Here is a 117,820-nt window from a genome sequence, read left to right as displayed (position 1 = left end):
CAGTTTGAACCATCTGGCCATTCTCTATTGACCACTCTGGAAGGTAAATAAACAATGTCCATATTTTACTCTCCGTGACAATGAGTTTATAGCTAACTAGCTAACCACGTGCTTTTATTGCTTGTCAGCTGTGTGGAAGCTAATGTGTAAATATGTATTCATCAAACTGTATTGTTCAGGACAGAATTTGCATCATGTAATATTAAAAGTCTGGTTTTTCACCGGAATACAGCATAACGCCGCTGTTAATGGAGATCATGCACAAATCAACAGAGTCCAAAGGCTCGAAGGGGGGGCCCTGCTAGAGACTATAGTTAACTGTAGCTGGCCGAGGTGGGTTTAATCGTTTTGCTCCTTTAAGGAACTTTATGATTAAATCATGCTTGCCTATACAGGCGCTGGTTTCATTTGTGTGATACGCAGATATACAGTCAGGTCCATAAATATAAGGACATCGACACAATTCTAATCTTTTTGGCTCTATACACCACCACAATGGATTTGAAATGAAACGAACAAGATGTGCTTTAACTGCAGACTTTCAGCTTTAATTTGAGGGTATTTACATCCAAATCAGGTGAACGGTGTAGGAATTACAACAGTTTGTATATGTGCCCAGTGTTGCCAACTATTTTCAATGGAAAGTAGCTAAAGCCTGCTCGAAAAGTAGCTAAATGTCGCCAGATGACGTCATGCGTCATTAGCATATTAATGACGTCATCGCGTCGTATTTGCATTCTGCCTAATTTGTCGGTACTGTAGCCTACTTCAGTTTATAATAACGGTTGTCTCCCCTAAACCGTGCTCATACTGTTTTTATATAAGTATATAGCCGAATGTCCAGTAAAACGGTTCTCAATTACATATTTTCTGTTAGACAACGGAACGGAACTTAGCTAACTTTACATGTTTATGAGTTTGAAGAAGGTTTATTGTTGTGTTTGGATAAGTAAAATGTATAGAGTCTGTAAATATACGATCTGAAGTCGGAGAGTTCAGAAACCGAACCGGAATGAACTAAAACTCTGATTAGTAGTGAATATAAGCGCATGCCAAGAAAAAACGGTCAAATTAAATGTTTTGAATTAAAACAAAGGAGAAGGCAGCTGCTATGTGATCACTGATTGGTTCCTGCTAACACAGCGTGCACATGCGCAGCTCATTCATGTCTATGTCCGCTGGCATGCAGTCAACGGAATGTGCTGCTCCTCTCAGCCGCTCACTGAACAGAGCAGACGCAGCGGGGAAGTAAGACCTCACGCTTGCAGTACTGGCGATATTTGGAATTTGGAAAATTGCTAATGTTTGTCCAAAAAGTCGCTAGATTTGTCGCTAGTCGCTTTTTTGAAAAAATGTCGCTAAAGGGGTCTGAAAAGTTGCTAAAAATAGCGACAAAGTCGCTAAGTTGGCAACAATGTATGTGCCTCCCACTTTTTAAGGGACCAAAATAAAAGTAATGGGACAGATTAACAATCATAAATCAAACTTTCACTTTTTAATACTTGGTTGCAAATCCTTTGCAGTCAATTACAGCCTGAAGTCTGGAACGCATAGACATCACCAGATGCTGGTTTCATCCCTGGTGATGCTCTGCCAGGCCTCTACTGCAACTGTCTTCAATTCCTGCTTGTTCTTGGGGCATTTTCCCTTCAGTTTTGTCTTCAGCAAGTGAAATGCATGCTCAATCGGATTCAGGTCAGGTGATTGACTTGGCCATTGCATAACATTCCACTTCTTTCCCTTAAAAAACTCTTTGGTTGCTTTCGCAATATGCTTTGGGTCATTGTCCATCTGTACTGTGAAGCGCCGTCCAATGAGTTCTGAAGCATTTGGCTGAATATGAGCAGATAATATTGCCCGAAACACTTCAGAATTCATCCTGCTGCTTTTGACAGCAGTCACATCATCAATAAATACAAGAGAACCAGTTCCATTGGCAGCCATACATGCCCACGCCATGACACTACCACCACCATGCTTCACTGATGAGGTGGTATGCTTTGGATCATGAGCAGTTCCTTTCCTTCTCCATACTCTTCTCTTCCCATCACTCTGGTACAAGTTGATCTTTGTCTCATCTGTCCATAGGATGTTGTTCCAGAACTGTGAAGGCTTTTTTAGATGTTGTTTGGCAAACTCTAATCTGGCCTTCCTGTTTTTGAGGCTCACCAATGGTTTACATCTTGTGGTGAACCCTCTGTATTCACTCTGGTGAAGTCTTCTCTTGATTGTTGACTTTGACACACATACACCTACCTCCTGGAGAGTGTTCTTGATCTGGCCAACTGTTGTGAAGGGTGTTTTCTTCACCAGGGAAAGAATTCTTTGGTCATCCACCACAGTTGTTTTCCGTGGTCTTCCGGGTCTTTTGGTGTTGCTGAGCTCACCGGCGCATTCTTTCTTTTTAAGAATGTTCCAAACAGTTGATTTGGCCACACCTAATGTTTTTTCTATCTCTCTGATGGGTTTGTTTTGATTTTTCATCCCAGTGATGGCTTGCTTCACTGATAGTGACAGCTCTTTGGATCTCATATTGAGAGTTGACAGCAGCAGATTCCAAATGCAAATAGCACACTTGAAATGAACTCTGGACCTTTTATCTGCTCCTTGTAAATGGGATAATGAGGGAATAACACACACCTGGCCATGGAACAGCTGAGCAGCCAATTGTCCCATTACTTTTGGTCCCTTAAAAAGTGGGAGGCACATATACAAACTGTTGTAATTCCTACACCGTTCACCTGATTTGGATGTAAATACCCTCAAATTAAAGCTGAAAGTCTGCAGTTAAAGCACATCTTGTTCGTTTCATTTCAAATCCATTGTGGTGGTGAATAGAGCCAAAAAGATTCGAATTGTGTCGATGTCCCAATATTTATGGACCTGACTGTAGTTGCCACATACACTTTGAGCGTTGATGGGGTGAGTCCTGTGTCTAATCACTCTTGAAGAAATATTCAAATTTCATGTACGGGGCAGTTTACTGGGTCCTTGCTGTGTGAGAGAGACCAATTAGCGAACACCTTCCATTTTAGTGCGTAGAGGCATCTTGTGAGCGGTGCTCTGGCTTGTAAAATGATGTTCATGACTGAATGCTTCATTTCTGGTGCATGTAGTTCAGGGGCCACGCATGCTGTTCCACAGCTGGGATTGGGGATGCCAAATTGTGCCTTGCGCCTGTGAGAGGAGATCCCTCCTCAGTGGTATTTCCCATGGTGAGCTGTACAGCATCTCCATCATTTCCGGAAACCATGGCTGGTTGGCCATTTTGGTGTAACTAATAGAACCGTTTCCTTGTCCTCTCAGACTTTGCATATGACAGAGTGGATCAGGCATACCGGAGGAAACGCATATATGTGTTTCGCCAGCCATTTGTGTGCCATTGCGTCCCTTCCCAGTGGGGCTTGGGACTTCGAATTACAGAGGGGACAGTGGGCATTATCCACTGAGGCAAATAGATTTATTTCTGCTTTGCCGAATATTTCCCAGATCCTCAGTATATTTTGAGGATGAAATCTCCATTTGCCCGGTATCACCCCTTAGTGTGACAGTAGGCCCGCGCTGTAATTCAGGCGACCTGGGACATATGTCAAGCTCAGGGAGAGATGATGCTCACTCCATAGGAGGAGGTGACACGTCATTCTCAACAGTGGTGGTGAATGAATTCCGCCTTGGCTGTTTATATATGCTACAACTGTCATGTTGACTGAGCAAACCAGGACATGACAGCTCGCTATTTCTGACTAAAAGCCTTTAAGGCTAGAATTACAGCCGATAGCTCTAGGCGGTTGATATGCCACACCCTCATCGCACCTGTCCAGGTGCCAAAAGTTGGGCTTCCATCACATACTGCCCCAACCTGTGTTGGAAGCATCCGTGGTCACCACTTCCTGCCTGACAACTTGGTACTTTGAGTACCAGACGGGAGAGTGGGTATTCTCCACCGAGGCAAATAGATTGATTACTGCTTTGCCAGATATTTCCCAAATTTGAGGGTGAAGTCTCCTGAATTCCACCGTGGCGGTTCATATATGCCACAACTGTCATGTTGTCTGAGCGAACCAGGACATGACAGTTTGATATTTCTGACCGAAAAGCCTTTAAGCCTGCGTGACACTTGCCCCAGCGCGACATCTTGCTGATAAAGAGTAGGAGCTGTCCGTGGTGCTAAGGAGCTATACAGCGGCGGGATATATTGATGCGCATGCGCCGCCACAAATCCCAATGCTTTCTGAAACAAGTTTCAATGGAAATGTTCTCCCTAGTTTGAACTGAGACGGACACTGTAAAATGGCTGAAGCAGTAAGTCTGTGCTGGCATAACAAAGCCTCTGATTATGGCAGTAACAGCCAATTGTCGAGGTAGTTCAAGATGCGCATTCCGCACAGAACCGCATCAATGCACTTTGTGAATGTGCGAGGAGCCAAAGACAGTCCCAAGGGCAGGACTTGGAACTGATACGTTGTTCCCTCGAATGCGAATCTCAAAAACATCCTGTGATGTCGTACAATTTGGATATGAAAGTACGCATCCTTCAGATCTATCAACGCAAACCAATTGTTTGGGTGTACGTGCGATAAGCTCAGATTCTGATTAATCATTTTGAATATGCGCTTTATAAGTGCGCAATTTAAATGTTTTAGATCCAGGATTAGCCGAAGCCCGCCGTCTTTCTTTGGAACAAGAAAATAATGATTATTAAACCATTTTTGTGCTTGACAATTTGGCACAATCTTTATCGCGTTTTTCACGATGAGACTACGTGTCATCGGACGAAACCGTAGAAGACAGAACGCCGTTGAAACGGGGTGGCCGGTGTGCAAAATTGGATCGTATAACCATGTTCGGTCATTTTTGCACCCATTCTGAAATACCCTTTAGGGCTCGCCACGCATCCGCTAAATGGGACAGAGGGCAATTTGGAGGATGGCGTCACTGCGCGAGCACGCTGTATAAGGTTGACCTCCAGGACTTGAATATTTCATTATGAACTTCGGGGAAGAATAGTGCTGGATTCTGTCGTTGGACGGCATCCAGACTGCTGGAACCATTCATCAAGCTGAGACTGTTCAGGTTCCTCTGAGAGAGACCATTTAGGGTGAAGCCCTGAGCGACTGCCCTTGTAAGGACGTGGAGCATCCCCCTGTCAGTTGCACGTGCACGTTCCTCTCGCTGGGGGAGGGGTGGCAGCATCATCCCCTGACCATTTGCCTGCTGCGGCGAGAGACATGACATTGTCATCATCCCCAGCGTCAGATCCGCCAAACTCAGAGTTCTCGCCTGAGAACTTGAGACTCATGTTCTCACAGTGAGGACAGTCTGTCTCCATGAGAGCTGACTCTGTGTGGGTGCAGCTCAGACAGAAAACGCAGCTCTCATGTTTGTCTGTTGGCGGGATGTGTTTCTTGCACAAGGAACACTTACTGAACGACATCTTGAAGACGCAAACACGTAAGTGACTCTTAGATATTATATATATATATATATATATATATATATATATATATATAAAATGTATATTTATATCACACAAATACAACTCTACACCTGCCGACATGCTGCATATCAGGATGCTCAGGTCCGTTCACCAGCGAAGCGTCATGTTGGAGAGATATTCATCGGAGCACTGCAGGGTAGCGGAGCGTCTTCTTGCTGCCATGAAGATTCTGTCCGCTCGTGTGTATCAATGGCGAAGGGTAGAGGGCTTCGAGACAAGAGATGATCGCTGTCTTGAAGGAAGAAATTTGGAGGAAATGGTGTCTGTGCACCTGTTTTTATAGCGGTCAGTTTCGCGCCAAAACAGGCAGGGCTCAAACACCATAGCAATATTAGAATATTGGCATTATTATAGAGAGGATTCAAATAGGTAGTGTATGAAGGCACTCCCCATATGCGTTACTACGCAATGTCAAGTGGACTGAGTCGTAAGGGAACCATGAGTTATTGTTGTTTGTGACTTTTTTTGTTATACAGTAACAGCAAAATATTGCTGATGATGTTTTGATAAGCAAGAAAACTGTATTTCCCTTAGGACTCAGTCCACTTGACATTGAGTAGTAACGCATATGGGGAGTGCCTTCATACACAACCTATTTGAAACCTCTCTATAATAACGTCAATATTCTAATATTGACTATGGTGGCGAAACCTAAAGTTTATTTCAGAATGGGTGCAAAAACGAACGAACATGGTTATATGATCCAATTTTGCACACCGGCCACCCCGTTTCAATGGCGTTGAACCCGTTCGGCCAATCCTGGATCTGAGACATTTAAATCACGCACTTATAAAGTGCCTTGTAAGATTATATATCTTACAAGGATTACATATATCTGGATCTAGGAAAAACCCAGCCTTTCATTTAAGTCGTAAATCACAAGAACCCTCAGCCAGTTACACCAGGCTGTTCTGTGTAAGGTTACAAGGACATTCAGATTTGCACAACTCTAAGACATTTCATCTTAATCTAGCATTGCTAGATAATGCTGAAAATCACTTTGAACTGTGGTAACTTTTGTACTTGACAAATTAATGATTATAGACTGATGGAACTCTTTAAAATGTGTGTAGCGATGTGCAATCACCTATAATTAATAAATATAATCTTTAATTTTGTATGATTCATCTCATTCTACTAAGAATGGTAACTATAAGGCTTAACTTGATAAAATGCAATGATGTGTAAAACCAATATGATTTTGTAATCAGGAACTTTCATGTTTTGTTACCTACACTTATAACAGCCATGAAAAAAGTTATGTTTAGTGTGTAATCGTTTGCTGGTGTATGCAGAGAAAGCTGATGAAAATGAATATCATGTCTTTTACCATTCTCAAGATACTCATAATTAAATATGCACTATATTTGAGTGGTAAATTTTTACGATTCTGGAACAAAGGACCATAACGGAAAAGACAGCCCTGTTGACCATGTGACTCTGAAAAATCACTTCTGGTACAGGACACCTTTGGGGGATGCGGCCAATTTCGGTTCAGATAGTTCCAAACAGGAAGAACATGCTCTCTTGCTCTTCCTTCTCTGCTCTGGCTCCACGCCATGTGAGGTCCAAGGGAGCTCGGAACTCGACGTCCCAAGAAAGCTCATTACTCTCTACGGTTTACAAACCCATGAGAAGGCCTAATTCATACAGACAATAAACTTGATCAGACAGAGATCAAAACATCGACGGAAAGAACTTTCGACCAAGAACCAAGCCACACAAAGGACGCAAGGAAACACCACAAAGACAAGCAAGTACATCTCCAATACTGTGCCCAAAGTGCTGGTGTATTAATCAAAAAATGTGGGTAATCCGATAGCAAATCGATGTAGACTCAAAGAAGGATAAATGGTTCTTAAGGTATTGTCAACAGACTTCATTTTCACTGTACTGATCAGTTATTTAACATTCTGTCACTTTTCACCAACCTGTCTTATGTAAATATGTGTTAGATTAGATTTATGTTTAAAATAGTAATAAAGTTTGTCTGTGTTCAAAGATGACTTGAGTGTGGTATATTTTGATAAATAATCTCATCCCTGTTTCTACAAGATTTAGCTTCAAAGTTGTACCTAAATACATGTGATATTATTTTCAATAAGCCATGAGAATAATATCAATCCAATAAGTGAATTAATCATAATTCACTTATTAAAGCTAATTCCTTACAGTAGAAATTGTGAGCTGATACAACTAGACGTTGTATTACGATTTCAATGGTGGAGAATCTATTAAGACAAATAATGTATTATTTATCTAATTTATAATGGTTGTAGAACGCGACTAATTCCGTTACACATTTCATTACCTAATAAGGACAGTTTAATTTAGTTCATAGCTCACATATTTCAAGACCCTAAATTCCCTCCTAAATTTAACATGCATTCAAATTACCCTACATATAATAGTGATAAAATGCATGTAAAATACCCATTTTAACTGACCCCGTCCACATATCAAAATTATATAGGTAATACCCTACAGCCTATTCAAAATGATAACTCAGAAATGGATCTTATCGCACGTACGCCCACATAATTGGTTTGCGTTGATAGATCTGAAGAATGTGTACATTCCTATCCAAATTGAATGACATCACAGGATGTTTTTGAGATTCACGTTCGATAGAACAGCGTATCAGTTCAAAGTCCTGCCCTTTGGACTGTGTTTGGCAACTCGCCCCTCTGAGACTGAGCGGCATGCGCATCTTGAACTACCCCGAGAATTGGCTGTTATTGTCATTTTACAGTGTCCACCTCAGTTCAAACTGGGGAGAACATTTCCACTGAAACATGTTTCAGAAAGCATTGGGATTTGTGGTGGCGGCATACGTTATCCTAATGGTCATTCCATTAGGTCTGTTACACATGAGACCTCTTCAGTGCTGGCTGAAGCGCCATGTGCCACGACGTGTTTAACGCCAAGGATGCATGCGCATCACTCTGACCCACCGCTGTATAACTTCTTTATCACCATGGAGATGCTTCCAACATAGGTTGGGGGGGTGGTGTGCGATGGACGCCCAACTTTTGGCACCTGGACAGGTGAAAGGAGGGCGTGGCACATCAACCGCCTAGAGCTATCGGCTGTAATTCTAGCTTTAAAGGCTTTCAGTCAGAAATAGTGAGCTGTCATGTCCTGGTTTGCTCAGTCAACATGACAGTTGTGGCATATATAAACAGCCAAGGTGGAATTAATTCACCGCCACTGTCGAGAATGATGTGTCACCTCCTCCTATGGAGTGAGCATAATCTCTCCCTGAGAGTGACATATGTCCCAGGCCGCCTGAATTATGGCACGGGCCTACTGCCACACTAAGGGGTGAATACCAGGTGAATGGAGACTTCATCCTCAAACTATACTGAGGATTTGTGAAATATTCGGCAAAGCAGAAATCAATCTATTTGCCTGAGTAGAGAATGCCCACTGTCCCCTCTGTTATTTGAAGTCCCAAGCCCCACTGGGAAGTGACCCACTGGAACACAAATGGCCGGCGAAACACAAATATGTGTTTCCTCCGGTATGCCTGATCCACTCTGTCATATGCAAAGTCAGACAGGACAAGGAAACGGTTCTATTAGTAGAACCAAGGCACAAGGCACAATCTGGCATCCCCAGCCCCAGCTGTGGAACCCGCATGTGTGGCCCCTGAACAGAGTGCACTACATGCACCAGAAATTACGTGTTCAGTCATGAACATCATTTTACAAGCCAGAGCACGGTCCACAAGATGCCTCTACGCACTAAAATGGAAGGTGTTCGCTGATTGGTGTCTCTCACACAGCAAGGAACCAGTAAACTGCCCCAAATTCTAATTTCTTCAAGAGCGATTAGACGCAGGACTCACCCCATCAACACTCAAAGTGTATGTGGCAAATATATCTGCGTAGCACGCACATGAAACCGGCACCTCTATAGGCAAGCATGATTTTAAGTTCCTTAAAGAAGCAAGACGATTAAACCCACCTCGGCCGGCTACTGTCCCGACTTGGGACTTAACTATAGCCCTAAAATCTCTCGCAGGGCCCCCCCCTTCGAACCTTTGGACTATTATGATTTGCGCATGCTCTACATTATGGCCGCACTACTGCTGGCTCTGGCCTCAGAAAAACAGGTAGGTGACATGCATGCATTATCAGTCGATAATTCATGTCGAGTTTGGCCCCGGTCTTTCAAGAGCCACTGTCAAACCCAGGAAAGGCTATGTACCCAAGGTCCTGACCACACCATTCAAAGCGCAGGTGGTTCACCTCCTGACCTTCTTCCCTCCTCCATTTAATTCAGATTAGGAAAAATCATTGCATTAGATATGCCTTGTGTGGGCGCTACACCCATACGATGAGCGCACCCGCCAGTTCAGACTGTCTGATCAGCTCTATATATGCTACGGAGGACACACAAACGAATGTCTCCAAGCAAAGACTTGTCGATGAAATTACCCTGGCTTATGAGTCGCAGGGTCAGACTTGCCCAATTGGTGTTAAAGTACACTCAACTAGAGGCATGGCCTCCTCATGGGAATGGATGAATTGTGTGTCCTTACAAGACATATGTTTTGCAGCAAGATGGTCCTCTCAAAACACATTCGCATGGTTTTACAACCTAGACGTAACATCTTTTTCTTCACAAGTCCTCTCTGTTTAGAGCACTTGCTATTCATTGGCCACATAAATATATACTTATGCCCTTCCCTTAAAGTACCGCCTGCATTCAGGCCGTTATAAGTACCATAAAGTCACAAGCACTTTCATTATAAATAAACTCCCTTCCCGACTGCGTTCATAAGGAGTTAATTATACTATATGACTATAGTTCATGTATTCGTTTTGAGCGCTCTCCTCCTGGCCATTAACGAGGATCACTCACTGTGGCAGGCTCATGTCGGTCGTCGTCCCATAAGACTGCGCCACCATATTTCCACAGGGGAAGTTATGTTGTGTAGTGTGGTGTGATGGGATTCTGTTCCCCATATGCGTTACTACGCAATGTCAAGTGGACTGAGTCGTAAGGGAACATCTCAGTTATGTACGTAAAATTTGTTCCCTGAGATGAAGGGAACAAGACATTGCGAACACTAGTCGCACTACAAGACTCAGAGAACTTGAGGCATGAGTGATGCGCTCCTTTTCTCAGTCAGAAATTCTGAGGAAATGTGTCTGTGCATCTGTTTTTATAGCGGTCAGCTTCGCGCCAAAACAGGCGGGGCTCAAACACCATAGCCAATATTTTAATATTGGCTTTATTATAGAGAGGTTTCAAATAGGTAGTGTATGAAGGCACTCCACATATGTGTTACTATGCAATGTCTCCTTCCCTTCGTTTCAGGGAACCGAGGTTACGTACGTAACCGAGACGATATCTCAGTATCTCTAAAGGCACTTTTCCACTGCACGTTATGGTTCAACTCACCTCAACTCTACTCGCTTTACTTTTCTGAGCTTGGATTTCCACTGCAGTTTAGTGCCCCTAAATGTGGGTGGGATTATAGGATGATCGTCATAGTTGCGCCACCTCTACTGCCATGACATCATCTTAAACATGACACAAACTGACCAAAACAATAACACAACCGCTAGCTATTAGCTACTAGCTCATTGTGCTGCATAAAGCAGTTGTTGCATGGTGATTTTACACAAGTGTAACAGTTAAATTGCCTTGGTTGTTTTAGAAGCAAGCTTCCAGTAGCTGGTCAACTAAATAAAGTGAAGCTTTCAAGCAGAGTATAGAGTTAACATAACATAATGTACCATCCTTCATCGTGGCTGAGTCCAGGGCACTCTCCCTCCCATTGCTTGCCGGTTCAGATAGCGTCCATTTGGTCGAACCACTTCCACTTTTCCTTGATGGTTCTGTAGTCACTTTTAAGGTTTTTTGTTAACTTTTACCCACACTGTTGGTAGGTCCGGTGGTAGCCGTGTGCGGCCACTTCCTGAGAGACTTTTTTGTTTCACTCATCGCTAACGAGTGGATCATCTGCACCTCGTTTATTGACCATGGCAGGGTTGTGCGCACAGCCATTTCTTTTTTCACAATTCGAAAGTTGCGTGAACAAATGATACTGCTATCACTGTTGCAAACTTTAAAACTAGCAGGTTTACTAGTCTCGTGTTGGAAATCCAGTGACGCTGGTAGTGACGATTCTCTCTGACCAATCGGTGATCTGCAGGATTTTGACGTCACATTTAGTATCGGCTCGGCTCGCTTGGTACCTCGACCAAGGAGGTACTAAAAAGTATCAGGTATCCACAGTGGAAAACCCCCAAAAAGCGTGCAGAGTTGAGTCGAGTTGTACCGTGCAGTGGAAAAGCCCTATAACTGGCTGCTTGTATTATCACTGTTTAGAGCTGAATTGGAGACTGAAAGATATCAGAAATATATATCCTTTCTTGTTAGTGATTCAGACTCATTAATTCTATATGTATGTCCAAATTTTTTAAAGTACTGAAAGCCCACTTGGAAATGTATTCTCATAATCCTGCTTTGAATTTACTTTACATTGACTTCAGTTAATTGTCCTCTGCCTTCCGTTTTTCCTCGATGCATATTTTTCAGAAGGTAGGCTATGCCCACAGCCCAGTGTAAATGGATTTCTAAAAATATAAAAACGAAATCGAACATTTTAGGTTCTCGACGAAATCCAGAATATCTTATTGTAATGTCGACACTATTTCGAGAATTCCCCTTTGGTATCGAGACGGGTGCTCTTTTGATAGTTTGTTTAGCGCAGTGTTTCCCAAACTTTTTTAGCCACAGCACACTTTTTACAACTAAAAAAATTATACGGCACAGCACTATCCCATATAGGCTAACCATCATAAATATGTTTCCTTTTTTCAAGAACTTGTCCATGTTTGCTGTCTGTCTTAGTAGCGTGTTTAATTGTAATTTTTGAAATTCAGCAATGCAAAATTAAAAATCACATAGGTAGACTACGCTGTGTGAGGTCACAGGTGGCAAGAGCACTAAATGGGTAGCCTAATGAAAAAACAACAAATTTGCTTCTTTTCTAATTTGTAGATTCGTTCTTGCAATGCCACAACAAATATTCCCATGTGTTCGCGTGTGTGCCTGCGCGCACGCGTTTGTGTGTGTGTGTATGTGTGTGTGTGTGTGTGTATGCTGCTCTCTTTCACTTTCGCTCTCTCCCCCCAACAACCAACCCCCAACTCTTCAACCCTTTTTCCTATGTCCCTGAATAGTCAACATGGGTAAAGGCTTATTTGTCATTCATCTGAACATTAGGAGCTTGCCACACAAAATTGATCTCTTAAGGGCCTGGTTGGTCTATAATAAACCAAGTGTTATAACACTGTCTGAGACCTGGTTGAATAATAACACATCAGATGAGGAAATTAAACTGGATGGTTATGTCTTGTATAGAGCTGATAGGGCTACTCGTGGAGGAGGGGTAGCCACTTATGTCTCCTCAAATTTATTATCTGAGTTTATAGCCCCTAAGGAAAACCCTGTATACTTTGAATGTCTTTTTGTTAAAATTAGTTTTCACGTAAATAAACAGCTGATTATAAGGAACATCTACAGACCTCCAAACACTCCTACAGAGTCAATACACTGCATCGGCACTACTATAAAATCTGTGGGTAGCTCAAACGAGATTACATTAATTGGTTAGATCGTTCATCTCTAAATGATAGAAATTATTTTGAAAGCTTAAATCTGACTCAACTAATTAGTGAACCTACTCGGGTTGACCACAGATCCAAATCTTTGTTGGACTGGATTTTGGTCACCCACTCTAACAGAATAATTGAATCTGGTGTTTTACCCGATTGCTTTAGTGATCATTCCATTGTTTTCTGTGTATGGAAAATTAGATTACCTCGCCTACCACCCAAGGTGATTAGGGTAAGGCAGAGTAAATATTTTAACACTGAGCTTTTTATCCAAGATCTATTAGATATAAATTGGAACCGGTTTAACCTTATTCCTTTTGTTGAAGATGCTTGGAATTTTTTCTATACTGAAGTGCTTAAAGTAATTGATAAACATGCCCCTTGGATATCAGTCAAGGTTAAGGGTCGACATTTACCATGGATTGATGCTGATTTAATTCATCTTTTTAAACAAAGAGATAAGGCATGGGAAAAGTACCGCCTGTCAAAGGACCCATCAAACGGGGCTGTATATAAACAATTAAGAAATAAGTGTACGACTAAAACAAGAAATGCTAAATCGAATTATTATACAAACTTTCTGTCTAATAATTTCAATAATCCTAAGAAGTTTTGGAAAAGTCTTAATTCTTTGTTTAAAAATTTCTAATAAAAGCATTGCTACCAAAATCAAAGTCAATAATGATGTTATCAGTGATCCTTCTGCGGTTGCCAATGCTTTCAACCAACACTTTTCCTCCATTTGTAGTTCACAATTTTCTAATTTCTCCTACTCTAGTCCAGCAGATGAGCTTAACAGTTCCTTTTCATTTGCTACAATAAATCCTACTGAAGTTCAGCAAGCAATCTCCGAACTAAAGTCAGGTAACGGTACTGATCCCGATGGCCTGGAGATTAAGTTTATTAAGTTTGCATCTCATGTACTGGCATTTCCTTTATCAGATTTATTTAATTTATCATTATCCACCTGTGTGGTTCCATTAATGTGGAAGTCTGCCAGAGTTACACCAATACATAAGGGTGGCGATGCACTTCATCTTAACAAATATAGACCTATCTCTATCATCAGTAATATAGCAAAAGTGTTTGAAAAAATAATATTTAAACAATTATTCAAATATATTAATGATTTCTCTATTCTGTCTCCAAATCAATCTGGTTTCAGACAAAACTTTTCTACAACTACTGCTCTTCTAAAATTTACCAATGATGTTTCATCTTCCTTAGACAATAACAAGTCAACTGGTGCAATATTTATAGATCTCACTAAGGCCTTTGATATGGTCGATCACTATTTGCTTCTCGACAAATTATATGCGATAGGCCTTACTAAAGATTCTCTTCTCTGGTTTAATTCTTACCTTCACTGTAGACATCAGCGTGTCTCTTTTCATGGTTGTGTATCACAGTCCTTAATAATGGACAAAGGTGTCCCTCAAGGCTCTTCTTTAGGGCCTCTTCTATTTTCTTTATTTATCAATGATCTTCCTTTAATTTGCTCAGACTGTTGTATCCATCTATATGCAGATGACACAGTGATCTACACATCTAATATGTCTGTCTCTAAGATTCAATCCTTATTGCAATCTAATTTTAATGCCATTCAACTTTGGTTCCAATCCAACCATCTTCTATTGAATAAGAAAATGTCATATAGCATATTGTTTCCCACCAGATCAGCTTCAATGAATCAAGATAACAATCTTTCACTCAAATTCCTAGACGATACTCAACTTGTACAAGTTGATGAACTTAAATATCTGGGCCTTTGGCTTGACTCATAACTTTTTTTTTTATTTGTCATATCAATTCTGTTGTTAAAAAGATTAATTGTAATTTACGAATATTGTATCGCTCTATTAACTGTTTCACTCAAATGATTAGACTAAGAACTGTGTCACAGTTATTATTTCCCATATTAGACTATGCGGACGTTGTCTATCAAAACACATCAGAATCAAACTTGAAGGCATTGAATGTTGCTTTCGATAATATATGTAGATTTGTGCTGAGATGTCCTTTTACTACTCACCACTGTGTAATGACTCACTGAACTTATTATCACCAAAAGCCAGAAGCCAGTATCACTAGTATCAGGTCATTTTCAAATGTGTGTATTATAATTATCCTTCTTATTTGAAGGAATATTTACTTCCATATAGACCCAGCTATAGATTGAGACACACTGAATATCTCTCCTTCACTGTGCCAAACATTTTCAAAGAGAGTGGTAGACGTGCTTTTAAATTCAAAGCCCCCTCAGACTGGAATAACCTGCCCGGGTCTCTAAGATCTGTCACATCATTGTGTTCCTTCAAAATATCTCTCTTTACTTACTTGCAAGCAAACTGTTGCTGTAAATGTTTTCCTCATGTGTGACTGGACTTTGTTTTTTATACCCCTTATATCTGGGATACTTATTTTTTTTATTTCTGTGTACATATGCGAGTATGGGTGTAGGTGTGCGTATACATTATGTATGTGTATGTATTTATAGACATATGTGTATGTAAGGGCTAAATGTTGTCATGCATCTTAATACTGCAATATGTTTTATATATGGATTTGTTTCCAATAAGGAGTTGGTGGGCCTGGTGGGCCTAGTGGGCCTAGTGGGCTGGGCGAGGCGGGATGAGGTAGAACTTTAGTGTGAGTGAATGTGTTGTATTATCTTTGTCTTTGTCTCGAGGACCCCCTCGAAAACAAGATGTTTCATCTCAAGGGGTTATCCTCAACAACAAAAATTCAAATTCAAATAACAGGGATGCAAACTCATGAGGGACGCAAAAGACTAGACAATCACTGGTCCACGAACATTTTATCTGAGGATATTGTTTTTAACGCCAGCGTCAACGCCGCATCGCCCTCTACATGATGAGAGTTGGAGAAAGCGTCACAGGGGAGCGATTTTACGAGTTTGCCAAGTCAAAAAGCGGGAGGTGTGCACAATAAACATTGTAAACATGTATTTGGAAGAGGGAGAAAAAATCGCAGTTGCTTTTATAGCAGCCATAAAAGGACTCGTTTATGTTTAGCTCGAAGCGTTTTCTTGGTGAATTTAAAATAGTTCTATAAGGGTATCTATTCGTAAATGATAAGGTAATATTTAATTTAAAAAATTAAGAGACATTCAATATAAAATCGGCAAATTTCTCCGAAAGGTGAGGAGTTTGGATACCTGAAATTATAATTTTTTTCATGCATTTTTTGAGTGGTTGAGCCGAGGGTTGTTACACCCGGAACCAATTACATACACACCATGTTTCCACACGAGCAAGTGATGTCGAACCTTCGAGCGCAAAACATGGGGACACATTAATTTGTCACTCAAACACTGATCTCTGGCGATTAAACATGTGGATCGCTAAACGTCTCCTGTTAAGTATAGTTCTCAAAGGTAATAAACTGTTCACATATCAAGCTTTTAAAAACTACACGCTGCAATTCCAAGATCTATGAATTAATTTGCCACATAACATATTTTTAGATCAGTATTTACTATGTTAATTGTACAGTTAAATCATACATACAGTGCGCATTTTTTTAAAGTATTACATATAATTTAACAATTGTGTTTTTTTAATTATTTGTATTTTACATATGTAGTGTTATGTACTGGATATTTGTTTTTCATGCTCGATTTATGTTTGGTTATGTATTGCTTGCAGGACATTGCAGTCTGTTTTGTCGTCCTCCGAGCTCCTTGCCTGAATATGAGCTGAGATTGCTGCACTGCACCTGTTGCAGCAGGAGCAGAATCACGATTGCTGGGTTTGACACCCTGAATGCATCCGTTTCGTCTGAAGTATGCCAGGAGGACAGCAAACACCTAGACTCATGCTATACAGCAGAGCAGCGTGCTGTCATCCTCCAGCGACTCAATACAGCCACCAAGTCTGAACTGGCCCAGGTCAAACTGCTGAAAGGGCGGAAAGCTGTCAACATCATCGACTACAGAACAAGACATGGACTATTCAACGATCTGGAGAGTGTAATTAATGTGTCCTTACTCAAACACAAGAGTGCTGTCATGGTATTTAACTCCATCCTGAACCCAGTTGAGAAAAAGGAGAGGAGAAAGGGAAAAGTCAATCTGGCTAAATTTATAAGACCTGAAGTTGACCAAGCTTTGTTGGAGGTAAGTCAGTCTACAGCAATTGCATAAGATACAGTAAACCACCATGTTCAATAGCACTGATTTATGGAAAAACGCTCTGTTATGTTTATGTTCTCTAATGTCTTGCAGGATGCAAGCTCCATTGTGTCCATTGTGTGTGGAACTAATAAAATTGCATGGACACATATGGATCGGTCAAGGACTGTGTTAGACTGGCAGCAAGAGGAGTGCAAGAGTTTTATGAAAGGAACATACATGGCATCTGATTATTTGAATGATGTAAGTTGAAAACTGGTTTTATGCAGTTCATTTAAGGAATAGTTCACCCAAAAATTAAAAAGTTCATGGTATCCCAAACTCATGACTTTCTTCTTTGAAATACGTAGATAATTTAAAGAATAATGTGTTTTCTCCATACAATGTAAGTCAATGGGGTCCAAATCTTTGAAGTTTCAAAAAGGACATAAAAGCAGCATAAAAGTAAACCAAATGACCGAGTGGGTTAATCCATTGCTTCTGAAAAGATATAATTGCTTTAGGTGAGTCCTAATTCACTATAAATCTTGGATGTCAAGATTTATAGTTAAAAAGGACTTAACTTTTGATCCGTTACAAACTCAAAGCGATCGTTAAAGGTTTTGGGTCCCATTGACACCTCATACATTTCTCAAAATATTTTCACTTGTGTTCTGTAGAAGAAAAAATGTCATATGAGTTTGGGATGACATGATGGTTAGTAAAAGATGAGAGAATTTTCATTTTTGAGTGAACTGTACAATATGTTGAGAATCCGCAGTACTGGAGTATATTAAAAAAATTCTTATTAATGTATATTCTTTATCAACTCCAGATCTCGACTGCAATATCAAGATTTCCTACTGCTGACTTCTTTGTGGTGGAGAAGCCAAGTATCTCTCCTCAGAACACTTCTCTTTATCCAGTCATGGCCCACCTCCGGACTGTAGAGGCCATGCTATTTGCTTTGCTCACCCCAGTGAGGGAACCAGGGAGACCCCCAAATGTCCTTAACATGATGCGCACAGCTGTGGGTCGCCACTTCGGCTTGATGGTGGGGGAAAGTCGGACAAGTGGAGCTGAGACAGTGAAGATGATGATGACAGAGTCAGATATGAAGCAAGAGCCTCGGGTTCTTTTCCCTCATGACTTGGTGCTAATACACAGGAATTCTTTCAAGATGAGCAGTAAGAACAGAGGAGAAGAGCTGTGTGATGCTCTTCTGCAGGCTGTTGCATTTTTTGAACTCCTGAGGGAGTGACTCAATAATGGATGATGTGGCAGGCACTCCACTACAGCACATCCCTCCTCCTCCTCGGGTTTCGGTAAAAGGAGGCGAGAACTGGCTTGACAATATCAATAATATTTTAATTATAAACTTAACCAAAAAGACAAACACACACACAGGTGTCGAGCAGCTGCCCGTAACACACTCTCTGTCACACCGCCGTCTCTGGTCGGCCGTATCCCTCTTATTACTATTATACATTTGTTGGACCTGATCAGCTAAATGCAAGCAGGTTTGTTAAACCTTACATTATCAGATGATTATGTCCTACTGGATGAGCGATGGATTGTGCAATATTCAAGAACAGTTATTTGATACACTGCTACCATTTTCTCTGATCCATCTACTCTTCATTTAGGTTAATTTGCATCAATGTTGCTCTGATGTGATAAAAGGATTTTATTTAATACTTTAATTTCCCTAAATATTAAACTAGAATTCAGTCATTTTCTCAGGAGATATATTCTTAGTAAATTAAAATATTGTATTTATAACTTGTGTTCTGGTCAGCTATTCAAGGTTGGTTATAAGGGATGTTGTTCGTTTTAACATCTACAGTGTAGTTAATTCTACAGCAGTGCAGGGATTATTGTTATTCATAAGGCTGCTTGTTTGTTCCCCACCAGTAGTGTCGAAATTACTATTAAATTGATTTACTGTCATTTCTCTTCTGCACGGCTGGGGAAGAAACAAAAGTTAGTGTCTTCTGAGCCTCCATGTGGAAATAATTAATATACGACAAGTACAACATGTGACATGTAGATTGAAAAATACAACATTCCAATATTAACAATAAATGCAAACAATTTACAGGTAAGAGGCTATATACAAACAATTTTTGTTAACGTTAACTTTCAATTCACGTGAAACTGAAAAGATTGGATGACATCCAGTGGCCATGTTGGGTACTGCACCAAAACATGTTATAGCGTATTAAGCTAAAATTATATGCACAACTTTATAAGATTTATGGCTTTTACTTCATATCATTTTTAGGGTCACCAGAGACAGATTTAACATGTTTTATAAAGAATTGTTTTATTTTTTTTTTCATTAAAATAAACTTTTACCTAGAACATTAAAAACTTACTTCACTTATATAAATTATTTAATTTCAACAATAAACCACAAAGTGTCTTCTTCCAAAGCATTCATGAATTACAACCATTTAAATCTGTGTTAAATACTTTTCTGGTAAATGTCGGTTAAGGGATTAAACAAATGAATTCCAAAATATAACATAGGAATTCGATCTACCAGATTCATATCCATCAAAAAAGTGACTTAAATCGGCTGTTTAGCAGCATTTAAATGGCTGACTGAAGACGCCAAATGTAAAAAAAGCAGACAGAAGTCATAGAAAGACACATTCTACAAATGTGGACAGGATGCTCCACTAGTTGTCCAACAACAAACTAGAAAGTTAAATTTTTTTTTTTTTAGCTTTGTTGATTTTTAAGTGATGAATTAAAGATGCCACTTTTTGTAATGTTTAAGCATGCTGACAGCGCACAGCACATTTTAATTTGAAAAGTTGCATCCTAAATCGTACTCGTTATTTAAAGCATTGCTTCTGTACAAATTCACCGTATTCAACAATAAATGTCAATTTTGGTCATGATCGGACTTTTCATTGTTGCCGTAAGCAATGTTACCGTTATTATGGATAGTACAAAATAAATGTTTTTAGAATCATAATTTATAAATGACAGTGTTTAGAATCGGTTGCTGATTCTTTATGTTGGGGCGTCTGACAGACAACGGTTTGCTTTAATAAAGTGCTGCAGAAGAAAAAACTGTTTAATGCCGTGAACTACATGTTGTGCACCCACAATTATCTCACATTTACACACTTTCTACACATCACATCACTGAGCTTGGGATGCGCATAAGTGGTGTTGTGCTTTAGATTGGAGCGTTTCTATTTACCTCCTTTATGTGTGTTTTTGATCAGTTTTCTTATTATAGGGCTTCCCTTCGCATCCACATATCCCCCAGAAATATAGCAGTCCACACAGACACTAACACTGTCCCTCTCAATGTTCAAACCAAATCTATGCCGTTGCTGCATGTAGTAACATGGCTGCAGATATTTACCAGTAAAGGATGCAGATAGGGGTAGACACAAGGATAGACACAGTAAACCATTTCTTAATGGACCTCACTTTTGAGGTCATGCTGGAATAGAAAAGGGATCTTCCCACACTGTTGCTCCATAATTTGAAGCACACAATTCTTTAGAATGCAACTTAATGCTGTAGCATTAAGGTTTGTCTAACAAAACTGTTGAATTAGACTATATGGCCACATACTTTTGGCAATATAGAGTAGATGGGTTTAAGGTAGTGGAGAAAATTCCATCATTTTGTTTAGTAAAATATTGAATACAAATGTAATGAGAATATATATATATATATATATATATATATATATATATATATATATATATGCCAAACATAAATTATTTTTGTATCACTGAAAACATCACATTTTTGTAATGACATTATATCTGACACAAAATTAATTTCTGTAAATTCATTTCACAAGCAAAAGTTTCATTGCTGTCACAATACAGTAAACATTTAAATCCTGGAAGATTTTGTAGACCAGGATATCAGTCACACATCAAGGGAAATCCAAGGTCATTAGTCTTAGAGTGCGGCTAGGTAGGTGAAGGCGTGAGAGGTAATGTGAATGTCTGACATATAGAGAGAGAGACAAAATAATAAAATCACTCAATATTTGTAAATAAAACAAATTCTATACTAATCTAATTGTATAATTCAAAATAAATCTACAAATGGTGAAAAATCCATGAAAGATTTTGACTCCTAGATGCCTCTTAATCAGCACAGATTCCCATACCTGTATGTGCTCTGTTCTTTAACCCTCTCTGATCTACAGATTGAACGCAGAGCAGGCAGATAGTCCATGGAGAGAGCACGCTTATTACCATGACAACAGAATTCTTTGCTGGAGAACACTGTGGATATAATCTCTTTACGCCTTTGGACAACACTGTCAAAAAATGCATACAAATCAAGAGACCATTAACAATAGTGTAAAGGAGTGCAAACATAAGCCAAAAGAGACTAGAATACAAACACAACCTGCCTCACACAGTTTACATTAAAAGGGAAAGTTCACCCAAAAATTAGAATTATCTCATTTACTCACCCTCATGCCATCCCAAATGTGTATGACTTACTTTCTTCAGCTGAACAAATAAATATTTTTAGAATATCTCAGCTCTGTAGGTCCTCACAATGCAAGTAAATGGGTACCAACATTTTTAAGCTCCAAAAGCACATAAAAGTAATCAATTAGACTCCAGTGGTTGAATCAATATCTTCAAAAGTGTTATGATAGGTGTGGGTGAGAAACGGATCAATATTGAAGTCCTTTTTTTTCTTCTTGTCCAGTAGGAGGTGATATCCACGAATAATGTGAATCACCAAAAACAAAAGAGGACTTAAATATTGAGAAGTTTCTCAACCACACTTGTTTCTCTTCTGAAGATATGGATGTCTTATGGACTACTTTTATGCTGCCCAAAATTGTGGTACCCATTTACTTGCATTGTGAGGACCTACTGAGCTGAAATATTCTTATAAAAATCTTCATTTGTGTTCTGCATAAGTCAGTCATACATATATGGGAAGTAAATGATGAGAATTTTTATTGGGTGAACTATTCCTAAAAGTTTCAAGTAAACTCATTAAATACACACCTAGATTCACAGAGTGCACATAGACATATGCTGAAGGGTTTATGACAGGGCAGAGAAAGGGCTCTTATAATGTTTTCCGATGTCTCTGAAGTCAACTTCTCCCTCAGTCTCGTGGCTTCTGTCCACATCTTGGTGATCCCAGTCCGGCACTGATGGAAACCCAAACCTACCACCATGGCCAGTATCTGTGAGCAGTTTTCTAAACTACAGTGTCCGACCTGCTCCTCTCTTGGTAGGTCCAATAAACTGTCCTTCAGCATGGCACCCATCCAACCAAGAGGTTCTGGTTTACAAAGACCAGTTCCACTTAGAGATGGTCTTTGTAAGTAAGCATCCAGAAAAGACATGTTATCGAAAAAATTTGCAATACAGACCACATAACGAAACACCACCTTGAGTGATGAATCTTGTCCAAGGACATCTTCAGTCTCACATGCCAAAAGAACAGTTTGTTTTGAGGGGAATAAGGCCTCATTAGACTCAGTCAATGAGAAGATTCTGAGATCTGAACTGGAGTAGCAAATAGTTTTTTTTTTCTTTCTTCTACATGTAGATAGCCTGTCTGGCTTAACTTCATGCACAGATCTCTGTAAAGTCAAGCTGTTGGCTGGCTTTTCTCTTTCAGTCTTGGCATTAATTGACTTTTGCTGATCGGGTCTAGAAAAGAGACTATCAATGTTCGAATAAAGCAGACCTTCTCCCATCCTGTCTGCCAGCATCTCCAGATGCCCACAGTTTTCCAGCTCAGTCCAGGATCCACACTGTGATTTAGGAGAAAATACAAGCATCAATGTTATTAATTTAGTCTAAGGATCAATCCAAGGGAAACCATACTGATTTAGTAATTAGCACTTAGTTTGATTAGAAAGTGATATCTGTTTAGTTCTTGCAGTAAAGTATAGTCCATATTCTGATTCCTTAAAGAGAATTTGCAGATTTTCTGTCAGATCTTGTAGTTACTGTGGATTGAGCTTTAATTGACAGGATCAACTCATTGCCATAATCATACATTAGAGTTAATTCTGTCATATGGAGTTGATGTTGATAATATAGCAATTTTGCCACAATGACATTTCAGATCATTACCTCGTCTCTTGTATGTTGCGCTTAGCTATGGTCACTCAATCAACAAAATGTTATCATTTTGGTAGAACTATTTTTTTCAACCACTAAAGATAGCTTCACTAATAAGCTTCTTAATCTGTCTCATATACAAAGTATGGCAAAAAAATTCAGAAGAGCAGTGCAAAAAAATGGAAAGCAAGTAGAAGAGTAAAAAACTAAGTGTTTCACGTTGCATGGAAGGATAGCGTGTCTAGCTACAGACAGGTTCTAAAATCTGCCAGGTCTGCATAATTTAGCAAATTCGTACTGTAAAATAACCACAACAATCCTAGGTGTTTATTCAATAGTGTGGCTAAATTAACAAGGAACAAATCTTCAACTGATTCAATTATTCCCTTACAGCACAGTAGTAATGACAATATAAAATAAAATCGAGACCATCAGAACCAAAATTGGAATTATGCAACTGGCAGCAACAACACCTCAGAAGACAGTGTCTCAGTATTCCCTAAATGCAATTTCAGTCCTTCACTGTTATAGGTCAAGAAGAGCTAACAAATATTGTAAAAGCATCAAAACCAACAACGTGTATGCTAGACCCTATACCCGCTAAGCTACCGAAAGAGGTTTTTCTTGTAATTTCAAAAGGTCTACTCAATATTATTAACTCCTGGTTATATTTAGGATATGTACCCCGAACTTTCAAACTAGCAGTTATTAAACCACTAATTAATAAATTACAGTTTGATCCTTGGCTAATTATAGACCAATCTCAAATCTCCCATTTATGTCTAAAATACTAGAAAAAATTGTGTCCTCCCACTTTTTAATAAAAGTTATTTTTAATAAAACTTGTTGTTAACCATTTACAACACAAACATATCCAAGCAAACAAAGCCCAGCACTTACAGCACCCAAAAGTAGAGACTGAGAGAAAAAAAAAATACAGATCATGTATAAGAGAGAACATCGTGACCATACCATAAAATATTACTTAAAGGGGCATCAATACTGTGAAGATAGGGAATCCAGAGACGATGAAAAGCCTCAGTTGACAAATGTATAAAGCATGTTAGGAATTAATCTTTCTTATGATCTTATGCCAACATTTCAAAGAGGGGGGGGGGGGAGTTTGTCACTGATCCAGGTTAATAGTATATTTTTCCTAGCAGCAAAGGTCAAAATATCAAATAGACATCTAGACAAATATCAAAAGACAAGGGATCCAGCTCTAGTTCTAATCCAAAAATTCAGCTCAAAGCACAAGAGTGGTAAGGAGGGCAAAACGGCTACAGGAAGAATTTGGCTCCAGAAGCATGTGGCAGGGACTAAGAACAATAACGGACTATAAAGTAGATGATTGCAGATGAGCTGAACACTTTTTACGCTCAATTCGACGCTGCAGTTTACTGCGCTAACGGTGCTGACAGCGGAATCTCAGGTCGGGTCCTCAGAGCCTGCGCTGACCAGCTAGCACCGGTGTTCACAGAGATATTCAACCTCTCCCTGGAAAGGTCAGTAACTCCAACCTGCTTTAAACAGACCATTATTGTTCCCGTCCTGAAAAAAACCCAACCTTCCTGCCTTAATGACTATCGTCCTGTAGCCCTGACCTCAATTGTGATGAAGTGCTTTGAAAGACTGGTGAGAGACTTAATCACCTCCTCACTACCGGACACACTGGATCCCTTACAGTTCGCTCAACGGACGATGCCATCACACATCTCCTCCACACAGTCCTAGAACATCTGGACAAGAGGAAAGAAAATTATGTTTGTTGATTACAATTCAGCTTTTAATACTATAATTCCCTCAAAACTCACCACCAAGTTGGAGGACCTAGGATTCAGCCAACCTCTGCATCTGTGGATCACCAACTTCCTGACTGACAGGCCACAAGCAGTAAGGATGGGCAGACATATCCCCTGCTGTACTCATTGTACACTTGTGACTGTGCGGCCACTTCCAACTCCACCACCATTTTCAAGTTTGCTGAAGACACTGTTGTGGTGGGCCTGATCTCTGATAATGACGAGAGCTATCTACAGGAGATCAAAGGCCTGGAAGACTGGTCCCAGGTTAGTTTCTGTTACCTCTGTATAAACATCTCACATGATCTGTCATGGTCCTGTCACATTAACACCATAGTGAAGACGGCCCGTCAGAGTCTTTACCACCTTAGGCGCTTAAAGGACTTTAAACTGCCCTCTATGGTGCTAAAAAACTTTTACATCTCCACCATTGAGAGCATCCTGAGAGGAAACATCACAGCCTGGTTTGGAAACCGCACAAAGCAGGATAGACTGGCTCTACAAAGAGTGGTGCGATCAGCTGAGCGCATCACCCACATCAAACTCCCTGACCTGCAGTATATCTACAGCAACCAATGCTGGACCAAAGCCAGGAAGATCATGAAAGACCTCAGCCATCCTAATAATGGACTCTTCACTTTGTTGCGGTCAGGGAAACACTTCCGCTCCGTGATGGCCAAAACGGAGAGAATAAGTTGGAGCTTCTTTCCCCAGGCCATCCGTGTCCTGAACCATGGACAACACCAGGACTAGGTTCACTATTCAACACCACACACATGCAATATTCTTCAGCAATATTATGACCAATATTCTTACATACTGAACATTACTGCACAATTTCACAGAAGTCTCTTTTATATATATATATATATATATATATATATATATATATATATATATATATATATATATATATATATATATATATATATATACATATATATACACACACACACACACACACACATACAGTCAATTGGTCCCTTAAAAAGTGGGAGGCACATATACAAACTGTTGTAATTCCTACACCGTTCACCTGATTTGGATGTAAATACCCTAAAATTAAAGCTGAAAGTCTGCAGTTAAAGCACATCTTGTTCGTTTCATTTCAAATCCATTGTGGTGGTGTATAGAGCCAAAAAGATTAGAATTGTGTTGATGTCCCAATATTTATGGACCTGACTGTATGTGTGTGTGTGTGTGTGTGTGTGTGTGTATATATATATATATATAGCCAGTAAACTGTTGCTGCTACTCTACATCTGTCACAATGCACTATTTCATATCATATGCATACTTTGTACATATAGTATATTCTCTTTCCCCTATTTTATTGTTTTTTTTTTAAATGGGCATTTTTAAATTGTGGTTTTACTTCTATTTATATCCTATCTATATACAGTATACAAGTATATATATATATATATATATATATATATATATATATATATATATATATATATATATATATATATATATATATATATACATACACACTCACCTAAAGGATTATTAGGAACACCATACTAATACTGTGTTTGACCCCTTTCAGCCTTCAGAACTGCCTTAATTCTACGTGGCATTGATTCAACAAGGTGCTGAAAGCATTCTTTAGAAATGTTGGCCCATATTGATAGGATAGCATCTTACAGTTGATGGAGATTTGTGGGACGCACATCCAGGGCACGATGCTCCCGTTCCACCACATCCCAAAGATGCTCTATTGGGTTGAGATCTGGTGACTGTGGGGGCCATTTTAGTACAGTGAACTCATTGTCATGTTCAAGAAACCAATTTGAAATGATTCGAGCTTTGTGACATGGTGCATTATCCTGCTGGAAGTAGCCATCAGAGGATGGGTGCATTATCCTGCTGGAAGTAGCCATCAGAGGATGGGTACATGGTGGCCATAAAGGGATGGACATGGTCAGAAACAAACGCCAAATTCTGACTCTACCATCTGAATGTCTCAACAGAAATCGAGACTCATCAGACCAGGCAACATTTTTCCAGTCTTCAACTGTCCAATTTTGGTGAGCTCTTGCAAATTGTAGCCTCTTTTTCCTATTTGTAGTGGAGATGAGTGGTACCCGGTGGGGTCTTCTGCTGTTGTAGCCCATCCGCCTCAAGGTTGTGCGTGTTGTGGCTTCACAAATGCTTTGCTGCATACCTCGGTTGTAACGAGTGGTTATTTCAGGCAAAGTTGCTCTTCTATCAGCTTGAATCAGTCGGCCCATTCTCCTCTGACCTCTAACAAGGCATTTTCGCCCACAGGACTGCCGCATACTGGATGTTTTTCCCTTTTCACACCATTCTTTGTAAACCCTAGAAATGGTTGTGTGTGAAAATCCCAGTAACTGAGCAGATTGTGAAATACTCAGACCGCCCGTCTGGCACCAACAACCATGCCACGCTCAAAATTGCTTAAATCACCTTTCTTTCCCATTCTGACATTCAGTTTGGAGTTCAGGAGATTGTCTTGACCAGGACCACACCCCTAAATGCATTGAAGCAACTGCCATGTGATTGGTTGATTAGATAATTGCATTAATGAGAAATTGAACAGGTGTTCCTAATAATCCTTTAGGTGAGTGTATATATTATATATATATATATATATATATATATATATATATATATACACACACACACACACATACAGTATATATATACATATATACACACACACATACATACATACAGTACATACAGAATGTAATCGATTGACAGCCCTAATATATATATTAGGGCTGTCAATCGATTACATTTTTAATCAAATTAATTACATGGTGTCCCGATTAATTAATCGCCAACAAATATTTGCTGAGGAAGCCCCTCATATAACAATAACTCAATATATAATGATTATACATATTTATAGCAATATATAATTATCTTTAAATATATATATATATATATATATATATATATATATATATATATATATATATAAAATAAAAATATTCAGATAATTAAAATGCATTCTTGTGGCAGAAGTTAATCATTGATAAGGCCATGCAAAAATGTATTGTTTACTACCATATTATTGATCATAAGTCAATCATTGGCATACAGTTCACAGCAATCCATTTGTCAATCAGTTGGAGATTTATTATGAGGGCTTGTTTAACCCTCTGGGGTCTGAGGGTGTTTTGGGCCCTGGAGAACTTTTGACATGCCTTGACATTTGTGCTTTTTTCAGTTGCTTAAAAACATATTAATGGCTAAAGTCTGATAACACTGTATTCAGCACAAACTGGGCTACAATAATATCTGAGCAACATGTGTGTACAGGTTTGTATTTGTGAGAAAAATAATGTTTATGCATGGTTTTTGAAAAAAACTAAAATTTTAAGTCACTGAAATAAGGTCATATAACAGATACTAAACATTTGTCCACAATACTTTTGAGAACTGGATCTTGTAGCCTAGAGTGTTTGCTACAAAATGATGTGAAAACCATCCCGATCACTCATTCATACAAAACGATATAGTAATTTAACTTTTGTAAGACAATTTTAGTGTTGATGGGTAATATGCGAGGAGGCGTGAACTATCACGAATATTTATGTGATTCACACCTGAGGACACAAAGACCCCCTCCTCTGGGCCCATCAATGAGGAATGTGACAAAGAGAATGAATGTGAGGAGACTTAATGATCAAAATCAAGTTTTAAGTTAAAAAAAAAGTTATCTGACTATATATTTTCTTTACTTAAAGACTTTACTTAATTTTAGACCAACACTACCTTTAAAAGAAGTCTCTTCTGCTCACCAAGACTGGATTTATTTGATCCAAAATACAGTAAAAACAATGTGTGAACTCATTTTACAATTTAAAAGAACAGTTATGTATTTGAATATATTGTAAAATGCAATTTGTGATCAAAAATTTATTTTCAGCATCATTACTGCAGTCTTCAGTGTCACATGATCCTTCAGAAATCATTATAATATGCAGATTTTCTAATATGGACATATTTAAAGTGTATTTTACTCATTTAACCTGAACACATATTTTCAGGAACAAGCTTTGTTGATGATAATGAGGCGGCATAAACACGTTAAAATATAATCTAAACATTCATATAATTTTTATATCATATTACATATCATATTTATATCATACAGCATAAATGCCTGCTTTAGCCGAAAAAACTAAAACTTGCCTATTAGGACATTTTTCAAATGTCAATACTTTGAATCCTGTCTGGAAACAGTCCCACTAGTAAAATATGTACGTTTATATAAAATAGCACGTCAGCTAATGAAAACTAAATTACTTACTCGTTTGAAATGGTATCCTCTGCTGGATCAAGTCTCTCTTCAAAATACAAATGTTCATCCGAGTCCCGCTCTTCTTCTAAGGAAAATGTTAACTCATCCTTACATCCAGAAACACGCAGAAAAGATTAGTTGTTTTGTGTTTACATCTCGCAGTCGGGGGGCGTGCACAATTTGCCTTGATCGTCTCAGCACATTAGTGGAATCACATTACCTATAATGAAGCTGAGCCAGGAAAACCGTACATCGATTTGTTTCATACAGATTACATTGCAGGAGAATATTTGTTTTAAATTTGAATTGTTTTATTTAAAAGTAGACATTTTAAGCTTTCTTAAGACACGTTTCATGTTTGATAGATAAGAATTCACAGAGTTTAAGTTCATTTTAGTGACGCGTTTCTGAAATATGCTTGTGAACACAGAGACTGCTGAAAGCTCACACTTTTTATTTTATTTATTTTACAAAAGCACAAGATTTTGTTGTTATTGTGAGTGTACACAAATAAAAGTAGACCCTTTATAGTCTCTAATGATGTCTTACACTTATCTGTATACCCAAAAATGATGGAGTATTTTAAGTTGTTTCTGCTGTAATGATGAAAATATCCAACAGGACGCGCCGGCGCGTCCGTCGACCCCAGAGGGTTAAGAGCCCTTCAATTTACAACTATGTCAGATGTCTCGGGTGCATTGTGTCAAACATAAAATGTTTAGGTCACTGTGTCAAGTTAAATATAGTTTAATTCTCAATCTTTAAATTCATCTTGAGATCCCTAAGATCGCATTTGCGCTCCTTCTAGTGTTTTGAACACAAGAACGTAACATGTGTGTGAATATATATATATATATATATATATATATATATATATATATATATATATATATATATATTCACACACACATACAGTAGATAGAGTATATATATAAAAATCTGTATCGTAAATTGTGGGGAGAAATGTCGTATTAAGAATTTAATTACATGTCGTACTGTTATGGTTATGTATGTGAAAAATAAAACTTAAAACGTATAACTTTTGAACCAATAGGCCTTAATTACGCAACAGTCACACCTCAACCTTACATTTAGAACATAATGAAGAATTACTTGGGTCGATCTTATTTCTAATGAGTGGTGTAATATGTAGTCTATGTAGAATCCTGAGATGGATAACTCTAGAACTGTTCATATTGGATCATATTGGCCTGACTCCAGACCAATTCCCAATCGTCCTCAGTTAATGGTCAATCGAAGCTCCCTCTACAATAGCTTTCTAAGGTCCTGTGTATCCACTACTTCATGTGAACAAAGAGCATTATAGAAACAAGTGATCTGCTTATGAAGCAGATTATTTAACAGAATCTTCTCTATAACCGATATTGAGTTAGTGACAAGAGTGATACTTTAAAAAAAAAAAAAAAACAATTTCTAATTTGGAGAAATCTAAATAATGAGATCTAATAGGTAGGTTATATTTTATAACCAAATCTTCAAAAGACATCAGGAAATTTTCATTAAACAGATCAAAAGTCTACGTATCCTATGAGTATTCCAGATTTTAAATCCCAGATCTGAAATACTAGGCAGAAACACTGGATTATTATGGACCAGGTTCAAGTGGGAAGATGTGTCAGCCATGCCCTCTATCCAGCGTACAATAGACAAGGCCTTCAAAGTATTAAGCATGATTGGGTTGTTACATAATGCCTTAATTACCTTGGGATTACTAACAAATAAGTAAGAGAGCATGTTAGCCGTGAAGCCTCTAGGTCAAGCCAGATAGATTTAGGGTCCTCCCTTAACCATTCAGTGAAGAATCTGAGTTGGCAGGCAAGCTGGTACTTTAACATTTGGCAGGTCTAGTCCCCCCACATTGCTAGAGAGCTGCAATTTAAAACATTTTTGTCTTTTTTGATCCATCCATTTAGTTCCTTTATCACTTTGTTCGGCAATAAATTGGAATAATCTGTAATGGGTACAGCAGTCCTCCCCAGCCATGATAAAGGGAAAGTCGACAACCTAATTAAAACATTGCAAATTTGAGGGAAAAAGGGAAATTTTATGCTGTCTGTCTCCTGCCAAAACCCCAGTCATGGCTGTCTGCTCTCTTATCGCTTGAGTATGTGGCTCTATCGCTATAGCAAAGAGCAACAGAGAGAGGGGACAGCCCAGTCTAGTACCTCGAGACAAAGGAAAGACCTATGACCGTTAGTATTAACAGTTACGAGAGGAGCTGAATAATGTACACACACCCATTTATCATGTTGATTTCTTGCCAGATTGATAAAAATGACTCCAACTAAAGTATATCCAATCAGAATAAAGAAAACAAGAGTGCATGTAAACCAGCCTATATTAATTGTGTTCTAACTTTTCTCCGGGGTTCCACAGCTGTGGCTGATGGGACCTAGCCCCATACAAATAAATGAGCAAAGCAGAAACTGGAGTCTGGGTTCATTATTATGCTGCAGCATAAGTCTAGATATACGAGTTAGTATTAGAACGAAATCGCTAGCGTGTAGAGACAGAAATACAATTCTCAAAACTGAGTGAGTATTGTCTGGGGGCAGGACAACGCCAATCTCACAGGAGGATGCAGAGTTGTAATGCCCTGAGGAAGTGCCAGCGATCTGCGAAACTAGGAGGCCAGCAAAGGTTTAAAGACTTTAGAGACTTAGGTCTACCAGGATCAATATTAGAATTTTCATAACAGGATAGAATAAGGGTATCAGTGTTGACTTTACGAGAAAGCTCAGTGACATTTAAAAGCCATCTTACGTTGTGACTAGAACTTCAACCCTTAATGAAACCTGTTTGGTCTTCATTAATAATAAAAGTATTTTCTCCAGCCGCAATGCAAGGATTTTGGAGAGCAGCTTTAAATCTGCACTAAGCAAAAGCGATCAGCTTATAGGACCCACAGTTCTCTGGGTCTTTTCTCTTTTTGAGAATAACTGGTGCTGGCCAGTTGCAATTAACTGATTGGGGCAACATATTTGTCATAAATTAATGGTCAAATAAAGCTAATATGGGATCTATTAACAGATGCTCAAATTCTTTATATATCTTCACATGCAAGGCCATCCGGTCCTGGAGATTTACCAGACTACAAGCTATGTTGAGCAACTAGGGCTTCCTCCCTTCCTTGAAATGGGAGCATTCAGAACTCTTCTCTCTTCATCAAATATACTTTGGAGTGTTAGACAGTAAATACAATTTTCCATAGAACTACACTGTTGAGGGGACTATTCAGTGCATTGCAAATTGGAATAAAACTGTCTAAATGTAGTATTTATGACACAGGAATCAAACGATTGAATTCCATTCAAGTCCGTAATAGAAGTTATAAATTCTGGATCAGATTTCCTCAATAAATGAGCCAAGTATTTGCTAGGTTTTGTATCGTATTCATACAACCATACAACCTTTGCTTAGAAAATAATATATTAGTGTAAGCCTGATGCGATAACATCCAAGGAAGCACGTATCACACACACAGTTTCTCTAGATTAACAGGAAATGGATACACACGATCGTCAGTAAACGTTTTAAGCTGTAGTTCTAAATGATCCTGCCTCTCTCACGGCTTCTAGTCCTATGATATAGGCTTTGCAAGTTTCCCACAGCAGGGATGGGTCATCCATAGACTCTGATTTAATTAATATCTTGAACTCAGAATTGAAATATGAAAGAAAATGGTCATCTTTAAACAATAATGTACTAAATCTCCAATGCTTGGCAGGTTTTGGATGATCTAGTACAACTGCAGCATGATCGTTAACAACAATATTACCTGTAGTACAGTGGGAGACGGACATCATTGTACTCAGAATAAAAAATTATTTGATTCTAGTATGATATAGTGGAAGTGGTGGTGGCGTAGTGGGCTAATGCACACAACTGTTAATCAGAAGGTCATTGGTTCGATTCCCACAGCCACCACAATTGTGTCCTTGAGCAAGGCACTTAACTCCAAGTTGCTCCAGGGGGATTGTCCCTGTAATAAGTGCACTGTAAGTCGCTTTGGATAAACGCATCTGCCAAATGCATAAATGTAAATGTAAATATAGGGGGCAAGTAAAAAGTAAATCCTGTTTGTATGCCAGACATCTAAATATCCTAACTTCTCAAATAAATTAGATAAAGTATTATACTGCTTAGTGGGAATGGAGTTCTTGGCAGCTAGTCTATAAAGCTGGGGATTCATCGAACAGTTATGGTCCATTTCCACCCGGTGGCTTTCGGAAACAATGCAAAGTGGAAACATGCATTTAGCATTTTGACTAAACAATTTCCAAACAATTTGGGACTATTTAATAGTCTGTTGTAAGAGCCACACAGGAGTATCACCTAGCACATGAATCACCTAGGAGGAGTATTTTAAAGTTCAGAGACTGCAGTATAAAAAAAATCTAAATGGCTGACTCCCTGTTGGGCGGACCTAATGACTATAATACTAGAGCTACAGAGGCCGTCTACATGCCCCCCTGACAACTTTTGCTCTGCCCTAATGGCTGATTATCTCTGATGAGAAAAAAATTTCATGAAACTGGGAAATGTCATGAAAAAGTGCCTAAAAACACCAAATACAGGAAGAAAGGAATAATAACAATTAATACGTTGCTATGGCAATAGTATTTAAGATATTAGCAGTGTCTTGACATTATTCCAAATAATTTTGAAGCAATTCATGTAATCACAAGAGGGCTATTTCAAAGTCTGTTTAAAGTGATATACTTCCTGCTGCCAGTTGGTGGCGCTATGACCATGACCCATAATAGCCACATCAAAGCAATCAGCCCTCATTACCAAACATAGCTGAATTTTCATAAAAATTACACAATGCACACAGAAGATATAAGGCACTTCCTGTTTTCCATTTTTTGGCAAAAATGTATTGCTTCACCATGGCGACGTCATTCAAAATATTAAAAAAAATCTGTTTGAAATATCGCATATTCAATATCTTTGCATAATATTGCCTAAATTTGGTGCCCTGCAGGCTTCATTTACCATCTCACATGTGGCTTTGACAACTGAACATTTAGTCCACTTTGTAGAAAATACAGAGATATATATCATCTATCGCCATTTAGCCTAAAATACAGAGATAAGATTTTTGGTCCATATCACCCAGCCCTAGCTCGAACCTCAAGTTACAATTCATAGACATCTTTCTGCTTGCATCAAGTATCCTCTGCCGATCTGCAAAGTTATGCAAGCGCATAAGTTAAGTTTGCCGGAACCGGAAACACTTCTCTTATTCTTTAACTCTGTTTTAAAGTGAATGACATCTATGCTAATTGTATTCTATTTCTTTCCCTGTCTAAACCTTGGGATTATATACTGATGTTACCAGAGCCTGAGAGATCCATCTCCAGTCCTACCTTTATCTGACTCCCACTGTGTCAGCCAGACTTCACTTCAGTCTAGGGCTGGGCGATATGGCCAAAATTGTTATTACAATAATCTTTTTCATATTGTTCGATATTTATCACAATATACATTTACACATTGCACTTTCTTTTTTTTAAGTTGATGGAAGAAAAAATAAATTCTAAACAGTCAAAATAGTCTCTACAAAACTGCACAGGGGGTCCAGAGATAGCCAAAGCAGTGGGGTCTGCGAGATCTTTTACCAATTTTACCGTCTTTTACCGTCTATCAATTGAAAATGAATGTTAAAAGATCATCTGTTTGTTCTAAATCATAGTGACAGCAGTCCAGTATTTGTTGGAATATTTTTACATTAAAATGAAATATTTTTTATATTTCTTTATATTCAGATATCCAAGTATGGGGCATAGAAGCTCTTGTGACTGTGGAATAATGCTGAATGTGGGTTCAGGGGTGTCCCGAGATAAAATTTAGAAAACGTTTTAAAAAAAAAATTTGTATATTTTCATTAAAGTGAGAGACTAGTCTACCAACTAGTAATTTTTGTCTTTCCTTATCCATTCCAGACATCTAATTAATTTTGACTAAATTAGAACAGAAATCGATTTGATTATTCGATTTGTTTATTATTAAAGGCTCGTAACATGCTGATTAATAAAGATACATTTTGAAGGGAAAAATGTTATGGTCTAAAAGGTGCTTTGATACCACGTTAACTCGTGCGCCGCTTCATGTCTACACACATGCAGGGAAAAGAGGCAACGCGTGCGGACCAGGACAGGGTAGAAATGAAGCATGTTTGTTGCTAGAAAACAATATTCAAGATTACAGCGCAGAAAGATCAGAGCTGTTGTCCACATCACTGTTGTTCTGTCGCGTTCTTCACTAGAGATGATGAGAGGGCGCAACCGTTGTCATGAAGTCTTGCGGTGCGGATGGAATCAATCCGGTGTCCGACGTAAACTAATTGTTAGCAAGGCAGCTAGCATTATCAAGTTCATCCAGTCTGATGCTACGTTACCACTGGCACGTTGTGAGTGAAGCTGAAAGCATTTTCAATTCATTCCTATGAAAGCAGAGCGTCATGCTCGCAAGGTGGATCATAGGATTGGCAGCGGTTCGGAACAAGCTCTCTCCTAGCGCTGTGAGCGCCTTTGAGAGGATTTCGTCCACCCCAGTGGAAACGCAGCCTGAGAAAGCTGAACCGCTTGTGTTTTAGCGACACGCAGTATATATAGAAAATTCCTCAATAGCTTATCGTGGATTTTCTTTATCGTGATATATATCGATATCGTTTTATCGCACAGCCCTACTTCAGTCTGCTAAAACGGACTTCACAGGGGATTATATTCATTTATTTCTGTTATAGCATCATTTCATGTATTGCTGCTTTGAAACAACACCGGTTGTGAAAAACGCTGTACAAATAAATTTGACATGACTTTAATATTGATCTGTTTCTCACCCACACCCATCATATCGCTTCTGAAGACACTGATTTAACCACTAGAGTCTTATGGATTACCTTTATGCTGACTTATGTGTTTTTGTAACACCCATTCACTTGCCAAAAGAGTTGAGAAATTCTTCAAATAATCCTCATTTGAGCTCAGCAGATCAAAGACATACACATCTTTAATGGCATAATGGTGAGTTGAGAGAATTTACATTTTTGGGTGAACTATCCCTTTAAGGCTGCTTGGTGCAGGCTAATTAATGAACTTGAGTTGCAATGTTATAGGTTAAATATTCTTAAGTGGCAATTATGTTTAAAGCTAAAATGTGTAATTTCTTCACCATTACTTTGCAAAATGTAAAATATTTTCAAACAGCTTTTCCAAATACCCACCCCAAACTCATGCCACTGGTTGAGTCAATGTTGCTGTGTCAGGCTGGACAGGCCACTCAAAAAAAAGCTAATATTATAGTGCCACCAGAGGATGCGCTCAAAAAATTGTATCCATCACTCTGACGGACTGAGTTGTAAAATTTCCGTCATGGTCTTTTTTTATCTGTCATACTTCTTTTCATTTCATAAACAATGAAGCTACATTCAGGTGTGTAGCATCCATTATAATGGCATACACAGTACATATCACATCTATTAGATTTATGACTGAAATGCAAGCAGTTTGAATCATGAGTTCTAGGCTGAAAATTCTACCCATCAATAAACCACTGCGATAAAACATGATTTTGAAAAACAAATAACCGCCTAGTCGGAAAATTTGAAAAGTGCAAACACTCATGTACAGACAGATTTGGCCAAAAGAGAGGCATATACGACAAGAAGTAAACGGTGATGTGTCAGTCAATGGTGATGGCCCCTGTCCACGTGTGATCAGATCACATTAAATGCATGTTGATAGGTTTACGTGTTTTTCTTGTTTATTTTTCATGTCAAAATGAAGGAAAGCATTTGAAATTGTGTCAATGTTAAAAAAAAAATGTTAAATCAGTTAACGCATCCCCTGAGAGCCACTGAGACAGTGTTTACAATGAGGAAATCAACCTAAGAATGGCTTGCATACAGTTGTATCAGCACATTAAGCTGGGAAAGAAGTATTTTAAAATCAAAAAGGTTACATATCTGCTTTAAATGTCCAGCGACACTTTGATAAAACATAACAAATTGCAAAAAAAAAAAACTCCTGAACACAAATACTTTTAGAAATATATCTCACTTCTGTTGTTCCTCACAATGCAAGTAAATGGTGAGACCTTTGAAGCTCTAAAAGCACAAAGGCAGCACAAAAGTAATCCATATGACTCCAGTGGTTAAAATCCATCTCTTCAGAAGTGATGTTACAGGTGTGTGGTGAGAAAGAGATCAAAATATAAGTATAAAAATATATTTTTTACTCCAAATCTCCACTTTCACTTTCAGATGGAAAAGTGAAACTAAACAGGCACCATATGTGGCTTTCAGATGGAAAAGTTAAGAAAAAATGCCAAAAATTTCGATCTGTTTCTCATCCACACCTATCATATCGCTTCTGAAGATATGGATTTAACCACTGGAGTCATGTGGATTACTTTTATTTTTCCTTTATGTGATTTTTGGAGCTACAAAAGGTCTGATCACCATTCACATTCACTTGGACCATTTTTTTCAAAAAATCTTTTTGTTCTGCTGAAGAAAGTAAGTCATACAAATGGGTAAATGAGTAAATGACAAGAGAATTTTCATTTTTGGGTGAACTATCCCTTTAAACAAAACACAACAGTAGAGGTCTGAGTAGTAAAGTATTAATAATGACATTCTGGGACTCACTTTGAGTGTGTTCTTGAGAAATTGTTGTTCTGTGGTCCCTCCGCCACTACAGACCCAGAACTGAAGCTGGAGAATACTCTGTCTGATATCCCCTTTATTTTGACACAGCAGTAAGGCCACATCATCTGGATCAGTCCACATGTTCTCCACCACGCACAAACACTGCAGATAGCTCCTGATGGTTTGCTGCTCATTGTTAAGAGTTTAAAATGATACAACAGAAAAGATAATGCCATAGAAAGCTTCAATAATTGTGTCAATAATTTGTTTTAATTGGGACTGATCTTTTTATTTGATTTTATCTAAAAGGTAGACCATAGAGTCCAATCTCTGTGCTTACAAATATATTTTTCACATATATAATTTTCTCACCAGTGAAGGGGTTTTGAAATGGACTTCATCAAAATGCCCCTTAAGTCTTCCACTAAATAATGGGTCTGTGAGAAAGAAACAAACAAATTAATCTTCATAAATCCTAAAAAAAAAAAAAGAATAATTTTTGTTTTTTTTTATTGCTTTTAATCAAGGAAGCGTCACCACTGGTTGTGAGTATTATGGGTCTTTTGGTAGTGCTCATGAATGTTTTAATAGCTGCAAGAAATCCAACATCTTCAGGGAAAATGACATCAACCTAGAGGACATAGTAAACATTCAATTGTAAGCACATTAGAAAATAGAAACAAATATGTTTGTTTGTTTTTTCAGTCAGAATGATTAGCTTTAAAGATTAATTAAAAAAACTTCTCTGATGCATTCATGTTCAGTCAGGATGGTGAAGATACAAGTCAAGTTTATCATCTGCTTTAGCATCAACAAAATCTTCTTTACCTCCTCAAATAATATAAGTGACATGGGTATTGTCCTGCTTTGTCCAACAGTCATAGGGTCTTTAGAGGGATCTGCTGTCTCCTGTTCACTGTTCTTAAAGCCAGACCCCGATTCCTGAATTGGGTCAGGTTTTGGTTTGACAGCATCTGTTATATTCAGATATGTGATAGATCATTAAAATAACACCATTAGTCATAAAAGTATGCAGTACCTACTCAAATATTTCCCATACAATAACAGAATTGCTTACTTATTTAGCCTAGGCAAAGCAGAAGCATCTGCAAAATGTTTTAATGAACCACGCCCTGAGTTCCTTTAAACAGGGTTCCAACATTTATGTCCATTAAATTTCCCTGATTTTTCCATTTTTATTTATTTATTTGCTGGAGAATGTTTTTATAGACTGCACTCATAAAGATATACTGTATATCCACTACAGAAATATATGTGACTTTTTAAAAGATTTACCCAATTTCCACAACTTTCAAGACCTGGAAATCCCTAATTAATCTGTTATTTCCAGGCTAAACACTTACTATGTGTGTGCCAGTCAGAACCATCAGAGGTTTTGCCTGCAGATGTTTTGCAATTCATTTTGAAGAACTGTGTGATTTTTATTGGCTGTGGTCTACTGATTTTAGAGGAAGCACGAGAACTTCTAGAAGCCTCCTTGGATGACAGAATAACCTTTCTATGGGCTGTCTCACCTATGAAAAAAGGGGAGACATGTTTTCAATTATGGGTTCAGTAAACAACAGCTTTTTATGGTTTAAGGTCATGCATCTGAGACTCTTGCATTTATTTTCAATTACCATCTTTAAGGACAATTTGCGCTACATAAACTACAATGTACATCAGAGTTGACTCACGAGAAGGACTTTTCATATTGAAGGTGTGGACATGAGGTTTACTTTTGCTTTGGTTATTTCTCTGTACAGCCACCTGATGAGACTGAGTGGCTTCTGTCAACTGGGAGAGGATAAGTCGACCACTGCGCAGGACTGAACTATTCACCTCGAACACCTTTGTAACCATGGAACACAAAAGGAAGATGTCATTATGGCTGATTTCCCAGACGTTTTCAAGTTCCATTGATTTCTTGTCAAGCACCTTTTGTCAAGCAACAAAATCACGTTCCATCGCACGTGGTATCATGAAGGCCTCTTAAATAATATACTGTATAAATGGAACATAATATAATAATGTGAGAACATGTCTTTTTCTTTAAGCACAAAATAAATCCTATTGGTTATGATTTGTCATGATAGAATGTTAACAACAAACAAATTACAGTGACAGGTAAAATACATTTTTAACATTAAATAAATCATATAATCATTTATTCCACTCCCAAAGCTTTGAAATTATATATATTTTTTTATTTAAACCAGTTGTCAATAAATTGGGGGAAAAAATATTGGAGCAAATATTGCCAAACTTATGTTCCATCAACTAATCCTACATTTAACCTGTTGATACGCACCCCCTTTTTGAGCACAAACCATGGAAATAACATACATGAACTTAAAGGGTTGTATTTACTGGACCCTTTGGAGTATGGACACAGTTGTAGTATCTTTTGAAAGAAAACACTTTGGGCTTTAGTTCCCAGAAATTAATATAGGTTGTTATTTTTTTTTTTTAAGTTAGAGAAGCTGAAGTTTATAGTAAATGGAAATATTTTGTGCTAAACATGTTTTTATAATCTCAAAACTATAATAAAAGTGCCAAGACAACCCAGAAATACAATGTTCTCAAAGCCAGAAGTCTAAAGAAGTTGTGTTTCAAATTTGAAGATGATACTAACAAAAACTGAGGTTCCTGCAAGCTTTTTTCTCTGTAAAATCACTGCCGGTGTAGAGTAAAATTAAAGCTCTGCCTTTCAAGACGACACAAAATCTATTATGAATACAACTATGCCGCATTTTTAAAAATAGACATGACACATGCTCATTTTGTTTATGAGACTCTAATATATAAGATAATATACCGTTTTACAACATGTATGCTGCTCAGATTGCATAGTTTGTTGAAGAATGATGACGAAGGGTAAATCTTTCAGGTGAGATCTCATTTAAACAATGGAGAATATATCAATATTTCTCAGATTTTTGTTCACTTTTTTGGACAAAAAGTTCTATTGGATGTTTTTCAATGAACGCTCGTCATGGACAATTGAACCAAGTGTGGCGAATTGGATTCATCTGGCGATTGCGTTTTCATAACAAAGGTATGAAGTCCTGTTTTGATATTGCATGTTTTCTGGCACAAATAACTAAATTGCTGTTTCTGGAGCATTGGTATCGTGAAACAGAGATCGGATATCAATGTTGAACCCTTAGACCTTTGAAAAGATGTATAATTTGTTAACATTAATTACACTTATAGACGGTAAATTATATAATAAATGTAAGCAGAGTGACGTCACCACCGCATGCGGGGGAATTGCATATGAACAGGTTAATATGTTCATCCATTTGTCAATTTAGATGGAAGTCTATAGATTTTATGGAACCCAAGAATCACATCACATTTACAATGACACTCCAACTTTGTGCTTCAGCCTAAGAATACATTTAAATAAAACACAAAAAATATAAAATATGGAAAAATAATTAAAATGTTTGTTTCATGTGTTCCAACATAAGAAGACAACATAGATAATATTGTGTTTTAACATTGTTGCAAGAGAGGCTGAAATTTAAGTGGTGCTGTGGCTAGATCACGCAAGTGAGAAGAATAGTTACAGAATGCATTGTTTTTAATTCTTTTTTGCAAATTACAGAGAATTCAAGCACTTTCAAGGCCCTTGTGTCCAATATTCAGGTTCTTTCAAGGAGCGTGGGAACCCTGTTATTTTCATAAATGCTGTAAATATTGCACTGATACCTTGAATCCAAGTTCCTGTGCACAAGCATACACAGCAGCTGTTTTGCCCACTCCTGACGGGCCAATTATCAGCATTGTGTTACACAGCTCCTGTTCTTGGTCTATAGATACAGTATCACCCTCAAAATCACCACAGTCCCATGATTCTACAGAATGAAAGATATAAAAATTATTACACAATTATCAAGTACAGAAAATTCTTTTTTGTAAAAACAGCATAAAGTCACATTAGAGACCTTATGAGTAATACTGGATAAAACTGACAGGTACGTTACCATTACTGTTTTCTTCCTCCATCCTCCTTTCTTCTTCTCGTCTTCTCCTTTCCTCAATGTCTGCTCTTATTTTCCATTCTTTTAGCCAGCTGGCATTAGAGGCAGGAAAACAAGAGTTATACTTCTGTTTCTCAGTCCCATTTATTTGTGGTGCTTGCCATTGGCAATATTATTGCTGCTCATATTTGGGGATAGAGGTTTGTTCTTCCAAGCATTAAACTTTGGCACGTCACTTGTGATGTATCACGAACAATATCTCAAATCATGCGTTTTGTTGGGGAAAGGGGTACTGTTATTTTAAAGCAATCAAACTTACAAAAATCCCTCAGACTTACATTGCAGGAGGGACCTGAGCCATATCTAGGGACCAGAACATCATAAAAACTTAGGGGTGCAGCTTTTGCGACTTGATTCAGTAAGCACCACCCACCAATCATCCAGACATCCCTAGGAATGTGCTAGCATTTTACCTGTGTAGTTGCCCAACTGATGCAGAGTTGCCAATAACTTCACTAGATTGTCGAGGCAGATATTTATCGGTCCAGAGGGCACCCTCTCCTTGAAGACAACCATGCAGTGGGTCTTGTAGTGGATGAACGGTCTCATTCTGTTTTGGTTCAGTGACTACAGCACAGAATACAGATTGTTGCTGTCTGCATTTTGTTCTGCTTAGTCTGTTCCTAGAGTTTGCATAAGACTGAGCCAGAGCATCTGAAAATCGCTTTGAATCCAACTTAATCATGTTTCTGTTCAACTCTTGGTTTGTCTTGTGACGTTTGGATATCACTTCAGAAGACTGCTCTTCCAGCTCATTTTTTCTTTTTTTATGGACATAGGCAGCTGAAGAATGCTTGGAATCTTCAGTTTTTTCCAACTCTGAAAGTGAATGGTGGAACAGAATATCAAAATGGACAAACTTGCATCATTAGAATAAAAAAATAAAAAAACATTATGCTGACAGCACTGGAAGCCCAACTTATTTGACCAGACATCCCAGTAAAATAGTGAAAGACACAATATTACAAGCCATTTCCCACATCCCAATGGAGTTGCAGTCAAGACGTCATCAATCCGGAATGATGATTCGTTTGATTGATAAAACAAATATTTTTGGAGTTTATTTTTTAAGAAATACATGCTCATATTTTATTGTCCACCACCAGATCAAATTATTTACACTTTTTAAAGCTACACTATGTAAGATTTTTTTTGTTAGAATTTAAAAAAAACAAATAAAATAATTAATGAGAAAGTACACCAACAATATGTCTTCCAAACTATGGTATAATAGTATAATAATGATTTATATTTTAGAGCTGTTGGGATGGATTTGGTGGGAAATTGCAAATTTACGTCAGTCATTTGTGCGTGTTTACATCATGTATGTAAATAAAGAAAAGAAGGTCTGGAGTTACTACAGCGCATGTATATGTGCGGAGATAGGTGTGGTAGTAGTTGAAAGCTGAAAGCTTGTAGCCACAACAAATGAACATGGATCATTCAAAAATGCAACCCTCTCCCAGCAAGAGATACTTATTTCTATGGATGCAGAAAAAGCCTTTGATAGGGTTGAGTGGGATTACCTCTTCACCACTCTGGAAAAATTGGGATTTGGTTCGAATTTTATTTCATTTATTAAACTACTATATGCCCAACCTCAAGCTTCTAAACAAACAAATAATAATAACTCCAGTTATTTTCGATAAGTCGCTCTACAAGACAGGGTTGCCCTCTTTCACCCCTGCTATTTGCTTTAGCAATAGAACCCTTAGCAATTTCTTTACGGGCATCTAAAACATATGGTGGGATAATGAGAGGGGGGAAAGAACACAAAGTATCATTATACGCCGATGACCTGTTACTTTACATCTCCGACCCCTTACAATCAGTGCCAGCCATCATGTCAATTTTAGATAAATTTGGGAAAATCTCAGGGTATAAGATTAATTTCTCTAAGAGCATTATATTTCCGATCAATCCTAAGGCCCAGTTTGAAGCACTTTCATCTTTTCCTTTTAAATACCTAGGGATCACCATAACTAAATGTTTTTCTATGCTTTTTAAAGAAAATATTCTAAAGCTGTATGAACACACCCAATACATTTAAAAAAAAAATGGTCAAATCTTCCTCTCTCTTTAGCGGGTCATATTAATATGGTGAAAATTAGCATTTTGCCTAAATATTTATTCGTTTTCCAGTGTATCCCAGTTTGCATTAATAAATAATTTTTTAGAAACTTGGATAGAATAGTTACCCAATTTATTTGGAATAATAAAACCCCAGAATCAAGGAGATATATTTACAGAGGACAAAACCAAATGGTGGGATGAATCTACCTCATTTTCAGCTGTATTACTGGGCATGTAATATAAGAGCACTATCATTTGGTATACAGAAGGTGTCGATAGAGTGGTGCGATATGGAAAATATATCATGTTCACCTTCCTCTTGGCCAGCTTTAATCTATTCAGCCTTATCTGCCCCCCCTCCAACTCGACTGAATAACCAAGTGGTTTCCAACTCACTCAAAATTTGGAATCAGATTAGAAGACATTTTAAATGGCAGGCATGCTCTATTTTAAGCCCATTAACCGCTATCACCGCTAATCATTCTTTTCTTCCTTCCCAAATTGATTCAATATTTCAGACCTGGTCCAAAAAAGGGGTACGTTCCTTCCAAAATATGTTTATTAACAAATGCTTTCCAACATTTCAGCAGTTGCAACAGATGTTTGATCTACCTAGTTCACATTTCTTTAAATACTTACAAGCTCGCAGTTTTGTCCAAAATAATTTTTCATCATTTCCTAATGAGCCGTCAACCTCTCATATGGACTCAATGTTCTTAGAGAATCCATCTACCAAATGAGGAATATCCATCATATACCAGTACAATAAACTATCACAGTTGGAATGTGATGTTTCATTGGAACATTTAAGAGCAGCATGGCAAGAAGACCTTGGAATAGATATTGCAGACTGTCAATGGGAAGAAGCACAAGAACGGGTTGACTCGTCATCTTTGTGTATTAGACATGGTTTAATACAATTCAAGATCTTACATAGACTTCATCTGTCTAAACTAAAGCTCTCAAAGATGTTCTCTTCGGTGGACCCATTATGTGATAGATGCGGTCAAACTCCAGCATCATTGGGACATACGTTTTGGAAGTGTCCAAAAATTAGTAATTACTGGATTTCAGTTTTCCAACTATTGTCAGAGGTATTGGGAAAACCACTAGACCCAAACCCAATTTTGGCCATTTTTGGTGTTAGTAGTTACAATGTGGAGCTGTCTAAAGGTCAGTGTATGGTGCTTAGAGTTGTTACACTCTTAGCACGAAGGTTGATTTGGCTCAATTGGAAACAACAAAATCCACCTCACTATTCTGCTCTGATTAGAGATGTTATGCACCACCTTCAACTCGAAAAGAATAGATTTTCTTTAAAAAAGAAGACTGATCATTTTCATACAGTATGGAAACCTTTTATTAATTATTTTAATAAGACAGCAATAATTGAACCCAATCTTTTATAGTTTTTCCTTCATATCATTATTTGTGTTAAAATATAATTTGTTTACATATGGAAGAATATTATTGTATACACTTAAGTTAATTTTGTTGGAATGTTTTTTTGTATTTTTTTTTTTTTTGTGCCAATGTAGAAAATGCGATAAAGAGAATGTTAAAAAAAAAAATAAAAAAATGCAACCGTCTGGGAAAATCACCCGTTTTCAAACTAAAGAAACCTTGAACCGAAAAGAGTCTGCAAGCAAAAAGGGAAAGCGACAGAGCCCGTAATAAACCACAAAACAACATCGGCTTGGCTTTTTGCAGAGGTGGCGACAACTCTGAGATCTTAAAGGATTTAAAACCAACCCAGAGATGGAGTTTTTCTTGCTTGACAGGTAAGATATTTTATTGGACCAGAAGTTAGCCAGGAAGCTCTCTTAGAGCGGTAGTTCATTAGATAGTGTTAGCTACTCTAATGGTGCATTTTATTATGGATTGTGGTACTGCAGTGCTTGATAAAATGTTCGTGGAAGGACAATGGGGGAAAAAAAATGTACTTAATGATGCAATCTCTAAACCAGTTACTAACTTGTCTATTTGCTTGCTAACTAGCTATAGAAGTTTCCACAGTTTGACTATCTGATATGACTAGCAATAGTTGTCTAATGTCAGCATTGCCTAACTTTTGTAACATTATTTATTTTGAAACAATAGTTTTCAATGAGTCAAAACAACAGCGGAAGATCTTCTACTTACCTGTTAATAAAATTGTGATGTCTGTTTTTTCTTCCTTCAGTTATTTGTTTTCTATTTAAATTTGTTTTTGAGGGGAGGGGCTGAGTTTTGTTTCAATTAGTGACATTCGCTCTGAAATCACATTTGTAATCGCCAAATTAGAGAATTGTATTTGACACCGAGGAGATGCACGCTTATTCAATTTCTGTGAAGTGATGAAATGATGAAACTAAATCTCAAAGGATTGGCATCATGAAAAATAATAGCTAGTGGGTTTAATCAGATCATTAATATAAGGTTGTATCATTTGCACCTGTAACCATAGTTACACTGGTACTCCTAAAATCCTCAGATTCATCCGTGCAGTAGAACAGTGCCAAAGTCCTGCTCACTTAATTACCAAAAGAGTGTTCATCCGCAAGTAACTTGCAGTTTTAAGCTTTAATCGCTAGAGGGACAAAAGTTACATAGTTAAAATATCGATATGAGAGTTAAAGTGGTCATGAAATAAACTTTTTTGTATAACTTCATTATCTTCCCTGAGGTCCAATTATAATGTTGTAAAATATTTTTGCACCCAATCAGTCAAAATTTCGTATTATATGATAATTACCCACCCTGTCTCTGTCTGAAACTCTTGGTTTTGCCTTGGCGGCTCTGGTAAATTTAAGATAATTTTGGTAAGATCATTTTTGACTGTCGTGTAGCTAATGAAAAGATGAAAACAACAATATAAGGGTTGTATACATTCCTGACACTGATTTGTGAAGGTTCGGATTGGAAAACCGTGGATTGTGTTTGTGTGGGTTTTGCGCTTGTATGCACAGCGTGGAGTTATAGTGTGTTACTGCCGTACGCTTCAGTCACCATCAATGAGGGTTTGGAGAACAAATGCTCCCGACTGCATTTTTTTATCAAACCCCTTGTTCAACTGCACATCCAGAGGGCTTGGACATGTCATTCAAGCCGAGATGAGCCACCGTGAGCGCTCCCAATGCATTGACAAATTTTTTCACTGCTTTTGCTTTGCCGTTCACCCAGGGCCTTTAGTTTCTGCCTCAAGCAGAGAGGTGCCACCCTCCTCGGCTTCTGTCACCATCACCGAGGGCCTGGAGGAACCGCTCCTCCTGACTGCATTTTCACTAAAACCCCCTGTTAAGACATCCAGGTGGCTCAGGCATGCCATTCAATCCGAGAGGAGCCACCCTCCTCGGCTTCAGTCACCATCATGAGGGGCTGGAGGAACCGCTCCTCCTGACTGCATTTTCACTAAAACCCCATTCAACTGCACATCCAAGTGGTTCAGGCAAGACATTCAACCCAGAAATAAAAAAATAAAGTATTTTATAAATAATATTTGCAGTCACTATTCAAAATATTTTAATAGCTCTAACAATTTTTTTTATACAACAATGATACATTTTACTCTTGAATAACAAATGTCTAAGAGTCTACTTTCAAACAAGCACAAGTTTGTGTTTATAGAACAAAGGGTTCAAGAACTGGAAGATCTTTACTTTGGGCATGTCGTTTTCAAGCTCATGCACAAAAAGAGGCCGGATGTTAAGAGGTTCAACTTCAACATAAATGTCACCGATCCTACTCTACCCACGGCGAGCGGGATTCTAACAGGGGATCCCCAGCTTGGAAGGTGAACGCACTAACAAGGAGGCTATAAAGCCATGGCCTCTAGCCTTGGTGTCTCTTGAAGGGGTCATGAAATGCTCTTTTTTTTTTGTAGTTTATCTTCCCCAGAGGTCCACTGATACCATTTTTTTGCATTAAAAGTCATATTTTTTTTGCATTAAAACAGTCATAATTTAGCAATACATAATCATTTTCCAACCTGTCTCAGGCCCTCTGTCTGAACACTTGGTTTTGGCCTCAGCTCCTCCTTTAAAACTCAACGTAAGGGCCCACTGTTCTGATTGGATAACATCGTGCAGCCCATCAAATTCAGCCATATTTCAAACTCAATCGGACGAGAATGAACAAACTCCACAAGACCACAACATTTATAGGGTTTACAGGTTTATAACGCGCATCCAAATATATAAAACTATTCATCTCAAGCACAACTGTTAACACTCACACCCTGTCTACACCTGACGCAAGAGTAATGTCAAAAGCAATAGAACCCATAATACTCAATGATGCTGTCTAATGTCTACCATGGAAGTGCCCTTTGCGGCGTGTCGCGGCGACAGTAAACAGATGTCTCATTCCAGTTTGCTATGGATGCACTGGTGCTACTACTACCAACAACACAAACAGTTTATAATGTTTGTGCCCAGTGTAGACAGCCTCAAGCCATTGCGTCGGGACAACGGAAGCGCCTGCTGTAAACAGTGTGCAACAAACTATCAAACACTCATGACATTCGAAATATTAATGAATGGAACTGTTTACTTGCATTTTTGATCTGGTCTAAGTGTTTTAACTTTCCCATCCTTCAATAACATTTACTTAGCAAAGCTTGAATCGTTTTATAACTTTTTAATAAGCAATCAGTTGATACGAGTCAACAAAACATACAATTCACGCTGAAATATGGTGAAGACATATCCACATTATGTACAGACATTTGATCGATGAAGATTAGGTCTGTCACGATAATTTGGCCGATGATTAATTGTCCAACAAATAATTGTGATTATGGTGATTAATGATCTGTTTTAAGGTGTGCTTTTTTGCAAGTGTGCTTCTTAAGACATTTTTACATATTTAACTTCAAATATATAAATAAAATAAAATAGGAATAAACTATGATTTCCTTTAAAGGCTTTAAAAACTTGTGAATGACATGAAAAATATCAAATAATGATTAAATATCAAAATATTTCTAAGTACTTGGTCAATTTTTCATTTACACCAAGTCATATTTATAAAAAAATAATTTGTTCACTTTCACGCATTATTTTAAACCCCAGTGTAAATAGCATCTGCCAAACAGTGCAGCTATTTGTGCCCCAGTGGTCTGGTGAAATGACAGGAATATACAACTAACAAAACATTACGTGTTGCTGCAGTGGCAAGGTGTGTAAAGACTGTGTGTAAATGTGTAGTGTTGTCCTGGCGCCCGTAGTTTGATTCTACTTTTTGTCACTCTTTTCCCCGTCTGATTTCCTTTTTCCACTCTTAAACTAATAAATAATTTATATAAATGTTGATTTCATTGCAGTGATTTGGTCATGGTGAATGTAGAGGAGTGCAAAGGGTTTGATCTGGAGGTGGGGTCTGTCGATCGCTCTCGTTCCCTCCCGCGGATCAACAATCAATTGTGTGTAGATTGCATCACTGTATTAGCCTACTAATATTGTAGTAACCATATTTTTTGGCAGAAACCCTAGTCTTAATGCAATTAGCCATGGTATTAGTACAGTAATATGATGGTTATATAATAACCATGGTTAATTTTGTGGTTACTGTAAATTTACAAATAACACCATGGTGAAACCATGTTCCTGTAGTAAAACCAACGTTATTTTTTCAAAGGTTAAGTTTAGGGGTTAATGTAGTGTGTCTGTGGGACTCTAAATAAACATTACAGTGATGCCCATATACTGTATGTTAGTATTTAAATATTAAATACTGGGAGCAAATAATATCTACCATTATTAGCACCAGGGTTGGGGTGCAAATAATATCTGGCACTATTTGGAATGAGGTGTAAATAGCATATACCATTATTTGCACCAGGATGCAAATAGCATCTGCCTTATTTTAATGCTCTGATTAAACCCACAAGCCATTATTTTGTTTTATCATTTAATCACTCCACAGAAATAGAGTAAGCGTGCATCTCCTCCTCTGTGTCAAATACACATTCTCTAATTTGGCCATTAAAATGTGATTGGAATTTGAATGCTCAATAATTGTGGATGTCTCAAATAACCAAGGTTAGAACAAATAAAATCAAATTGTTATTTAATAATCAAGACAGACCTAATGAAGATGCACACATCCAGTTTCCAGTAACGCACATTGCTGGAAATGTATTATAACTTTTTTGCCATTTTGGCAGCTCATTCCAGTTTGCTATGGATGCACTGGTGCTACTACTACCAACAACACAAACAGTTTATAATGTTTGTGCCCAGTGTAGACAGCCTCAAGCCATTGCGTCGGGACAACGGAAGCGCCTGCTGTATTTTCCATTAGGGATTAAGTTTTGAGTTCTGAAATTCACAGTATGTTTTTATAGTAGACAGAAAATTGTATTCCTCATGACATGACCCCTTTAATGCAAGGAGAGTGAGGTTGACACACTGCACAGATATCATGTACCAGCAGGCTATCGTTACATAAACACACACTGTTATGACTGCCTAACATCGTGCAACCATATTTTAAACTTAAGTCGGAAGAGAAGGAACAAGCTCCAAAACATTATAAAACTACATTTCAGAGTTCACACATAACACACATACAATGCTGTACAAGGCTTGACATTTAGTACTGTCATGTGCATTTCCTTCGGACAAGTAAATTGGTCTTAAGTAAAAAGTTCCTTGTCTGGAGACAAAAACAAAAGAAGGGATGTAAGAATGAAAAAAAAAAGAAAAGCCTCCATCGTCATCATTTACACCTATAGGGATTAAGAACAAAGTGCAGAAAGACATTAAATCATTACTCACATTACTCAAGCCTGTATGAATTTCTCTCTTCTGAGGAACAAAAAAGTTGATTTTGGGCAGAATGTTAGTCACAGTCACTATTCACTGTAACTGCATCTTTTTCCCCCATTAAATAAAAGTGAATTGAGACTAAAACTAACATTTTACCTAACATAATTTAAATAAAAAAAAATAATTATTAAACAAAATGTTAAAAATATATGGAAGAAAGAAAGTCAGACAGGTTTGGAACAACAAAGATGAGTAATGATGACAGAATTTTTGGGAACACTTTACATTCGTTACCATTAGATAATGCATTAGCTATCATGAACTAACAATGCACAGTCACCATATATAGTTACTGTGAAATAAATATATATATATATATATATATATATATATATATTACACACACACACACACATACTGTTCATTGTTAGTTCATAGTGCATTAACTAATGTTAATACATACAACTTCTTAGTTTAATGTATGAAAATGTATTAATATACTGTATGTTGGAATTACCATTAACCAAGATTAATAAATTATATAATAGTGGTGTTAATTGTTAGTTCATGTTAACTGATGTAGTTAACTAAATGTTAATTTATTTATAACATTATATTTATAATATTGTTTAATGCTTTGTCTGTCGATGGTGGGAAATTTGTATTTTAATGTGTAAAGCACTTTGTATTACATTTTGTTTGTATGAAAAGTGCTATACAAAAAGTGACGAGACAAAATTATATCTCTCCAACGTGGCGCGCTTGCGATGAAGACATCTTTGTTGATTATAACAGGAGCATTAGTTTTATTGCAACGCTCACTTATAGAGACGTGATACAACACCATTTGCATGTCCAATTAACAGATTTATACCAATTTATATATGTAAAATCTAAAATTCAGTAAATATGCGCTTCCCCACGACTCGCACTCACAAGCTGCTGAACGCGCACGAGTGAAGGTGAGAGGGCGACGCGATAGAGGGAATTTCCCCCCGCATTTTGAAAGAGAAACATGCGGGAATTATTAAAATGGCGCTCAATCCCCGCAATCCTGTGCTTTTGAGCTAACATGCACTACTGAGATTTTAATCAGGCTACTTGTCTGGTCAGGCAAGTCAAATTATCTTTAACTTGGCCATTCAAAATTGCACTTGTCCCAGACCAGCCATTCATTTCATCCGAATATATTAATCTGTTCAGCTCAAGCATATCAGCACCAAAAACGATCAAACAGTCATGACACTTGAAAAATCTTCTAGAATGAAACTGTTTACTCATGATTTTCCAATAAGGTCCAATAGTGTTTTTACTGCATCATCCATCGCAAAGACTTATTTGTATTATGACTGGTTCACAAATAAACCACGCTGATTTTGAGCTGAAAAACAACGCACATCCATAGTCCAAAACACGATGAACAAGACCCACACATTGCCAGAAACACATCAAAATGGTCAAAGATGTCCATCTAGAGCATGTTTAAATACACAAAACAATTAAAAATAATGCAAAAAATTGGGTGCAAGAATGAGCCCAATACTCACTTTTGCTCAAAACAACCAGAGGCAAAGCAGCTGAATGAAATGGAATGCAGAGTTGTAACTTTTTCCCCGCCCACTGGCACACGATCTTGGCACCAGTGGGCGGGGAAAAGGGTGCAATGACGCTGGTTGTGGGGTGTGTAAATGCAAAGAGCAATGTCTCGTGATGTCACAAATACATACCTTTCAAAACTAAATGTTTCAGCAGGGTGGTAAATATAAATGCTCATTTTCAAATCAAAATCAAATCCCTTTATTGTCACTCAACCACATACACAATTGCAACAGTGGGTGAAAGTCTTGGGTGCAGTTCCAAGCAACATAGCAGTATGACAATTACAAAAAACATCTGATTTACACAACACAATATACAACTAATAATATACAATATACACAAAATAAGACCGTATACAGTAAAAATAATATACAGTATAAAGCGCATCCGGAAAGTATTCACAGCACTTAAGTTTTTACACATTTTGTTATGTTACAGCCTTATTCCAAAATTTATTAAATTCATTATTTTCCTCAAAATTCTACAAACAATACCCCATAATGACAACATGAAAGAAGTTTGTTTGAAATCTTTGCAAATGTATTCAAAATAAAAAAACAGAAAAAAATAAAAAAATAAATCACATGTACTTAAGTATTCACAGTGTTTGCTCAATACTTTGTTGAAGCACCGTTGGCAGCAATTACAGTCAAGTCTTTCTGAGTATGATGCTACAAGCTTGGCACACCTATTTTTGGGCAGTTTCTTCCATTCTTCTTCGCAGGACCTCTCAAGCTCCATCAGGTTGGATGGTGAGCGTCAGTGCACAGCCAGTGCACAGCCATTTTCAGATCTCTCCAGAGATGTTCAATCGGGTTCAAGTCTGGGCTCTAGCTGGGCCACTCAAGGACATTCCCAGAGTTGTTTCTCATGGTCTGAGAGTCCTTCAGGTGCCTTTTGGCAAACTCCAGGCGGGTTATCATGTGCTTTTATTGAGGACTGGCTTCCGTCTGGCCACTCTACCATACACAGGCCTGATTGGTGGAGTGCTGCAGACATGGTTGTTCTTCTGGAAGGTTCTCCTCTCTCCACAGAGAAATGCTGGAGCTCTGTCAGTGACCATCGGGTTCTTGGTCACCTCCTTGACTAAGGACCTTAAAATCCTTTTTTTTTTTATTGATTTCATGTAATACTCTAATTTTCTGAGATTCTGAATTTGGGGTTTTCATAAGCTGTAAGCCATAATCATCAAAATTATATCAAATAAAGGCTTGAAATATCTTACTTTGCTTGTAATGAGTCTATATAATATATTAGTTTCACCTTTTAAGTTGAATTACTGAAATTAATGAACTTTTGCACGATATTCTAATTTTTCGAGTTTCACCTGTACATCTCAAAGTACATAACATAAAATATACACTGCAAATGGTAACAAAATCAGTATAAAAAATTATAAAGAAAAAAATTAATAAAGTGCCATTTAAAAAATAACAAATAAGATTGAAGTGTTACATTTTTTTGAGCTCAAAGAGTTTGTCCTCAATTTGTCCATTTACTCCCTTCAACTCCTCCTGCTTCTCTTTGGCCCGTCTTCTCATTGTGTTAGACTTTGTAATCAGCGTGGCCATTTTGGAGCCTGCAGAACTTTCTGCCTGTTCTGCCATTCGGTCTGCGTCACTTTCAAGTGACTTACACACCTGTAGAATGGCCCATGAATTGGGACCCAAAATAACGGTATTGAACGTGATGAGTGCCAGTCTGGTCAGTTGCCCAGTATCTGACATGCAGGTCCAACTGTTTATTGCGCTGTCTTTGTTGCGCTGTTCATGCTTTCGTCAAACATGATGACAAAGTTTCCCTGGTTAATCCGTGCCACAAGCTCCTTTTTCACATATGGAGCAATGCCAAATCGCACAAGATACGCCGTCTTGTCTCTGCCACAACTAAACGCGCGCGCACACTCGGAGTCCGGGAACATCGCCTGGAAGACGGTGTGAATGTCATCGTTTGACGTGTAAGATTGGTGGCGGCTAACTGTGCGTAAAACCCAGAGCACTTCTGCCTTTAACGTGGCTGTGTTAGAGAACGCACTGAAGGCAGAGTTAGACGCACTGGAGGTAGACGCAATAAGCCTAACATTACAAGTAGCAGGTGTACTTGTCTGAGCACTTGGTGATGGTGTTGTAAATATTTGAATAGGTAAACTACCCGACTGATCCGCAATGTAGCGCTTGTGTTTCTCACTTTTCGTGTGGGAATCTAGGGCTGTTTGACCCATTGTCCCCAACTGTATATTTTTTTTGCAGAGATCACATTGGGCCTCCCTCATGCCAGTTTTCTTCAACCAACCCTTATATTTATCATCCTCCAACCACTTGTCGTTAAACTGACATTTGCCCATAATGTCACTAAGCGTTTCGCTAACTGGCTTACCAACTCTTTCTCCCGCTTTCTCCTGCTCGCGCCCGCTCAATCTCACTCTGCAACCACTACACTTCCTCCAGTAGCCTTCTAGTTCTACGGAATGCAGATGACACTCGCAAAGAACAAATGCTGCCCCTAAAGGTGCGCTGGTCACTTATAAAATTGCGGTTAAAAAAATACACGAAACCAGATGGAGACATTTCACTCGCTCAGTGAATTGGGAAATTTAATACCTCCCTTTCGAAAATTCAAGACATTCCAGACAATTTAAGACTTTTTTAGGCCTTAAAAACAGAAAGTTGTATTTAAGACTTTTTAAGGATCCGCGGGGACCCTGAATAAAGTGTGGTGCTGATATTTGTATTGTGAGCACGAGTTCAAAAGTCTGTTTTCTTGGGGGAAGAAGCTGTCATCAAATCGGCTGATGCGGGTCCTGATGCTGCAATACCACCTGAATGAGCAGTGAGAGCAGCCCATGGCTCGGGTAGCTGGAGTCTTTGATGATCCTCCATGCTTTTTTCACACACCGCCTATCATAGATGTCCTGGAGGGAGGTAAGCTCACCTCTGATGATGTGTCTGGCACTTCGCACCACCCTTTGCAGGGCTTTGCGGTTAAGGGTGGTGCTGTTGCCGTACCAGGCAGTGATGCAGCTAGTCAGGATGCTCTATGGTGTAGAGCCGTGTGAGGATGTGGTGGTTCATTCCAAACTTCCTCAGCCATCTCAGGAAGAAGAGGCGCTGGTGAGTCTTCTTCACAATGGCCTCAGTGTGGGCAGACCATGTGAGTTCCTCAGTGATGTGGACACAGAGGAACTTAAAGCTGCTTACTCTCTCCACCAATGCTCCATTGATGGTGATGGGGCTGTGTTTTCTGAAGTCCACAAGCTCCTTGGTCTTACTGACGTTGAGGGTGAGGTTGTGCTCCTGACACCAGCGTGTAGACTGGGGAGGAAGTTTTTAGTTCTGATATTTACAGTATGTTTTTAATAGTACAGTTACCTCTCCATTTCATGACACCTTTAAAGTTTAGGTTTGACTCGTTGTGTGTCAAAAGACACACATGTATGTTGTATTGTAGCTTGATGAATTGTAGCTTCTATTCTGAACAAAATGTTGTGAATTAAAACAAAGGCATTAATAAAAATCACACAAGCTAGATTCAAACCATGATTGCCACATACAAGCACCACCACTCGTCATGTCATCTGATCACCCTAGACTTGACCATATGTCTTACCGAAACCAGAGCGTCCCTCCTCAGGTGCAGTTCTCTTCTTCAGGAGAAGAGAGTAGAACGTGTGGACAGGGAACTGCAAACTGAGCTTCTGAATCTCTTCCAGCATCTCACTGCAGATTTCATTGGTAAATTCCTTTCTCCAGCCAGATCTCTGTGAAACAGTGCGACACATAAAAAAATAGACATGATTGAGCAAACTGACTGTCCAACTGCACTGGACAATATAATCAGAACATAAATGTTATTTTCCCACCTATAAACAAAATTTCACTCATAAATAACTTGTTTGTTTTATTCCTACAAGCTCAAAAGACATTTATTATACAAATAATTTTTAAATCAAAGAGCATTAAGCAGACCAACCATTTCTTTGTGTGTTTTCTTGATGTTGGCCAATCCTAAAGGGGTGTGCTGATATCCTAAAGCAGCCTGAGCTTTGAAGAGAATCAGGGGTTGAGGGGTATGATGCTTTGGGATTTGTCCAATGTTAAATCCTGGTGGGACATTTGTGTTACGTTCTGTCTGATCCATCAACTGGTCATCCTCACCTGTGTTTATGTGTAAACTACTAGACAACACCTCTGCAAGATAAAAGTCTGTCTTTGAGCGTGTGTCAGTTAAGCATAGTCCTCTCTTGGTAGTCTTCTTCAATGCCAATTTACTTCGTTTTAGAGATCCCCTTGTGGGCACCTCATTTTGCATAGAAAAGACTACAGAATCCCCTGACTGAGGATGCTCTCCTTCCACACTCAAGTTTCTTTTGAGAAGTTCTGGTGATGTATCAAGAAGAAGTAAATTGTCTCTATCGTTTTTTATCATGACCGTGTCTGCAGACAGTTTGCCTTTATAGTTCATGAAAATAACATCATCACAAGAGCTGCTGGACCCTGTGATATCAATCACGTGTCTTGGATTAATATGCCCATAGTCACTAAAACTCCCTGATGTTTTTGCTCGTTTTAGCCTGTTGTGTTTTGGATACACCTGTGTTTTTGATGTGCTGTCCTTCTCCAGGTTCCCTGCATGAGTGGTCATTTTGTCCGAGACTCTTCTGAAAAAGATCTTGACGCCAGTTAGTTTGGGTGATGAGAACGATGTCGTCTTGTGAAACGTGACGGTACACTTTCATTGCAAATACAGAAACAGAGCTGCCACGCTATCGTAACATATCATTATTTAAGAGTTAATAGATCTTATATGTACACTTATGAAGAATATGTAACTTTTCTGTGACTTACTGATGTTTTGAAATAAATCTCTTTGTGTTTTCAGCTCGCGCCAAAGCAGGCTGACGCATCACGCAAGTTCACGGGCCGCATCGTCCAATCAGAGTTTACCTCCACAGCCCATGCGCCCCGCCTACAGTACTTGCAACTTCCAGTTCAATACAGACAAATATTTAAGGTGCGTTACAATCCGCAAGGTCCCTACGCAATATTCACTGCTCCATACTCACTGAGAACGGGATATCTGTTGAAGTCCATTTCACTTGACATAATTCGTTCATTTAGAATACCCTTCAACGTCATCAAACACAGGCAACGCTCGAGTAGCACTGATTATGGGGTTCAAGTAAGACGACACAAAATACTCGTGTAAATATAAATGTACAATAAATAACCTTACATCCTAAGATATTCATTTAGACTTATCTTAACCTGTAAATTAAATGACTGTTGCTAATCAATTTAATAATAAATGTTTTGTGGTTATATTATAATATGTTTTCTTGTGTGTCTATATGACGTGGAGTGGTGGTGGCGTAGTGGGCTAAAGCACATAAATGTTAATCGTGCTTTGATCCCCACGGCCACCACCATTGTGTCCTTGAGCAAGGCACTTAACTCCAGGTTGCTCCGGGGGGGATTGTGCCTGTAATAAATAAAGCGTCTGCCAAATGCGTAAATGTATTCTCATGATAATGAATGTAACGGTCGCATCTCGTGGGATTTACTCTCGAGCACAACCACAAAGCACACCTGATGTGAATGAAGCTTAATAATTTAACCCTCATGTTGTGTTCCGGTTCATTCTGACCTGAAGAGGATTTTCTTTTGCCTGAAAATGCTAATTAATGTTATCCTATTGGACTAAAACTTACTGACTTGCTCACACAGGATATCACAACTTCCTCCCCAAATTCCCCAAAAATTAGAGAAAAATTCAGGAGTGTTCAGGAGCATGTTCACATATGTGCAGGGGTGCTTGCAAACATAAAGGCTTCGGACCTGTAAACATACACACAAATGCACTAACGCACACACAAACACACACATGCTCATGTACATGCACAAACTCTTTTGAGTATTACATTTTTTAATTTTCAGAGAGATGAACTTTAACCTACCCTGAACTGTATCCAACATCAATTTATCCAACTAACATACTACACACACACCAGAACTGTCTTTGCCCCACAGTAACACACACACACACACACACACACACACACACACACACACACACACACACACACACACACATATATTAACACTGTCATATAAAGAATATTTAATGGAACTAAAATACCAACTGTTCATATTTGTGTTATATTATCTAATCAACATCAAACCAAATCAACGAACACTGGTAATTTTGTGTCCTCATGCACTTGACTGACAATCTCTTTTTGCATGTACCTTGCAAATGTGTTCTGCATTTGAAACACAATACTTGAAAGAAAGATCATCAATGAAAGATTCTATTGAGGCAAACTGTGGGGCAAAGACAGTTCTGGTGTATATGTGTGTGGTAATGTTGGATGCAGATCAGGGTACGATAAAGTTAATCTCTGTGAAAAAGAAAGCATGTAATACTCAAAAGAGTTTGTGCATACACGTGAGCATGTGTGTTTGTGCGCATGTGCACTGGTCCGAGGCCTTTATGTTTGCAAGCACACATGCACATATGTGAACATGAACATGATGAACATGCTCCTGAACACTCAATTTTTCTCTTATTTTTGATCTACCCATTCATTTCAATGGCCGGTCATTTTTGACCAGGAACACCACAAGTGTGACTTTGTGCCATTTTGCACAAAATAAAAGCATTTCAAAACAAACTTCCTGGTTAAAGATTAAAGCATACTAGTGTGATAAATAGTATAGAAAGTTATCATATTTTATTTAATATTGCCAAAATTATCCACAAACAATGCTTTTTTCACTCTGAGGTGCATAAGCTCAGGTCAGTGAGGTCTACGATCAATAAGCTCCAAAAAGAAATACAAAACCAGCGATAATTGAAAGAAAACAAGTTGACAAAAATATATAATCCAATATTTGGTGATAATATAGCATAACGAGAGATGGCCATTTTAAATAGGCCGGGAATTTTTGACAGGGAACACCAAATTAGGTAAAAAAATTTTAACACTGCACAAGGGTTAAACGAAAGAATCTCAAACTCCTTTTACATATTTTAGACAAACTATGTCAATACTCTACTGTTTACAATGCCTGGTGGTATAAATATCCCTCTCCACTTCCTGTGAAGTGATGTATCGATGTTCACTTATTTCCTATGCCTTTTGAATTGCCCTTCCAAGTTCCAACTGAATATATAGGTTCCCTTTGGATTGGAATCTCCCTTAAGATGGCTGAATGCCATATGTCCACTCAGTAGGATACAAATTGGAACACACCTGTAAATTCTTTGTTTTAGAACGGTGTAACCACACAGTTAAATTCTTATCCAATATTCTTGAATTCATTCAATATAATCTTAGACCCAATACTGCTGATACACATAAAAAAAATATTATTATTTTCAAATATGAACAAGAAATTGTGCATTTTTAATTATAAAGCTTTTATTTTTTTTTTACTAAATTCCATATTTATAAATGTACATTTTTAAAAAGCAATCAGCTATTTTTGATCTACAAAAATATGGGCTGAAAATGTATTTTAAGATTTATTGCACAAACTGAAAATTTAAACTTAAGAACTTAGCCTTGTATGAGGCTTCAGGAATCAATTGGTACTTTAATGTTTATGACAGGACACACTTAAGACTTGTTATTAAGTGCATCTAAGTTTTGAAATTTCCATTACATCCATACAATTTCAGAACTTTGTGACTTTAAAGTGCAGTTATTTTGAATATAAAGAAAAATTTGCAAGGAAAACGATAAGCAAAAAACAACTTTAAACCAAGCATTTACGGATCTTTAATTTGAAAAATAGTTATCTTGTATACACCAAACTTGTGAATTTTGCAGAAAGAACAAACTGAAATGTGTTCAGGGAAAGAGAAGAGATGCTGCATCAAATATACTTTGGCTTGTTTGACTTCTGAACTTAATAATAGCCACAAATTATTACATAATCACATATCTAGTAGCAACATCAGTTTGACATCACCTGTCCAGGACTGAAAACCATCCCAGAACATCTGTTTTATTTGAAGCTATCTAAATGACATAAATGAGGTTGGTTTGCAAAGTTCACTAATGAAATGAGGACTTCTTGTAGATTTCAAAATCTTTCTACTCAAAGCACAAGCAATTCTCATTTCTCGAGTGTGCATGATAGTGCTTTTTAATTAACAACAAGAGAACCAGGGTTAAAATATACAGATATATTCCATATATAAACTGTATATGGAAGCATCTCAAAACTCTACATGTATGTAACGTGGAGAGGTTGACATATTGCAATGGATATATTATATTCATTGGTCCAATTAAAAACAGATATAGGGGTAGCTGTACATTACAAATATGAAAAATGAAAAGCTGTTTAGCTTTCAAATAGAACATGAGACACCTGAATATCACAACAAAGTATTAACAAGTGCTAACATGTGCTAAAAGATCACTGAACACAATAAAAAAAAAAATGTATGCAGATTATTCTACAGAAGATATAGAACAGTATTCCCAAGTTTACAGTAACTTCTTTGCATAATGGCAGTCAAAAAACTAAAGTAGAGATTATCCTTGACATTACTGTTGACATTATGGTTGATGGTATGATAGACACTGCACTGGCAAATATGTTGAAAAATTGCACCAATTCAGTCAATAACACTTGTGTCAGTCCATAAAACCAGTGGCTAATTGACTGAGTCTCAAACAGGCTAATTAAATGGGCATATGACCAGTGTTGGGGTAACGCAATAAAAGTAACGTGTGCTACGTAAAAAGATTACTTTTTTCGAGTAATGAGTAATGCAATATTTTTTTATTTTAGACCATAATATCGGAGTTATTTTTTAAAATAAGTAATGCGTTGCTTTTGTACAACTCTCCTATAAATAATAATAAATCAGGAGCAAATGTGTGCAAACTTCGATGAGGGGCATGATGGGCATTGTAGTTCTGGTGATGCTTACTAGAGATGTTCAGTGAAGTTGTAGCATGTGTGTGCATGATGGGCATTATATTGTGCGCCTGATGGGTTTTGTTGTTCTAGAGAGTATAAGCCATGCTTATCAGTCTTCTTTTAGCCCACCCTGAGATTTGTGTTTTAAAAATGGCGAAATATTGCTGGTAAAGGAATGTAAATCCAGTTGTTCTCATCATTTGCAGCGGTGGATTTTTTTGTACAATGGAGCTTAAACGAGCAGCCGTCATAAACTTTGTCATTGTCATGACAATCACAGCAAGAGTTAAGAAATGTGTTCTCATAAGGCATCATTTTTTCAAAAATGTAACATTCGGGTAAGTGATACTTTGATTCTCACAGCTGATTAATGTAAAATTGTGTAACAAACATTTTCGTGGTATAAGTTTGTTTTAAAGCTGCCCATAACTACTACTCTAAGATCAGTTTGCATCTGAACTGCTCTGCATTAAAGCATATGACATTCAACATACAGTTGAGTTAATACACACCGCATTACAAAACAAATCAGTAAACATGTTTAGGCAGAGGGATTATAACACTAGTCTTCCACTGGCCATGACATACAGAGGGTGAAATACTCGCTCAATTCACTGACTTATGCAGCCAAACTGCTCCATGATCCAGCTCCCCTTAACTGGGAAAATGGGATGAGAAAAGCTGACTACATGTTTTGTGTACGCAGACAAAATGTCTTAATTTCTTAAAATATTAGACATTTTTGTTCTATAATAAACAAATAATTTGATTTGTGAAAAAAAAAAATAACTAAAAAGACATTTTGGTAGCATTAAAAACTATTCTATTCAAGTTATATCAACCTGCGCATTTGCAGTTGTATGCAATCAACCATTGGATTGTACGCACCGTGGATCAGCTCAAAACAAGCGTGCACTGAGATGACTCATGTGAAAAATATTATTTTATGATCAGACACATTCCTTGAACATTTTAGGCTGGCATTCCCACTGAATTTTATTCAGACTTTTGAAAGACATCTTAAGTTGACTCTGACATTGTCGATGGGGTACAGCACATGATGACATATATGATGCAGGTTCAAGTGTTCGACTTGCTGCTTTAGGTAAGACAGTGGTTATTTTTCATTATTCATATTGGCTGCCATATTGATGGAAAAACAAATCATGCATATTATAGTTATTAAGTATTTATTATAAATATGACGTTAAGACCTACTGATTGTAGACTTTCTAAATATCTGTTTGTTTAGTATGTTGTTTTGACATGAGTATTGTACAGTAGCCATCATGAACTGTAATATCTCTACATTTCTCTTGTATTTGTATTGAATGCACAGCAGAAGTGAAAGTTCATAAATAGTAACTTTTTAATGAATTTAGTTACTTTAAGGAGTAACGCGATATTTTAACAAGTTACTTTTAAAAGAAATGTTCCCCAACACTGCATATGACCAGATCAGATATAGAACACGTATTTTAAGTCAAAACAGCACAGCTGGATGAGAGTTCTAAACCTCAGATTGAGTTCTTGTAAACAGGCTGTTGTCAGTCTGCAACTCCACTTTTAGTACGCTTGCCATGTAGTGAAACACCAGAGGATACAGCATGGCCATTGTAGGTGGCACTCAACTCTTCCTGTCCCTCCTCTAGTTCAGGAAGTGATTCCTCAATCTCCTTCATACGGTCCACGACCCAGTCAATGGTCGCAATGGTGACCAGGTTGAAGTCGTGTAGGTTGACCAGGTGAAGGAGAAAGTTCCGACACAGCTTCCTACGAATTATATGTAGCCCGAAGTTCTCCACAAAAAGCATGCTCGCCTGAGTCATCTGATTATCAGCAATGAATCTGGAGAAATGACAAATGGCAATAAGAGAACAGCGCCAACATTCCACCAATAAGATGCAAGCTTTGGTAAATCTCTGACCATGGCTTTAATGAGATTGAAAGTAGATAATACAAGGAAAATGTCTCTTTTTACCCATTCTTCATTACATGAAGGTTCCACAACTTCATTACTTCTTTCTCTCCCTCGTTCACATCTGTGAATTCTTCAATTTGCTTCAAGCAAAACAAAACATACTAATTTCAGTGAAGCCATAAAGTGCACAGTTTCAATCAGACTCGCATACAAAAAAAAAAAAAAAAAAAAGAGCTTAAACTTTTCAAATGTACATATCAATTACTATTAGGGCTGCACGATTTGGGGAAAATATATATGTATATTGTATATGTATATATTTATTAGAGATTTATTATGAGGGCTTGTTTAAGGTCCCGTCAATGTACATCTGCGTCAAACATTTATTTTTATTTTTTTAGAAACAAGCCAGGGGTATACATAGTACACAATACTACAGATATATTTTACAATAATATAAGACATTATATTAATTTCATAGTGCAATGGGTTTCAATGCTTTGGAGTTGTTGGAGGTACAAAGAGTAATTAAATAATATTTCAAGTCTTTACAAAAAAGTGCAAATAGGGGCTTTGTAGACATAAATTTACACTTATGTATAAAAAAAACTTGGCAAGAAAAATAAACAGATTAATCAGAAAATATTAACTTAAGTTATCAAAACTGTGAAAACCAAATAAAACGTCTTTATAAAGCAAAGAAAAACTAGTTAAAATAGAGGTACGTACAAACAAACTTTTCTCCAAAATACTAGTGTGGGCACATCCCAAAAAGATGAGGGGCAGATTAATCTACAGCATTACCATTTAATACTCAATGAGGAGCAAAGTGGATCTATTTCAGAGAGCATGTTTCTTAAATAAAGATTGACTGGGTAAAACAGTTTAAAGGACACCTCCTTAACCTTGCTGATAATTAAATATTTGTGAGGTAAAGACCATACGACCTGCATCAGACATGCTTGTGTCGCGTCTTGGGTGCGTTGCGTCATAAAAGTAAAATGTTTAGGTCCCAAGTTAAATATAGTTTAATACTCAATCTTTAAACACATCTTGAGATACCTTAGATCACATTTGCGCTCCTTCAAGTGTTTTGAACGCAAGAACTTAACGCATGTTTGTCCTGTGTGTACGCTGAAGGGTTGTTAATGTTTTGTTCACTGTAATAAACTGTGTTGCTCATACAGCTGAAATTTCACTTACTGCCCTCTGGAGTAAACAGGTGGTACTACAAGCTTGCATTTCTCAGGAAAGCATTGCGATTAATTGCGTACATTTTTTTTAACACGTTATTTTAAAAAAGATTAATCGCGTGTTATTTAGGCGTTAAATTGACAGCCCTAATATATACATATACACACACATTTTATGGTTGTTGTAATTTTTATGTTATTTGTCGCATAAGATTGATCTTATGATGATCTCATCAATGATGCAACACGTTGCAAGCTGCAGACAGCAGGGGTGAAAGACGAGCATCTCCGTGTAAGAGTGCGCATCAGCCGGCGGAACTTCTCCCGGTCTCGACTCCCGCTCCGATACGGTCTCTTCCGCGACTGGTTGAAGCGGCTCTGACCGCACAGAGAATGACAGTTTTGGAGTTTGTGTTTATTTACATGGCACGTTACCGTATTATATGAACTTTAATTAAGGATAAAATAAAGACATATCGCCAAGCTGTGATCTGTGTTTCTGTGTTATTTTTTTCTGGCCACCAGTTCAGTGTCGGTCTGCTCGGCATCCATCTTCACTTGATTTCCACGCTGCACACTGGAATCTCACGTTACCACACGTGCCACTCCCTAAACTGAGACTGACTGGTCATCTTTTTATTAGAGGTGTAGAAAATGGACTAACAGCTCTCAGAGAGAATGGGCTGTCACGTCAACACATGCACTTATTTATTTAATACAATCGCAGCATTTGCCCAGGCTGATATCGCAATTGCGATATGATTAATCGTGCAGCACTAATTACTATCTAATTGATAATGGGATATACTTGATGAGCCATTTACCGTGGCGGTCTTCTCTCTGAGCCACTCAGGGTCCCTCTCATCCTCACTGTCCATCTCCATCTCCTGTGGCCGAAGGGGCATGCAGCTATCACTGTGGAAATACAGACGGTTGTGTCCGCTCACATAGGTCCGCTGTTGCTCAGGCTCACCGTCCTCTGACTCCAAAAACTCAGACAAACTCGGCTTGGTTCGCTTTGGCCTAAGAGGGAGAGAGACATTGAACATGGGTAACATTCTGGATTTCCTCACATTGTAGTTGAGGGTTGCACAGTGAATTTAAGGGGATTTAAGAATCAATATTGAGATTGTTCAAATAAAGATCATGAAGCTCATGATGCATTGGAAAAATCAGATTTGAACCACCCCTAGTGTGTATGTGTAAAAAGAACATGTAGCATAAACTCTCATGATGTTAGATGAAAAATATAGATTATTATATAGTTTAAAACAGAGACCAAATAACCCTTGAGTCAATAGAAAACAAACAAAAAACATTCCCAAAATACATAGACAGCATCCCGATTTCATACCGGCAGACGAGTATGTGGGTCACAGCCGTCCTCTTCACAGGGCCATTACGGCTGAAGGCAAAGCCAGGCTGGCTGTGGATGTCTTGTGGATTTCCCACATAAGAGCCATCATAGCACTCGTTTATCGACACGTCTATCCGAGCGCCTTTAGGGTGAGGCTGGAAAATGGAGGGAAAGTTTACCATCTTAAGACTAAATTTTGTTTGGCATCACAGAATGGCATTGGGTCACATTTTGTACATCTGATCAATGATTATAGCATGATAAACATTTCTCCTTTCAAATCCCTACTCCCAGTTCTGTTGCAATTAAAGTTTCACGTAAACTGCTATATGAAGAATTGACCTTTCACTAAGCCCCGCCTTAAAAACGCTTCTGACCAATCCTGTCTTGGCAACTGTTGCCCTGCTGCCATTACTCTGACGCATTTGCTATTTTCCAGCGACAGCATATGGAAATAATGTGCGTTTGAGTACTTAAGTGGGATTTAATCAAAACAATAAAAAAAAATTTAAACAAGTGGTTGCCGGGTCATTTGTATTAGTGACATGAGTTACACAGAGAGGACACCTGCAGTGTTTTTCTTTTCTTTTGAATTGGTTTTTATCTTTCAATAAATCAAGAGAAGAGCATGTTATGGATTAAACTGTGTCCACCCTCATTCCAAAATGAACATATAGCATCTGCAACGATACCTACATTTGTTCCAAGGTAAATTAAAGCTAAAAACTGAATGTTAATTAATGTATTGATTCAAGTCAAAGTAAAAGTAAATAAACAGCTCACAGCATCAAAATGAGTGTTACGAGATGTTATAAACAGCTTTGTTTATTTACACTAATGTTATTAAATTTGTAATCCCTAATAAATGAAGTTTTTCTCTTTTCAAGTGATCGTAATAATCGTTTGCCTTGATTCTGATTCACAGTCTACAGTTTTTAATCAAATAACTTTGTAGTTTAACAATTTGTTTTACAAAAAAAACTTCAAATAAATATGCATGACAATGTTACTCTTGACAGCCCGCGTAAAAATATTATCCATTCCGTTAATATTTAATATCCAAACACATCACTAACAGCAATCTCCAATTCATTCCAATGGGGAGTTCTGCAGAGCTTGTCAGAGCAAGCAACCATAACCAAGGGGAGCTTAGCAAAGGGTCAATAGTCTGATAACTTATGCAAGAAATATTAAACTAATAAAATTGTTCTTTTAACAAGTTATATCCTGATAATATTTAGACTGAATAAAACAACCTCTTGGATACTTTTATACATTAACATGAAGCATGCAGATATTCATGAACGAGTCCTACTGTTCTTACCACATAGTTGAAGATAAATCTGCTGTGGGAGAGTTTGAGGTGTTTCAGCAGGCTGTACAGTTTGCGACAGTTGAGTGTGCACCAGGGACAGTGCAGGTCGTCTCTGGCCTCTGTCTGCTGACGGGTGTTATTGTTATATAGAAACTGGGGATGAAAAGAAATACCTGCATGCTACATAATATTTTGAGATTTTTCATTTTTATTTATGTAGCTGGTTGTCCAGAAAACTAGGTGAAAATGTTACATTTGAATTCAGTTTCAGTAACGCATATGTACCATGTGCTTTTACTCATCCTCATTACTTTTTTCTTCTGAGGAACACAAAAATGTTAAATACTGACAGCCTCAGTCACCATTCACTTTCATTGTAAGGAAACAAGATGCAATGAAAGTGAATGGTGACTCAAGCTGTCAGCAGAGGCCGCACTAGGGGTGGGCTTCATTCACTCCTGACAAGAACCGCCCACTGAGACTAGTAGTACTGACTTACATGTAAACTGGCCAATCGTGGATAGGAAGTTGCATATGATCCAGCCAATGAGATTGGAACTTTTGGATGTTATTACTACGATTGCTTCAGACAGACTGCTTGTAGATGAGCACTTGATGAGCACTTGTCTTTATAGAATATTTAAATGGATGGACAAACAGCCTCAGCCGGCATCAGCACTTCAACAGCAAGATGTGCCTGCTTCAGGTGCGTGTGACTACTCTATAACGCTTTTGATTGCATTTTCAGCCCTGTAACTGATAACTATAGATTTCATCATTATATTATTTTCATTTGTTATTTTTTTTTTAACTCGTTTCTCTGTCATATCATAATAGCATAGAGCAGTATTATAAAGAAGGATTGCTGATGATTGTCTGTAGTGTTGGAATAAAGCAGTTGGTAGGTCTAAAAAGTTTATGCGCAGGCATAACGTTTTGTCACATATTAAAAACAATATAAATAAATATATATATATATATATATATATATATATATATATATATATTTGGAGAGCCTTCCAAAACCTGCCTAATTTCCGGACAAACAAATCCGGAACCTTCAACCAGAATTTCTGTATCTCAACACACTACCAAAATACATGGGCCATGTCTCCATCCTCCGATTGCCATCACCAGCAGGTGGCTGTGTCTTTAAGACCAAGCTTACAAAATCTATAGGGGGTCCAATAAAATCTATGCAAAATTTTGAATTGCACCCTTGCATCTCACACTTAACATTTTTAAGAATCCTAGCCCATACTCACTCCTCCAATACAAAGTTGAAATCTTTCTCCCATACTCTCTTGGAGAAGTTAAAGCTCTATACCACAGACTCTGAATTAACACACTACTGCTTTTGGAATAGGTCATGGAGACATCAAATCACCTCTCCCAGAGTATCTGCCGCTTTAGGGGGAAATGTGCTACTCCCAAAAACAGTACAAAGCAGGTGACACAGTTGTAAATACATATAAAACTGAGATCTGGGGATCCCAAAATGTTGAACCAAATTTTCAAACGATCTCAACACTCCACTCTCAAATAGGTCACCAAGTGTAGCAACCCCCTCACAATCCACTCTGACCAGCAGAAGGGGACTTACCAATACACAGTCTTGTGTTCTGCCATATGCTCGAGGCAACATTTAAATAAATGTCAGATTTGAACATTCCGAACACTCTTTTCCATACCGAGTGTAAATGTGAAATAACGGGGTGTAACTTAACTTCTTTGATTATTTTGATACAGAGACTTTGCAATGGTGAAATAGGGGCAATAACTTCCTGTTCAATAACAAACCAGGGAGGGGTTCTCTCAGGTCTAAGTGACTAATGAGCCAAATATCTGAGACTGTAATAACGCGCAGTAATAAAACTAAATCTTGGGTAGGTCTAACCCACCTTTGTCAATCGGCCTATGTAACGTATTGAAATGCAATCTGGGATGCTTACCATTCCAAATGAAGGACTTTGCTATGTTATCAAATTGCTTGAAATAAGAGAGGGGGACATCTACAGGGAGAGATTGTAGCAGGTAGTTACATTTTGGAATACAATTCATTTTTATAACATTAACCTTCCCTAATCATCGATAAATGTAATGAAGCCCACCTGCACACATTGCTCGAAAACCTTTTTATTAAAGGGTCAATATTAACACTAACTAAATCAGACAAATTTGCTGGGAATAAAATCTCCAAATACTTAACGCCCTGTTTGGGCTACTGGAAGGTGCATGGCTGGAAAGCCGTTACTGGGCAGAATTTTGTCAGAGCCAAAGCTTTGGATTTAGACCAATTGACTTTGTATCCTGAGAACTTGGAAAAGGAATTAATAATTCTGTGGAGGCAAGGCATAGATTTAGTAGGTTCAGAGACAAATAATAAAATATAATCTGCGTAAAGCAGAAGCTTATGCACCACACCTCCCGCCACTACCCCTGGAAAATTCTCCTTTCTTATCACGGCGGCTAATGGTTCCAGGGCAAGACAGAACAATAATGGGGAAAGCGGGCAACCCTGCCGAGTGCCCCTATTCAGAGTAAAATAATCTAAAATTAATACATTTGTTTGTACCTCCACTACCGGTTGTCTATAAAGTAACTTAACCCAAACAAAAAATTTACTCTCGAACCCATACATTTCCAAAATCTTAAATTTAATCCCATTCTACCATATCAAATGCCTTTTCGGCATCAAGTGAAATGGCAGCAACTGGAGACTGATCATTTGCCACTGAACACATGATAATGATGAAACGCTTAATGTTATCAGAAGAGATACGGCCCCTAATAAACCAGGTCTATATGTATAAGAGATGTCATAACTTACTCTGTTAGTTGACATCTAGCAGGATCAGGGAAAGTGGACGATAATTTTACACTCACTTGGATCTTTGTCCTTGATATTTCCAATTGAAAAAAACAACAACAGATGAAATGAGGGGCTTAGATATTTATATATATAAAAAAATCTATTCTAGAATAAAAAATGTATAGTCCCTACCAGATGGGATCAAAAGTCGCCAAATATCAGCAAGATTTTACACATCCTGTGAAATGTCAATGTTGCTCTAGGGGGCTTACACAATATTATATCATAAGGGGTGACAGCGGCTTGCAACAGCCCTTCTAGTTCAATAAAAAAAAAAAACCCTGATCATCAACATTAGGTGCGTAACTATTAGCCAAAACCAACCCTTTCCCCTGAATTTCTGGTAAAACAATAATGATTCTCCCTATTTTATCTTTGATCTGTTTGAGACATTAGAACTGTAGATGTTTTTTTTATCCACATAATGACTCCCCTGCTCTTAATTGAGCAAGCACTAAAGAAAACATATCCAGCCAATATCTTCCCAAATTTTACAGCTTCTTGTGGGGAAATATGTGTCTCTTGAAGAAACACTATCACATTTCTTATGTTTAAGAAGAGAAATAACCTTCCTTCTTTTTATGGGGTGCCCCAACCCATTCACATTCCACATGGAGAATGATAACCCACCCATATTAACATCTGACATTTTGATATAATAGAATAATTTTATAACAGACCACATTCCAACATTAATGCAATGATTAAACCCCAAACAAACAGAAAAAAGAAAAACCTCCGCATCAACCCTGCATACAGCAGCGCAAACCAGCGTCAATCCCTATGTCCATGTACACCTACGAGAGCCCCTGCAACAACTTTGCCATAGGACCGCTCAAGTCTGGTGCTTCTGCACAAATTTTGAGGGGCAAAATTAAATAACAGAAAATTATTTGTAAAACAAACTCCAGCCAATGGAGAGTGTAAACACAAAGAATTTGTAGATTTCTTCACAGAACTGTTTTGAAGGTGTGATCCTCCACAAAACAAATTCCAACCAATATGATGAAGCCATTCATGTCATAATCATTCCACTGTCCCGCAAAAATACTCAAAACAAACTCCAGCCAAAAGAAGGCATAAGCAGAAGGAACAAACAGATTCATCCACAAATGTCCCGTAGCAGTGCCGTTCCAGCTGCTAGGCGGAACCAGCACAAATAGAAACAAAACAGGCATCCCGGTTCCTTGGATGGTCAAGAGTCAAATTCACTCTGAGGCCCCATAAAAAAAAATTAAAAATACAATATGACTTAGTCCATCAACTTCATAAAAGACATCCTATGTGTGGGCATGTAGATATTTTGCAGCCATTCCCAGCATCCTCAATCTGGCCGGGAACCCCAGTGCAAAAGCGAACTTCTGTCAATGCAAAAGTTTCTTGAAGAAGTGTTATACCACAAAACAAACTCCAGCCACTAGGAGGAACCAACATTAACCAAAAAAATTAAATAAATGGTGCCCAGCTTCCTCGGGCAATTGAGTGTATGTTCATTGTGTCAATCCACTCACATAAAAAAAAAAAAAAAAAACACTGAATGGGTTACTCACTCCAATGTAGTGTTGTCACGGTACCAAAATTTCAGTAGTCGGTACCAACACCATTGAAATTTCACGGTACTCGATACCATTTTCGGTACCAAAGCAAAAACAGGTTACTAAACAACACTCTTTTAATAACAAAGTCTACAAAACATTAGCAGCAGAACAAAGAACAAAAATTTGCCATTGAGCAACACTTTAATTTAAATCTATTGTTTTTTAATTATAACAAAACTGAACAATGTATGCTTAAAGTATTTTTGAACACTTATATAAGATTTGCTTCAACTTTTGCAACTTTTAATTTAAGTTTTTACCAAGTACTAAAAAAAGGCCTAAATAAACAAGCGTGAAGTGAAGTTTCAATCTCTCCCCCGTAGATCGGGACATTCGCGCAACTCATAGAAGAGGCACCGACCACACAGAGAAATGCCAGTTTCTGAGTTTATAGTTATTAACATGACCTGCTTCTGTATTATTTTAACTTTAATAAAGCAATTTTACTGCATTTATACGGAAGCTCAAAGAGGCCTTGCGTTATTATTATTTCTCAAAAAGTTGTTTTCTCGTGATCTCGACATAACAAAAAGTTGTTTTCTCTCTAATTTTCTATACAGTTTTTAATTGACCTACAGGATTTACAATTAAAAGTGTATTACAAGGTATGAAGGACAATGAGAGATCCAATGGCATATTTTTGTTCTTAGTTCTGCTGCTAATGTTTTGTAGACTTTGTTAATAAAAGAGTGTTGTTTAGTAACCTGTTTTTGCTTTGGTACCAAAAAATGGTATCGAGTACAGTGAAATTTCACTGGTATTGGTACCGACTACTGAAATTTTGGTTCCGTGACAACACTACTCCAATGTATTTATGAAGGACAGTGCTTGTTTGGAACACAAATACTTTGCGGACATCCTTCCCATATACTTCTATTTTTTAGATTTTCCAGTTTTTCCAAAATGTGTCCCAGGGCTATTTTGGTTGCGAACGGATTAGCAGATAATTCCCTTTCCGAAGACTCCAGATAATCGATCCGTTTCTCAACATCTGCCACCCTTGTAACCAACTCAGAATTTTGTTTGCATCACCGTAATCGATCCACGTTTTACAGCAGGATCCTACAAATCAGCAGCAACCTTCGTCAGCATCACAAACATGAACAGTTGATGCAGAATTTCCCCGGCCGCACCATGCAAATCGAGTCCCCGGTCTGCAGGCCTATCAGAGGTTTCAGCTTGAGCACGTACGTGTCTTTTAATGTCTCCAGAGTCTGAGGATTTTGACTTCTTTGCCATGTTTACCTCAAAGAACAAATATGTAACCAGGTGTATCGAATCTCACGGGATTATAACATGAAAATAATTTAAAAACAAAAAGTGCACAGAGCTCAATCGCTCACACGCCTTCTGCTCGCATGGCGTTTCCAACTCCCTGTCTGCTCAGGCATAAATCAATTGTCTTTGTATTTCTTAAACAATAGTGAAAGATTACTTCATTTAAAAATGGACTTTTTGCCGACGCATCTTTTAAACATATTTTAAAGTGTATCCCGTGTATAATGATGCATACAAGGATGTCTCTGGGCTAAGCCCCGGTTATACACTGACCCTAGAACTGCCCATGGCTGCCAGTCCCTACCATTCTACCTTAAATCTCTAGTTGTGTGTGTTCCAAGGAAGAAACAGTAAATTATGACAGAATTTTTTTTCTTTAGCTGAACTATCCCTTAAAAACAGTGCAATATACATAATGTACTATTTCAAAGAGTTCAAAAATCAGACCTGGTAAAAGATGCGTAGTTTCTGTCTGGGTTCACAGGGGGACTCTCTCCGAGTCTGTATGCTGGTGTTCACTGAATCCTTTACCACTGAGAGAAATAAATCAGCCTATAAACAACTATGATTTAGCAGTACAGATCAATCACAAAACTCCATCAGATATTATGGAAATGAAACCTTTCAAAGTTACATATCCTTATTTTTTCATTATGCTAATGTCCATCAGATTATAATTTGGAATATTTTGTAACAGAAGAGGGCATGATTGTATGCACCAAACTTATCTGAGATCAGATGCTGGTTTGCTCCCTTACCTAAAGGTGCAGGTCGGAGAGTGCTGGGTCTGCTCTCTGTGGTGCTGATGTCTGAATTGCGGGTGGATAGAGGTTTGGCCACAGGGGCTGTTGAAGGGTCACTGGGGTCACCCGTCCAGTGAAGAATGAACTGCAGAGTGGGTCCCTGAGAGAAGGTCTCAAATGGGGGCAACCTCTTTAAAATACAAGAAACACAGTTGCAATCACCAGCCTATATTTTTTTAAACACAAAATTATAATTATAATAACTGAACAGTTTTTATTAGGCTTGGGATTGATGCCATTTTTTTTTTACATGTAGATAATCAGATTAAAATTTTTAAATAAAATGTTCCCTCTTATTATCGAGCTAAATCCACATCTTTTCAGATATTAATAGGGCCGCTCCTTGCACATTAGTCTTTGTCTCTTCAAACATATTTATCAACACAACTTTGGTCAATTTTGAATGGCAGGGTAAGTTAAAGGGGGTCACAGACCGGACACGTCTGACATGGTGCGTTCTTAAATTAGAAACAATTATTTTCTATGAATGTAAACACTCTGCCGCCACCACTTGGCATCTGTAAGTGGTGCCTGCCCAGCTACGACCCAGGAGGCTGCTCAAAATTCTGCAGTACCACGTAGCAACTCGCATCCTTCTCCATTAAATTTGACCCAAATCACATGTCAGATTTACTCTAGCCATCACTGGGATGTATTTGGAATGTACTTTCAGTTACAAGTATGCCTTTTTGTGGTTTGACAGCTTGAATGAAAACTTTTCAAGGCTACATACAGAAAACGCATAATAAACATCACCATTTTATAATATTTCAGTTTGTCCAGTTAAACCGGTTTCATACACTAATGCGGAAAAACTCAATAACGTCACTCATAAACCTTCATAACTTTTGTGTGTATGGTGACAAGATCCAAAACTTATTTTGGACTGCCACCTGCCGCGTTGATGCATCCTTTAAGGGATACCCTGTGCCTTGTCCTACCTGCATCCAGCATCACTCGCTTGTGGTCTCCCAAAGCTATTATGGCAGACTACATTAAACAGAAGGCCAACTGACAGTGATGTTAATATGTCGATGGATCAAAAAAGTGAAAATAAAAATCTAGAAAATAACGTGGCGATCAATACTCTATATTGATATTTTATGGCATTCCTACTTTCAAATACATGACTTGGTGAGCTGGAAAGCAATAAGAGTGAAGTGATCTTTTGATATAAATCTTTGATAAAATATTATAAAAAAAATAAAATAAAAAACACCCATCCAGCAGCAGACCCACATACACAACCTTTGACTGAAGAAACTCAACACTTATTAAATGCTTCTGTCCAGAACTTAAAAAGGTAAAACAGCTTATTAACAGCAGATATAACCAGCCTTTCCATCCAGAATGGTCTCCCATGTGGCCCTCTTCTTGCTGACTGGACATTCCTCGATCTTTTGCATGGACACCTCATATTCCCCATCCAGCAGCTGCAACCGTCTGAAAAACAATTGCCTTTAATCAGCTGTAGTGTGTCTCAAAAAGAACAGAGGCCATACATTTTCTGGCACCTCTAAGGCTCTGTTTCCAACTTGTATTAAGATTTGATGTTTTCGGTGATTTGATTAAATGTGGTCAGCCGAGACGCATTCCTGTTTCCACCTGGCATCTTTTTATGAAATTTATGGATGTTCACGTTTTTATATATTTATTAGGGCTGTCAATCGATACAATTTTTTAATTGAATTAATTGCATGGTGTCCCGATTAAGGGACCAAAAGTAATGGGACAATTGGCTGCTCAGCTGTTCCATGGCCAGGTGTGTGTTATTCCCTCATTATCCCATTTACAAGGAGCAGATAAAAGGTCCAGAGTTCATTTCAAGTGTGCTATTTGCATTTGGAATCTGTTGCTGTCAACTCTCAATATGAGATCCAAAGAGATATCACTATCAGTGAAGCAAGCCATCATTAGGCTGAAAAATCAAAACAAACCCATCAGAGAGATAGCAAAAACATTAGGTGTGGCCAAATCAATTGTTTGGAACATTCTTAAAAAGAAAGAATGCACCGGTGAGCTCAGCAACACCAAAAGACCCGGAAGACCACGGAAAACAACTGTGGTGGATGACTGAAGAATTCTTTCCCTGGTGAAGAAAACACCCTTCACAACAGTTGGCCAGATCAAGAACACTCTCCAGGAGGTAGGTGTATGTGTGTCAAAGTCAACAATCAAGAGAAGACTTCACCAGAGTGAATACAGAGGGTTCACCACAAGATGTAAACCATTGGTGAGCCTCAAAAACAGGAAGGCCAGATTAGAGTTTGCCAAACAACATCTAAAAAAGCCTTCACAGTTCTGGAACAACATCCTATGGACAGATGAGACAAAGATCAACTTGTACCAGAGTGATGGGAAGAGAAGAGTATGGAGAAGGAAAGGAACATCTCATGATCCAAAGCATACCACCTCATCAGTGAAGCATGGTGGTGGTAGTGTCATGGCGTAGGCATGTATGGCTGCCAATGGAACGGGTTCTCTTGTATTTATTGATAATGTGACTGCTGACAAAAGCAGCAGGATGAATTCTGAAGTGTTTCGGGCAATATTATCTGCTCATATTCAGCCAAATGCTTCAGAACTCATTGGACGGCACTTCACAGTACAGATGGACAATGACCCGAAGCATACTGCGAAAGCAACCAAAGAGCTTTTTAAGGGAAAGAAGTGGAATTTTATGCAATGGCCAAGTCAATCACCTGACCTGAATCCGATTGAGCATGCATTTCACTTGCTGAAGACAAAACTGAAGGGAAAATGCCCCAAGAACAAGCAGGAAATGAAGACAGTTGCAGTAGAGGCCTGGCAAAGCATCACCAGGGATGAAACCCAGCGTCTGGTGATGTCTATGCATTCCAGACTTCAGGCTGTAATTGACTGCAAAGGATTTGCAAGCAAGTATTAAAAAGTGAAAGTTTGATTTATGATTGTTAATCTGTCCCATTACTTTTGGTCCCTTAAAAAGTGGGAGGCACATATACAAACTGTTGTAATTCCTACACCGTTCACCTGATTTGGATGTAAATACCCTCAAATTAAAGCTGAAAGTCTGCAGTTAAAGCACATCTTGTTCGTTTAATTTCAAATCCATTGTGGTGGTGTATAGAGCCAAAAAGATTAGAATTGTGTCGATGTCCCAATATTTATGGACCTGACTGTAAGTATTCACAGCCTTTGCTCAATACTTTGTTGAAGCACCTTTGGCACCAATTACAGTCTCAAGTCTTTTTGAGTATTATGCTACAAGCTTGGCACACCTATTTTTGGGCAGTTTCTCCCATTCTTCTTTGCAGGACCTCTCAAGCTCTATCAGGTTGGACGGGGAGCGTCGGTGCACAGCAATTTTCAGATCTCTCCAGAGAAAAGTTCAATCGGATTCAAGTCTGGGCTCTGGCTGGGCCACTCAAGGACATTCACAGAGTTGTCGCGTAGCCACTCCTTTGTTATCTTGCTATGTGCTTAGGGTCGTTGTCCTGTTGGAAGATGAACCTTCGCCCCAGTCTGAGGTCCAGAGCAGGTTTTCATCAAGGATGTCTCTGTACACTAATGCATTCATCTTTCCCTCGATCCTGACTAGTCATGCATCACTGTAGGGATGGTATTGGCCAGGTGATGAGCGGTGCCTGGTTTCCTCCAGACATGACGCTTGCCATTCAGGCCAAAGAGTTCAATCTTTGTTTCATCAGACCAGAGAATTTTGTTTCTCATGGTCTGAGAGTCCTTCAGGTGCCTTTTGGCAAACCCCAGGCGGGCTGTCATGTGCCTTTTACTGAGGACTGGCTTCCATCAAACCAATCTACCATACAGGCCTGATTGGTGGAGTGCTGCAGAGATGGTTGTTCTTCTGGAAGGTTCTCCTCTCTCCTCAGAGAAACGCTGGAGCTCTGTCAGAGTGACCATCTCGTTCTTTGTCACCTCCCTGACTAAGGCCCTTCTCCCCGATCGCTCATTTTGGCCGGGTGGCCAGCTCTAGGAAGAGCCCTGTTGGTCCCAAACTTCTTCCATTTACGGATGATGGAGGCCTCTGTGCTTATTGGGACCTTCAATGCTGCAGAAATTTTTCTGAACCCTTCCCAGATCTGTGCCTCGATACAATCCTGTCTCGGAGGTCTACAGACAATTCCTTGGACTTCATGGCTTGGTTTGTGCTCTAACATGCACTTTTAACTGTGGGACCTTATATTAGACAGGTGTGTGCCTTTCCAAATCATGACCAATCAACTGAATTTACCACAGGTGGACTCCAATCAAGTTGTAGAAACATCTCATTATTATCAGTGGAAACAAGATGCACTGGAGCTCAATTTTGAGTGTCATGGCAAAGGCTGTGAATACTTATGTACATTAGATTTTTTTTGGTTTTTAATAAATTTGCAAAGATTTCAAACAAACTTCTTTCACGTTGTCATTATGGGGTATTGTTTGTAGAATTTTGAGGAAAATAATGAATTTAATCCATTTTGGAATAAGGCTGTAACATAAAAGAAAAAAATGGGAAAAAGTGAAGCGCTGTGAATACTTTCCGGATGCACTGTAGATGCAGTACACTTGAAATATGTCACAGAACAAAGTAATAATTAGTGATCTATCTGAATCATCATGGCAAAAGGAGTGACAGATGTTTGATTCTCCAATATATAGCCTCTCCATAATTTGAAATAAAGCATAACTAATGGTTTTCTATGGGTAAAAAGAAAAGGAGACCATTATTTAACTTTCGCACACAGAGGCCTGTTATGGTCTTAAGCCAGTGTATACATGCATGATGGACAAAGCTGAGCTACAATCACACTGTGTGCAATCGTACGGAGAACATTTCCGCTGTCTTTTCAATCTAGACAGGCCGCAATTCCAGAAGACAAAACTCCAACACCTTAATCTTGAGTAATCATGTTAAATGGCTAATTTGTTACAAGAAAATCTCTTGACATTATATCAAACACAGTTGAAAGCTATTTGGTTCCTTAAATGAAGCTTAACATGGTCTTTGTGTTTGTTTTTGAGTTGCCACAGTATGCAATAGACTGGCATGTCTTAAGGTCAATATTAGGTCAAAAACAGCAAAAAAGAAACTGCTTTCTCTAGAACCTCGTCAGTCAATCATTGTTTTGAGGAGTGAAGGCCATACAAAGCTTAAAATTTCCCAAAAAACTGAAGATTTCATACAAAATTTCATTCAAGATTTCAAAGACAAAAGGACAACTGGCTCTAACAAGGATAGAAAGAGATGTGGAAGGCCAGATGTACAACTAAACAAGAGGATAAGTACATCAGAGTCTCTTGTTTGAGAAATAGATGCCTCACATGTCCTCAACTCACAGCTTAATTGAATTCTACCCGCTCAACACCCGTTTCATGTACAACAGTAAAGAGAAGACTCGAGGGTGCCGGCCTCATGGGAAGAATTGCAAAGACAGACACTTTTGAAACAGAAAAACAAAAAGACATTGGACAACAGATAATTGGAAAAGAGTGTTATGGATCTTAAACCCATTGAGCTTTTGTGGGACCAGCTACACTGTAAGATGCGTGAGAAGTGCCAGACAAGACAGCCACATCTATGGTATGTATGAAGCATGGGGTGAAATGTCACCTGAGGAACTGTACAATCTGACAGCTAGAATGCCAAGGATCTGCAAAGCTGTCTACTTTTTAATGAGAACAATTTGAAGTAGTTTAAGAAGTTCTGATTCTTTTTTTCCTAATTATAATTTTTCATATTATAAATGTCCTGACTATACTGTGTGTATTGTGATAGTGATCAGCAAAATGCCACTTTGGTGAATAAAGGTACCAATTTCTTTCCATAAGAGCAAAATCTATACATTATTCAAAAATTTTAGCCACCAGTGTATAAACGAGCACATCAACCCGATCACTTTATGTAGCGGTCATGTAAACAGTACGTTCATAATAATTGATCGTATTGAATCGTCGATCATACTGATTTCATTCATTCCGATTAAAAAAAAAAAGAAAAAGAATTGTCCATGTAAACACAGCTAGAGTTAAAGTTGTTAATGTTAAAGTTCTGGCCTGTTTTATTCTCCCTCTCCTCAACAGTTCCTTTTAATCTGTCTTGTCTAATGATTAAAAGACAAATATCAATAAATCTAATATTCCATCTATAAATATGCACATATCTAGTTTAAATAGATAATAAACAAACCTCACATAACTTGAGCAGATCCATCATCCATTTACCTCTACGTATTCTATCAGCCTTAGACCACATTACACTTTCTTTTCTAATGATATAGGGCAAATATCAATAAAACTTCTAGTATATACTGTATTGTTTGCAAATATGCAGATCTCTCGTTTAAATGGATGTAATTCACGTACCTCACGAAAATCCAGCGTTTTCTTCTCGTCGAGCGCTCATCTAATATCTTCCTCTGAAGCTCATATTCTATCAGCCAGAATCAAAACTTCAGGATCAGGATAAAAAGTTTTTCTGGTTCACAAATTGTGACGGTCAGTCTGTGACAATCCAAGCAGGCTGTTTAAACTGTCTGGAGATTGCTGCGCGTGCTGGATCCGCACGAGCGTGAGTGCAACTTCAAAGTAAAAGCGCTTCACGTGTGCAATAAGTACATTTCTTATTTATTATGCACTCTATGTACAATTGGTCTGATTCTGTATTTTTTGAGAAAATGCAATTGCTAATGTGGACATGACATCCATAGTTGCTGGACTACTGTGTGTACTGTTATTTCCTTCTTCCTAATATAGCTTTTAACAATTTTTTCATATGCAAATTTCATGTCATTACAGCGGAAATAACAAAATTCTCCGCATACAGGTAAGTGTAAGACATCATTAGAGACTATAAAGGGTCTACTTTTATTTGTGTACACTCACAATTACAACAAAACCTTGTGCTTTTGTAAAATAAAGAAAATAAAAAGGGTGAGCTGTAAGCAGTCATTGGGTTCGCGAGCATATATCTGAAACACGTCACAAAAATGAACTGAAACTCTGCGAATACTTGTCACACAAGCTTGAAACATATGTCTAAAGAAAGCTTAAAATGTCTACTTTTAAATAAAACAATTCAAATGTAAAATTTCTCCTGCAATGTAATCTGTGTGAAACAAAGCGATGTACAGTTTTTACTGGCTCAGTGAATTATCTCTAATGTGATCACACCACCAGCAGAGCGCGCCATTCATACGCTAATGTGCAGACACGATCAAATCAAATGGTAAATGCCCCCGACTGTGCCTTAAAAACAAAGTCATTCACTTTTCTGTGCGTTTGAAAGACAGCACGATACACAAGTGAGAAAACTCCTGGACAATGACAAAGAGTTACAATTTTCCTCAGAAGAAGAGCGGGACTCCGATGAACCTTTGTATTTTGAAGAGAGACTTGATCCAGCCGAGGATACAATTTCGGACGAGTAAGTCATTTAGTTTTCATTAGTTGACATGATATTTTATATAAACATGTACATATTTTACTAGTGGGACTGTTTCCAGACTTGCCAGCCAGGATTCAGAGATTGAAATTTGAAACATGTCCAAATAGGCGAGAAATGACTTACATTTAAATGCTGTTTCTGCTAAAGCAGGTATTTAAATTGTATGCTGTATGACATAAATATGATACGTAATATAATATCAAAATAATATGATTATATTTTATGTTTAGATTATATTTTAACTAGTGTTTATGCTGCCTCATTATGCTTGCAAATATGTGTTCAGGTTAAATGCGTAAAATCCACTTTAAATATTCCCATATTAGAAAATCACCATCTTATAATGATTTCTGAAGGATCATGTGACACTGAAGATGCTGAAATCAGCTTTGATCACAAATGCAGTTTACAATATATTCAAATAGAAAACTGTTCTTTTAAACGGTAGTGTAGGTCTAAAATTAAGTAAAGTCTTTATGTAAGTTCTCAAAAGTCTTGTGGACAGGTGTTTAGTAGGTGTTATATGGCCTTATTGCAAAGACTTAATTTAGTTTTTTCAAAAACCATGCATAAACGTTATTTTCTCAAAAATTCAAACATGTACAAACATGTTGCTCACATATTTGTTTAGCCCAGTTTGTGCTGAATACAGCGATATCAGTTTTTTTGCCATTAATGTGTTTTTAAGCAACTGAAAAAAAAGCACAAATGTCAAGGCATGTCAAAACTTCTCCAGGGCCCAAAACACCCTCAGACCCCAGAGGGTTAACTTGTATTGAAACCGGAATATTCCTTTTAAGGATGATTGCGTTTCACACCTCAAATGTCATGTGGACACATACGTTTTTTACTACCTCCTAATGTGGTTTCAGGGTTTCCCGCAGAAAATGTGTTAGTTAAGGTGGTGGGTGGTGGTGGGGGGGGGTGTATTTGGCACTTGTGCAATTCTACATATCCCTTTTCCTTAGTTCCGTGGTTCTCTAATTTTTTTAGAGTGCCATACCCCTCTTCCACTTAGACTGCAGTCACACCTTTTCCATTAAGGGACAATATTTGCTCCCTTTAATCAATTTTCCCATTTCATTTTTTACCTTTGTAATAGCATTAAAAAAAAAAATAATGCCTTAAATAAAACAATGTTCAATAGATAGGCAATGTTAAAATCGTTTAATATTAATAAAAGTATTATATAAATATAAATATATATAAATAATATACTTTTATATAATACAAAATATTAGATAAAAGTATATTAAAATCGCCAGTAGGTGGAGGTAACACATTGTCTTTATGTGTGAGTCATCGAATCATTCATTGAATCTCACGATTCGTTCAAAGCCACAGATTTCATTGCAAAATAGAGCAATAAGCCTGACTATACTGTTTTAAATGTAGTAAATCACTTAATGTTACCCTTTTGTTTTGTTTTTTAACTGTTGTATAAAATCAATGTCACATTTGAAATCGTGTGGATATTCGGGAACCATTGCATCAACATTAAAAACACTGCTGGGATATCAGCCTGCATTTTGTTCAGCACAAACAGCGCTAAGCGCTCGTGACAGAACACAGGCCGACTGAATGACACTTCAATTTAAGTTGACAATCTCAAATGAAGATTGCTGAACTCCAGCTCGTCTGTGTTTTCAGATCATCCGCGCTTCTTGCGTTAGAGAGCGCGCGCGCATGATTGCCAGATACCATTGAAAAGACCGGGCAGAAAACATGTTCTTTTAACAGAAAAGCTCTGATTTGGGGTTTAAATTATTGAATTCTGGCATTAAACTGAAATGTTCCCACTTCAGAAGACAAACTACGCTTGGCTACTATCTTGTTCTGCAATTCACTTGACTAGTAACCATAGTAACGGTGCGCACGCTTTCGCGCTTTCTGCTATGACGTGGAGTGCGGGATGCACTCAACGTTGCATGAATTTTTAATTAGCCTGCATTAGTAACAGTCCATTTTGTTATGGTATGAACTTAATCCTAGTAAAGGCAAAAAATATATAATACCGTTGTAACGAATTCCAAGACTTTTAAGGCCTTAATTTGAGATTATTTTTCAATGCTTTTAAGATCCTGCGGGTACCCTGGTTAATGTGTCTTGTCCCCTCACAATGACAGTAAATTAATTATTAGGCTACATTACATCAGTCACGTCACATAGTGGTCTATTTTCAGTTCAAAATGGCGAAAAAAGACAAAAGTTTATTAATTTGTCTGATCATTTTTGTGATTCGTTTAACATTTATGACCTAAAAAAACTGTCAAATAGCAAATGTTTAGTTTAGCAACTTACATCTTATCTCGCACCTGACCGACCGTAAACTGAAGCGCGTCGAGTCGCTCCTTTACTGTCGAGTCGCTCTGCTAAAATTCGCGCTGTGAACATAAAGCCCGCCTACTTTGATTTGATTGATCATCTCAAATATTCTGACATTGACGAGCAGTGACAGACCAATGAGGCTCAGATGAACACACACACACACTCTCGGCAACGCTGCGGAAGAACGCGCTGATAACAAGACTGAAGCGAACACGAAGGCTTATCACATATTTAAAGATGGAAAGGGAGAAAACAGGACAGATTAACACGGCGAATATCGCTCATATATATTTTTTACGATGTAGTTAAGGCGGCAGGAGTGTGTTGCTTAGGCGGCCGCCATAGTTTCAAAGTGCTGCGGGAAACCCTGGGTTTCAGTGATCTGATCACAAAAGGTTTCATACCCAGGTTCCACCTGCATTTAGCGCTGACCACTTGTGATCTGATAACCAAAAAAATAATCTTAATACCAGGTGAAAACGTGGCCCAAGTGAAATTCAGCCTTTTGAAAGAACTGATATAGCTAACCTGTTTTTATCAAAGACAGTCATCTGTGCAACAAATGTTTCTGTGGTGTCTCCGTCACCTCTTTGGGAAGAGTTTCTCTTCTTTCTGGATGGAAGCTCCTCTTTTACATCTACAAACAAAAGCATAGTCTCTAATTGGTTCTGTTTATGATCAGCACAACATTTGTAAGGCAAAGGGTACGACAAATGCAGTCGGCAGTGCTCACTTAAATGTATAGACTATGTTTGAAAATGTAGGGTGCTGACTTAAATTGCTCTTCACACCAATTCAAGCATCATCATGGACAGACGAGAGAAAAGGTTTCGATTTCAGTCAGTCACTCACCATCAGATTTTCTGAAAAAAATGATACTTTATAAATTGTTGTCCCTTTCCGTCAGATACAGTTGAAGTCAGAAGTTTACATACACTTAGGTTGAAGTCATTAAAACTCATTTCTTAACCACTCCACAGTTTTCATATTAGCAAACTATAGTTTTGGCAAGTCGTTTAGGATATCTACTTTGTGCATGACAGGAGTCATTTTTCCAACAATTGCTTAGACAGATTGTTTCACTTTTAATTGACTATATCACAATTCTAGTGGGTCAGAGGTTTACATACACCAAGTTAACTGTGCCTTTAAGCAGCTTGTAAAATTCACTTCAGGCAATTAGTCAGTTAGCTTCTGATTGGTTAAATTGAGTCAATTGAAGGTGTACCTGTGGATGTATTTTAAGGCCTACCTTCAAACTCAGTGCCTCTTTGCTTGACATCAAGGAAAATCTAAATAAATCATCCAAGACCTCAGAAAGAAAAAAGGTGGACCTCCACAATCTGGTTCATCCTTGGGAGCAATTTCCAAATGCCTAAAGGTACCATGTTCATCTATAAAAACAATGGTACGCAAGTATAAAAACCATGGGACCACGCAGCTATCATACCACTCAGTAAAGAGACACATTCTGTCTCCTAGAGATGAACGTAATTTGGTGCAAAAAGTGCAGATCAATCCCAGAACCACAGCAAATTACCTTGTGAAGATGCTGGAGGACACAGGTAGACAAGTATCTATATCCACAGTTAAACAAGGCCTATATTGACATAATCTGAAAGGCTGCTCAGTAAGGCTGCTCCAAAAGCACCATAAAAAAGCCAGACTACAGTTTGCAAGTGCACATGGACACAAAGATGGAGAAATGCTCTCTTGTCTGATGAAACCGCAAAGAGATAAGCAAAGTATAGACTACTTTTGGAGATTCTCCAGACCGGATTGGAGATTCGATTAAACACAGTTTATGTCTTAAATGGATGTAGTTATGGAAATAGTTGGGAGAAAATATGCTGCATCAGAAGCCTATTAGATCTGAACTCGGTCTTAAAGGGGAAGCTGTCTAATAAACATGCTGACGATTGAACCATTACTGCGAATCAAACAACAAAAGGCAAAGAGAAAATCACTAACAGCTCTTGAATTAATAACTTCTGAATTAATCTATCTATGATAAACTATGCAGTGTTATTTTACAATTGATTACTTTTTTACATTTCTTTTTAGACCACACCTGAACAGTAATGTTAGTAGACCTTCCTGAAATTAAATCACTGTGCCTATATAATGTTTATCTTTGTGTAATATATATAACAAAAAGAACCGTTAAGAATACTGTTAAAGTACCGGATCGATAAACAGTATTGGTAAGAGTAGTAATACCATTAAAACCTTAACGATACCCATCCCTAGTTATGCCTGTGCTTCTCTTGGATGCTCTGAATATTGACGTGTCTGGATTGCCCCTTAATTAAAGCTGCATTTGGATCTCAACCTTCGTGTCTCGGAGCAGTTCGTAACACCTGCTTTGTTTATTTAATATATTTGTTATACATTATTTATACAATATGTTTTTACATTATACATTTTTAATTTAAGTCTACAAGTGCAGATTGGTCAAGTGTTCAATAAATGTACTTGTTGAGAAATTTTGTCTCTCTTAAGTAATTATTTGTGTTACATTTTATCTTTCAAATAAAACGTTCAAATAAGAGGTTAAAAACAAGCACTTATCGGCCAAATTAAATCGGCAGCATTAATCGGCCATCGGCCGACCCGGATTTCAAAAGATCGGCATCGGCCTGAAAAACCAATATCAAGGTATATTGTAGTGGTCATCACAAAGACCTGACCTCAATCCGATAGAAAATTTGTGGGCAGAACTGAAAAAGGGTTAAAAATTTTCTGTCTGGAGGAATGGGCCAAAATTCCAGCAACTTATTGTGAGGAGCTTGTGGAAGGCTACCCAAGTTATGACCCAAGTTAAACAATTTAAAGACAATGCTACCAAATATAAACAAAGTGTATGTAAACTTCTGACCCACTGGAAATGTGATGAAAGATATAAAAATTGAAATAAATAATTCTCTCTACTATTATTCTGTCATTTCACATTCTTAAAATAAAGTAGTGATCCTAACTGACCTAAGACAGGGAATGTTTTATACAATTAAATATCAGGAATTGTGAAAAACTGAGTTTAAATGTATTTGGCTAAGGTGTATGTAAACTTCTGACTTCAACTGTATTAACCTGACACTTATGCCACGAAATGAGTGGAAAACTTGAGGCCCGCAAAGTTTTTCCACACATCCTACACTTTTGAATAGTTGTCACGCCGTGTCCTTCTACTTTCACTCACCAATATTCTCATCCACCTCACAGCTGATGAAGCCGTTGGGGTCTCTTTTGCCTGTGCGAGACACCCTGAAGAGCAGAGAATAGGATTTGACCATGTGACTGTTACTTGGCTCAAACTCATTGCTGGAAACCAGAAGGGAAGGGAAGGCACCAGTCTTGGTTTGGCTGAGATCCGGGTTCAAAGGCACCTGCTTTTTCCCAGTAGGCACTTGCTTTATAGGGCAGCTGACATCCTGAGGGAGCAAAATTAATGATATGTCCAAAGCTCTCATATACACAAAAGGAGTATATTTTAAAGTCAGCATTCCTATTTTCTCAAGGTTTTTTCATTGGCCAGGATGATGTAATGAGACAAGACATAGAAAGAAGAGCTCACCTTGCGCTTTTTATGGCAGACTTTGACAAGTAGCACCTCAAGCGAGACTGAGTTTTGTTCATTTTCTGAGTTTTGACATGGCTTATCTGGTCAAGGAATAAAACAATAGGATCAAAACCTTCAAAAGATGTTTCATTGCAATCTGACACAGCATTTTGTATTCAGGCAGAACTGAACTCACCATTCTTGTGAAAAAAACCAGTGAATGTCAGTTGCAGGTGTGAAGCCAAACTGAAATCACAATTGAAATACACAAGAATCACACTTCGGGGCTGAAATGATTCCACCACATTTTCCTATAATAACACTGGCCGTCAAAACCATATAGTAGAACTGAAACAGCCATTTTAGGAAACATAGGGGCTACAACTGCTGTTTCTGCTAATTTAGTCTCACATGTTTATTAGAATACAGCTTGCCAAACATCAGTAGAAGCCAAGTACCTCTGAGACTCGTGCTTCTCTTTCATCCTCTCCACTCTGGACAGCATGTCATCCACTTTAAATGCTTTCCTTCAGATAAAGGACAGTTTTAGCTTCTGTACTGATAACAGACATTATTAACTCAAAAAAAAGAAGAGAAGTTGTATGTAGGGATGCACCGATACAGGCGTTTTTAACCGGATTGGGTATATGTCAGACACACGCAATCCAAATCTAATACCGTGCGTTAGTCATGGTCGTTACTGTCAAGTAGGGCTGGGCAATGTGACAATATAGAGTTGACACAATATATAAAGTGTCAATCAAGAGATTTGACTATATCAAGTATATTGCAATATCCACGTTCGCAGCTAGGGGCGCACCGATCGGTAGGCCACAGATCTAAATCAGCCTAAATTTATCTTAAATCCGTGATCAGCTGATCATGCCTATATTTAGCGCCAATCTTTTTTTGCTGCACGCAGGGAATCACATATACACTGCTACTCTAATGAATGAGCGCTTGCTCAACACTTAAAGCATGACAGAGTGGCCTTTTGAGGGCGAGTGGATGGCAATTCTAAGCATTCACAAATTTAAACTTTCAGACATGATGTAATTCACATGAATATGCTGTTGTACAAATCTGAGTACACGTGATGTAATGCAAGTCATGACAATCAGATGTTGTGTGGAGTAAGAGATTGCTTGAGGAATCATGAGCGCTTTTAGCTTTACTCTCTTCAACATGAGCCCTAACAATGTCAATCAAACATGCGCACTCTAGGTGCTCTCAATATCTCATCATCAGTCATACACCCCAGCGCTATTCTGTGAGGATCCCAATTTATATCAGATTAATGTTGGACACAATACCACTAATAACAGATATATTTAACCGTTTAACCTTCACTAATGGCACTGCGTCTTTGCACATTTATATAATAATTATTGAAGTGTTACAACAAGATATCAAAGACAGAATAACAAATCATAGATATGAATGATTTCTCAAAATCATTTGAGAAATGGAGCAGTTTTAGAGCTTATAATGGATATATTTTTCTTATTTTTGAAAGTATCTCTGCAGTGTGTGATGCTCTCATGGTTTTTGGTAGCCAATATATCACAATGACTTTTTGTTATTGGCAACAGGACTATCAATAACTGTTTTCAATACAAATACATTTTAGCAATTCACAATTAATGTACATTTTATGTAATTTTGGTAACACTTAATAAAAAGGGTTTAATTTCTCTAACATGAATTAATGCATTAGGTATCATAAACAAACAATGAACAATATATTTTTACAGCATTTTTTAATCAATGTTAGTTAATAAAAATTGTTAGTTCATGTTAGTTCATAGTCCATTAATGTTAACCAATACAACTTTTAAAAATGTATTAGTATATGTTGTAACACATTAAGTTCATTAGTTCATGTTAACTACATGAATTTTGTTAAATAATTTTAACAAATGGAACCTTTTTGTTATGTGTTACCATAATTTGACTCTGTGGGGCATAAACATAACTGCAGCTTATAACTTGCAAAAGTGTGTCAGAGGGCACTTTAACAAAAATCGGTATTGGCCAATATTAGTGATTAAAAAAAAAAATATATCGGAGATTGGTATCGGCCTCAAATTTCCTGATCAGTGCACCACTATTTGCAGCATGGGCTTATCTATCAGTGGGAAGTGATTCACATAAGAATTGAAGAAACGTGAACAGGGTTTTTATGGCATTCAAAAAACTTTGGCAGCCACCCAAGAAAATTCAATGAAATTCATCTCGATTAATATGAATCTCATCTGACACCTGCATCTGTGTTTCATGTGTGTCACATGCACTATATCTGGAGCATGAAATTTTGTGTGAGTTCAGCAGGATTCTCGATATTTAAAGGAGAGCGCAGAGCGGGATCACTCATGCTACACAATTAATTTTGACCCAGGAAAAACCCTGAAAAAACATCTCCACACAACAAGATGACTCCCAAACCAGTTAAGAAAAATAAGAGGAGCTTGTTATTAAAAATGGTGCAAGATTCGTAGTGTAGGCTCCAACACAGAGCAGAACTGTGTCGCACGACAATTAATCTCTAGTAATACAAGCAATTTGTTTTACCTCAAAATGAAGCAAGCAAAAATAATTATTATTATTATTATTATTCTTAAGGCCAAAAGATGAGCTCCGCATTAATTTGGTCCCAATTTTTTTGGGGGGTTTATTTTTAATATTTGTTTTCTGCCAGAAGTGTTTACATAATTTTTTATATTTCCTGCAAGTGATTATTTTCATTGGAATTATTTATTTATTTTACGTATGCATTATTTTCTTAAGATCTTGACTTTCGAGGAAAGTTTATAATAATAATAATATTGGTCAACAACATAGACTGAAATATGGCATAATGTAAAACGTAGCATTATTGTGAGAATTACTTAAAATGAAGTTTTTTTTTTTACTATATTTTTTAATATACCATGATATATATTGTTATCGAAACATAAAATTACTCATATCATGATATAAGATTTTGATCTTAGAGCCCACCCCTCCTGTCAAGCTATAAAAATGGCAAAATAACCATAAAAGCACCATTTATGTAGTTAATCTAACTCATGCACTTTATTCAAAAGTCTTTTGAAGACAAAAGAAAGCTTTGTGAATCGTGAAAGGCTGCTTTAAATATTTTTACTTCTGCTTTTCATCTTGTTCTGAATTTTTGTGGATTTTTTCTCAAGCTGTGGATGCTGCTGCTTGAGAAGTCATCTTGCTGTTAAAGAGACTCAATACTTTGAACTTGACCACATAAGGCATTGTGGGGTCTCCTCACTCTTTCTGATACTTAAAAAAATAAATGTTTATTCAAAACTGACAAACAAATTAAACAAGGATTTTGTCATCTTTCTGTTTGGTCAGTGTACATGGAAACTACGGTGTCTTAAGGTAGACACAACCGCCTCACTTGTTATCGCAGAGAGAGTGTATATCAAATGAAAGGACTGAAGAGAGTGAATTTACTCTTTCATTTTCAGGAAGTTATTGCACATTTATTAATGTCATGAGCCAATATGTATAGCTATGCGACCCGATTTGTAAGCGATACTTTGCGTCAAGAATATTAATGAACCATGTGAACTTTTAGCAGCAGTGCTAATAATTCTAAATTGCAAGTAATGTGAGCACTCCACATAGACAACATCTTAGATGAAGATGCTCGATAGTTAACACTGTTCGGTATCAGGCCGGTATCGTTTCAGTATCGGCCAATGCTGAGGGCTCAGGTATTAGAATCAGGAGAGAAAAAGTGGTATTGGTGCATCCCTAATTGCATGTCACCCACCTTTTTGCATTTGTTCTTGAGTTTCTATGAGACATGAAGGTGAGGGTCCTGTGAAGTAATATTGGCTGCGAAAGAACAAGAAACAAACATTGAATGAACCCAAGGTAGCCAGACTCAAAAAGCAAGAATGATGTCAATGTAACCAAAGAAAGCTGGACATGGGACACTTTCAGGAATCCTAAAGACACATTTTGTATATATATTCTGTACACTCATTGACCACCTTATTAGATACACCTACTTATTCATGCAATTATCCAATCAGCCAATCATGTGGCAGCAGTGCAATGCATACAATCATGCAGATATGGGTCAGGAGCTTCAGTTAATATTCACATCAACCATCAGAATGGGGAAAAATGTGATCCCAGTCATTTCTACAGTGGCAGGACTGTAGGTGCCAGACGGGCTGGTTTGTGTATTTCTGTAACTGCTGATCTCCTGGCATTTTCACGCACAACAGTCTCTAAGAGTTTTCTCAGAATGGTGCCAAAAACAAAGAAAGCTGTGGCAGCAGTGGGCTTACCATCTGTGTACCTCAGGAGAATCGAGATTCATCATACCAAGCAATGTTTTTCCAGTCTTTTATGGTCAATTTTATTTGAACCTGTGCCCTCTGCAGCATCAGCTTTCTGTTCGTGGCTGACAGAAGTGGAACCCGAAGCGGTCTACTACTGTTGTAGCCCATTCGCCTCGAGGTTTGGCCATTCTCCATTGACCTCTCATAAATGAGGCGTTTCCATCCGCAGAACTACCGCTCACTGGATGTTTTTATTTTTAGCATGGGATTTTCACACACAACACTCCGAAAAGTGTTGTGTGTGAAAATCCCAGGAGATCAAAAGTTACAGAAATACTCAAACCAGCCTGACTGGCACCAACAATCATGCCACAGTTGAAATTACTTAAGATACATTTTTTTCCCCATTTTGATGTTTCATATGAACTTTATCTGAAGCTCCTAACCCGTATTTTAATGATTTTATGCACTGCAGCCACACGATTGGCTGATTAGCTGTGCAGGTTTTCCTAATAAATTCACAGTATGCCCACCTATTCAGACACTACTACACCACTGGGTAGGGTTTCACCAGCTGTGCTTAAGGTTTCACTTAATTTGAGACGTTAAGTTCACACTAAGTGCTTAGTAACTACTAGTTAGTTTGTAAGTAAGTCTAGTAATTTAGTTGCACCGCCTGTTTCTAAGGCAAGATTTAACTAATAGGTTGTAAGCTCTCAATAATGTGAAGTCGCATTATATGACGTTTAACTGTACTGATCCAATAATCAGCCTTCAGATTTGTAAATAGAAGTGTTGTAAAAAGCCGTGAATTTCAGTTTGACCTTGTTCAAACCTTGTTTGCTCACATAATTGTCAGCAGTGATAAATTATATCCCCATTGAAACATGATACATAAAACATTAATGGAACATTTAGCCCATGTAAACAACAATTTTCAATAACTGTATCTAAAAAGAATAAGGGAAAATAAATACTAATACAACAGGCTGGAAAAAGATAAATTTATTCATTTTAATACCTAATACGTATGTTGAAACTTGACATCGGGCGGCATACACAGGAAAGGGCACCGTTAGATCAGTTTCATGCTGAAGAGGTAAGGTTTTTTTTACATAATGTATTCTCCCATAAATGTAAATGAGTATAAATGCCAAAACCATCATATATGTTGAAAGGACTGAAGCCTGTCAACCAAAACATGAGCACATTAAAGTCATTAAGGGAGTATGCTTTTTTTATTCCACCCTTTACTCCTGGTCGGAGGCTTCCATAAATATTTAGTTTATACATAGGTTTACATTCTACCGAAGTTTAATGGTGCAACGCTCAAAGATTTATTAGTGCGTAAATTGTGACTGTGCCCATTTACGCCACAACTAGGCTAAGCAATAACTTACGTATAGCTGGTGCAACCGGCATCAGGTCTGCACGTATAAGAACACAATTAGGTCTGCACGTATAAGAACACAATCTAAGCTTTTGTAGCAAAGCTCTCTCTTAGTTCTATGTAATCTTATGAAGGTGTACTTACAGCTATTAGGTTCCTTGTTCGCAGGAATCTGTATATCTGAGTAGGTTCTGAAATGAAATGTGAAAGAGGAACACTGTTTTGGAACAATGTTTTACAGACGTATAAACAGTAACACACCACAATAAAAGTCAATTGAAAAATATGACAATAGTTGTCCGGTTTAAATGCATCCATCTCCATATCAGACCCTTCATTTACCAGAAACTAAATGATTTTATTACATAACTGTCAAAAAATAAAATAATTACTAACAGTTTTTTTTTTTTTTTTTTTTAGATAATTCATTTTTGCTTAATGTATCCCTCGAAGACATCATTAAGACACATACACACTCGACGACTCATCTCCCCAATATACACAAAAACCCAGTAATGAGGGTCTCACTGTCGAAGACTCATGTGCAAATATTGTGGTTTTACTGTGTTCTGCAAGAGACAGATGTGGACTCACTCTCAAAGGCCTGCAGGAAGAGCTCATGGTCAGCCTGCAGCTGCTCCATCTTGGGCTTCTTGAGTGAGTTCACGCCAGAGGACGGGTACACAGCGCAGTTGGCTTTGCAGTTCATCACCTGAGCTGAGTATTTCTGTGGAGCCATCATACACTAACAACTGACCGAAACGTTACACCGAAATAACACCAGCGAGCTATCTGCACATTAATGACAGACAGTCGCCCGCGTTCTTTTAAACAGCTCTATACATCACCTAAATATAAAAAACGATAGTTACCAGTTTCTCTGTGTATAGTGCATTTTATAATATGACACATGTGAGTTGTAAATATGTTTTGGTTTGTGTGCTCAGTGTGTTCACTAATCCTCAACAGATGGAAATTAGCACGTTAGCTTGCGGTCCTTCACAACGAAGAAAACACAGTCAAATAGCACCGGGTTATCAATCCAAACAGTCATCCATTTACATTAAGCGCCACGCAAACGTTAGGAATTCATAAACTTATGTTATCTTAAATCGAACCAACGTTCATTTTAGGTGGGGGAAATCCTACCAAGTGATAGTTATCGGTGCTAATGCATCGCCCGAGCGCTTGAGGCAAGCACGTGAAGACCCACCCACTGTGATAGATCATCCAATCAGAGTAGAGATTTAGAAAAATCAACGTTTTCTATAGGTTTGAACTGTCTTGATAGACGCGAGATAAAGATTGGTTGAGGACACAAATTGCCGCCAATAATGTTTTGGTTCTAGGGAGAGAATGGCTGGGCAGAATTACACACTACAAAAGCTGTTTAGTTGCTAATCTATAATTAAAAATAAAATAATTTCTATTAAAATACAAAATTAAATATGTCGTGTGTGCTGGGTCATTATTATCGCATTTTAATTAAATAGATTAAAAACGATCTACACATTTAGCTCAAAATGCCTATCGTGACTCCAAAATCCAAAATGAGGCAAAATACAACCAATTATTTATATATTTATACAATCACAGTGTTTCTCTGAAATGCACAACGTTAAATAAATAAATAAAAAACAATACCGAATAGGATCCATCATCGAAGTGGTAATCCCGTCGGAGGTTTTCTCATAAGCAACCGGATGTGGAGCAAATAACAACTTCCTTTCCACGCGTGTGTGGGTATGTGAAGCAGGTCAAGGATTGCTTATTCGACTAAAACTCCAAATATCTTACACGTTTTAAGAAGGGGGTTCCCACAAACATAAGCAATGGCTGATATTGTGCAACAGCGAATAGAGGACAAAATTCCCGCACTTGAACAGCTGGAGAGAGTCGGTCTGTTCACCAATAAAGAAGTCAAGTGAGTATCACAGTACACACGAATTACAACAGCAGACACACGCGAGTGATTCTCTGAAACAAACAGTTGCCTTAAACTTTTCGTTGTAGGTCCATGCTGAAAAGATCTACTGCTCTGGAATACAAGCTGCACCGAGCTGTTCAAAGTAAAGTCGACTTTATTGCCTACATACAGGTCTGCAAAATGAAACTTGTCATTCATCTACACATATTAGTAATCTGCAACATAACACAGTAATTTATGGTTAATTGGCAATAGCGTGTTCCAAATATGGGTCATTGACAATACAATACTTTAGGTTAAAATGAGTACATTTTGTAAACATTTAAGTGAAATTGTATATTTTGAGTGCAACCTGCAACTGGTTACCTTTTTAGCTATTTTGCATTTCACTGAAAAAGTTTAGTGTGAAAATGTATTTGTTAAAAGAAAAAATATTCTGTATAGTCCCTCTATTTAAATGAGATTATAAAAACAGAATTTGTATAATTATACAAGCTTTAGATGCTGTTGAATATAGTTTTAGATTCATTAATGCATGTTGCACTGCAGGATGTTGCTGCCACTGCTTGAAATACCATGTCATGATGATATGTCAATTTCAAAATACATTTATATGTGACGTGTTATTGAATTAAGTCTTTCTTCATCAGTATGAAATAAATGTCCTTGAGCTCATCAAGAAGAGGAGATCAGTGAGTAGAGCACTTATTTTCCTAATTATGCAATGCATATCATATTATTTTGGGGAAAAGAAGTCTATCTACTCGTCAGGTGTAAAAATACTAATGATTAAGTCTGGTAAAATACAGCTCCATACAATGGAAAAAGCCTTAAAAACCAATGATAGCCTGAATTGTACTTTGTCATGTTTACAGAGAATTGGCTACCATTTTAAAAGGGAGGAAATCGAGTTTCCCATCATTCATTGCATAAACAATGTTTTCAGAAGGGCTTCATCAAAATGGCAGGTTGGACAATAACAACAAAAAAAGCTAATTCTCATGTAGATGCTATTATTTCATGTTAAACAGTTCAATAAAAAAATTCTTGCAGGAGGATGTACAGCTCTGGCTTTCTCAGGTTGCCTTTAATAAAAAATGGGTATGTGAATTAATTATGTGTTAATAAAGCCAATTAATTAATGTTAAATTGTCCATGATGTTATTTTATGATTGTCAGTAGGTTTTAAAAAAACTTCAATCTTGTACCTCTTGTCTTTCAACCAGGGCACAAAGACTCAGCTTAGTAAAGTTTTGTCATCAATGTTAGCTATGCATCCTGACAAGCCAGGTAAACTTTTTTGTCACATGGAATATAGCGCATTTACCTAATTGATGTATCATTTATGCTGTTATGGTAAATAAATGGGCAATTTTATGTAGTGTCAAACAGATGGCCAGAACTCTTGAAATAAAATTATTGCACCTATTCTTTTAGCTCTTTGGATCATGGCTGCTAAGTGTGAGATGGAAGACAGAAACTCTTCAGAGAGCGCCCGTCATCTCTTTCTCCGTGCCTTGCGCTTTCATCCTGAAAATAAGAAAGTCTATCAGGAGGTGAGGAGACAACATCTCTTTGTATTAGTCTGGAACACTTTAAGGAATAGTTCACTCACAAATAAAATTACTGTCCTTGTTTATTCAAACTCATAAGACTTTCTTTTGTGGAACATAAGAAGAAATCTTGTTTCTTTATATGCCGTCTGCCATAAATGGAAAGTGAATAGTGACTCAATGCTGTTACGCTCTAATGGTGCGTTCACATACAACACTGAATGAAAATTCGCCTCCCATTGCTCGTGCGAGTTTGACCGCTGGATTAAATTTGTGTTTAAACTCGCGTTCGTACAAGTAACGTGAACCCGCGAGTATTTCCTCTTCTCTTCCGGAGAAGGACAGGAGGAGGGGCTTCTATGACAACATATCTTTCCACCATCAACCATGGCCGATATCACAATGATTGCTGCTATGTATCTGTTGTGAAAGTCCCAGATACGTTGACGTTGTGTCCTACAATTCCGGGTGCTCACACACTGCTACAACCATTTTCTCATCCATTTTTCCTGAATTCTTCTGCTACTACGTCAGTGACATCCGGACAATCTCAGTGCTGATAGGCTTTCACGACAATGTGTCATGCGAATATACACATTAAGTTGTGACCTGTGTCAGTTTAGGAAGAGATCATGGTGCCTGAGAAATATGGTTTGCTGCCACTGTTTCAACACTGTACTTTGGCTCATACTTCACCTAGACGGGAGGTTGGATTGGCTCACTCCAATCAATCCAGCCGATTGATCCAATCAATCCAGTCAAGACATGCTCTGAGAGTTCTGTGATGGCTTAACAACTGCTAACTTTCCCCAGTAAGCCCGCTGTGCATCCCTGTTTTTTTTGGGCTCCAAGGTGGGTGGGGAATAAGGATGATGAAACGAAAAACAAAAAATTTGGCTTGAAAACACTTCCAAAAAGTGGTTTCTAGACTTTGATACAAACTGCATCTCAGAAAATAAATGTTTACTCATGCCAAATAGTGAAGGTTTGTAATCCTCGAAGCAGTATCATCAGATATGCCAATCACTAAACTTTCTAAATTTGCTATTCATAAGGACATCACAGGAATAGCAGGAACAGGGAAAAGGTTACGATCTGGACAAATTCTAGTGGAATGCTGTAAAAAGGCAAATGCAGAGAATTTAATATGAGCCACACTACTCGCTGGAGTTCAAGTAATGACATCACCTTATCCAACATTAAACTACAGCAAAAGAGTGATCCTTTTAAGAATTGGATGTAGATGATGAAATTACCTGCGAGCTCAGACCAAGGAGTAGTAAATGTGAAAAGGATAATCAAAAGAGAGGATAGTTATCAAAGCTGGTGCATACATCCTCAATTTTAATAGGCCCCTTCCTCCAGAAAGAATCCAAATCCGTATATTTGAGAGTCACAGTGGATTATTCGTGCAATGTTTTAAATGTCAAAAATATGGACATGGTCAAATAGTTGCAAAAATAAAAGCATCTGTTGCAAGTGTGGTGAAGACCACAAGATGGAGTGCTGCCAAAAACCACTCAAATGCTGTAATTGTATAGGAGACCATTCGGCTTCATCAAAATAATTTCCTAAATGGATTAAGGAGAAGGAAATACAGAGAATTAGATGCCTCGGGGCAACTGATCTTGGTGCAAGGAGAATGGTAGATGCTGTCCCTCCTTCACTGAATAAAACATATGCCTCTGTTGTCAAGAAATCTGTGAAGTCCATGGAATGCCAGACAGACTTTCACCTGGATATACAAAGATAAACCTCAAAATTTGAATAGCAATAAATCTCTCCCAAAGGACCAAGAATACAGGAACCCAAAGTGAATCTATCGCAATCAATTCTCAGTCTAATCAGAACTCAACAGAAAATCAAACTACATATAGAATTACAATATCTAGTTGTTCACAAGCAAAAGAAGAAATGGCAAAGACAAAACAAATCCATGATGTGAAATTAAAGAAATAGATAGGAGTAGAAGTTAAGTACCAAAAGCTGAGAATGAAAAATATTTTTATCCAAATGGAACTGTTGTGGAATCTGGGCAAATTTTGCAGAGTTGGTACAACCATTTTAATCAGAAACTGTGATTCATAGTCGCATCAATGTGAACAGTAATTTACAGGTAACAGCAGTGCGTTTAACCCTGCAGAGAACAGTTACAGTAAGTTTCATAAACATCCCACTGAATCTTACTATTACACACAAAGACCTGGATGGCCTAGTAGCCCAACTTCCTTCTCTATATATAGACTCATGGGTGACTTTTACATTCATAACACTCTATGGGGAAATACCCATTGTAACACCAAAGGAAAGAGGATAGAAGAATTCCTAAACAATCATGCTTTATGTCTTCTAAATGGATCCAGATCTTACCTAGACCCAGGGCACTGAACATACTCTGCAATTGACCTAACAGTTTGTGAGCCTGAATTAGTTTTAGACCTTTCATGGAACGTATGGCATAACCTTTGTGGTAGTAACCACTTTCCATTAATATTAACCCTAAATGGAAGAGAAACTCTAAAAATACAAAGATGGCTGTTTACAAAAGTTAACTAGTATAATTTTCAAAAGCTTTGATATGAAAGGATTAATGAAGCCTCTGAAGATGATCCAGATTTTATTAAACATTTCACCAGTACACTCATCTCCATTGCAAAATGATACCATTTCAAAAACATATCCAAACACAAAATGCAAACAGATACCATGGTTTGATGATAAAGGCAAGACTGCTATAAAAGAATGGATGAAGGCTGAAAGAATATTCTTCAGAAGGCCAAGTGAAAATATTTTTAAGGTTAAAATAAGTAGGGCACAATCTCGAAGAATAATAAATGAAGCTAAAAGGAAAAGTTTGAGGCAATTTGTATCTGGTCTGAAAAGTACCTCAACAAAAAAAGGTCTGGAGTCTGATTCAAAGGATGAAGGGCAGGAATGATGCTCAATTCAGCACATCAAATATCAAGATACTATTCTAAGTTATACAAGAGATTGCAAATACCCTAGCAGAAACTAAGAACTCCATTGGAAATTGCCTTAATGCCTTCCAAGTTTTCCTAACACAGGACAAAAAGAAAGGTATACATTTTTCATCTAATAATAAGAACCTTATAACAATGGAAGAATTGACACAATCTATAAACGTAGCACATGATACAGCAGTAGGACCAGATGATATCCACTACCAGTTTAAAAAAAAAATAGTTGCCTTACATTATCCTGTCTTTGACTGTAAAATGCTGTTTGATTAAAAAAAATAGTAAGAGTAGGTAATGCCCTATCTGACCCACATAAACAAGAGCTAGGGAGTACCACAAGGATGCATTATATCAGTTACACTTGAGTATCAAAATCAACGGCATCGCAAAAGCCATTGGGTCTGATATCCATTGCGGTCTTTGTGGATGGCATTTGCTACAGAGGCAAAGCCATGAATAACAATGAACAGAATATCCAGCTGAGAATTAACAGAATGCAGTCCTGGTCAGTATCAAATGGTTTTACATTTTCAAAGACCAAAACTGTTTGTATGCATTTTTGCCAGCTACGTTGATCCAGAGATATTCATGGATGGTGAACACAGAGTGGTTATGGAAACCAAATTCCTTGGAATAACTCTTTACAGTAAACAGTTTTATCCCTCACATAAAGATTTTAAAAGATAAATGTCTTAAAGCTATGAACATTTTATATGATTTAGCTGAAACAAAATGGGGTGCAGAAAGTTCAGTTCTTTTAAATCTCTACAGAACACTAATTCGATTACGCCTGGATTTTGGATGTATAGTGTATGAATCAGCCAGGAAATTGTATACCCGATTCTTGGACACCGTACATCATCAAGGCAAATGACTGGCATTAGGGGCCTTTAGAATGTCACCAACTAAATATAGAATGTCACCAACTAAATATTTGTATGTATAAGCAAATTAATTTCTCTTGAGAACCGTTGCTTCAAATTAGCCCTACATTATACAACAATGCTGAAGACCAACAAAGAAAACCAAGCTTAACATTCTGTTTTCTTAACCCCCTTCTTCAAGCCTATTGTCATTACTGGTTGCTGAGATGAGACCGCGGACATGGATCTATTTGCAGGCTTTAATAAAAATGATGACAGTGAACTGACAAAGAAGGAACTAAACTAGAGGGTATTTATACATACAAGGTCTAATGAGAGAATGGAAAACGGGTGAGAATAATAAGGAACAGATGACAGTGATGAGGGCAGTGCATATTGGGTAACGTAGTTTGGGGAAAACACTTCAAAATAACAGTCCTTGGAAACACGAGGGATACAGACTGTGACACCTATTCAAACAAAAGCCAAGACATATACGACCTTTTGGACTATGGATCAAACAACATTTACAAAATCTCAAAGTAGATCTAAGCATACTGGAACAGATACATTTCTGTATAATCCTCCCTGGAACTTTAATAAACCAAAAATAATTTTAGACCTAACAAGAAACAAAAAACCTGAAACCCACCCAAATGGCTTTCAACAACTCCTCTACATTAGAGAAATATATCCATCACATACCCCTATATATTCAGATGGGTCAAAATCTGAAGACCATGTATAATCTGCATTCGTGATGAACCACCAAAAAAAAGGAATATCCTTCCCAAACCACAGCTACATTTTTACAGAAGAGGCAAACGCTATCATCTTAGCATTGGACTTCATAAAGTCTATGCAACAAAAAAACTTTCTGATAATTACAGATTCAAAATAATGTCATCCCTAAAAAATTATCACCCAATGCTTGTTAAGATTCTTTGCAAATTGCTTGATCTGGAGGACCAACATTGTAATATCTACTTCTGCTGAGTACCTGGACACTGTGGAATCCCAGGAAATGAAGAAGCAGATACTGCTGCAAAAGAGGCAATAAAATTTTATTCAATACCCCCCACTGACCTAAAACACATAAACTTGTATATTAACAACAAATGGCTAACTAAGTGGGAACAATGCACCATGAACAAACTCCCAAGAAATCAGCCATATTGTTGGGAAAGGAAACGTTTCTCTGTTTTCAAATCGCTGGGACCAGATCGTCTACACCCACTGTCAAATAGGTCACTCCTGGATGACACAAGTTTTTAATTTTAGGAGAAAATTCACCAACATGTACCTTCTGCCAGAATCCATTATCCTTGAAACATGTTTTATTAGACTGCATTGGTCTTAACCCATGAGAAAACTTTTATTCAGTCAACACTGAAATGCATTTAAAAAAAAAAGTCAAACCTAACACAAAACTTAATCCAGTTTTTAGGGGAAAAAAGTTATTAAAAACCTTAAGTGTTCCATACTCTTTTCATGCAATGGAAATAGCCATAGAAGCTGGCATGGTGTTAAAAAACAAACAAACAAACATCTTCTGTGGAGCATAAATGTAGATGTTAGAATATTTGGGACTGACATTCTCCGTCACCATTCTCTGTCATAGCATATTTGTTTTTAAGTGAAAAGTGACTGAGAATAATTCTAACTAATCTCTCCTTTTGTTCTCCACAAAAGAAAGAATGCCATATGGTTTGGAACAACTTAGTGAGCAGATGATGACAGAACTCTCTTTTTTGGGTGAACTATCTATAGAAATGTGGCAGTAGGTTGTAATAAGTGAGTTGCACACTGTTGTTCATACAGTAAATTTATGCTATGTTGTGTATGTGTGTGCACGCACAGTATTTCCGGATGGAGCTTATGCATGCTGAAAAACTGAGGAAACAGCAACAGGAGTTGGAACAAGCTAAAATAGATGTGGTAGGTTGATACATTAAAGATTCACCTGTAAGCTTTTTTTCTGCGGTAAGTGTGAGAATGTATTAATCTGTGATATAACTTTGCCATTTGAAAAGCAAATAACAATATTTATTCACATAAAATAATACTATATAATAATAATTTTCTAAAAATTCAGAGGGAATATGAGTTTTCTCCAGAGATCTTGAGTGGGAAACTGGCCGAGGTGGTGTATAGAGATGCTACACAAAAAATTAAAGGTCTGTGTTCACTTGGCTAAATTTCAACTGAACCATTCAACTCAACAGTTTCAGGTTTTTCTGTATCAGTCGAGGGCTAACAATCGGTCTTTTCTCCTCAGGGGCTGAATTTGCCTTGTCCCTGCTACAGATCGCTGCTATCTTTGACTTCACAAAGGAGCTACAGGACACCATCCTGCAAGAGTAAATAGCCGTTTCCCTGTTCTCACTTATCTCTCTTTTTCTGTTATTCAAACAATTCTTTTTTTAAAACAATTTATAACTTGCAACTTTTTAGAGGATCAATTTAAAATTGTGTCCAGCTGTGATCTTAATTTCATTTATTTAACCCTTTTAAATTCCGTTACAAAGGAACCTCTTCCATTCAGAGAAGGTGTTTGAATGCTGTTTGTGTTCAGGCTGCAGAGTCAGTATCATGATGACTGTCTGATGTGGGATTTCATGGCGAAGCGTGAGCTGGATTATTCAGTGGCCCCAGAGCTTCAGTCATTGAGAGGAAGAGCTTTGGATACAGACCGCAGAGAAGAGCGCTGCTGTGTTGTTTATGAGGAGGCTATCAAGAGCCTTAATACAGGTATCATGATGTGACATTCATTTCAGAGAAGTTCAGTGCTAGCACTAGGTGAATTGCTTTCTGATGTGTAATTGTTTCTGCAGAGGCCATGTGGACATGCTATGTCACATTCTGCCTGGAGAGATTTAAGAGGAAGACAAATGTTACTGAACTTAAGGGAAAGGTAATTCACTTTTTGTTTTTTTTATGAGGGTGTCACAAGGTGAGATTTTCACGCTTGATCAGAATTACGTGGATTTACTTTATTTGGGCACTGGGCAGTTTTATTCTTCATGAATCATATTATTAAATACATAAATAATACACAATTATATATCTAATTTGATAATCACTTTACACCTTAAAGGCATATGGAACACTGTTGTACTTAACGATTGTGAATAACATAAGGCTAAACAATAATCAACACTATACCGATAGTTCTCACCTATCCTCCTTGTAATCTCTGCCAATTTGAGTTGAAAGAATTGTGAGCCTCATGTTGAACCATTACCCTCCCGAGCAACGAGGCCAGTTTGGTTGATTAGGAGACCTGGCTGGAGTCTTTCAGCACGCCCTGGATTCAAACTCACGACTCCTGGTGTGGTAGTCAGCATCCATACTCGCTGAGCTACCCAGGCCCCCTAGGAAATTGGTACTTTAATTCACCAAAGTGGCATTCAACTGATCACAAAGCATAGTCAGGATATTACTGATACAAAAAACGGCACCATCACTATTTGAAAAAAATCATTTTTGATCAAATCGAGCCCCATTTCCAGCAGCCATTACTCCAACACCTTATCCTTGATTAAATATTATTGGGCTCCCAGTGTGCAAGCTAAAGGTTGACTGCGGCAATGAACTCAAAACAATTAGTAATACTAACCTTCTTTTGCTCTATTAGACAAATGACCCCAAGTGTTCTTGTTATTGGTTCATTTATGGGTTTATGGTTCATTTTGATTCAAACATTAACAGATATGGTGACATTTCAATTTAGCGATGGCTTAATTCAGAAATTGGTTTAATCAGCTCACTTCCACTGTAAGCATTTACCATTAGGTCATACACCATGAAACCTTTCTTTTTCACTTTTTTTTTTCCTGGGCTGTTGGATCATGTTGGTTGCGTAATTTGCCCTTCAAGTTAAGTTGGAAATATCGTATTTAAGAGTTCTGAGAACATGATTGACCAAGCGAAGGCGTTTTTATCAGCAGGAAAAGTTTGTGTTGTGATTTTGTAAGGGTCGTGTTGACATTTAAAGATAGTTCAAGTCAATGATTTTTCAAAGTTATTTCAGTTTGAATTCGTTATACATTCTTAAATTCAAAAGTTGAGATTGTATGGAAAATGCAAATAAAAACAAAAAGGAGTGATTTGTAAATTCTTTTCATTCTGTGCTATATTAAAAACAATACAACACATTATTTGATGCTTTACTCAGTTAATTTTTTTTATACAAAATACATTCCTTTCAAATCAGATGATTGCAGCACGCTCCAAAAAAGTTAGAACATTTGAGTGTTTACCACTGTGAAACATTTACATTCCTTTCAGTAACTCTTAAGCTTTTGGGCACTGACGACACTAGTTTAAGTTTAGCAAGTGGAATTTTACCCCATTCGTCTATTATGCAGGTCAATTATGCAGCTGCTCAATTGTGCTGCACTTCATAATGCACCACACATTCTCAATTGGAGATGGTCAGGACTGCAGGCAGGCCAGTCTAGCACCCAAACTTTCTGCTCACCCAACCATACACTTGTAATCTGGGCAGTATTGCAATATGCAATATGGCAACAAAGGCCCCGTACACATGCACAGCTGAAGACCTGCATAAGACCTGCATAATGGATGAATGGGGGAAAATTCTGCATTAATAAACCTAAATATAGGTTATGTCAGAGTGATCAGGTGTATTCAGTTATGCTTATTCACTACTACAACAAGAGCTTTTGGTGTCGTTCATTGTGTATTTGTTTTAAGTTTGGTTTCTACAGTATTTTGTTTCCCACTTGTAATTGTGACATGTCATAACGAATGCCCAAACCAGAGAGAGGACTTTCCTTGGTCCACTTGAAGGCAGCATAAACTTTAGGGTTGATTGAGAATGATTTTGATTTGCCTCACCTTAATATAAAAGAAAGCTGATCCACTCATTTGACATGTGTATTCTGGGACCGTTTACTTTTTTCTCTCTTTTTTTTTTTTTTAGAGAATTGAGCGGTTACTCAGAGTCTCACAGAGTGCTCATGATGCTGAGCTTCTACAAGAGACATTCTACAAGAGCTGGGTAATGTATATAGCTTATTATTGAAGCACAAGCCTTCTTACAAACCTTATAAAGCGGGCGGTTGAAATGGTGCTGCTGTAGTAATATAGGCCACTTTCATCCCCTCACAAAAAAAAAAAAAAAAATAGTTACAGGTCCTGCTGTTGTCAGGGGATACAGCATCTGCTACGCAGATCGCAATCACAGCCACTCAGCGCTTCAGCCAGTCAGTGGAGATGTGGAGCCTCAGCCTGCAGACATTGTCCCATCTTAAAAGCGCAGAGGCAGGACATCTTTTCCAGGAAGCTCTGAAACATGTGAATCCCAAGGTAAGAGTTATCACAGCTGGCTCTTAGTGGGCCACCTTCCTCCAGCAGCAGATTTTCCAGATTAGTCCTCTTTAATTGAGCGATTAGAGTCATCCTCTGTGCTAACATACCGCAGTTCTGCATATACATTGTCCTCAGTGCGCTTTCATAAAACAGTGAGAAGTAGCCATGTGTGCCAGATTATGAAGCCTACTGTTACATACCCCACAAAGAGGCTATTTGTCAAGAAGCTATCCCACAGCACAGCTATATGAGGCTGAAGAGATACACTCAGGTCCATAAATATTGGGACATCGACACAATTCTAATCTTTTTGGCTCTATACACCACCACAATGGATTTGAAATTAAACGAACAAGATGTGCTTTAACTGCAGACTTTCTGCTTTAATTTGAGACCTGATCCAAATCAGGTGAACGGTGTAGGAATTACAACAGTTTGTATATGTGCCTTCCACTTTTTAAGGGACCAAAAGTAATGGGACAGATTAACAATCATAAATCAAACTTTCACTTTTTAATACTTGGTTGCAAATCCTTTGCAGTCAATTACAGCCTGAAGTCTGGAATGCATAGACATCACCAGACGCTGGGTTTCATGCCTGGTGATGCTTTGCCAGGCCTCTACTGCAACTGTCTTCAGTTCCTGTTTGTTCTTGGGGCATTTTCCCTTCAGTTTTGTCTTCAGCAAGTGAAATGCATGCTCAATCGTATTCAGGTCAGGTGATTGACTTGGCCATTGCATAACATTCCACTTTCCCTTAAAAAACTCTTTGGTTGCTTTCGCAGTATGCTTCGTGTCATTGTCCATCTGTACTGTGAAGCGCCGTCCAATGAGTTCTGAAGCATTTGGCTGAATATGAGCAGATAATATTGCCCGAAACACTTCAGAATTCATCCTGCTGCTTTTGTCAGCAGTCACATCATCAATAAATACAAGAGAACCAGTTCTATTGGCAGCCATACATGCCCACGCCATGACACTACCACCACCATGCTTCACTGATGAGGTGGTATGCTTTGGATCATGAGCAATTCCTTTCCTTCTCCATACTCTTCCCTTCCCATCACTCTGGTACAAGTTGATCTTTGTCTCATCTGTCCATAGGATGTTGTTCCAGAACTGTGAAGGCTTTTTTAGATGTTGTTTGGCAAACTCTAATCTGGCCTTCGTGTTTTTGAGGCTCACCAATGGTTTACATCTTGTGGTGAACCATCTGTATTCACTCTGGTGAAGTCCTCTCTTGATTGTTGACTTTGACACGCATACACCTACCTCCTGGAGAGTGTTCTTGATCTGGCCAACTGTTGTGAAGGGTGTTTTCTTCACCAGGGAAAGAATTCTTCGGTCATCCACCACAGTTGTTTTCCGTGGTTTTCCGGGTCTTTTGGTGTTGCTGAGCTCACCGGTGGGTTCTTTCTTTTTAAGAATGTTCCAAATAGTTGATTTGGCCACACCTAATGTTTTTAGGTGTGGCCAAATCTCTCTGATGGGTTTGTTTAGATTTTTCAGCCTAATGATGGCTTGCTTCACTGATAGTGACAGCTCTTTGGATCTCATATTGAGAGTTGACAGCATCAGATTCCAAATGCAAATAGCACACTTGAAATGAACTCTGGACCTTTTATCTGCTCCTTGTAAATGGGATAATGAGGGAATAGCACACACCTGGCCATGGAACAGCTGAGCAGCCAATTGTCCCATTACTTTTGGTCCCTTAAAAAGTGGGAGGCACATATACAAACTGTTGTAATTCCTACACCGTTCACCTGATTTGGATGTAAAACCCTCAAATTAAAGCTGAAAGTCTGCAGTTAAAGCACATCTTGTTCGTTTCATTTCAAATCCATTGTGGTGGTGTATAGAGCCAAAAAGATTCGAATTGTGTCGAATCAGGTCCCAATATTTATGGACCTGACTGTGTATAGGCATACACTATTAACCCATTTCATTTCTCAATGGCTTTCAAACCTTGGTTTATTCTTTTATAATGGATTCTTATAGTCAAAATAGATTAAGCCTGATTTTTCCTGGGACAACAATCATATAGCACCATTATTATATACAGTCTATACATTTTATATATGTATATACACACACTGTGCAAAGGTTTTGGTCACTTGTGAAAAATGTTGCATAGTGAGGATGTCTCTTTTTGTAATGTCAGACTGACCCAATGTTCAGTGGGGGCCATGACATCTGTTGCAGTGCTCCCTATTCTCTTCTATTCTAATCTTTTCTATTTACAAAAGTAATGTTTGGGAGTCTGACATTTATATTTCCTATTGACACACTAAAACTGAAGATATAAATAAGCATCTTAAGTCAAATACTTTTGTGACTCTGGATTTACTATTAATTGGAGAAATTAAGAACATATTAGGACCAACACACACAAAGCACAGACTTTCTTTAGAAAAGACCGGATCGGGGGTCCCCTTTCTAGTAAGATCAGTCAGCGGCCTGGTGACGTCAGAGTAACTAGGCACAAACCTTCGGTATTAGCCAGCCAGCCCCAGAAACCCTCACTTCTTTTTGGTCTTGGGCCTCGGACAGGCCGTGATCACTGTGGTTTTGTCAACCTGGGATCGCACCTGCCCATGGCCCAAGTGGAACCCCAGATACCAAACTTCCGTCTGCCCAATTTCACACTTCCTCAGTTTGGCCATAAGCCCCGCCCGTCGCAGCGATCTCAGGACAGCTCTCAGATGTTGGATATGCTGCTGCCAGTCATTACTATATATAATAAGATCATCTAAATATGCAGCAGTATATGCTGTATGGGGTCTGAAGATTTTGTCCATGAGATGTTGAAACATGGCTGGGTCCCGAACAAACCAAACTGAAGGGTCACGAATTGAAGCCGAACAGTGTGGAATTTTTTTCTCGGGAGATTGGAGTTAAAGGGATCTGCCAATAACCCTTTGCAAAGTCCAGTGTCAATTAAAATTGAGCCGCGTCCAACAGATCGGCAATTCGGCAGTCCCAGGCATTGGATTTGTGTCAAATTCGGACACTACTTTCACTTTGCGATAGGTTGGTCGGTTTCTCTGTAGACTGTCTCACACCAGAACCACTTGGCTGGCCCAATCGCTGTGCGACTCTTCTATTACACCCATAAGCATAGCCTCTAATTCTTCCTTAACCTTTTTTGTGTGTGTTCAGTAAGGCGATGGGGGGCGGCAAGTATTCAGACCCCCTTAAATTTTTCACTCTTTGTTATATTGCAAGCATTTGCTAAAATCATTTAAGTTCATTTTTTTTCCCTCATTATTGTACACACAGCACCCCATATTGACAGAAAAACACAGAATTGTTGACATTTTTGCACATTTATTAAAAAAGAAAAACTGAAATATCACACAGTTTTTCTTTTTTAATAAATGTGCAAAAATGTCAACAATTCTGTGTTTTCTGTCAATATGGGGTGCTGTGTGTACAATAATGAAGAAAAAAAATGAACTTAAATTATTTTAGCAAATGGCTGCAATATAACAAAGAGTGAAAAATTTAAGGGGGTCTGAATACTTTCCGTACCCACTGTGTGTGTATGTATGTATGTATATATATATATATATATATATGTATGTATATGGGCTGGGCCATGACTATACACGGCCATCCCCCAATTGGAATAATCAGCCGAGGGGAGGGATAAGTGCAGCGAATGCGGCACTTCGGGAGAGAGAGAGCCGCATTCGCTGCACTTATCCCTCCCCTCGGCTGCCGACCGTCTGGACGCGGAGGAACTGCCAACATCCGTGAGGGTAGGAGGAGCTCACTGCTGGCTGCCTGGAGCAGTTTGTTCACACTCAGATAGCCACACTCAGTTGTAGTGTGTTCATTTGTGTTGTGTGTGTTTTTTAAGTTTTCATTACCATTATTTTAATGGTCAGCCGGTTCCCACCACCTCCTTTCCCATACTTAACCTTGTTACACTATACAATCTACAGGGGGTCCAATAAAATCTATGTAAAATCTTAAATTGCATAAGGCCCACCCTTGCATCTCCAGATACAGACTTGACATTTTTTATTATCCTAGCCCACACTCCCTCCTCCAATCCCAAATAAAATGTATTCTCCCATAATCTCTTGATAGAAGTTAAAACTCCATCCCCCAGACTCTGAATTAGTTGGGAGTAATACACTGATGTCTCATGACCTTTTCCAAAAGCAGTAATCACCATTCCCAGAGTATTTGCCACTTTATGCTGATCTCCAAAAATAGTACAGTACAGACCAGGTGGCGCAGCTGTAAATACCTATGAAACAGAGATCTGGGAATCCCAAAATGTTGAACCAAATTTTCAAAAGAGCTCAACACTCCACTCTCATATAGATCACCGTGTGTATTAACCTCCCTCACAATCCAATCTGATCATCAGAATAATATATAATTTTGGGTTCTGCCGTATGCTTGAGGTGTAGCTTATCTTCTCCAATTAGTTTTATAGGCTTTGCAATGACTCTGTATCCTGAGAATTTAGAAAAGGGGTTAATAATTCAGTGGAGACAAGGCATAGATCTTGAAGGGTCAGAGACAAATAATAAAATATAATCTGCTTATGCGCCTCACTCCTAGAAAATCATCCTCCTTTCTTATCGTGGCTGCTGATGTTTCCAGGGCAAAACAGAACAATAATGGGAAAAGAGGCCAACCTTGCTTGGTGCCCTTATCCAGAGTAAAATAATATGAAATTAATCCATTTGTTTGTACCGCCACTACCGGGTGTCTATAAAGTAACTTAATCCATCCAATAAAAGTATTCCCGAACCCGTATATTTCCAAAATCTTAAAAAGATAATCCCATTCTAGCATATCAAATGCTTTTTCGGCATCAAGTGAGACGGCAGCGACCAGAGTCTGATCATTCACCTCTGACCACATGATATTGATGAAATGCTTAATCTTATCAGAAGGCCTTAATTACCTCACCAAGGTAAGCGGAACCAGCATGCACACACACGCAAAATAAAAAAAGGCTGTTCAGATTCCTCAGGCAGTCAAACGAATGTTCAGTAAGCCGTTAATTATGGAATACTGTTACCATGGATGGGTGTACATGGTCTGCAACAAAAAAGTGCGTGCGTGCGTGCCAAAAGTTTGGAATAATGTACAGATTTTGCTCTTATGGAAAGAAATTGGTACTTTTATTCACCAAAGTGGCATTCATCTGATCACAATGTATAGTCAGGACATTAATAATGTGAAACATTACTATTACAATTTGAAAACAATGTTCAGAAATTCTTAAACTTCAGAGTTCTCATTAAAAACATCCTCCACGTACCGCTTTGACAGCTAGAATGCCAAGGATCTGCTGTTTGTCCAGATATTCAGGTGACATCATCCCACTCCTCCTGTGGCACTTGCAATATATGTTGCTGTCTTGTTGGGCACTACTCACACACCTTACAGTTAAACTGATCCCACAAAAGCTCAATGGTGTTAAGATCCATAAAACTCTTTTCTAATTATCTGTTGTCCAATGTCTGTGTTTCTTTTCTCTCTGGTTTTCTGTTTCAAAAGTGGCCTTTTCTTTGCAACTCTTCCCATAAGGCCTGCACCGGAGTCTTCTCTTTACTGTTGTACTGTTGAAACTGGTGTTGAGCAGGTAGAATTCAATGAAGTTGTCAGTTGAGGACATGTGAGGCGTCTGTTTCTCAAACTAGAGACTCTGATTTACTTATTCTCTTGTTTAGTTGTATCTGGGCCTTCTACATCTCTTTATGTCCTTGTTAGAGCCAGTTCTCCTTTGTCTTTGAAGATTGTAGTGTACACCTTTTTATGAAATATTCCTTTTTTTTTTTGGCAATTTCAAGCATTGTATATCCTTTTTTTTTGGCCATTTTTGACCTAATATTGATAGGCTATTGCATGCTGTGGCAACTCTAAAACAAAGACAATGTTATGCTTCATTTAACAAACCAGATAGCTTTCAACTGTGTTTGATATAATGGCAAGTGATATTCTAGTAACAAATTAGCAATTGTTGGAGTGATCGCTGCTGGAAATGGGTTCTGTCTAGATTCGATCAAATTACTTTTTTCAAATTATGATGGTGCTGTTTTTTACATCAAGAAGTCCTGACTATACTCTGTGTATTCAGTTGAATGCCACTTTGGAAAATTAAAGTACCAATTTCCTTCCAAAACAGCAAAATCTTTACATTATTCCAAACTTTTGGCCACCAGTTTATATACTGTATATAAACCATATATTCGGTATAGCGGTCATTATACTGAAATTCTTGCTGGTGGAATGCTGCAATGTACCAGACAGAATGAAATATTCCATAGAGCCATGTAATAATCTGTGTATAATATACACTACAGGAAACTCTGCCAATATGGCAGCTGCAGGCAGATTGGAGCATGACTTCACAGACACCTGAGGAAACGGAGGGCTTATTTCAGGTAGGATATAAACATTTATCTGCTCTTAAACGGATCCAAGACCAATCCTGAAAACTTTCACCATGATGGTGAACATAAAGGCATTCTTCTCAATCCTAACATAAGTAGTATTCAGTGGGAGTTTACAGCTTTCACGGTTTTATAGCTGATTTCCTAACTTGTGTAACATTGTATGCCGCATTAGTCATATTAATGAATAAAATCGAATTAATTGAAAGTGACACTTCACATGTTTTTGTACCTCCCAGAAAGGTATTTTTTCCCCAGTACCTGCAGTGTCATCTGCCATGAAGGAAAAATACCTTGAATGGTCATATAAAACTGGTGGATACAAAAGGGCCAGAAAGACATTTACAAGGTACATATCAAATAGAGATTATTAAAAATAACAACTAGAGACATTATAGTTCTCTCTTTCTATAAGTTTAATCTGCTATCTTGTAATAAACTGCTTATGTGCTGAGTTTCAGTTTACATGAACACAGACCATTCACCAAGTTATTCTTCATGAAGATGATTCAGTTTGAGAAAGAGCAGGTGAGAGTGAGGTTGCTACTCTTGTGATGGCTGCCTAAAAAAATTTATAGAAATACATAGCTGATTTTCCCAATTGCTGATTTGCCCCATTGCGGATCTGTATTATTCTCTCAGGAGACCCCAAAGATGAGTAATTTAAGAGATTATTACGAGCGAGCACTACGTGATTTCGGCTCCTCCGATGAAGGCAAGTATTATTCAGTGGGAGTTTACGGCTTTCAATGTTTGAAAAGGCAGCTCTGTCTGTCAGACCTGTTAAGTAAATTTCACTGATCAACAAAAACAATTGATCTTATAGACCTCTGGATGGACTACATCAAGGAAGAGTTGGGCAGGCACGGAAGTCCAGAGAACTGTGGGAAGCTCCACTGGAGGGCTGTTAAGACTCTGGAGGGCGAAAGTGTTGAGCGTTTCACAACCCAGTACACATTGCTGCAGACCGGGCACATCTAGAACAAACGTGAACCTTTAACATTGCTCTGGTTTGTTCTTATGTATAGCACAAAGTGGCTGAGGGCTTTAGGGATTTCTCTTCGAAAAGCCAAATACCAATATTGAGACCATGAAGGCACTTCATGATTTGCCTTTTGAAATGTCGGTGTACACACATTTGTTCTTTCCTGTTTTTCCAGAAAATACATTTTATTATGACATTGTCTAATGTTAAATAAATGGTTACATTGTACCACTTTAAAACAAAATACAACAAAAAATAAAAACACATCATGTGAAATGCTGTTGTCTGTAGTCAGTAGTAGGTAACAGTGATTTACAGTCAGAATACAGTGACTTGCATTATTCTGCATCACATCTTAATGTTTTGCTGAAACATGAAATGCTAGTATTATACAGAATAAAGCTAGACATTATTTTTGCTATTACAGATCAGGTATAACTACTAGCTGTGCAATTTTTATATATATATATATATATATATATATATATATATATATATATATATATATATTTATTGAGGAAACATGAGAAAGTTAAGAAATAAAACCTGTTAAAAGACACTGATGGCAAATAAACAGATTTCACCTGTGAACTTTAACAAAGAAAATCTAAGTAAAGATTTACCTTAAATGTTGCAACTAGATTCATTGTCACTTAAGTAGTTAAAGTAGTAAATACATTGAAAACTACATCAGATGCCTTTTGGGATTAAGGACACTTCAAGTTCTCTTATCAAGCTTTGAAATCAAGTGTTTAATTTATTTCATTGTACCCCTTCCATAAATATGACTCAGAACTGTACCATGGATCTGAGAAATTAGCCTTATGAGATGTCATAGGTTAACAAAATAAATAGAATGGCAAATGTAATGTTTAGCTGTCACCAAGCTTGTGTAAAGAGCATTGGGCAGGTAGCACTTATGTCGTTGAATCCTATCCATGGCAGGTGTAAATGAACAAACTGGAAGTTTTATTTTTTTATCAAAAGGACAATTAAATAAAACACTTGTTTTGGGATACCAGATTAATCGGAATACCATCAACTCTGATGATAAATCAGTAAACTTAGAACTACAAACGTGATGAAGTTTAGTAAGTAACTGCTTAGGTGGAAGTTTGACATGTTGAAATCCCTTTCAGGTGAAATGGACATTCTTTGACACCAACATGGTCTAAGAATTCCCTCTGATGTCACCACTGTAGTCTCGTGCAGTCATCCCATTCAGAAAAATAGCAGACATCCTGAGTCAGTGCTTTCTCAGGAGAATGTAGGTGAAGAGGGCAACTAGTCCAGCAGACAGCAGGCCGATGACACACTGGTGGACGGTAAGAGCGCTTTCAAGTGTGTGAATGCGCTCTTCCATGGCACTGGTGTGAATGTAGTCATAGATTGAGGCTCCGATGCTCCACACTGCCCAAACTGCATCCACCAATGCCCTCATTGTGGGAGACACCATTGAGTGTGTGGCTACCCCACAGTGTGGGGTCCTGAGAGCAGCCCTCACTCACCACGTCCCCCTGAGGAATGGAGAGAGAGAAACAAAGCAATTGGTACAGCAGTGTTTACCCTCATTGTTTTAGGGTCATATTTGACCCAAGACAGGTAAAGAATATGTTATTAATTCCAAATATTTTTGCCACTGAAACCAAATGTTGTAACTTTGTCAAGAATATCAAAACAAACTAAATAAAATAAAAAAACATATTTTTGTATATAATAAGAGAAATAACAATTTAAAATTAATTGTTCCTGGCTTCCATTGTCTTAATGGGTAAAACCCTTCAGACTTGCTGAATGTTATACTGTTAAATAGTTTTTTTTGCCCATCGATTAATTAAATATGAATATATATAAATAAATCTTTTTTTTCCCCAAGTTTAGCCTCTAGCCCTATACCGTTCTCTAGCAGTGTAAAATGCACACTGTTGATTTTCTACAAGCAAAATGAATCAGACATTTTTGTAATATAGTTAAGAAATTCTAAAAAGGCAAAAGTGATTGATATAAACGTAATTACTCCATTAATATTTAGCACATATCATTTTTTTCCAATCATTGTACACTTGAAACAGAATTTTGTTAAGAGGGGTATTTTGTGCCGTTGTACACTTAAGCAAGAATTTATGCATTTTTAATGGTTTGAGCTTCTCCTTTCGGCTGCTCCCATTAGGGGACAGCAGACCATCTGTGATCCGCATATTTTACATGGCACAGGTTTTACACCAAATGCCCTTCCTGATGTAACCACCAGTGGCTGGGGGACTCTCACTCACATATACAGGGCAATTTTAGAGTTTTAATGGTTGTCAATACCAGTCAAAAATGACCCAAAGGACAAAAGGAGGGTGCTGTTTCTTAAAGGGTTCACCCAAAAATGAAAATTGTTTCCTTTACTCACCCTCATGCCATCCTAGACTCAAAATCCCCACTTTAACTTTCACTTTAAGATGTGAAAATGAAACTAAACAAGCTCCACATGTGAGTTCCAGATGCAAAAGTGAAAGTGGAGATTTAGAGTAAAAACAAAGGACTTACATGTTTATCTGTTTTTCCCCCACACCTATTACATTTCATCTTAAGATATGGATTGAACCACATGGATTGTTTTCTTCATGTGATTTTTGGAGCTACAAATGTCTGATCACCATTCACTTGATATTTTTCCAAAAATCTTTGTTCAGCAGAAGAAAGAAAATCATACACATCTGAGATGGCATGAGGGTGAGTAAATGATGAGAGAATGTTAATTTGGGGGTGAACTATACCTGTAAGACAATAGGAGGGTTAAAGTGAAGAGCACTCAGTATGTCAGGGCAGAGACAGAAGTCACTCATTGAGAAATTAATGGGACAAATTGTAATGCTCATCATGGCTGTGGTGGGAAAGGAATCACCTCGTCTTCATGACAGTTCTTAATCTAGACGTGCATGCACATTAGCTAATTGAACATACATTGTTTTGTTTTTATTCTACACGACACAAAATTCTCACCATTTATGTTTGATATACAATATTATTTTGCTGGAAAATAATTGTATTGCTATTGCACACTGAGCATGGGAATGCTGAACTTTGAATAAACCTATGCTTGAACAAAGGTTTGGTTATGCAGACGTGTGTATCTAAGAGCGTTGGCTTGCACATTGGTGAGGGTTACAGTGTGAAGAATTTACATGTTTTGATCATGTTATTAATAGGAATCTATGCCCCTGTTATAACACTGAGCACAGATTCTCCACACTAAACCAAAGCAGTAAAACCCATTTAGACAGTCATTTTGTTTCTCTAGACTATGACTTCTTTGTAAACTGCCATTGTGTGGCAGCAACAACTGAAAACAAGCTGCTGTTTCAAATGTGCTGACCAGTTTTGAAAGTGGAAAACACTTGTCAGCCTCTGCTCTGTGCATTTTAATGTATCATAGTAACTGCTACTATGAGATTTCTAGCACTTTTTACACCAATACAACGCAGCAAGCCGAGTCGTAACTCTTTCTTTTTAAATAGCTATTGTCAGTTAAAAGAAATGGTCAATTGTAATGTGTTCACCTGTGATTAGTGACGTCTTTTCTTGCACCGTCAATCTGCCCACAAGACTGAATATGCCCAGATACAACTCGCCGCCCCTAATGTTTTCATTTCATATAAACATGCCATGGCATCCTTGCCAACAACAGCTACAATAGTTCTGAGCTCAATTCAAAAGCTATTACTAAGGCTAAGATATTTCATCAGTTTATATCAGTAATGACGAACTGCCTTCCAGTGATTCATAGGCCATTACTGTTCAACTTACTAGGCCGATATATACCTATTGTTAAAGCATCGTCCCTGCTGGTTAAACTGCACTATTTGGGATTTAGTATCAAACGGTTGTTGAAGCATTAGATAAAATAAATTATTCAAGCAACGAGGAGAGGCGTCTGAAAGAAGAAGAAAGAAAAAAACAGTAGGCTATCATCTGCTGACATCACGCTTACAATCAGCGTGATGAAAAATTATGAAGACTCACCACCGAAGGATCGCCGAAGTCAGTTGAATCACTAACGCAATGTGGCGTATCATTCGTACAATCAAATGTTTTGTGAAAATATAACGGGCCGTATGAAACAAACCCTAGATCCGCCGCCGCGAGCCCGTAGATTACGTCACACGCAAGGGGCGTGTCTTCAGTTGAGAATAGTTTGTTCGAGTGGACCAAACTAAAAGGTTATTTAAATAAATATATAAATAAAGCGCAACAGCTGCAGAGAGACAGAATGGCTATAGAAATGTGCCTATCTATATATGTTTTGCATAATCCTATCCATACAAAATAATAAAAAAAAAAACGATGCCAGTAATATTTACCTACTGAACAACTATAGTAATTCACAATTTTGTAAAATAGAGTGACCGTATATGAAAGTGATGAGAAAGGTGTAACTTAATTTATAATGTGCATTTTAGTATGTCACCACAAGGTGGCGCTCCACACCGCATTGAGAGCAGTCCAGTTTTGCCATTAACCCAAAAAGAGATAATCCCATTCTAGATTTCTAGGCTAGCCATATACCTAATTCACAGTAGCGCCATAATTCGATTTTTTTTTTTTTTTAATGGGAATAAAAACGATGTTGGGAGGGATAGACTTACCATCTCTTCTTAGATCACATCTGATTTTCCACAACTCATGTTGTCTGTAGTTTTTGTCTAATGTAGCCTATGTTGTTGGAAAGATATTTTCAAATGTTTCATCAGTGGAACGATTAAAAACAGTTAATGCAGCTGGTGGCCACACCAGATACTGACTGTGGTCAGCATGACATTTCTGTTAAACTTGTTCAGTTTATGTCTTAGTTGTTGAATCGTTTTATGTTCATACAAATCTTTACA

General features: G+C 37.9%; 4 protein-coding genes across 7 annotated transcripts; 2 read left to right on the top strand and 2 right to left on the bottom strand.

The window, feature by feature from the left end:
• Positions 1–16,430: 16,430 nt before the first annotated feature.
• tefm (transcription elongation factor, mitochondrial) lies at positions 16,431–20,899 on the top strand. Its single transcript, XM_052141170.1, has 4 exons — positions 16,431–16,531; positions 16,803–17,272; positions 17,381–17,530; positions 18,102–20,899. Exons 1-4 carry the CDS (start codon positions 16,489–16,491, stop codon positions 18,525–18,527), a joined length of 1,089 nt encoding a protein of 362 aa, XP_051997130.1. The 5' UTR covers positions 16,431–16,488; the 3' UTR covers positions 18,528–20,899.
• A 214-nt stretch (positions 20,900–21,113) lies between these two features.
• atad5b (ATPase family AAA domain containing 5b) lies at positions 21,114–57,365 on the bottom strand. Its single transcript, XM_052141171.1, has 14 exons — positions 56,556–57,365; positions 56,193–56,343; positions 42,579–42,984; positions 42,109–42,197; positions 41,834–41,979; positions 39,814–39,967; positions 39,481–39,651; positions 38,945–39,090; positions 38,654–38,747; positions 38,489–38,553; positions 38,117–38,302; positions 22,285–23,045; positions 21,420–21,572; positions 21,114–21,252 (listed from the first exon to the last, which is right to left on the bottom strand). Exons 1-14 carry the CDS (start codon positions 57,225–57,227, stop codon positions 21,180–21,182), a joined length of 3,267 nt encoding a protein of 1,088 aa, XP_051997131.1. The 5' UTR covers positions 57,228–57,365; the 3' UTR covers positions 21,114–21,179.
• A 1,982-nt stretch (positions 57,366–59,347) lies between these two features.
• On the bottom strand, positions 59,348–94,065 carry suz12b (SUZ12 polycomb repressive complex 2 subunit b). Of its 4 annotated transcripts, none has more exons than XM_052141229.1 (16): positions 93,473–94,065; positions 93,023–93,069; positions 90,969–91,033; positions 87,634–87,702; positions 87,372–87,421; positions 87,191–87,276; positions 86,816–87,047; positions 84,145–84,253; positions 75,197–75,302; positions 73,815–73,989; positions 73,504–73,589; positions 67,318–67,461; positions 65,991–66,148; positions 65,461–65,659; positions 63,504–63,583; positions 59,348–63,370 (listed from the first exon to the last, which is right to left on the bottom strand). In XM_052141229.1, exons 1-16 carry the CDS (start codon positions 93,618–93,620, stop codon positions 63,070–63,072), a joined length of 2,055 nt encoding a protein of 684 aa, XP_051997189.1. In that variant the 5' UTR covers positions 93,621–94,065; the 3' UTR covers positions 59,348–63,069. The 4 variants fall into 4 exon arrangements, with proteins under 4 accessions (XP_051997189.1, XP_051997191.1, XP_051997192.1 ...); XM_052141231.1 differs by having other exon boundaries at positions 67,318–67,431; XM_052141232.1 differs by lacking the exon at positions 93,473–94,065 and adding an exon at positions 92,889–92,915 and having other exon boundaries at positions 93,023–93,066.
• A 535-nt stretch (positions 94,066–94,600) lies between these two features.
• On the top strand, positions 94,601–113,227 carry utp6 (UTP6 small subunit processome component). The gene is made up of 19 exons (XM_052141381.1): positions 94,601–94,802; positions 94,892–94,976; positions 95,456–95,497; positions 95,681–95,773; positions 95,859–95,906; positions 96,032–96,095; positions 96,243–96,361; positions 102,060–102,137; positions 102,295–102,376; positions 102,478–102,559; positions 102,775–102,950; positions 103,034–103,113; positions 105,148–105,225; positions 105,354–105,533; positions 111,872–111,952; positions 112,201–112,310; positions 112,423–112,489; positions 112,604–112,676; positions 112,788–113,227. The coding sequence occupies exons 1-19, from the start codon at positions 94,711–94,713 to the stop codon at positions 112,940–112,942; spliced, it is 1,785 nt and encodes a 594-aa protein (XP_051997341.1). The 5' UTR covers positions 94,601–94,710; the 3' UTR covers positions 112,943–113,227.
• Positions 113,228–117,820: the final 4,593 nt, after the last annotated feature.

This window comes from Xyrauchen texanus, chromosome 13 (genome assembly GCF_025860055.1).
Source record: "Xyrauchen texanus isolate HMW12.3.18 chromosome 13, RBS_HiC_50CHRs, whole genome shotgun sequence".
In the NCBI taxonomy this organism is placed as follows: Eukaryota; Metazoa; Chordata; class Actinopteri; order Cypriniformes; family Catostomidae; genus Xyrauchen; species Xyrauchen texanus.
The sequence above is the reverse complement of the archived record's forward strand: the minus strand, read 5'-3'. Positions and strand labels throughout refer to the sequence as shown.

What these genes read in the sequence shown, in the direction of transcription:
- atad5b (XM_052141171.1), bottom strand. Translation starts at nt 57,227, where the DNA reads ATGACCACTCATGCAGGGAACCTGGAGAAGGACAGCACATCAAAAACA. An exon ending in GGAGGAAGAAAACAGTAATG is followed by an intron (nt 41,980 to 42,108) that starts GTAACGTACCTG and finishes TTCATTCTGTAG; the next exon opens with AATCATGGGACTGTGGTGAT. An exon ending in TTCTGACTGGCACACACATA is followed by an intron (nt 39,091 to 39,480) that starts GTAAGTGTTTAG and finishes TGAATATAACAG; the next exon opens with ATGCTGTCAAACCAAAACCT.
- tefm (XM_052141170.1), top strand. Translation starts at nt 16,489, where the DNA reads ATGTGGATCGCTAAACGTCTCCTGTTAAGTATAGTTCTCAAAG. An exon ending in GTTAAGTATAGTTCTCAAAG is followed by an intron (nt 16,532 to 16,802) that starts GTAATAAACTGT and finishes TATTGCTTGCAG; the next exon opens with GACATTGCAGTCTGTTTTGT. An exon ending in TTGACCAAGCTTTGTTGGAG is followed by an intron (nt 17,273 to 17,380) that starts GTAAGTCAGTCT and finishes AATGTCTTGCAG; the next exon opens with GATGCAAGCTCCATTGTGTC.
- suz12b (XM_052141229.1), bottom strand. Translation starts at nt 93,620, where the DNA reads ATGATGGCTCCACAGAAATACTCAGCTCAGGTGATGAACTGCAAAGCC. An exon ending in ACTGTCTTTGATAAAAACAG is followed by an intron (nt 75,303 to 84,144) that starts GTTAGCTATATC and finishes ATTGTTTTTCAG; the next exon opens with ACGGTTGCAGCTGCTGGATG. An exon ending in GATTTATCTTCAACTATGTG is followed by an intron (nt 66,149 to 67,317) that starts GTAAGAACAGTA and finishes TCCATTTTCCAG; the next exon opens with CCTCACCCTAAAGGCGCTCG.
- utp6 (XM_052141381.1), top strand. Translation starts at nt 94,711, where the DNA reads ATGGCTGATATTGTGCAACAGCGAATAGAGGACAAAATTCCCGCACTT. An exon ending in GGGCTTCATCAAAATGGCAG is followed by an intron (nt 95,774 to 95,858) that starts GTTGGACAATAA and finishes AAATTCTTGCAG; the next exon opens with GAGGATGTACAGCTCTGGCT. An exon ending in ATAAGAAAGTCTATCAGGAG is followed by an intron (nt 96,362 to 102,059) that starts GTGAGGAGACAA and finishes GTGCACGCACAG; the next exon opens with TATTTCCGGATGGAGCTTAT.